Below are 144,179 nucleotides of genomic sequence, written 5' to 3' on the forward strand. Positions count from 1 at the left end.
GCCTTAGTGTTGACCCTCTGACGGTGCAACAATTTCTCAGTACTGATCATTTGGTATTTTGGCACTATCTCAATACTGATCTTCTGACAGTGTAGCACACTCTCAGTACTCATTCTCTAACAGTGAATAGACAATAGACAATAGGTGCTGGAGTAGGCCATTCGGCCCTTTGAGCCAGCACCACCATTCATTATGATCATGGCTGATCATCCACAATCAGTATCCAGTATCTGAAGTACTCTCTCATGTAATAGCATCACACTCCTTCACAATTGAAGAATCCCAGTTCTGAACAAGGGTCATGGGACCCAAAGTGTTAACTCTGCTGTCTGTCCAAAAACGCTGCCAGAATTTTCTCAGAAATTTGTTTCTGTTAGCATTCCCTCAGTACTGACCCTCTGACAGAGCAGTACTCCCTCAGTACTGAGTCTCTAGAAGTTCCGTTCCCACATGTTTGCTCTCAATTTAAAACAGATATGGAGGGAATTACTTTCTCATAGAGGATTGTGAATCTTTGGAAGTCTCTTCTTCAAAAGGCAGTGGAAACTAGAGTCTTTGAATATTTTTAAATTGGGCTGGATAGTTATGTAAAAACTGAAGGAACTGCGGATGCTGTAAATCAGAAGCAAAAACTGAAATTGCTGGAAAAGCTCAGCAGGTCTGGCACCATCCATGGAGTGAAGTCAGAGTTAGTGTTTCAGGTCGAGTGACATTTCCCCAGAAGTGGATAGTTTTGTGCTCGGCAAGATGTTGAAAGATTAGGCGGAGAATGTGGGTTTGAGGTTACAATTGAAGGTAAACAGCAAAGAAGTCTTGACGGGCTGAATGGCCTATCCCTGATCCTTGTTCATTTATTCGGTGTCCACGGTCTCTCCCAGTCTACCTTCATCTCTCCCTGAAACACATTCCTATTGTCTGATCCTATTGTCATCTCACATGTTTCACCTTTTCATCTGTTTTTTTTGTATGCAGGACTTTTTGTTCAGTGTCTGCTTTCCCTAGGAAGGTGTTTGAAATCTCTCACTAGGTTGATTGCGGTATGGTGCAAAGTGTGAACAGCTTCACCAGCTTCTAACAGGGAAACCATTGCTGTTGTGCTGAATGCTAGCCACTAGAGAGTGCCCTGAGCTTAATATCAAACACGCAGCAGAGATACAACCCTTAGATTTCTTTCCAAAATCTGGGACTAAAACTATGACAATGGCTGCGAAACCATTGTCAATTGTTGCAAAAATCAATATGATTTGCTAATATCCTTCGTGGGAGAAAATCTGCCGGCCGAACCTGGTCTGACCTACATGTGACTACAGACCACAGCAGTATGGTTGGCTCATAATTGCCTTCTCAGAGAAGAAGAGAAAGCAAGAACTACAGATGCTAGAGTTAGAGTCAACACCCTGTGGAGCTGGAGAAATACAGCAGGTCAGGCAGCATCCTGGTGAAGGGTGTAAACCCAAAATGCAACTCTCTTGCTCCTCTGATGTTGCCTGACCTGCTGTGGTCCTCCAGTTCCACACGGTATTGACATTGCCTTCTCAATTTTATTGGCTTAACAGGCCATTCCGTTATATCAAGGTGCTAGAAAGTTTTAAAAAGGGAATGAAACTGAAAGAACTACCTGCTATTGAATAAGGCACTGTGGTTCAGTGGTTAGCACTCCTAGCACAGTTCCAGGGATCTGAGCTCGGTTCCAGCCTTGGTGGCTGTCTCTGTGGAGTTTGTACATTCTCCCCATGTCTCTGGGGTTTCTGTTGGGTGCTCTGGTTTCCTCCTAGAGTCCAAACATATGCAGGCTAGGTGGATTAGTGATGGGTAAATACAGGGCTGGGTCTGGGCGGGATGCTATTAAGAGTGTTGCTGTAGACTCAATGGGCCGCACTGTAGGGATTCTATGAAATGATAATAGCAAACACAGTCCATTTGACCCCTCAAAATCCTCCTAATTAGCATTTGGGGACTGGTGCTAAAATTAGGAGAATTTTCGCACACTCAAGCAACAGCTTGACATATCCATTAACCTGGAATCACATTCTACATACAAGGTCCCAGATACAACCATAACTGTTCCTGCGAAGGTCCTATCCCACTGGCAGAACAGATCCAGCAAGGTGACAGCACAATGGTGTATAGTCTGGAGGGAGTGCCCTGGGAGTCCTCAACATTGACTCCAGACATCCATGACATCTGATCACACCAGGTCAAATATGAGCAAGAAAACCTCCTGCTGACTACCACATACCATCCTCCTTCAGTTGATGAATCACTTACTCCCCCATGTTGAACAGCACTTGTAGAAAACATTGAGTTATGAAGCAGGAGAATATACTCTGGGTGGGGACACTCAATGTTCATTACCAAGTGTGCTTGGCAGCAACATTACTTGTTGATTGGTTGAGAACTAAAGGACATTTTTGCTAGACTGGGTCAATAGCAGGTCATGAGGGAACTAAAAAGAGGTGAAAACATATTTGACCTCATTCTCATCAATCTGCTGGCTGCAAATGCATATCAGTAAGAGTGACCACCACACAGTCTTCATGCTAATGAAATTCTGTCTTCACATTGAGAAAGCCCTCTATTGTGTTCTGTGTCCAATTACCGACCTATCAATCTACTTTTGGTTATTAGTAAAATGATGGAAGGTGTCACCAAATGCTGCCAAGCAGCACTTGTTCAGCAATAAATTGCTCACTGGCACTCAGTTTGGTTTCCACCAAGTTCACTAAGCTTCTGACCTCATTACAACCTTTGGACAAAGAGCTCAATTCAGAGATAAGCTGAGAGTAACTGCTCTTAATATCCAGGCCACATTTGACATTGGCATTGAGGAGCCTGAGAAAAACTGGAATCAATGGAAATTAGAAAAATCTTTCTACAGGTTGGAATAGAACCATCGTATTTCTCATCGTTAATATCTTGGAGGATACCAATGTCCATAAATTGAAGTGGACTACATAAATTCCATGGTCAGTGGGTAGGAATCTTGCAGTGGGTAGCTCACCTTCTAAATCTCCAAGCCTGTCCATCATCTACAAGGCACAAGTTAGGCATGTGATAGAATACTCCCCTCTTGCCTGAATGAGGGCAGCTCCAAAAGACTCAAGAAAATTGATACCATCCAACAAAGCAACCTGTTTGACTGGGACCATATCCACATGTGTATGCTCTTTCCAACACCGAAGCTTAGTAGAAGCAGTGTGTGCCATCTGCAAGATGCACTGCGGAAATTCATCGAAGTTCTTTAGGTAGCACCTTCCAAACCCACAACCACTTCCATCTAGAAGGACAAAGGCAGCAGATGCATCAGTTGCCCTCCAAGCCACTCACCATCCTTGGAAATACATTGCCTTTGCTTCAGTTTCACTAGGTCAAAATCCTGGAATTCCCTCCCAGTTGGTATTGTGGATCAACCCACATGGGCTGCAGTATTTCAAGGAGGCAGCTCACTACCATCTTCTTATAGATATCTAGGGATGAGCAATAAATGCCAGCCCAACTAGTGATGCCAACCTCCCATGAATAAGAAAGATAGAGTCAGATGTGGCAAACAAAGATAACAAAGTGTGGAGCTGGATGAACACAGCAGGCCAAGCAGCATCTTAGCAGCACAAAAGCTGACATTAGCCCAAAACGTCAGCTTTTGTGCTCCTGCTTTGTTATCTCGGATTCTCCAGCATCTGCAGTTCTCATTATCTCTGTGGCAAACAAAGCATTTGTTTACATCTGTTGCCATTGCAATTTGGTTCTAGAACTGGCTGCTTCCCTGTTCTAGAACCTGTAGTTTGAGGCTTGGTATTGATCATGGTTGACCTGCAGGATCCCTCACGATGTTACCATTTGTCACAGATGCATTAGTAGTATCAAAATAAGAATGAAAGCATTCAATTCTGCAAAGACTGTTTGCAGGTCAGAGGTTTGGATGAAACATAAAACTTAAAAGAATTACAAAAACAATTAATGGATAGGGTATTATAAAGTGCAAGAGAAAACTAGTCAAAAACATAAAAGCAGATAAGAAGAATTTCTATAAGTGCTCAAAGGAAAATGTTTAAAGTGAGTGTTGGTCATAAAGGAAGTGAGAGTGAGACTTAACTGTGGAGAATAATGAATTGACCAATGAATTGAATAGCCCTTTTGCATCATTCTTCACTATAGATGAGACAAATACTTGCAGAAGCAGCGATAGATTCAGGAAAAGGAATACAATGGAGGAAGCTAGGAAAATCACAATTACCAGAGGGGTAATGAGTAAATTGTTGGAACTAAGGAGGCAAGTGCCCAGGGGCTTTATTTGAGGAGCTTAAAAGATTTCAGTGACTCGTGAGATAGTTTATGCATTGGCTTTAGACTTCCAGAACAGCTCCATTAGATTGGAAGATAGTGAATGTAACTATTTAACAGAGGCTTTAAGGGAGGCAATTTAATAGAGGTTTTTCTATCATGAGCACACTGGACACAGTATATAGGAACAAACAGTTGCCACTCATAAGAAACAAAGTACAAGAGAGCATAGATTTAAAGTTATGAGCAAATGAAGCAAGATTGTTGCGAGAAAAAGCTTTTTCACGCAGCAAGTATTTAGGGTCTGGGTTGCACTGTCCAGAAATGTGATGAAGGCAGGGTCAATTGAGGCATTCAAGAGGGAAATGGTTGACTTATTTAAATATTTGAGTGGAAATGGTGTTCAGGGATATGGGGAAGGGCAGGCGATTGACACATTTAATAGAATCAGTGGGGGCATGATGGACCGAATGGCCTTGTTCTGCACTCTGACAGTTCTGTGTGTCTGTGGTTTTGTGCGCTATGGATTAACTGAAACAAGTGGATATACAATACTTAGATTCCCGGAAGCATTAAATAAGATATCACATCAAAGATTATTGCAAAAATCAAAGCTAATAGTGTACGGGGTAGCATATTGACAGATACTCAGGAAGCAGAGAGTCGGCATGAATCGGCCTTTTTCAGATTGTCCAGATATAACAAGTAACTACACTGGAACACCAACTATTTACAATTTATACTCATTACTTAGTGAAGGGACTGTGAAAATTGTTGACAACACAAAGATAGGTAGAAAAGTAAGCTGTAAAGAATGAATCTCAAGGCTGCAAAAAGATATAGATAAGTTAAGTGAATGTGGAAAATGTGGAAAAACATAAAATTTTCTAATTTGGCAGAAAGAATCTAAGTTTGAGACAATGCAGAGGTCTAAGATGCAAAGGCACGTGAGTGAAATAGGCATCAGTGAGGATAGATAACTGCACCTCCTCCACAATAACAGTCAGCACAGGAGGTCCCAAGGATGTGTCCTCAGCCCCCTTCTGTACTCCTTATACACCCATAACTACTTTGCCAAATTCTGAATGAACGCCAGAGCTGTGATGATACACTGTTTTGACACTGCTCCTGATTTAAAGGGTTCACACCTCAGGAAAGACATACTAGCCCTGGAGCGTGTCCAGCGGAGATTCACACGGGTGATCCCTGGAATGGTAGGTTTAGCGAATGATGAATGGCTAAGGATCCTGGGATTGTACTCATTAGAGTTTAGAAGGTTGAGGGGAGATCTCATAGAAACTTACAAGATAATGTATAGTTTAGAAGGGGTGGATGCTAGGAAGTTGTTTCCATTACATAGAACAGTACAGCACAGAACAGGCCCTTCAGCCCACAATGTTGTGCCGACCATTGATCCTCATGTATGCACCCTCAAATTTCTGTGACCATATGCATGTCCAGCAGTCTCTTAAATGACCCCAATGACCTTGCTTCCACAACTGCTGCTGGCAACGCATTCCATGCTCTCACAACTCTCTGTGTGAAGATCCCGCCTCTGACATCCCCTCTATACTTTCCACCAACCAGCTTAAAACTATGACCCCTCGAGCTAGCCATTTCTGCCCTGGGAAATAGTCTCTGGCTATCAACTCTATCTATGCCTCTCATTATCTTGTATACCTCAATTAGGTCCCCTCTCCTCCTCCTTTTCTCCAATGAAAAGAGACCAAGCTCAGTCAACCTCTCTTCATAAGATAAGCCCTCCAGTCCAGGCAGCATCCTGGTAAACCTCCTCTGAACCCTCTCCAAAGCATCCACATCTTTCCTATAATACGGCGACCAGAACTGGACGCAGTATTCCAAGTGCGGTCTAACCAAAACTTTATAGAGCTGCAACAAGATCTCACGACTCTTAATCTCAATCCCCCTGTTAATGAAAGCCAAAACACCATATGCTTTCTTAACAACCCTGTCCACTTGGGTGGCCATTTTAAGGGATCTATGTATCTGCACACCAAGATCCCTCTGCTCCTCCACACTGCCAAGAATCCTATCCTTAATCCTGTACTCAGCATTAGGCGGGGACACTAGGACCTGTGGGCACAGCCTTAAAATTAGAGGGGGTAAATTTAAAACTGAAATGAGATGACATTTCTTTAGTGGGTGTGTGGAATTCATTGCCGCAGAGTGCAGTGGAGGCTGGGACGTTGGATGCCTTCAAGGCAGAGATCGACAAATTCTTGATCTCAAAAGGAATCAGGGGCTACGGGGAGAGTGCAGGGAAGTGGTGTTGAAATGCCTATCAGACATGGTTTAAATGGTGGAGTGGACTTGATGGGCCGAATGGCCGTACTTCCACTCCATGTCTTACGGTCTTATGGTCTTCTGATGTACTACTGGTGGGAGGACTCATACACAACACACATATATTCACAGTTTCTGGCCCCAACCATTTCGCTGGGAATGCTGGAACCCTTTCTGGCAAACCACAGCTCCTGGATTCAACCATAAGTTAATGTTTGCGATTCTGGTGCAGATCTGCATGAAGTTCACAGATTTCATTGCTACCGGGCAGCAAGTTGCAGGCCATTAGTTCTGTTTCTCTCCCAAAACAGTAATTTTTGTGTCCTAGTAGGAGGTGGGTGTCAATGGCAAGGCCAAGAGTTATTGCCCATCCCAAATTGTCCTTGAGTCATGAGGCTTACATTTCAGAGATAACCCTATTGCCATCGGTCTGAGGTCACATGTAGGCCAGGCCAGATAAAGACAGCAGATTTCTTTTACTAAGAAGGCATTAGTGAACGAGGTGGGTGTTGTAATGGCACACGATGATATATATCTTTCAATTCCAAGTTTGTGTTAATTGGATAGAAATTCTGCAGATGCAATGCTGGGATGTGAACCCATGACCCCAGAACACAGCCAGAACCGGTGGATTATCAGGGCAACAAAATGTGAGGCTGGATGAACACAGCAGGCCAAGCAGCAGCTCAGGAGCACAAAAGCTGACGTTTCGGGCCTAGACCCTTCATCAGAGAGGGGGATGGAGTGAGGGTTCTGGAATAAGTAGGGAGAGAGGGGGAGGCGGACCGAAGATGGAGAGAAAAGAAGATAGGTGGAGAGAGTATAGGTGGGGAGGTAGGGAGGGGATAGGTCAGTCCAGGGAAGACGGACAGGTCAAGGAGGTGGGATGAGGTTAGTAGGTAGGAGATGGAGGTGCGGCTTGGGGTGGGAGGAAGGGATGGGTGAGAGGAAGAACAGGTTGGACTGGTTTTGGGATGCAGTGGGTGGAGTGGAAGAGCTGGGCTGGTTGTGGGGTGCAGTGGGGGGAGGGGACGAACTGGGCTGGCTTAGGGATGCAGTTGGGGAAGGGGAGATTTTGAAACTGGTGAAGTCCACATTGATACCATTAGGCTGCAGGGTTCCCAGACGGAATATGAGTTGCTGTTCCTGCAACCTTCGGGTGGCATCATTGTGGCACTGCAGGAGGCCCATGATGGACATGTCATCTAAAGAATGGGAGGGGGAGTGGAAATGGTTTGCGACTGGGAGGTGCAGTAGTTTGTTGCGAACTGAGCGGAGGTGTTCTGCAAAGCGGTCTCCAAGCCTCCGCTTGGTTTCCCCAATGTAGAGGAAGCCGCACCGGGTACAGTGGATGCAGTATACCACATTGGCAGATGTGCAGGTGAACCTCTGCTTAATGTGGAATGTCATCTTGGGGCCTGGGATAGGGGTGAGGGGGGAGGTGTGGGGGCAAGTGTAGCATTTCCTGCGGTTGCAGGGGAAGGTGCCGGGTGTGGTGGGGTTGGAGGGCAGTGTGGAGCGAACAAGGGAGTCACGGAGAGAGTGGTCTCTCCGGAAAGCAGACAGGGGTGGGGATGGAAAAATGTCTTGGGTGGTGGGGTCGGATTGTAGATGGCGGAAGTGTCGGAGGATGATGCGTTGTATCCGGAGGTTGGTGGGGTGGTGTGTGAGAACGAGGGGGATCCTCTTTGGGCGGTTGTGGCGGGGGCGGGGTGTGAGGGACGTGTTGCGGGAAATACGGGAGACGCGGTCGAGGGCGTTCTCGATCACTGTGGGTGGAAAGTTGCGGTCCTTGAAGAATTTGGACATCTGGGATGTGTGGGAGTGGAATGTCTTGTCATGGGAGCAGATGCGGCGGAGGCGGAGGAATTGGGAAAAGGGGATGGAATTTTTGCAGGAGGGTGGGTGGGAGGAGGTGTATTCTAGGTAGCTGTGGGAGTCGGTGGGCTTGAAATGGACATCAGTTACAAGCTGGTTGCCTGAGATGGAGACTGAGAGGTCCAGGAAGGTGAGGGATGTGCCGGAGATGGCCCAGGTGAACTGAAGGTTGGGGTGGAAGGTGTTGGTGAAGTGGATGAACTGTTTGAGCTCCTCTGGGGAGCAAGAGGCAGCGCCGATACAGTCATCAATGTACCGGAGGAAGAGGTGGGGTTTGGGGCCTGTGTAGGTGCGGAAGAGAGACTGTTCCACGTAACCTACAAAGAGGCAGGCATAGCTGGGGCCCATGCGGGTGCCCATGGCCACCCCCTTAGTCTGTAGGAAGTGGGAGGAGTCAAAAGAGAAGTTGTTGGGGGTGAGGACGAGTTCAGCTAGGCGGATGAGGGTGTCGGTTGAGGGGGACTGGTCGGGCCTGCGGGACAGGAAGAAGCGGAGGGCGTTGAGGCCATCTGCCTGCGGAATGCAGGTGTATAGGGACTGGACGACCTTGGTGACCTAGAATACACCTCCTCCCACCCACCCTCCTGCAAAAATTCCATCCCCTATTCCCAATTCCTCCGCCTCCGCCGCATCTGCTCCCATGACAAGACATTCCACTCCCGCACATCCCAGATGTCCAAATTCTTCAAGGACCGCAACTTTCCCCCACAGTGATCGAGAACGCCCTCGACCGCGTCTCCCGTATTTCCCGCAACACGTCCCTCACACCCCGCCCCCGCCACAACCGCCCAAAGAGGATCCCCCTCGTTCTCACACACCACCCCACCAACCTCCGGATACAACGCATCATCCTCCGACACTTCCGCCATCTACAATCCGACCCCACCACCCAAGACATTTTTCCATCCCCACCCCTGTCTGCTTTCCGGAGAGACCACTCTCTCCGTGACTCCCTTGTTCACTCCACACTGCTCTCCAACCCCACCACACCCGGCACCTTCCCCTGCAAACGCAGGAAATGCTACACTTGCCCCCACACCTCCTCCCTCACCCCTATCCCAGGCCCCAAGATGACATTCCACATTAAGCAGAGGTTCACCTGCACATCTGCCAATGTGGTATACTGCATCCACTGTACCCGGTGTGGCTTCCTCTACATTGGGGAAACCAAGCGGAGGCTTGGAGACCGCTTTGCAGAACACCTCCGCTCAGTTCGCAACAAACTACTGCACCTCCCAGTCGCAAACCATTTCCACTCCCCCTCCCATTCTTTAGATGACATGTCCATCATGGGCCTCCTGCAGTGCCACAATGATGCCACCCGAAGGTTGCAGGAACAGCAACTCATATTCCGTCTGGGAACCCTGCAGCCTAATGGTATCAATGTGGACTTCACCAGTTTCAAAATCTCCCCTTCCCCAACTGCATCCCTAAACCAGCCCAGTTCGTCCCCTCCCCCCACTGCACCACACAACCAGCCCAGCTCTTCCACTCCACCCACCGCATCCCAAAACCAGTCCAACCTGTTCTTCCTCTCACCCATCCCTTCCTCCCACCCCAAGCCGCACCCCCATCTACCTACTAACTTCATCCCACCTCCTTGACCTGTCCGTCTTCCCTGGACTGACCTATCCCCTCCCTACCTCCCCACCTATACTCTCTCCACCTATCTTCTTTTCTCTCCATCTTCGGTCCGCCTCCCCCTCTCCCTATTTATTCCAGAACCTTCACCCCATCCCCCTCTCTGATGAAGGGTCTAGGCCCGAAACGTCAGCTTTTGTGCTCCTGAGCTGCTGCTTGGCCTGCTGTGTTCATCCAGCCTCACATTTTGTTGTCTTGGATTCTCCAGCATCTGCAGTTCCCATTATCACCGGTGGATTATCACTTCAGTCACATTACCACTATGGCATCATCTCCCTGACATGCTAAGCGTTTCTTGTGTTTTCATTCTTATTTCAGTTTTCCAGCATCTGCAGCTTGTTTTTATTTTTGCTTCATGTGGAACTGAATTTGCTGCAAATCGCTTTGGAATACTTTGGGAAGTGGTGGTGTTGTGGTAAGCCACTGGTCTAATGATCCAGAGTCTCAAACTAATGCTCTGGGAACATGGGTTCTAACGTCACTACTGCAGCTGCTGGAATTTGAATTAAATTCAAAATCTAATGGTGACTATTGATTGTCAGTAAAAACCCACTTGGTTCTCGGCAGAAGAAAGTTTGGTTTGCTGCCCCTACCTAGCTTGACCTATGTGGGATTCAAGACTCACAGCACTATAATTAGTTCTTAACTGTCCTGTGGGCAATTGAGGATGGGCAATAAATGCTGACTTAGCCAATGACACCGACATCCTGTGAAGAAATATAATTAAAAGCTAGTTTGAGAACCGTAATTCTCTCCATCATTGAGGCGGTTTCCACACTAGGGCAAAAAAGAGCTGAGATCTCAAGCTTTGACTTAAACACCTTGCACCCGTCCATTCTCATCCCTACTCTGTTCCGTCCTTGCTCCAATACCTAACCACTCTCTCCTTTTTCCATTCTATGTCTTACCCTTGTCCCAACTCCAGCACCATCCCATTCCTGTTCACTGACTTGTGGAGTTGTTTTGTTCTAAATCACAAAAGCATTCAGTTAATACAGGCAAGACACAAAGCAAGATTTAGAAAGATCAAGAAAAAGATTCTAATGTGCTTTCCTAGGAATTAATTTGTTCTTTGGACATGAAGCTCAGCAAAATAATCTTCCTGTAGCCAGACTTGTGCCAATAACAATGTGGGTATGGACTGCTTAAGTTATCAGGATCTATTTCTTTCTCCGAACAGAATTTTGCAAGATGTAACATGTGCAGCAGACTGCATTATTGCAACTTAGGGCCTGACATCCCAATCATACATTCACTGTAAAATGCCACTTCCCAGCAACATACTCTGTTCCCCTACCAACAGCTAAGACTGTTAACACAATAGGGTTGTTCAGGTATAACTTCTTCACAGCCATTATTCGACTGATGAATGGACTCTGTAGCCTCAAATAATGCTTATCTTGCTAGTGTTGATCTCGCATGGCCCACATCTTGTGCAATATAACCTGCATGCACTGTCTAAGTCTTTTTGATCTATACATGTTTGCTTACAATGATCTGCCTGTATTACTTGTAAACAAAGCTTTTCACTGTACTCCACACACGTGACAATAAATCAGTCAATTGCAAAAGTTTAGTATGCAGGTAAAGCAAGTAAATAGGAAAGCTAATAACTGATGTCATTTATAACAAGGGGAATGAAATACAAAGGTTATGGTTATGCTTCAGTTATACAGGGTAATGGTGAGACTGCACCTAGAGTACTGTTTATAGTATAGGTCTCCTTATTTAAGGAAGGATGAAAATGCATTGGAGATGTTTCAGAGAAGGTTTACCTGATTACAACCTGGAATGAGCAAATTTTCTTATGAGGAAGAATTGGACAGTTTATGCTTGTACGTGCTAGAGTTTGGAAGAGTAAGAGGTGGCTTGGTTAAAACACAAACAATCATGAGATGTCTTGACAGAGTAGATGTAGAAAAGGTGTTTCCTCTTATGGGAGAATCCAGAGCTAGGAGATACTGTTCAAAGTCGGGGCTCACCAATGTAAAACAGAGATGAGGTGAAGGTTTTTCCTGCTGCAGTTTGTTGTGAGGTTTTGGAACTCTCTTCCTGAGAGGATGGCGGAAACAGAGGCCAGTGCCCAGTCAGCTAGAAACCCTGAGATAGTCTTCCAAAGTAGATCAACTGGAAATTGCTGCATTTATTGAATATTACTTCCTTTGCTCTTATTATACCACAATTAATAAATTCTTTGAAATTTGTGCAAACAGACTTGTATCTGGAATAAGTCTTTTAATTAATCAGAACTAATATACTTTTTAGATTGGGTCTATAAATGGAGTCTATGTTTAACTAATTTAAGCCTAATAATTAAAGTGAATTCCATAATCATGCTGCGTGTGATTGCACGCAAGAACTCTGTGAGGAAAGATCTACTCAGTCAATGCCTCTGAATTAATCTGGCATTGCTGAACAAACAGGAAGCACAGAATGTCCAAGGTCCGCAGGTTAAATCCTTAAATCCACCATAAACAGAACCTGAAAGGGTGATATTAGTTTCTCATGCTCTCTTGTGTTCTGAAGAAGAGTCAAACTAGACTTGAAGACTCAAGTCTGTTTTTCTCTCTCTCTATAGTTGCTGCCAGACCTGGCTGAGTTTTTCCGGCATTTTCTATGTTTCAGATTTCTAGCATCCACAGAGTTCAGCCTTTATTTTTGGTTTCTCTGTCAGGGGACTGCTGTGACAAGATGAAAACCGAAATAACTGTGGATGCTGTAAATCAGGAGCAAAAACAAGTTGCTGGAAAAGCTCAGCAGGTCTGGCAGCATCTGTGAAGGAAAAAACAGAGTTAACGTTTCGGGTCCGGTGACCCTTTCTCTCTCGTATTCCAGCAAATTTGAATTTGTTGTGACTGGTTTGACAAGAATTACCAGAAGATTCAGAGAGCTATTAAGTTGCAAGGTGTTCCTGATATCGAAACATCACTAATATTTCAGGAGTAGGAAGGCAGATGAGCTCAGGGCTTGGATCGGTACCTGGAGGTATGATGTTATTGCTATTACTGAGACTTGGTTGAGGGAAGGGCATGACTGGCAACTAGTTGTCCCGGGATATCGATGCTTCAGGCGGGATAGAGAGGGAGGTAAAAGGGGTGGTGGAGTTGCAGTAATGGTCAAAGACAATATCACAGCCGCACTGAAGGAGGGCCCCATGAAGGACTCAAGCAGTGAGGCAATATGGGTAGAACTCAGAAATAGGAAGGATGCAGTAACAATGTTGGGGCTGTACTACAGGCCTCCCAACAGCAAGCGTGAGATAGAGGTACAAATATGTAAACAGATAATGGAAAGGTGTAGGAGAAACAGGTTGGTGGTGATGGGAGATTTTAATTTTCCCAACACTGACTGGGATTCACTCAGTGTTAGAACCTGACAGAGCAGAATTTGTAAGGTATGTCCAGGAGGGTTTTCTAGAGCAGTAGGTATGTAGCCCAACTCAGGAAAGGGCTATACTGGACCTGGTGCTGGGAATGAACCCAGCCAGGTGGTTGATATTACAGTAGGGGACTACTTTGGAAATAGCGACCACAATTCCGTAAGTTTTACAATACTCATGGACAAGGATAGGAGTGGTCCTAAAGGAAGAGTACTAAACTGGGGGAAGGCCGACTATACCAAGATTTGGCAGGATCTGAGGAATGTAGATTGGGAGAAACTGTTTGAAGGTAAATCCACATTTGATATGTGGGAGGTTTTTAAGGAGAGGTTGATTAATGTGCAGGAGAGACATGTTCCTGTGAAAATGAGGAATAGAAAAGGCAAGATTAGAGAGCCATGGATGACAGGTGAAATTGTGAGACTAGCCAAGAGAAAAAAGGAAGCATACATGAGGTCTAGGTGACTGAAGACAGACAAGCTTTGCAAGAATATCGGGAATCTAGAGCGAATCTGAAAAAAAGGGATTAAGAGGGCTAAGAGAGGACATGTGATATTGCTGGCAAACATAGTTAAGGAAAATCCCAAAGCCTTTTATTCATATATAAAGAGCAAGAGGGTAACTAGAGAAAGGATTGGCCCACTTAAGGACAAAGAAGGAAAGTTATGCGCTGAGTCAGAGAAAATGGGTGACATTCTTAACAAGTACTTTGCATCGGTATTCACCAAGGAGAGGGACATGACGGATGTTGAGGTTAGGGATAGATATTTGCTTAGTCTCGGTCGAGTTGACATAAGGAAGGAGGAAGTGTTAGGTATCCTAAAAGACATTAAGGTGGACAAGTCCCCAGGTCCGGATGGGATCTATCCCAGGTTTCTGAGGGAAGCGAGAGAGGAAATAGCCGGGGCCCTATCAGATATCTTCGCAGTGTCCTCAGACACGGGTGAGGTCCCAGAGGACTGGGACTTGCTAATGTTGTCCCCTTGTTTAAAAAGGGCAGCAAGGATAATCCAGATAATTATCGAACGGTGAGCCTGACGTCAGTGGTAGGGAAGCTACTGGAGAAGATACTGAGGGATAGGATCTATTCCCATTTGGAAGAAAATGGGCTTATCAACGATAGGCAACATGGTTTTGTACAGGGAAGGTCATGTCTTACCAACTTAATAGAATTCTTTGAGGACGTGACAAAGTTGATTGATGAGGGAAAGGCTGTAGATGTCATATACGTGGACTTCAGTAAGGCGTTTGATAAGGTAGGCTGATGGAGAAAGTGAAGTCAAATGGGGTCCAGGGTGTGCTAGCTAGATGGATAAAAAACTGGCTGGGCAACAGGAGACAGAGGGTAGTAGTAGAAGGGAGTTTCTCAAATTGGAGACCTGTGACCAGTGGTGTTCCACAGGCATCTGTGCTGGGACCACTGTTGTTTGTGATATATGTAAATGATCTGGAGGAAGGTGTAGGTGGTCTGATCAGCAAGTTTGCTGATGACACTAAGATTGGTGGAGTAGCTGATAGTGAAGAGGACTGTCAGAAATTACAGCAGAATATAGATAGACTGAAGAGTTAGGCAGATAAATGGCAGATGGAGTTCATTCCGGGCAAATGCGAGGTGATGCATTTTGGAAGATCAAATTCAAGGGCGAGCTATACAGTAAATGGAAAATTCCTAGGGAAAATTGATGAACAGAGAGATCTGGGTGTTCAGGTCCATTGTTCCCTGAAGGTGACAACGCAGGTCAATAGGGTGATCAAGAAGGCATATGGCATGCTTTCCTTCATTGGGCGGGGTATTGAGTACAAGATTTGGCAGGTCATGTTGCAGTTGTATAGGACTTTGGTTCGGCCACATTTGGAGTACTGTGTACAGTTCTGGTCGCCACATTACCAAAAGGATGTGGATGCTTTGGAGAGGGTGCAGAGGTTCACCAGGATGTTGCCTGGTATGGAGTGTGCTAGCTATGAAGAGAGGTTGAATAGATTAGGACTATTTTCATTAGAAAGACGGAGATTGAGGGGGGGACCTGACTGAGGTCTACAAAATCATGAGGGGTATAGACAGAGTGGATAGCAAAAAGCTTTTTCCCAGAGTGGGGGACTCAATTACTAGGGGTCATGAGTTCAAAGTGAGAGGAGGAAAGTTTAAGGGAGATATGTGTGGAAAGTTCTTTACACAGAGGGTGGTGGGCACCTGGAACGCGTTGCCAGCGGAGGTGGTAGACGCAGACACGTTAGCGTCTTTTAAGATATATTTTGGACAGGTACATGGATGGGCAGGGAGCAAACGGACACAGAGCGTTAGAAAATAGATGACAGGTTAGACAGTGGATCTTGATCGGCGCAGGCTTGGAGGGCCAAAGGGCCTGTTCCTGTGCTGTAGGTTTCTTTGTTTCTTTGTCTTCAGACAAATGAAAGGCCAAAAACATTCCTGAAATCTAAAGAAGAAGTGGTGAATAGAAAGAGCAAAAGAAATCCTATACTCACCAATGACCATGATTTGCGCCAATTCTTCAGCACAGTGAAAGTCATCTATGGCCCAAGTAACCAAGGATCTACGCAGAGAGAGCTGAGAACAGATTTGAATTCATCAAGGTCAGTAAGGCAGTCAACACTCATTGAAAGGAGAGTTTTGAGGATCTCCTCAGCTGGGACTCTGTGCTCAACATGAGTGCCCTCAACCTCGTCCCACAACATGCTACTCATGACCATCTGAACACAACCCCAGCATGGCATAGGGTTGAAAAAGTTATCGGTCAGCTAAGAACCACCAAGGTTATAATTTCTCAAGTCGAGTTGGGGATGGGCAATAAATGCTTGCCCAGCTACTGATGCCCATATCCGGAAAATGAATAAAATAAAAATTGTTGATGCATTTACAAAAGTGTGTGAGAAATGGGTCGTTGGCTAAATAACTTGGGTTGAATTTTTCCAGCCCTTGAATGAAAGGGGGAGAAATTGGGAAAATATAGTGACTTTGTAAAAATGTTAGAGTTTTGATGTTGAGAAAAAAATCAGATTTTACTGCAAAGATTTGAACAGCATGGTGAGAATCTTGCTAGTCAGTGGGAAGAGGCCTATTTCCATGCAACCACATTCATTAATACTAAATCACACCTCATTAATACTAAATCAGATTTTATTGAATTGCATTTTTCTAATTATCTATGCAGTGGGGAGAAGCTAAATAGTGTTATTTCCCAAAATAAAAGTCAGTGTTGGTACTGGGTGACTGCATCTTGCCAATTGCTCCAAGAGGCCTCTATCCTGGACAATAATCAGGTCCTGCAGCAGAAGGTGATGAAACCAAATGGGAAAAGTACTCATCCTCATCCTCACCCTCACCCTCATCCTCACCCTCACCCTCACCCTCACCCTCACCCTCACCCTCATCCTCACCCTCACCCTCACCCTCACCCTCACCCTCACCCTCATCCTCACCCTCATCCTCATCCTCACCCTCACCCTCACCCTCACCCTCATCCTCATCCTCACCCTCATCCTCACCCTCACCCTCACCCTCATCCTCACCCTCACCCTCATCCTCACCCTCATCCTCACCCTCACCGTCATCCTCACCCTCACCCTCACCCTCATCCTCACCCTCATCCTCACCCTCACCCTCACCCTCATCCTCATCCTCATCCTCACCCTCATCCTCATCCTCATCCTCATCCTCACCCTCATCTTCATTCTCACCCTCATCCTCATCCTCACCCTCACCCTCACCCTCACCCTCACCCTCATCCTCACCCTCATCCTCATCCTCATCCTCACCCTCATCTTCATTCTCACCCTCATCCTCATCCTCATCCTTAACAATCTCTTGACTGCAGATATATCTGTCAATGATGGTATTGGTAAGAGTGAGCGTTGGAGAGTCTTTGTGGAGATTAAATCCTACCTTTGCATTGACAATATGAGATTTTCTCCCCAATTCTGTTTTGATCCATTGTCTGAGATCAATGGTGCTATACCAATGAGGCCATGGCCACTTTGACAACTTGAGCTGAAAGCTGGTCCCTTGAGGCCAGCCTTCAAGTCAGTGACAGGGCTGTATTTGAAAATATTTTAAATAGTTTTTATTTTCTACTTATAAATTGATATTGTACCCCAGCTGATACCCTAGAACAACATCCAGCACAGTCACCACAGACACAGGAGAGCTGGGGTGACACAGTGTTTTGATACTGCTCCTGATTTTAAAGGGTTCTAATTTATTGCCGTTGGGAGAACTCGTACACAACACACATTTATTCACTGACAGCTCCTGGCCACGGCCATTTCCCTAAGTTCCCTGGAACCCTTTGAGGCAAACCACAGCTCCTTGATTCAACCATAAGTTAGTATTTGTGAATCTGGTGCAGATCTGAATTACCACATTAAAATCATCCCACTGACATGCTAAGTATTTCTTGTGTTTTCATTCTAATTTCAGTTTTCCATCATCTGCAGTTTTTTTTTTGCTTCATGTGGAACTGAATTTGCTGCAAATCTCTTTGAAATACTTTGGGAAGTGCTAGTGTTGTGGTAAGCCACTGGTCTAATGATCCAGAGCCTCAAACTAATGCTCTGGAAACATGGGTTCTAACGTCACTACTGCAGCTGCTGGAATTTGAATTAAATTTGAAGTCTAATGGTGGCTATTGATTGTCAGTAAAAACCCACTTGGTTCATGGCAGAAGAAAGTTTGCTGCCCCTACCTAGTCTGATCTACATGTGATTAAAGACTCATAGTGTTATAATTGGTTCTTAACTGTCCTGGGCAATTGAGGATGGGCAATAAATGCTGACTTAGCCAGTGACACCGACATCCTGTGAAGAAATATAATTAAAAGCTAGTTTGAGAACCGTAATTCTCTCCATCATTGAGGAGGTTTCCACACTAGGGCAAAAAAGAGCTGAGATCTCAAGCTTTGACTTAAACACCTTGCACCCGTCCATTCTCATCCCTACTCTGTTCTGTCCTTGCTCCAATACCTAACCACTCTCTCCTTTTTCCATTCTATGACTTACCCTTGTCCCAACTCCAGCACCATCCCATTCCTGTTCACTGACTTGTGAGTTGTTTTCTTCTAAATCACAAAGGCATTCAGTTAATATAGACAAAACACGTGGAAATATTTAGAAAGATCAAAGAAAGGATTCTAATGTGCTTTCCTAGGAAAAAATATATATTTTTGGACATGAAGATCAGCAAATTAATCTTCCTGTAGCCAGACCTGTGCCAATAACAATGTGGGTGTTGACTGCTGAAGATGTCAGGATCTATATCTTTCTCTCAACAAAATTTGGCAAGATGTAACATGTACAGCAGACTGCATTATCGCAACTTAGGGCCTGACATCCCAGTCGTACATTCACAATTAAGTGCCATTTCCCAGCAATATACTCTGTTCATCTACCAACAGCTAAGTCTGAACCTTATTAACCTTCGGGTTGCATTTGACCCTGATGACCTTCTGTCCATGTGTCAGTGCCATCACTAGGAACATCCATTTCCACTTCTGTCACATAGCCAAATCCTGCCCTGATCCTGAAAGCCTCAGCCATGCCTGTTTTAATATCCTACAATGCCTGTCAGCCAAGAATTCAGATACAAATTGAAGCCAAGACACAGGAAATTTATTCAATTCACGGATAGCAAAGTACATCCGTAAATGCAGGTGAAAGGAAGCATGCGATCTAACTCCCATCACCATATAAGTTTTTACTGAAATGCAAACAGAAAGTGCTGTAAAAATTCAGCAAGTGTGGTATCAACTGTTGAAGGAAAAAACAGAGTTACCATATTAAGTGTGATATGACTCTTCGGGTTTTATTGACTATGTTTTTTAGAGAGAGTGTATTTGTGTTTTGGGGTCTCCTATTGGTTACATACTTCTGTACTCTGCTTACCCATGTTGCATATTCAAATTACTTTTCACAGTAATGGCTTGCCATCTCATCCATTTCTGGGATGCTGCATGATTGGTTTATGCAGTAAGCTGTGTGTGTCATGCAGGAGAAGTTGAATCATCTTACGACTGTAACCGTAGAAATACTTCCTCTTTTCCAAGCCATAGTCAGAACAAGTTGGGCATGTTCACCTCACCCCTACCCTGCCCTCCCACCACCCCACAGTACACCCCACAGACAATGTCCATCTTTCCACTTCTGATTTCAACGTTTTCTGTGGAAACAATATGTGTGAAACTGAAAGAGCAAGGGAACATTGCAGGTAAATCAGACAAAGAGTCGTGTGGAAATTGTCACAACTGTCTTGTAATGAACTGTGGAGAACAAGGAGCTGCAGACCCCAAAGATGGGTAGCAGAGGTTTCTCCAATCCCCACCATGGCTGGAAGCAGAACTCCAGAACTTGCCAAATTGCCCCGAAACAGGGCAGGACCATGATTACCATAAAGGGGAAGTGATGGGGGGAGGGATTGATCATTGAGGAGAAAGGGCGAAGGTGAAAGGTTGAGCATCCAATGGGGAATAGAGTTTAAGTGGAAATTGATACCCAATGGTCACCAGCATCTTAAGTTACCAGATCCAGGGAAAAAGGTTAAGAGTCAAAATGATTGTTTTCAATTTTAATACATGATTGAGATCAGAGAGCATTGTACAGATTGAAGGTGTAGAATCAGAGGGGAAGCTTATTCAGTGAGTGCTATTCAGTTAGAACACAGCTCACTTCTCCATCAAATGCCCTTGCTCTATACCTATGATGCCCTTATCCCACAAATAATCCAGCAACCTCTGTCCTAAAGCTTTTAATATGTCCCTGCGGATGGGAGTTCCAGATTTCCAGTTCACTTAGCACAGTGAAGTGTTTGCTGATTGCACACTTAAATGGTTTAGTTCCAATTTTGATTTTGCACATCCTTATTTCAGATTCCCTATCACACTGAGTCCAGGAATACATCATATCACACCATTCCTCAGACTTCAAATCCTGGGAGTACAAGCCTTGTTGATAAAATTCAGTCCCCTCATTTAACATTTTATGACCATGCATTGATCCGCTGAATCTACCACATTTCCTCCAAGGCCTTCTGAAGTGTGTTGGGGTCAATGACTGAACACAGTTCTCTGGCTCAAATCTTCCCAGGTCTCTGAAAATCTGAAGCCTCATTGAGCTAAAAGTCAATTTTCAATTTGCCTTTCTGATTGTTTTATTTTGTACCCATGTTCTAACTTGTAGTGATTTAAGCACATAGGCACCTGAATCCCTTTCATGCTCCATATCTCCTGGCTCCAAGATCATCCTTTACAACTGGGCATTGAGAACAATCCAGCATTCGGAAGCTGCAAGAGATCCAAGTTGCAAGAGCTACAAGTGATGTCACCCTGCAATTCCATCTCCTTTAAATGCCCAGCAATTTGTAGGGAAGTGACAGCATCAGCTGTCTTGTCTGTTGGCAAATCCCAGAGATGCCCTTCTCGACAGAGACATGACATTCCCTGTTCCTGCCTAATTTTCAGTCCACATTTTGAAAGAAGATCAGCTCCCAGACACAGAGGAAGTTCAGAGACAACACAGCATGAAGCTGGAGGAGCACAGCTGGTAAAGCAATTTTGAAGGATCTGAAGAAGGGTCCTGACCTGAAACGTGCACCTTCCTGCTCCACTAATGCTGCCTGACCTGCTGTATTCCCCCAGCTCCACACTGTGCTGTCTCCGGCTCCACCATCTACAGTTCTGGCTATCTCAGAGAAAGCTCAGGCTAGGATCTCATGTAAAGCTGTTAAAGTCCTAACATTGAGAGTGTTTGGTCTTGACCCTGATTCTGAGACCCACACTCTAAATACCCCAGGAAATTCTCAGCTGAATCTGTGTATAAGATGCGGATGTTTGATGTTGCTCTCATTATCTGTATCAGATTCATTTCATTCTTTTCACTTATCTACAAAGCAAACACATGACGACTCACAATTAATGACCACTTTCTATAATCTGTCATGGAAGTCTCCCTCTGCATGTAAGATTTTAGAATTCAACATGGTTAAAGGTAGTTTGAAGTGTAAATCCATGTGGACTAATATGGCAGTTGCCTCTTTCTGCACCCCTTGTTCTTGATCCATTCACTGGGCCCACAGTGTGATCTTGATTCCTGATAAGTAGAGTCCCCTGGTGGACACAGAAATGTATTGAAAGCATATGCCTTCCAACACCAGGTGGCAATATAGAGATTCTTCTGGTAGGGTCTTCAACTTTTATTCAATTACATTTGGCGCTGTCCCCACCCCAAGCCGACTCTTAACTTTCAGGTGAGATCAGAGAGTTTTTTTAAAAAAGCTCCTGATGTATGTGCAAACGCTGCATTTAGCTGGGTGGTCGTGGATCCTAAATGCTGTGTTGCCTCAGGAGGGTAGAAACAAGGAAAATACTTAAAGAAAAAGATTTATAGTATTCAAACTTGTTGTTTCATTCCAGTCCTGACATGTTCAACTACCTCCTCAGTCTGTGGGAATACGTTCTGGTGAATCATTGGAATAACCTTCATTGACAGGATTTCAGCCTTCTCAATGTTGAAAATTACCCTTGACATCGTTTGTCAAGTTTGAAAACAGACACAAGGTGAAATGATACAAGGGATGAGGGGTGTGGAGTTAGAATGCTATCATGGTTTGAATGCAGATTTGTGTTTCAATGCTGATGAAAATCCACTGAGAAATTTCAAAACAAAGTATCCCTTCTTTGCCCGGAGGGAGTGAGTCTAACCCGACCACATCATGACACTCCACTACTGGGGAAAGGGTGGAGGCAAGCCCCGAATCACCTGAACTGAAATGGGGTTCAATTCCTGTTCTTAGACATCAATCTGACTCAGCTACCTGTGCCAACAGCTTCATTCCCAACATGCCGAAGGAGTCCAAGTTGCTGTGTGAAGATGCTCTTTTACTAGCATGTTCTAGCCTAGAGCTGTAGACAGTCATGGTAGAGAGGCCAACATGGCTGACCAGCAATCTCTCCGAATCTTACAGCCTACCATTGGTGAGCATTGAAAGGACTTTCAGGTTGATCCCTAACTTGCTTGGTCCACGTTATGAAAACACATTCCTTGTCTGTCAAGATCTAGAGCGGGAGTTGTTGAACCTGCACCTTCTACTCAGAAGCAGGGATCTGTTTACTGCTCAAGATCTCCTCTACAGAACAAATTGTGAGCCACAAATCTGTACTACATGTTGTGGGGGGAGCCCTGTGATAGGGTTAGGGTTAGGGTTATCATTAGAATCAGTTCACTTTCCAGAAACTTTGAGCTGGTAACTGAACTCAACAGTCTGGAAACGCACAGATTACCACTATAGCCACATTCTCTCCAAGACCAAAATGCACTTCCTGAAGTGTGGTGGTGTCAATGACTGAATGCAATTCCCTTGCTGAACTCCTCCCAAGACTCTGTATGCCAGTCTCAAACAGCAGAGTTAATTCCCAAAGAATCTCATACAGCTTGGTGTCTTTTTAAGGAAAGAAACAATGGTTTTATAAGGGATAATGGGAACTGCAGATGCTGGAGAATCCAAGATAACAAAGTGTAGAGCTGGATGAACTCTGATGAAGGGTCTAGGCCCAAAACGTCAGCTTTTGTGCTCCTGAGATGCTGCTTGGCCTGCTGTGTTCATCCAGCTCCACACTTTGTTATCATGGTTTTATAAGGTATGCTTAGGGATTTTTTTTAATGTGAAGAATCACTTGGGACTGACTGTTACCTCTACATACAAATCAACAGGGCTTGGCCTGCAAGTTCTAACAGGTTGCAATAATTGAGTCAGAAAAAGAACACACATTTAATTACACTTGAGACCGTGGGTATGTTAATAGAATATCTTTATTGAAGGTATGAAATTTCACCTCTCTGCCTCTTTCTATGGGTCTGCCACTTTTGAGAAGACCCAAAACTCAAGATTGCTGGTCAGCCATGTTGGCCTCTCTACCATGACTGTCTACAGCTCTAGGCTAGAACATGCTAGTAAAAGCCTCAGTTTAAAGGTTTGATTTCCTACTGAAATTCACAAAGAAATTAACCTCAATGCTAAATTCCTTCACATTATAACACGCAATCCAGAGATATAAGGTCATAATCTGGGATTATGCTCAACTGGTAGTTGTGGAATCTTGCTGTGTGTAAATTGATATCTGACTTCCCTATTATAAATTAAAACTGTTTATTGAACTACAAAGTGATGATCTAAAAGCTTCAACGTTATTTTTTTTCTTTCCAATACAGGATTGGTCACACTTTGGGCTCTATACTCAATCCACAATGAATTTGTAGTTAGATCGTTAGGATCCTTACAATATGCATGCAGGCCATTCAGTCCAACAAGTCGCATCCACCCACCGAAAAGCATCCCACCCAGACCCATTCCCTTAGCTTATAACCCTGCATTTCCCATGTTTAATGTACCTAACCTACACATCTCTGAACACTACGGGCAATTTGGCATGGCCAATCCACCTAAACTGCACATCTTTGTCAATCCCACAGTCACCGGGAAAATGTGCAAACTCCTCATAGACAGTCGCCCAAGGGTAGAATTGAATCTGAGTCACTGGCACTTGAGGCTGTAATGCTTAACTGCTGAGCCACCATGCAACCCTAAATTGAGGCAGGTTCAAATGGTCTTCTATGTTCTGTGAATGGATCCAGGGGAGATATTACAACTAATGTAGAGCTAGATGGTCAGGACTCAGGGTAATCAGGTAGAGCAGCAATCAAAACATCAACTGTTTATCTGAGGCTATGGTTTATTTTTAATGTAATTATTGAGAGGGTGATGGTTTCAAATAGGTTTAACTGTCAACATGTGTTTTTAAAAAAGGAAGAAAAATATTTTGGAATTTTCATTGGATCACACTAGAAATGCCATTCTTCCTTAGTGAGTGAGTCTATATTAAATGGCTTAATGTTACAGGTTTTATCTCATGTTTAGAAACCTTTTGTGGGTTTAAGTCTAATGAGGAGGTTTCATCTTTCAAGGACATGTTACATGAAGATGGCAGATGCCTGTCTTTTTAATTTCACTGTGTGTTGCAGGGGAAAAATGAGAGGGACATATTTTTACACTTTCTGGTTTTCAAGGCCTCTGCAATGCACTAATACAGCTGTCTGCCTTTTCATACTAATGTTTGAACAAAAAACTATCTCAGTGAAGAGATAAGGGCCAACATACTATGATTTGAGTTAGCAGTCGTAGCTTCACAGTGGTGATCGTGCCTTGCAGTCACATTGTAATTTTAGGGCCAACTCCAGAGTCTAATTCTAAGCCAGTGCTGTGCTGTGCTGTCAGAGTGTTGAATGAAGTAGTAGATCACTCCTTCAGGTAGACTGCATATTTTCATGGTCATTGTTTGAGAGTGTGCGAGTCAACATGGGCGGTGGCCAAAATTTTTCCCGTAACCAATAATCACATAACAAACAATTCAACTGATCATTCATTCCATTGTTGTTTGTAGGGCTTGCTATATACAAATTAATTGCTAACCTTCAAAAGCAATCACACTCAAAATGACTCCATTAGCTGTGAAGCGCTTTGAGATGTGAATGGCACTATGGAAATGCAAGTATGTCCCTCTTTGGGCACTAACTGTTGAAAAAAGGAAGAGGATTAGAGTAAAGACTCGGTTTAGCTGCAGCTGCTGTGCATCGTTCAAAGCTTCTGAGAAGAGAAGGCTGACTGAAAGTAGTACCCAGGCCAATAATTATATTAACCCATAAAAATTTATCCCATAAACCTTTGACAAGATTCTGTGTCGTAGACTATTCAGTAAAGTTAGATCAGATTCAGGGTGAGCTTGCCAGTTGAATACAAAGTTGGCTTAATGGCACAAGAGATGGTGGAGTGTTGTTTTTCGGACCGAAGGCCTGTTACTAATCGTGTTCCACAGGGATCGGTGTGGGTCTACTTTTGCTTGCCATTTATATAAATGACTTAGGTGAGCATATAGAAGGCACATTTATTAAGTTTGTGGATGACACCAAAATTGGTGGTATAGTGAACAAGTAGACTATCTAACAATACAAAGAGACCTTGATCAGTTGGGTCAATGGGCTGAGGAGTTGATCAGTGTTAATCTCTGATGGAGATTAATTTGGATAAATGCCAGATATTGCATTTTGGTGAAAAAGAAACAAGGGCAGGACTTACATAATTAAAAGTAGGGCCTTGGGTAGTGCTGTAGTACATTGGGGGGGTTCAGGTATATAATTCTTTGACGTGCATCACATGCAGACAGGGTGATTATAAAGGCATTTAGCACTTGCCTTCCTTACTCAGATCTGTGAGTAAAGGAAATGGGATGTTATGTTGAAGTTGTACAGGATGTCGGTGAGGCCTCTTCTGGAATACTGTGTCCAGTTCTGGTCACCCTGTTATGGGAAGGATATTATTAAGCTGGAGAGGGTTCAGAAGTGACTGACCAGGTGGTTGCCAGAAAAAAAAGCTTTGAGTTGTAAGGAGAGGCTGGGACTTTGTTCACTGGAGCATAGGAGCTTGTCGGGTGGCCCTACAGAGGCTTATAAAACCATGAGGGGTATAGATAAGGTGAATGGCAGGTGTCTTTACCCGCAGGTTGGGGATTTCAAGACTACAGGGCATAAGGTGAAAGGAAAAAAAGATTTTAAAAAGACATTAGGGGCAATTTTTTTTTACACAGAGAGTGGTTTGTACATAGAATGAACTTCCAGCGGAAGGAGTGGATGTGGGTACAGTTACAATGCATAAAAGGCATTGTGGTAAGTACATGAATAAGACATGTTTGGTAGTATATGGGCCAAGTACGGGTAGGAGGGACTAGTTTAGTTTGGGATTATGGTCAGCATGGACTGGTTGGAACAAAGGGTCTGTGTCCATGCTGTATGACTCTATGATTCTATTGCTGCTTGGCAGAAATTGAGAGGCCTAAGAGAGCAACCCTTTTCTTACTCATTCAAAGTAGCAAACATTTCAGTTTCTCCACTTAAAATAAATAATACCCCATTTATTGTAAAATTCATAGAATATGCTCAGTACAAAAAAAAATCAATTCACCGCATATCTTTGGATACATGTAATGCATGAAACAACAGGTCCAAAACCAGAAACCTGGTTTCTGAGAAAGTCTAGAAAGGCACAATTAATCAACGCTGGATAATATACAAAAAATCTAGGCTAGCAACAAGTCCAAAGGGACGTGTGAGCTATTGCAAAATAAACCACAATAATAGTCTTTTGAAAGTCTGGATCCTTAGCAAGCTACACCACTTCACTGTCACCAGGATCTCCTTTAAAAAAATTAAAGCTGGAATTACTATTTCAAATTTCAGTATGACTTTTTTTTTGTTCCAGCCACAAAGATCTAGAGTTCAGCTAATTTTAAAAGGGCTCTTCTAAAATTTCTGACAATGATCAATTAACAAAACTCTAATTAGAATGCACAGAAGAATATTCAATGAGATAGGGCTTTCGAGGTGTATGGAACAGCTCTGAAGAGAGATTAGATAGGCTGGTGCGGTTTTCCTTAAATAGAGAAGATTAAAGAGGAGCCTGATTGAGGTGTCCAAAATTATGAGTTGCATATACAGGACAAGTAGGAAGAATCACTTATGCTTAGCAGAGATCAATAAGAAGAAGTGTAGGTTTGAGGCCAAGGGCAGGAGGTTTGTAGCAGGTGTAAGGAGAAAAAATTCACCCAAAGATTGGTGGACATCTGGAACTCACTACCTGAAAGGGTTGTACAGGCAGGAACCATCACAACATTTTAGGTGATCGCTTGAAAAGCCAATAAACATAAGAGGCCTTGGGACAAGTGCTGGAAAATGGAAGTAGAGTAGATGGGTGCTTGATGATCTAGCAAGTCATAGATTCAGACAATTGCACGAAGGAAGGAGCTATGATGAGCCAAAGGGCCTCTTCCTGCTGTATGACTCCAAGACTTGCTCAAGGTTGTTGGACACACTGTTGAGATTTGTACCAAATGGAACGAGCACATCTTTAATTGCTATTTTGAACATAGCACACATTTAACCCAGCACACATGGGAGAACATGGGTAATCGAGGCAATGAGGATATGTGTGAGTTGCATTGAGTGACTAAGCTGCAACCTGTTCTAATCAGCAGCCACTGTCAGACCATTGATATGACTGTAGTAGCTATTTGCATGCCCTGGAGCATGGCACTTTCTTTGTATATTGGAACAAACCCGCCACTTTGTTCGCTGGCCAACATCTCTGTCTCGGGCTTGCTGCAGTGCTGCAGCGCAAGCTGGAAGAACAGTGTCTCATTTTTCACTTGGGAACTTGACAGACTTCTGGACTCAATATCATATTCAACAATTTTAGGGTTGAGGCACCTTCCACATGTTCTCCCCATTGACAGGCATCAGGCCTTGTTATCACATGTTCTGCTATTGTACACAATCACTGTTAGCCAATTATAGTCCCCATTAGCTATTCATTCTCCCAGGCTGATTGTTCTCCAATCTTTTGTCTGTCCAGCTGTTCTTCTCTCTCATTGGGCTTTATCTCCACCAATCATTTACTCTCTGATAGAGACAGCTTATTACTTTTAACAGGTTTGTAAATAATGTTACAAAGACATGTTTGAGGATTTCAAAGGTATTGTTGTTGAGCACAATAATTAAGATAATGTTTAAATTTGAAATTGAGCTCTAAACCTTAACATGACTTACACAAATCCTTACTTCCTTCTCCACTGCACCACCCCCCCAACACAGACACACACACACACACATCAGATCTTCTACATAAAAAACAATTTTATCTAGGCCACATCAATTCTGAAGGAATTGGACCAGAAATGTTAACTGATTTGTTGCCACAGATGCTGCTAGACCTGCTAAGCATTTCCAGCAATTTTCGTTTTTGTTTTTGTTTTGCAGCATTTAAAACAAATGCTTAGCATTTCAGAAACAGCAGGTTGATGGAGACTGACTTAGTCTCTGCTGGATGAGGGTAATTTACTTGCTGCGGAAATTGTATCACTTAAGTTAACACACATAGGCATGCTCTGGAAAGTAGTAAAACATAAAAGAATAGATTAATAAATGTTTGTTCTTCTATTCTATATGTAAATGAAATTGAGGGGCCTAAAAACACTTCAGGGTTGCAATTTCCGGCACTGCTTAGTCCTATTTGGATAACAAGTTGAATAACTGCCGAAAATTTCAACAAATAATTGCACACAGTTAAGAAACAGTTCATTGTAAACTTACACCATATATATTTGATTTCAGTCACGTAGAAGACTAGTTTCATGAACCCATACCTTGACATCCCTCATTGAAAACGTCAGCAAACTGATTCCAAATCATCCAAATCAGCCAGCCAAAGCAACAATTTCACTTCCACTCCAGGATTTACTCAGAGTCAGTTTCAATTCCACCTTGAAATTTAAGGAGTCGGCAGTCCAACAATTCTGCCTCAGAATCAAGAGGGAGAGTTGGAGAAATCTGACCCTCTAGTGATTCTGGAAATATTCATCAGGTATGTTCAACAATCGACGGTTCAACTTCTCCCCACTTGCCCACTCAAGACAAAAATCAGTTCTTGTCTTGCCCTGTATCAGGGGATGGGGGTCAGACTGAGGAACATTAATTAACTGCAACAAAAGAAAGGTTGTGGATGAAATTGAATCACTAATTGTTGAACGAAGAAGGGATTTGTTGGTATATGGTGTGAAAATGAACATTAGTTTAGACAAGTTGTGTTTCTTTGAGACAGTGATGAATATCAATTATTTAACAATTACAGCCTTACTGGAAAAGTCAAGAAGCTCAGAACACTAAAGTGATGCTTTCCTACCCTGAGTACTGTTGATGTTGCTGAAGGTGAAAATAGAATATAACAATTGCAACCAGCAAATGTACACTGGATATGAATTACAACACAGAAATACACAGGGTTACTGTATCAGAGCATTAGTATATCTAACAAATCAACCAGCCACCTTTATATGTACATGAAGACAGGTCAACACAAGCATTTCAGAGACGCGTGCATTCAGCAACTCTGATAGAGACAGCTTATTACTTTTAACAGGTTTGTAAATAATGTTACAAAGACATGTTTGAGGATTTCAAAGGTATTGTTGTTGAGCACAATAATTAAGATAATGTTTAAATTTGAAATTGAGCTCTAAACCTTAACATGACTTACACAAAATTGAGAAATAGCAAAGTCTTTCTTTCATTAATGTGGGGGAAATGTAACCATCTAGAGCGAAGTGACTTTTCAATGTATCTTTTCTTCTTCAATCGAAATCAAGAGGTTTCAATGGGGCGTTTTAGGCATTCACCATCACACACCCTCATTTTCACTGTTACTTCAAGTCTGCTAAAGTGAGGCAAATTTTGTGACTACAATTATTCTATATCCCCAGCTTTTCCATTTTCTGCCCCTCTCCTTTAATAAAAGTGATCATTAATGCTGAACAATCATCTGGCAGACACTGTACCAAAAGGATTGTGTGTGTGAACCAAGCGTATTGTAATGCAGCAATTGAAAGCTTGACTGTATTTGAGTTCCTGTCCTCTATCCTAAAAGAACACCCAGTTTCCCTATCACAAATATACAAGTCCCTTACAATCCCTCATACTGAAATACTCATATGACATTTGATACGTGATAAGAATATATGATCATTTGCAGGCAAAATATTCTATATTCTGTACTGAAAACAAAAAAATTGACAACTGGTTTATTTAAGACGAGCTGAAATTGAAATGTAAGCAAGTAAATGGAAGAAATTAATTAAGTTCCGACTCGTCTTTTAGGAAATGTCATGAAGGATAATACTAGGTATTCCTCACTTAAAGGGACACACAGCAAGTGAGTAGCTTGAGTAGGTTCCTCTCAGTAGTTCTGCTGGTCTCACACGTAGTTCCTTGCAGTAGAAGGAGCACCTTGTGATCGTGGGTAGGCATTGCTTGGGTAGGATCCCCCAGTACCTTTGGAGCAAGAGCAGCACAGGAAGGCCCCACCGAGTAGACAGAGGGCAGCAGCAGCCCATCCTATGAACAGAGCTTGGCCAAACTCATACCTGCAAGGGAAAGAGAAACAAGAACAATATTTTGATGCATTGGCCTTTGATCAGACCAGGGCCAAAAGTCCCTGAAAACTTTCCATGTTTATTCTTAATCAACATTTGTCTTTCTTTCTAAGGTCTATATGGAACAATGGATTTCTCCTTTGAGGATTGGTTTATTGTACAGGAGGTTTACCGTTGCTCAATTTTACAATGTTTGTTGAGGTTTTGAATTTGTTTAATAGATTATCCCAAAACTCTGGACCTAATTCAATTCAACATTCCAGGCTGCAAGCAATTATCTTATTCAGAGACCTCCGTTTGTAGGTTTCATTGGCATTCACTTCAGACAAAGGTCTGAATTCCAATAGTTCACATTAAATAGATCATCCTCCAACAATCCACTTGGAATTCAGATGCACAGTAGAAAATTGGGATAGAAAGAATTGGACATGAGAGAGTGAGCAAATGAGTGACAGCCTTCAAGGTAGAAGAGATTTATCATCCACTTACTGCTTCTGCTTGAAGCATTGCAGCAATCTTCAGGCAGAAATACTCAGTGGAAAATCCACCTTGGTCTCCTCTGGATGACCCAGCATCACAGTTGCTGGCATTTCATCAAATCGATTCACTCCACATGAAATTGATATACTGCTGGAGGCACTAGGTACTGCAAATATTATGGGGTCTGACAACATTCTGGCAATAGCACTGAAGACACGTGCTCCAGAACTAACTGCATCCCTAGATAAGCTATTCCAGTGCACCTTCAACACTGGTATCTACCCACCGATGTGGAAAATTGACCAGATATGACCTGTACACAAAAAGCAAGACAAATACAACCAGGTTATTAGCACCCTGTCTGTCTACTGTCAATTTTCAGCAAAGTAATGGAAGATGCCATCAACGGTGTTTTCAAACACTAACACGCTCAACATTGACCTGCTCACTGATGTTTAGTTTGGGTTCCGCCAAGGGCATTCAACTCTTGACCTCCTTACAGCCTTGGTTCAACATGGACAAAAAACTGAATTTCAGAAGTGAGGTGAGAGTGACTTGACATCAAGGTAGCATTTTGCTGACTGGAGCAGAAAATAGTTCTAGCAAAACTGGAGTGAATACAAATTGGTAGACAGCTGACTGCTGGTTGGAGTCCTACTGGCGTAAATGAAAGTGACCTTGGTTGTTCCAGGTCAACCAGGAACAGTTTCAGGACATCTCTGAGGGGTCAGGATAGTGTCCCAAAGCTAAGCACCTTAAACTGCTTTTGTCATGACCCTCTCTCCATCATAACGTCGGAATTGAGGATGTTTACTGCTGATTGCACAATGTTCATCACTCGTGACTCCTCAGATACTGAAGCAGTCCAAATTCGGGAAGACCTGGTCAATATGCAGGTTAGGGCTGACAAATGTCAAGTAACATTCATGCTACACAATGCCAAGCAGTGACGATCTCACCAATGAAAAAAAAGTGTAACCATTCCAGAATTTCAAACTTCAATCAATTAATGCAAAAGAATTGTTGAAGTCAACAATTTGCATTTATTCAGCATTCAGTCCTTCTTGTTCATTCTCAGAATGCAGAAATCCTTAGCTTGTCCAGAATTTTATTTCCCATCCCTAGTTACCCTTCAGAAGGTTGTGGTGAGCTACCTTATTCACATGCTGCAGTCTTTGTGCCATTAGGGAGGGAGTTTCAGGATTTTGACACTGAAGAAACATCGATATATTTCCAGGTCAGGATTGTGAGTGGCTTACCAGGGAGGTTGCACATGGTGGTGTTCCCATTAATCTGCTGCCCTTGCTCTTCTGGATAATAGTGGTTACAGGATTTGGAAGGTGCTGTATAAGGAGCCTTGATGATTTTCTGCATTGCATCTTACAGATGGTACATCCTGCTGCAACTGAGTATCATTGGATGATGGGACATATGACACTTTAGCTAAGTCTGCTGCTAATATAAAGATAAGGAGGAGATTAAGTTGTAAAGATGACAAGGGAGTCTGCACATGGATATAGACAGGTTAAACAAGTGTGTTAAAAACAACAGCAGGTGGAAAAGTTGACAGAAAATGTGAAGTTAACACTTCAGTAAAGTAACTGACTGATAGAATATTTAGTAAATGGAGAGAGATTGTAGAATGCTGCCATACAGAAGGATATGAATGTCTTTACATATTTGTCATAGAAAGTTAATCTGCGGATACAACAAATAGTTAAGGCAGCAAATAGTATATTGCAAGTCGACTCAAGATTATTTTCTCCTAATCATTATTTTTTGGTCATCTTTTATTGAGAACCCCTGTTAGTTTTGGATTCACAGAAGATTCACCAGAATGACTTCCCAAAAAAAGGCATTTGAGAATGCTTCCTGCAATGGGGAACACCAGTTACCTGGATTGAATGAAAGAGCTGGGACTGTCTACTATTTTGAAGGGTGGTTTGACAGGAGATATGATCAGAGTATTCAAAACCTTGAGGAGTCTAGACAAAGTGAATAGGGAGAAACTGTTCTCATAAGTGGAAGGATCAAGAGCTAGGCATTGTAGATTTAAGATAATTAGCAAAAAAGTAACAAGAGGAGTGACATTTTTACACAGTAAATGGTTAGGAACTGGAATAAACAACGTGTGAGTAAAAGGTGGGGAAATGGCACTGAGTAATCCATTCTTGTAGAGACTCAGATAAACAGTGGGCTGAATGATCTCCATCTGGTCTCAATCTTTCTGAGATACAGACTTCAGTTTGGGTTTGGAATAGTATTAGGGTTGAGTGTTGGCATCACATATCTGTGGATTACAAGAATGGGAAAATTGAAGATTTGGTCTACTCCTGGATTGCAAATTACTTATCCTGCAACTTTTAGGAATGCAAAAGTCAAGAGTTCAGAAGAACTCAAGATTTTCTGCTTTTTTACGATAAGCTAAGCAGCTTTACGAGAAAACTGTTCCAGAAGAGGGATGAGCGAATACTTAATAGCCTATAATAACTAGACAAACAGATCAAGCTTTTGAAGAGGCTTGGTGTGGCTTAGCAACAGCCTCTGTGGTTTGCTTTCCATTTTTCTAGACTTGAGAATTGTTTAGTTGTGGAAGCAATCCAGTGTCCCATCACAGTAGATGGTGAAATTTGACTTCAATGAAAATCTGCAATTACAAGCCAACCTAATGGTGACCACATAACCACCAACTGGCTCACTAATGTCCTTGAGGGAAGGATTTTTTAAAAATTCATTTGTGGGATGTAGGCATTGCTGCATTTATTGCCTGTTCCTACTTGCCCTGGAGAAGGTGTAGCTGAACTGCCAAATTGAACTTGCTGTGGGTAGACCCATAATGCTGTTAAGATTTTGACTCAGTGTAAATGAAGGAATGGTGATTTATTTCCAAGTCAGGGTGGTGAGTGGCTTGGAGGGGAACTTGCAGGTACAGGCACTCCCATGTATCTGCTGCCCTTGTCTTTCTAGATGAAAGGGCCTGTAGGTTTGGAGGACACTGTCTAAGGATCTTTGGTGAATTTCTGAAGTACACCTTGGACATAGTACAGATCGCTGCTGCTGACATTCAACAGTGATCTCTTCTTGTAGCCACTGTATTTACATGGCAGGTTCCGTTGCCTAATTTTCCAATCATTATTTCTCTGCTCAGAGCTGAGTCATCTCATCCTGTCTGTTTATTAATGTACATGGATTCAGCATTAAGGGGATAAAGTTTAACTCTATATAGGAGCTTCATTGATAACCAGTTTGACACAGGTTTAAAGCAAAGATTTGTTTCTAATAAACCCGATATTTTACTGAAGAAACTTGGTGCAATGTTTGGTTTTTTTATGAACAGTAATTAAGAGACACAAAATGGCTGTTATTGTAATTAAAATAAAATTGTTTAATAGTGGGATTGATTTCTAGTGTAGTCCTCACTCCAGAGTTGTGAAAGAAATGCAGACAAAATGGCAGAAATTCTTTTCAACATTGAAAATAATAACAGCATATATGAATCATACCCTTACTGTTGTGATGCTTATGGGAGTAATTAAAATAAACTGTATGCAGTTAATTTGAGCCCACATATTTCACTTCTCCACCCCCCCACGCATATTTGCGAACATACACAGACACAAAATTCACTTTTTCAAAGAATGTTCCCAGCTTTAATTCATCTTGTACAGACCATTAACCTGCAAGTGGAGGTGAGCCCAACTGAAAAATCAGCCTTTCAATGCTTGTAAGAACAATCAAACCTTTCAGCATAAAAGTTTACTTTCTCCAAACATTAAATCTGAATTGTATCTGCTGTGGCTGAACAGTACAGCTGAATAGGCATTAGCACACATTTTACAACTTGACTCCTCCTTTAAAGCTATGTCAGTAGTTCAAACCTCTATGACTATAGCAAGCAAAGTTCATAATAATTCTGAGTAACATTGCCTCCACTTGCTGAACTGCATAAATCATCAATTATTTTTTGCTGATATGCAGGAATTACGCAAGATAAATGTATCCATGTCTAGCTTAATTCCACTGTCCTTTGAGGACTTTCAAGTGAGAAGTAATCTGCAATTCATTAACAAATCACGACCAAAGGAAAATATTACAGATGCTAGAAATCTGAAATCTTAAATAAATACTGAAAATGCTAACGAGGCTCAACAGGTCTATTAGCATTTGTGACAGAAAAACAGTCAATGTTTCAATTCCAACATGACTCTTTATAGCCCAAAAACGTTAACTCTGTTCTCTCTCCACAGATGCTGCTGATGGTTTCCAGTGCTTGATATTAACATTAAATGTACAGTTTTACTGTTGTTTATGGGTCATAAAAATTCCTCAGCAGCAGAGTAACTGAGATGTTTGTTATTCAAAACAAAGAACATCTCACCCACTAAAGAAGAAGGAAGGTGTCTAAGTTTGGAAACAGAAAAAGGAAGGGGCTCATTGCCAAAAGAAGAAATTCAAAGTCACATGATGCAACTACAAAAGTGTGGATTTTGATACACAAGGTGAAATTGGTCTGTCGATACAGTGTAGAGCTGGAGGAACACAGCAGGTCAGGCAGCATCAGAGGAGCAGGAGAGTCGACATTTCAGGTCGAGACCCTTCATCAGTCCTGATGAAGGGGCCCGACCTGCAACATCAACTCTCCTGCTCCTGTGATGCTGCCTGACCTGCTGTGTTCCTCCAGCTCCACACTGTATTGACTCTGACTGCAGCATCTGCAGTTCTCGCAGTCTCCAAGTGAAATTGATCTGTGCCAGTTTTAGGCAGGCCAGCGGGGACCATTGCACTCAATATCCCATTAACTTGAGTGGGAATTGATTCACTACTGATTCACCAACCAGTTAATTTTCTGTCACTCCCATGGATTAAATCTTTCCCCTCGTGCATCTCAGGTCAAAAGTGCACTATTTCAATAGGTGATGCTTTGGGAAGGCGTAGAGAGAAACAGAGCCCACAATGGAACTTTTTGTTTGATATGATCTGTTAGTCTTTGGGACATATGTCCTACTTAGCAGGCATGACATAGCCAATGAAACCCATATACCATATTACTCATTTATGTGACAGGCACATCAGATTTTTGGCTTAATGGAAGCATCCTGTTAGTGGCAGGTGTGGCATTCTGCAATAATAAGGTAGTTATCACACAAATATTCATAACGTAGGGTCTTGTCCTTTACAAACAGAAAGTGCATATCCACACATATCCACCTTTTTCAACTGAACACCAGTAAATATCTAGTGCATTCCATATGACAATGATACAAAAATAGAGATTGCTGGAAAAGCAAGTCTGGCAGCATCTGTGGAGAGAAATCAGAGTTAACGTTTCAGGTCAAGTGACTCTTCCTCAGAACGCGATAATGTCTTGGCCAATCGCAGTCAACTTGCCTGATTTGAATTCAAACATAAGTTTGACTGTTAACTGTACTCTGCTGCATTTCCCATGACAACTTTCCTCCCAATGGTGACTTGCTAATTTATTTCATGAGGTTTAAATTGTTATTCCCTTTGGTATTATGTAAATTCTGTCCTGCTGACCACAAGGCGAAAAGCTTCAACAATATGTCTTTTTTTTACATACTTCAGTTCTGAACTACATAGTAATTGTTGCATGACCTTCAGAATAAATCAGTTTCTTCCAAAACTGTATGTTACTACCACATTTATAACTGTGGCAATATTTACAATGTTCATTGCATGTCAAACATATAACCTGAGGGGTATTTTCAAACATTTTAACCCCCTTAGAGTAGTATGGCTAAAAGCCTGTACACAGTGGTGTTGCCACATTGCACCTTTGAAAGGGATTCTCAAGTGGCTACAGCTGAACTAATTGCTGGTTCTGGCAGGTTCTTTTCCCTGAGGAACTTTCAGTTCTCTCCAGTCAAGCTGGTCTTTTTAAGGGGAGAACACAGCTGAGGAGGAAGATGAAAAAGGGAAGAAGGAAACGTACTCAAAATCTGACATTTGAACACAACCTACATATTCGAATTCAGCTTCCTCATTTCAACCACAATCGATGGGTACTTCCAGACCAGTTTCTTATTTGGTTTGTGAGGCCACAACCTAAAGGTGCTTTAACTATTGACATTCTTACAATATTAATCCCAGAGACACACCAAGCCTCATTGATTATTGTTACTTTAATCAAACTATTCAGATGTGTTATAACGTACCTCCAAGGCAGTGGAACCTGAACGCAGATCTCCTAATTGAGAAGTAGGGACACTGTCACTGCACCATAAAACCCTCACCTCATTTAGTACTGGCTCTAGCAATCCATGAGAAAATCATTTTAAGCAACTAGTTTTCCCTCGGACCTCATCAGTGCAGGGGCACAACTCTACCAAGGATGATTTAATTGATAGATTGTTAGAATGCAATTCAAATTGGAGCTGCATCATGGAACCAGATGCTGTCCTCATTCACTGGATTGTCATTTGGGAAGTAAGTAGTGTCTGATGTGTTTTCACTAAGAGCCAGTGCCTCTGTTTGCCTCGATTTTCTTCCCAGTGATCTACAAAGGAGAAAGCTCCTCAACTAAACCTACAACTTTGTATTTCAGGTGGAACCAAATGAACTACCATGAAATCAACACTTTTGGCTGGCAGACCGTGGCTCAGGAAGTATAGATCTTGCCTTTACCTCAGAACATAGTGGGTTTAAGTACTCAAGCACATAACCTAGACTATGATGTCTGCTCTGAGAGGGTGCTACACTGTCACATTCACCACTGTTCACGTAAGGCAATAAGCTAAGGCCCTGTCTGCCCTCTCATTCAAAGTAGAAGATCCTATGTCATTTGAAGAGCAGCAAGGTTCTCCTGGCCAATATCCAGCCAAAAATCAAAATTGCCAAAAAGATTATTGAAAGAACTCCCCAAAGGCTGGTATATGGCACTAAGTCACTCTTTACTTACATGTGGAGACTCCTTGACACTGATCCAGCTTCCTTAGAGCCAGGTTTTAGAGTGAGCGGAACCTCTGACACTCCAGTCAGCCAGGAATCCTTGATTGGACCAGATTAACAGCCGCAATCAGGGAACTCATATTCTGTGAGGTTCCTGGTTGACCTTGTTACAATCACCACAGTTATCTTAATTGTTTATAAAGTAATTTGGAACATTCTGAAAGAGACTTTCATTATGAAGAATTCTTCCTTGCTTTTTTGGAAGCCAGATAGAACACTTACCTGTTGTTGGTTGGTGTTAAGGGGTTGTAGAACTCTCTAGTAATGTTGTTTCCATACCAGGCTGTAGCAACCAATGTAGCAAGACCTGAGAATGAGACCAGGAAGGACAGTTAGTCTCAGTCATCTTCTGCTAAAAGAACAACATGTGTGTCAAAATGCAAAGGAAATAGTATAGGCCTGTTACAGGCTTGCTCTAGGTCTTAGATCTGGCTTATTCCATGCAGTGTTAATTTTGGCTGACAAAAAGAGCTTGGCACTGCTCAACAAAAATGATTACTCACCTCCACACCCTCACCATTATTATGAAATACCATAATTTCCCAAATTACAACAAAGATATTTCATATTTTTTCCTATTCATTTGTGGGATGTGGGCATCCCTGGCTGGCCGGCATTTCTCGCCCATCCCTAGTTGCCCTTGAGAAGGTGGTGGTGAGCTGCCTTCTTGAACCACTGCAGTCCTCCTGCTGTGGGTTGACCCACACTGCTATCAAGGAGTAAGTTCCAGGATTTTGACCCAGCGACAGTGAAGGAACGGCAACATATTGATGGTGAGTGACCAGGAAAGGAACTTGGAGGTGGTGGTGTTTCCATATATCTGCTGCCCTTGTCCTTCTAGGTGGAAGTGGTTGTGGGCTTGGAAGGTACTGTCTGAGGATCTTTGGTGAATTTCTGCAGTGCATTTTGTAGATAGCATACACTGCTGCTACTGAGTGTCAGTGGTGGAGGGAGTGAATGCATGTGGCTGTAGTGCCAATCAAGCGGGCTGCTTTGTTCTGGATGGTGCTAAGCTTCTTGAGTGTTGTTGGGGCTGCACTCATCCAGGCAAGTAGGGGGTATTCCATCACACTCCTGGCTTGTGCCCTGTAGATGGTGGACAGGTTTCGAGGAGTCATGGGGCCAGTTATTCGCTGCAGTATTCCTAGCTTCTGGCCTGCTCTTGTAGCCACTGTTAATGTGGGGAGTCCAGTTGAGTTTCTGGACAATGGTAACCCCCCAGAATGATGAAAGTGGGGGATTCAGTGATGGTAACTTCATTGAATGTCAAGGGATGGTGGTTAGATTGTCTCTTATTGGTGAGGGTCATAGCCTGGCATTTGCGTGGCACAAGTGTCACTTGCCACTTTTCAGCCCAAGCCTGGATATTGTCCAGATCTTGTTGCATTTGAACACGGACTGCTTCAGTATCTGAGGAGTCACAAATGGTGCTGAACATTGTGCAATCGTCGGCAAACATCCCCACTTATGATCTTATGTTGGAGGGAAGGTGATCGATGAAGCAGCTGAAGATTGTTGGGCCTAGGACAATACCCTGAGGAACTCCTGCAGCGGCATCTTGGAGCTGAGATGATTCACCTCCCACAACCACAACCATCTTCCTGTGTGTCAGGTAGGACTCCAACCACCTGAGTGTTTGCTCCCTGATACCCATTGATTCCAGTTTTGCCAGGGCTCCTTGATGCCACATTTCTTCGAATGCAGCCTTGATATCAAGGGCTGTCACTCTCACCTCACCTCTGTAATTCAGCTCTTTTGCCCATGTTTGAACCAAGGCTGTAATGAGATCAGGAGCTGAGTGGCCCTGGCAAAACCAAAACTGGGCTTCACTGAGCATGTTATTTCTGAGCAGGTGCTGCTCGTTAACACTGTTGACAACAACTTCCATCACTTTACCAATGACTGACTGTAGACAAACAGGGTGGTAATTGGTCACTTTGGATTTGTCCTGCTTTCTGTGTACACAACATACTTCGGCAATTTTCCACACTGTCAGATAGATCCCAGTATTGTACTAGAACAGCTTGACTAGGAGAGCAGCAAGTTCTGCAGCAGAAGTCTTCAATACTATTGCCAAAATGTTGTCAGGCCCTGTAGGCTTTGCAGTATCCAATGTCTTGATGTCATGTGGAGTGAATCAAATTGGCTGAAAGGCTAGTGTCTGTAATGCTGTGGGCCACTGGAGGAGGCCAAGATGGATTATGCACTTGGCACTTCTGGCTGAAGATTGCTGTGAATGCTTCAGCATTATCTTTTGCACTGATGTGCTGGGCTCTTCTTGAGGATTGGGATATTTGTAGGGGTTCCTCCTCTAGTGAGTTGTTTAATTGTCCACCACCATTCATGACTGGATGTGGCAGGACTGCAGAGCTTAGATCTAATCCTTTGGTTGTAGGATTACTCGCTCTGTCTATCTCTCGCCGCTTCCACGGTGTGGTATGCAAGTAGTCCTGTTTGGTGGCTTCACCAGGTTGATAGCTCATCTTCACGTATGCCTGGTGTTGCTCCTGGCATGCCTTCCTGCTTTAAACTGCCCCTCTAACGTGCACAGACAGGCACAAAAAGCGTGGGTGTTTGATGGAGGGAAAGACTGAGAATGCAGTTCAGTGATCCCTGTTCACAGGGTTTGCTGAGACTGATTAGAATGCTCCTCCTCTATCTTCCTTCTTCAGATCTTATCCTTTGTTTGCAGGAGGCACAGGTTGACTTGTTTATATTTAAAAAAGGCCTTGAATTTATAAATTAAAAAGATCACAGCTTGCAACAACTGATGAGGGGAAATAGACTGGTTACATTCAAGCTTCAGATGCTTTTTAATGTGGAACAAAAATAGCTCCTTCCCTTTAGGAGCCTCAACAGCTTCTGCCCTGAATATTCACACTCATAAGCTATTCAGCTATCTGGGAGTCAATGACATGTTGGTGAGCAAGATGTCTTTGTCATCAATCACTGGTCACTATTTTACAGACCAATTAGCTACTTGTTGCTGGCTAAATCTGCCTTTGTACATGGCACCTTGGCTCCTGACCACCTTTATGTAAGCTTTCCCCACTTGAACTGACAGCTGTGTAAACAGCATTTACAATGAGTGTCAGATAACTTTCTTTTAAAAGAGTGTAGTTATCTTTAAACACCTTTTTCTTAGGTCAGCTTTTTTCCCCATTTCAGCCCACAATCAAAAATACAGGATGAAAAGCAACAGTCTCTACAATACCTTCCTCTCAGTTACAAATGAATGCATTTGTTTTAAAAGATCATAGAATCCGTACAGCGTGGAAACAGGCTCTTTGGCCCCATGAGTCCACACTGACGGTCAAAGCATCCCACCCAGAACTATCCGCTGTAACGCACTTAATCTACACATCCCTGAACACTATGGGCAACTTAGCATGGCCAATCCACCTAGCCTGCACATCTTGGGACTGTGGGAGGAGGTCTAGGAGAAACCCACGCAGACATGGGGAGAACGAACAAACTCCAAACAGAAAATTGCCAATGGCTGGAATTGAGCCTGGGTCCCTGGTGCTGCTGAGGCAGCAGTGCTAACCACTGAGCCAACATGCCACCCCAATTTAGCTATGAGACAATTTAACCTTGAGACAATTTAAACATGCTTTCTTGAACTAACAAGATGAGTGAGTGTATTAATTAGTAATTATAAGAAGAGTTTGAAATGTAACAAACATACATGAAGATTAGAAATGAGAGATGAGTTCAAAAAGATAAAAGTAATAAAAAGGTTAAATGCATCAGTCTCTGAATTGTTCATGAATAGTAGGTAAGACAATATCACTCCTGCTGCTGTATTTGGGCAGAAGTAGGCGATTTGGTCCATTGAGTCCTCTCCACCATTTAATATAATCACACCGGATCTGATAATCCTGAAATCCAGTTTCTTGCCTTTTCCTAACAACCCTTCGTTCCGTTACTAATTTAAAAAATTGATCATCTTGAATGCCTTGACTCAGCCTCTATAACCCCTCTGCGGTGAAGAATTTGACAGATTCACAACCCTCTGAGAGAAGAAATTCCTCCTCATGTGTGTTAAATGGGCATTCCTTACTCTGAGATTATGCCATCTGATCCTAACCTCTCCCAGAAGGAGAATCAACATCTCAGTATTTACCCTGTCAAGCCTCTCAACAATCTTGTGTTTCACAAGGTCACTTCTCGCTTTTCTAAGCTCCAATGACTACAAGCCCAACCTACTCAACCTCTTCTCCTAAGAAAATTGCTCCATACCTGGAGTATTGTGTGCAGTTTTAGTTCCCTTACTTGAAGAGAGATGTAGTTGTGTTGGAGACAGTTCAGACAAGTTTCACTAGATTGATTCCAGAGGTTAGGATTTGCCCTATAAAGACAGATTAAGTAGTTTAGGGCCTTGGAGGGAACTTGCAAATGTTGGTTTTCCCATGTTCCTGCTGCCCTATCCTTCCAGATATTAAGTCATCAGTTTGGAAGTTGTTGTCAAAGGAGCCTCGATGAATTTCTGCCATAGTCTTCCAGAACTTTGACTCAGCAACATTGAAGGAATGGTGATATATTTCCAAATCAAGATAGCTTGAGGGTCAAAAAATGTTGAATTCATGAAGTGAGGCGAGAATGAGTGCTCTTGACATCAAGGATGTATTTTGCTAATTTTGGCATCAAGGAGTCCGAGCCAAACTGGTTTCAATGGGAATCAAGGAAAACCTCTCTGCTTGTGGTAATCACAGCTATAATAAATGAAAATTACTGTGGCTGTTGGAAGTCAGTCGATTCAACTCTAGGGCATCTGTGCAGGAATAGTGTCTTTGATCCAACCATGTCCAACTGTTTATCAATGACCTTCTCAATGTCACAAGGTCACAAGTGAGGATGTTCACTGATGATTGCACAATGCTCAGATACATTCAAGATTCCTTGGATACTCAAGCAGTCCATGCTCCAATACAGGAAGACCTGGACATTATTCAGATTTGGGCTGACAAATGGTAAGTAACACAATTTGCGCCACACAAATAATAGGCAATGTCCATCTCCATGGAGAGAAATTTAATAATTGTTACTTGACATTCAATGCTGTTATTATCACAGAATCCCCCACTATCAACATAATGTGGGGGCATTATTTATCAAAAACTGAAATGGCACAAGCCATTAAACACCATAGCTACGAGAACAAGTCAGAGACAGGGGATGCTCCAGTGAGGAACACACTTCTTGTCTCCCCAGAGCTTTTTGACTATTTATAATACACAAGACAGGAATGTGATGGAATAGTCCTTGTTTGCTTGGATGAGTACCATACCAACAATGCTCAAGAAACTTAACACCATCTATGCCCACTTGCAAACATTCATTTCCTCCACCACTGATCGTCATTAGCAGCAATGTATACCTCCTACGAATGGCACTGCAGAAATTCACCAAAGCTGCTTAGACAGCACCTACCAAACTCAGAAATACTAGGATGATAAGGGCAGCAGATACAAGGGAACACCATACCTGCAAGTTCCCCTCTAAGACACATTCCCTCATGATTGACAAATACATCACTATTCCTTGAGAGCTGCTGGGTCAAAATCCTGAACCTCTTTCCCTTATGGTATTATGAGTCTGTATTAAATGGACTGGTGTGGTTCAAAAAGGCGGCTCACCACCACCTGGTCAAGGACACTAGGGATGGGCAAAAAATTATGGCCTTGTTATTGGCATCCACACTATCTGAGTGAAGAAACGACAGAACTTTTCTCTCTGCCACAACATACACACTCTTTGAAGAGATTCATCCTCATCCACACCAAAAATGGTGGCAACAGCATGGCAGGGAGTGTTACGATTCCTGAGCCCATATGCTACAGACTAGCCGCACCTCTCTCTCTCTCATTTTCCATCTTCTCCTTTCTCTTTTCTTTCATCTTCTGACATCGTGGGGAAGCCAGAGCAGTGTCAGAGGGTGGTTCGGTTGCAATGGTGGAGGTGCCTCGATCTAGGAGGTAGGCCCGGAGCCTGGACTTGGGAAGTCACTGGGCCATTGGCTGTGGTGGAGCTTGGTGCCCAGACAGGGTCTGCATCCTTTGTGCAGTTTAAGGTTGGCGCAGACTTGAAGTGAGGTTTCAGCGGAATGCTGCGGACTGAAGCTGGGGTCCAGTATAGACTGGACAGAAAGCAGAGCACAGATTGGAGGGTGGGGCCCCTGCATTGTCCAGAGAAGAGGTCCAGTGCAGACTGTAGGAGAAGCCCCCGCGCGGACAGGAGGAAAGGCCCCCGCGCGGACAGGAGGAGAGGCCCCTGCGCAGACAGGAGGAGAGACTTTTCACAATCTGGAAGCGAGGACCTGGAGTGGTCTGAAGTCGAGGCCTGACGCAGTCTGCTTGAAGGACTGCAAGTAACGCTAAACTTTTTAGTACTTTATTTTTCTAATTTATTCTTAAGATCTGTACTTAGGTATCTTTGTACCTGAGATGGCATCTTAAGTGGCTAATCTCTAAACTTTTCACTGCATTCATTGAAGTACATGTAACAATAACACAATTCTTATTCTAATTCTGAAGGGACAGTTGTCTATTATTTACTCACTATTACATTACAAATCAGTCCTTGCGGCTCCAGTTTCACTTCTTCACAGGGTTTACAACATAATTCACTGACTGGAAAGCAGAGACAGCTTTGACGATAAAACTGTAAAGATTCAGCTTACTTCAGAAGATATTCATCTTCATCTCACATTTACTAAGTATCCCGTGGTACTGACTGCGCACATAGATTATCTGTAATCACTGCAAAATCTCAAACCACCCTCAGAATGTCTCCTGTCCACTTTTGATTCAGTTAAGCTCTAGTCACTAAGATTTTCTTTCTTCCAGTTTGAAACTACCGGGACTTAACTATTCAATTTCACCCACTCTAGTCACAGAGGGAGTTGGTTAGTTCAAGTGGTTGACTAGCTGGCTTATACTGGTGAATGATACTAGCAGCACAGGTTCAATTCCTGCACCAGCTGAGGTTGCCATGAAGGATTCTCCTTCTCAATTTCTCCCCTCACCTGAGGTATGGTAACTCTCAGGTTAAACCATCACCAGTTATATTTATACGTATGTCTCTGATGAGCGAGTGTCCTATGGTTAGCTAAGACTATAGTGACTTTACCTTATATTTAACTCTTTGGCTAAAAAAGTGAATGCAGTTTCATTTCACAGTTCCATAGTCTCCAAACTGAGATAATTGCATGCTTCTTGAATTGACCAGTTTGGCATTAATCCATTAGCATGCTAATAATACTCAAATGATTTTCTTAAAACTAAAAATAGACACAACATGCAAAACAAACCAATGGAAATCCTCCACTCTTCCCACCCCCAAATGAACAGTTACATTTTTGTGCCTTTGGGCATTTTTCTAAGTGAACCAAATCTTCTTTCTCCTCATTTGTACCTGAGATAATAAACATGACTCCCCCAGCGGTAGCCACTTGGCCTTTCTTCGTTTTATCATCAGCAAAACATGTTGTGCATTTCATTCCTGTTGCTGCAATCAGGATTGCTAGGGTTCCCAGTAGTATTGCGATGATCATCAGTGCTCGAGTAGCCTGTAGCGTACCTGAAAAAGATAAGCAGACAGTAACAAATCCTTATAACTAGTTAAGGTCAGTTTTTGTCTGTCCTATCATTTAACCTAGTTTCCAAACTGAATGGTTCAGAACTATTAAGAATGTTCAATGCTGACCGCATTTTTATTGCTGGTCACCCAACTCTCAAGAGATTACCAACATTTACAAAGGAAAGATCTTGTTACAAAATTATCTTCCTTCCTGTATCACACAGGAATCTAAAAGATTCCACTGACCCATGGGATTGCAAGATAAATCTTAAAGGAGAAATAGATCCTAGATGTTCTGGAGTTGAGGAGAATGAGGGATGTTCTTACTGAAACACAAATTTTTTAAAGTGCTTGACAGAATTGATTTAATTATTGACCTTTTCAGGCCCAACAAATTTAATTTTGGGTTAACAAAATTAATAGATAAAGTTAAGATAGAAAAATTGAAACTCAGGGATTCACCAGAGAAGCAAAAACCCTAGTGGGATGCAACATTAGATTTGGAGCAGAGTCAGCGAATGATTAAAAGAAATTACCTTGAAATACTACAGTTGTCTAGAACGCTATGGAAAGCAGAAAAGACGGAAACCTAGCTGTGCGTGGCTGAGTACATAGAGTCAGAGATATACAGCATGGAAACAGAGCCTTCAGCCCATTTTGTCCATGCCAACCAGATATCCTAAATAAATCTAGTTCCAAAATGCCAGCACTTGGCCCATATCCCTCCATACCCTTCCAATTCATATACCTATCCAGATGGTCTCTTCGTGTGTTCTGAAGCTGGTGAATGATAAACTTGATTGTCCCTCTGAACAATGTAATGAATTTGGACAAGTTCCAGAGATGCAGTCAGCAGAAGAAACTTTGGCAACACTGACAGTTTGGGCTATTAGAAATCATTGTTTCTTAACTTGCTTCATTTTGCTGGAGTGGAATTTTTTCAGGTGAGTCCAGTTTACATGGACTTTGGATGATCCTTTGAGTGGGGCACAACAATGGATGTAAGGGCCCTCATGAATACAGAGGCAAATTATTGGCTTTCAGTTGATAGTGAACAACAGGTATTATAAATCGGAAATCAAATATGCCATAGTTGAAAGGATAAAAGAATCTGCCCTTTGGCAGAAAGAATAAAAGAGCTGAATATTATTTAAAGAGAGAGACTATATGAAGCTATAGTACAGAGGGATTTGGGGGCTATTAAGCATAAGTCACAAAAAGCTGGCAATAAAGTTCAGCAGACAATCAGAAAGGCATGTAGAATGTTGGTCTTTATTTCAAAGGGAGTAGTGCACAAAAATAGGGAAGTGAAAAATAGGAATAAAATTACACAAGGCGCTAGTCAGCGTACACCAAGAACACTATTCCTCTATCTAAAAAAGATACACTGGATTGGAGGCAGTTAACAGAGGGTTCACTAATCCAAGAATTATCAGATCAGCCATGATCTTATTGACTGGTAGAGTCAACTTGATGGGCAGAATGGCCTACTTCTGCTCTTATGCCTTATGGTTTTAAGAAAGGATGTCACACCATCTGGGGTATCTAGAATCAAATGGAGACAGTCTCACAATAAGGGGCAGGCTATTTGGGTTGAGACAAGGTGGATTTTTTTCACTGAGAGTGTTGAATCTTGGGAAATACCTGATCTGGAGGGCTGTGGAAACTCAGTCATTAAGTCAGACAAAAGACAGAGATTGATTAATTTACAGATATTAAAGATGTCAAGGGATGTGGGAATAGTACTATTTATTGTATTGAGACAGAAGATAAACCATAGCCTATTCACAGATCCTTACAGTGTTAAAACAGGCCATCAAGTCTATACCTACACTCCAAAGAGCAACCCACCCAGACCACACTCCCTAACTATCCCTGCATTTCCCATAGCTAATCCACCCTGCCTGCACATCCTTGGACACTATGGGCAATTTAGTATGGCCAGTCCACCTAACCTGCACATCTTTGAGGGGAAACCCAAGCAGGTATGGGGAAAACTTGCAAACTCCACACAGACAATCACCTGAGAGTGGAACCAAACTTGAGACCCTATGGCTGTGAGGCAGTAGTGCTAACCACTGAGCTACCATGCCACCTCAGGTTTAGCATATCAGGGTTTGAGGAGCCAAATTGCTTACTCTTAATCCCATTTCTTATCTTTCTATTTAGAAGACAGTTCACAACTAAAGGAAGGCGCAGAGTGGATTTCTCCTGGACTACTACCATGACTACTGCTCTTTATAATATATGAATTTGGTAGTACAGGACATAATTTCAAAATGTGCCAATTACATTAAATTTGAAAGCAAGTCAGCAATGAGGAAAATAATGAGAGTCTTTAAAAAGAACACTCAGGCTGGTAGAATAATCGCATGGCTGATGAAATTCATAGAACATAGAGCATAGAACAATACGGCGCAGAACAGGCCCTTCAGCCCTCGATGTTTCACCGACCTGTGAACTAATCTAAGCCCCTCACCCTACACTATCCCATCATCATCCATATGCTTATCCAAGGACTGTTTAAATGCCCCTAATGTGGCTGAGTTGACTACATTGGCAGGCAGAATGTTCCACGCCCTTACCACTCTCTGAGTAAAGAACCTGCCTCTGACATCTGATTAAATCTATCACCCCTCAATTTGTAGCTATGCCCCCTTGTACAAGCTGATGTCATCATCCTCGGAAAAAGACTCTCACTGCCCACCCTATCTAATCCTCTGATCATCTTGTATGTCTCTATTAAATTCCCTCTTAGCCTTCTTCTCTCCAATGAGGACAGACCCAAGTCCCTCAGCCTTTCTTCATAGGGCCTGCGCTCCAGACCAGCCAACATCCTGGTAAATCTCGTCTGCACCTTTTCCAATGCTTCCACATCCTTCCTGTTTTGGGGCAACCAGAACTGAATGCAATATTCCAAATGAGGCCGCACTAGCAATTTTTCAACACAAAAAAATGAGGTGATACAATTTTATGTAAATCTGAGTAGAGATGTTACAAGCCAAGTGGCACAATGTAAAAGCAAGTCTAAAATGAGAGAGACCTGAAGGTACTTGTGTACAAATCTGTACAAAAATGCTGCACTAATCTAGTTTTTTGTATCAAACTTCAAAGGAGAATAAGAAAAGGCATTCTCCAAATCACAGATAGGCCATTAATCTATCAAATATGAAGAGTTATTACACTGAGGTATTAAAATCAGCATGAGCAAAACCAGGAAAAATGTAAAAATGCAGCTTCTGCAAAACACAGGAGAACAGCTCACTCCAACATAAAAAAGCCAAGTTGGTCTTTTAACCACTGACTGGCCTACTGTCTATTTCCAGAATTGCTGCTTTCATTTTACAGACTATAATGGTTACCCACAATTTTCCCCCAATAATAAAAAAGGAAGTTGTCGTGATTGGAAGCAGGTGAACCTCTATGACTACGAGATCCTTGACTCGGGTTTGTTAATCTGGGCCAACCAGGAAGCCCTGGCTGACCAATATAAACAGGGTATTTTGAATCTCTTCAGTTCTGGGGACTGACTCCGAGCTGGCTGGCCACAGCCAGGGTACTGTGCACAAGTATATAAGGGGTGATTTGGTGACGGGATACTGGACTGTGTGTAGTTATTTCAAAATTTAAATGAGATGTGAGATTACAGTTTGAAAGCTAATCTTATTGATATAAAATGTGCCTTCAGAGCATAGCCTCACCCAGTCAAGGCCACTTTTCTTGAGACAGTTCTGAAATAATTCGAACCCAGAGTCAACTGGTGCTCATGGGAAGCATTGTTTGCCTCAGAACAAGGTGGTAATCGATTCAAGTCACAGTTCAGAGGCTTGAGCACCTAATTCAGGTTGACAGTCAAGAATAGGGTTTCCTCTGCCCTGTGCTATGGGAGCTTTAGCAGGGAGGCGATGACTTAGTGGTATTATCACTGGAGTGTTAATCCATAGACCTACATAATGTTTTGGTTCGAATCCTGCCACAGCAATCATGGAATTTGAACTCAATAAATATCTGGAATTATGAGTCTAATGATGACCGTAAATCCATCGCCAATTGTTGGGGAAAATCCCCTCTGGTTCACTAATGTCCTTTAGGGAAGGAAACTGTCATCCTTACCTGGTCTGGCCTACATGTGACTCCAGACCCACAGCAATGTGGTTGACTCTCAACTGCCCTCTGGGCAATTAGGGACAGACAATAAACGTAGCCTGGCCAGCGATGCCCTCTTCCCATGAATGAATAGTGATTTTAAAAGTTGCTTTCTAAAGGAAACATTAAGCAGAAGCCTCATCTGTCCCTTCAGTAGAGGTAATTTGCAGTATTTGGTAAACAGCAGGTGAATTAAGGACATTAGCTACTCATTGCCCCATTTGTGTTTGTGGGATCTTGCTGTGCATACAGTGGCTGCTGTGTTTCACAATATTATAGCAGTGAATACAATTTACAAGCATTTTATTGTCTGTAAAGTGTTTACTAAGTTCTGAAGCTATGCAAGATGCTTTGCTATGTTATCTCAAAACCATTGAAGAGAGACAAAACCAAGATGTCTGGTATGCTCTGAGGAACTATTCAGCCGATGAATTCAATGTGTCACTTTAATCTCACAGTCACTTGGTTGCACAGCATACCAGCATTACTGAAAGAGAGAGGAGCACTGTGAAAGTTTTCTTGCACTCATCGGGGCAGGTATAAAAATATCAAATGTGAGAGGGAGCAACAATCTATATTGCATAAGATAAAGGTACTGATTGGTCAAGGAGTTGCCATGGACAACACATCAGGGAACTTTAGGGCCCCATGCTTTTGTCTGATTTAAATAAGGTGCAATTTGTGGACACATTCTTCTTGTTTGTGCAGGGCATTCTTTTAAATAAAACCCAGAAAACAAAAATCAATCAACAGCATCACAATCAGCATGATATGAGTCATCTAGCTGACAAACCTTTCTTATTAACTCCTCTGCACTAAACAACTCAAAAAATGCTGAACAATGAAATAAGTAAAAAGCTTTCATGACCAAAACAGTGTTGTTTGGAATCAACAATGTCTCAAGAATACAAAGATTCTGAAGAGTTGGATCAAATATACAAGACTGTCCATATCACCATTTCTCATTTCAACTCCAATTGTAACAACAACCTCCATTTACAGGGGTTCTTGATTAATGATTATCCAGTTTGCAAATGGACTCAAACTCATTCACAAGCCAGGGATTACCTGCATGCAGTGCTTTCAGCAATGGGGAATTGTTGGTTTTGATGTTCCAAAGCACTTCCCATAGATTGGAAGGTAGCAAATGCAGCCTGTCTATTCAAGAAAGGAGGAAGGAAGTAAACATGGAACCACAGGCCAGTTAACGTGACTTGAGAAATAGGGAAAATATTAAAATGGCATTATACACGTGGGAACTGGGCGCATAAAATCTGTACCAAGCAGAGATCATACAGATTTACAAAAAATGCTGCATTTAACAATCCTTTGAGATTTTTGAGGATGTTACTAGTGAGATGGAATAAGGGGGAATGGGTGAATGCTATGTATTTGAATTTTCAAAAAATATTGAATCATGTGCCAAGTGGGAGTTTACTACATGTAATTAGGACTACTGGAATTAGCATGGATTTCAAAATGGATAGAGGATTGGTTAATTCAAAAAGAGTAGGAATAAATGGGTCATTTTTAGTTTGGCAGATTATAACTAATGGGGTCCATTAGCTTTTGGACCTCAGCTATTTGTAACCTACATCAAGAACTTAAACATTTAACACAGAGATTCCTTATCTTTTTGCTAATGATGTAGTTGGATAGGAAAGTGACCTGTGAGGAAGATGCAGAGAGGCAGCAAAGTTGTGTGCCCAGATTCAATTACTAAATAATAACGAGGTAGATGGACTATAACATGTGGAAGTGTGAAACTGCCCTCTTTTGAAGGGAAAGTAGAAAGAAACAGAATATTTTCAAAGTTGAGACAGAATGGGTAATGTGAGCTCTCTGAGGGCTGCATGGTCCTAGTACATGATTCAGTGAGAGTGAATACAAAGGTTAAGCACAATCAGGGAGGTAGTGCTGCAGTAGTTACATCATTGGATTTAGTCATTCAGAATCCAGGCTAATATTGTCAGGATTTGAACCCTGCCATGGCAGATGAGGTAATTTTAATGCAATAAAAATTCTGAATTTAAGAGCTGTGAAATGGTAACCGTTAAATGACTGCCAATTGCTGTAAAAACCTATCTTGTTCACTAAAGTCCTTAGGAAATAAAACCTGTTGTCCATACCTGGGTTGGCTTATGCATGGCCCCAGGCCCATGGCAATGTGATTGACCGTAAACTGCCTTCACAAGTGGCCTGAGCAAACCACTCAGTTCAAGAGGCAATTAGGGAGGGGTAATAAATTCCAGGTCAGCCAGTGATGCCCAAATCTCATGAATATTCTTTTTTAAAAGCAAGCAAATAGGAGAGCAAATAGTACCTGAATCCTCATTACAAAAGGATTGAAGTACGTAAATAAATAAGTCTAACAATAACAGTATGGGACCTTGGTGCGATCGCACGGTACTGCAGATATGTAGCTTCAGCCTCCTTACCTAGAGAAAGACATACTTGCATGGGCAATGTAAAGAAGATACACACGGCTGGTTCCAATGTTAAGGGGATTGAGAAGAGATGGAACAGGTTAGGTCTGCATTCTCTAGGATTTAGGAAAATGAGTATTGTTTTCAAATTCATTCATGGGATGTAAGCATCGCTGGCTAGGCCAGCAGTTATTGCAAATCCCTGACTGCATCTTGATGCTGGCTTGCAAAGGCCATTTCAAAGGTCAGTTAATATCACCAGTGATGTGGGTCTGCGTTCAGGTTGGCTAAGAATGACTGATTTTCTTCCCTACTGGATGTTAGTGAACCTGATCAGTTTTTACAATAATTGGCAATAATAATGTGGTCGCCATTAGGCTAATGTTATATTCCAGATGTTTATGGGATTCAAATTGCCATAGTGAGATGTTATTTCATTTCCCCATGAATATCAGCTTGAAACTCTGACACGCCTCCTCTCCTGAGGTATTAAAATACAAAGAATACATAGCCAGCTTGATAGGTAGATTCAGGAAGATATTTTCCCTATCTGTGTTGTCAAAAACAATAGATCATAGTCTCAGAATAAGGGGCTGGCCACTTCGGACTGAAATGAGCAAAAATGTCTTCACATGTTGATAATCTTTGGAATCCGCCACAGTGTGAAAGTGGAGTTGCAGGGGTTCATTGGATGCTCAGGCATTAGGTATGTTCAAAGCTGAGATGAACAGATTTTTAGTTATTAAGGAATGTTTTATGGGAATAATATCAGAAAGTTGAGACAGAAGCTCAAAAGGGCTGAACAGTCTAACTCTACTCCTATTATGTGCTTTTCCCAAGAGGCTTCAGATAAAAATTGATACTGAGCCAAAGGAAATGCCATTAAGAATCGTGACTAAAAGGTTGAGCAAGATTTAAGGTCAAGAGGGAAGCGGTTTAGACAGGGAATGCTAGAGTTTAGGTTCTAGCAGGCATGACAGCAATGGAGGAGTAAAATAAATGACATGCTAGAGGCCATAACAAAATGCTGGAAATCTTAAACAAAAATAGGAAGTGCTGGAGATATTCAGCTGGTCTGGAAGCATCCAAGTGAACAGGAACAAAATGTAAATATCTCAGGCTAATGATTGTTCTTCAGAAATGCTGAGTGTTTTGAAAATGTAATTTCATGCAAGAGACTAGAAGAACATGGGGTTCTGGTGCAACTGGAGGAGTTTACAGAGGATGTGAATTATATTCAAGTTAACTAGGTAATGTGTCATAAAGATAACACAAAATGGGACCGTTTCCAAGTTCACATGATGATGTTTTGCTTTCAGGGAGTTACGAGATTAGTGACTTCTGTTGACCTGTAAAGCACAAGAAAGCTAAGTGTATGAGAGGAGAAATTTTTAAAAACTCAAAACTACAATGAAACATATGTTTAAGATATGGAACGTTCAACAACGATTGCAATCTGAAGTTATTAATCTGTTCCTAGAGTCCAGAATCTTCTCTCAGTTGCCTGCACATTGTTCCTGGATCAGGACATGTTGCCTGCCAGCAATGAAATCATTATGTAGCATCACACATATTTTACCAAGCAAGCACTCACTAGCCATTCATCAATAAGGTGTTCTGTTCTAACTTGCCTTGCAGATGGTATAATTGATCTGGTCTTCACAAAACGCAAAGTAAGATGAATCATGTGAGATGAATAAGTAAAGCAATAAAAACTAGATTTCTCCAATCATGCCTTTCAGTTGGTGTACACAGGAGGCCCAGTAAAAACAATACACTGAAAGGTCAACAGTAGGACAAGCATCATCTTAAGAGAAAAATAATACATTAAATAAATTTCTGTTTCGACAAAGAAGAACTTGTATTTATACAGCACCTTTCACAACATTTGGACATCTCAAAACCAATAAAGAAACTTTATTTGTCCCTTGAATATTCAGTGGGGAGGTGACATATGCAGGAAATGCTGCAGCCAATTTGCACACAGTATGCTTCCACAAATATTAACCCCCGAAGGATCTTGGCCCAAAACGCCTGCTTTCCTGCTCCTCTGATGCTGCTTGACCTGCTGTGTTCATCCAGCTCTACATCTTGTTATCTGATTTGGGTGTTGCTTAAAGAATGTCCTATTCCTCGAAAGTGTCATGTGACCTTGTAACTCCACCTGAAACACCTCACCCAAAACTACTGATGTAGACACACTGGATTAGATTCGGCTCAACTGTTGCACTTTGAACCAGTGCACAGCTTAGGAACCATGCTGCAGAACAGTTAATGACTTCGTGACATGTGCTAAAGTTAGCTCAGTGACAACACTGAACCAAAATAAACTGCTGGATGGGGACAGGTCTTCGATATCTACAGTTTTAAAAAAGGCCAAATAATTCAAATTATCTCCACCAAGACAGTTTGATGTTTGGCATAATTGAACAGGAGCTGGAAGCGCAAGTTAGTTTTGTGCAGTCCCTTCACAGAATTCAATTGTTCACATTTAATTCCTTGTCAGTCCCTTCCCATCCTTTTTGAAAATAAATATTAATTCCTTGCTGTAAAGAGCTTTGTACTCAGGTTGTAAAGACATATTTTAAGAAGTTTGTTTGTTTGTCCTGACTTTCAGCTCACTCCTTGTACACCCAGATCAGGTTTTAAGCACATTTGAGCCCACAATATATGCGAACAATTTTGGTTGGCAATGAGGACATTGTTGGAAGGACTGTATTTCTGTTGAAACGTTAAACTAAGACCCAATAGATCCACCAAGTTGGATGTTAAAGATCCTATGGCACTATTCAAAGAACAGCAATGGGACACACCCTCTGCACCCTGGTTAACAATGGTCACCCTCTCACTGCCATTAAAACATATGATCTGGCCACTTAGCATATTCCAGTGTATGAGAGCTTGCTGTGCATAAAATGGCTGCTGGGATTTCCTCCATTGAGCCAATACAGATTAATGCTCAACCAGCTGGTGAACGCAAATTTGCTCCTTTGCTCCTGGTTTAATTTCCTCTTACTGGTCATTTTCTCAACTGCAACTCCCTCCCAGCCATGCCAGAGCTCCCTGCTCCTATGCAGCCGTGCAGATTCCTTGTCCTGTTTATCAGAAGAACTGCCACCTTCCACTTCCGTAATATAGTTACCTTCACCTTCCCTCTATTTTGCAGCCAAAATCCAGTCATCTCTGTACAATACTGTACTCGTGGGAACATATCCTTCTTCCCAAAGCTCTATTTCATAAACTTAGCCCAAGGTTGTACTTATCTGTCTTGGAATTACAACAACACTGCAAAGGGCCATCTGGTATTCATATTCCACACAAATTTCCTTCTTTCTTCAGTTTCTGTATCCCTTTTCTCCAGTCTCTGTTATACATCAAGTCTTGACTCATGCGACAAGCTCTGGGCTCCACATTCTCACTACCATGTAAAGAAATTCTACCTAAATTCTTTACTTGATTTTAGTGTTTATTTGATGTGGGAATGGAAAATGAATATAGTAAAGTTTTAGTGCAGCTGCATCAGATATTGGTGAGACCACACTGGAGTACTGAGCACAGTTTTGGTCTTTTTTAAAAGGAAATTTAATTTCTTTAGAAACGGTTTAGAGGAAGTTCACTCAACTCATTTGGGATGAAGTTATCTTATGAACAGGTTTGGTCCATACTCATTGGACTTCAGAAAAACGAGGTGATCTTATGAAACTGGACAGAAGGGATTCCGAAGGAATGTGGGTGAGACAAAACCAAAGGGGCTTAGTTTAAGGAAAAGTGGTATCCTTTTTTAGACAGAGATGAGAACAATTTATTCTCAGTGTGCAAGTCTCTTTCCTAACAGGCAATGGAAGCTTTATCCTTTAATTTATTCAAGGCAGATTTAGATAGTTTTTTGATAAACAAAAGAGTTACGAGTTATGTGTGAGGCAGACGGGAAAGTGAAGCTGAGACCACACCCAGATCAGAGAGGATCTACCAAATTGGAGCAGATTCAAACGCTCAATTGGCCTATTCCAGGTCTTCTGACTGAGATTACTATGATTTGTTCTTGACGAATTCAGGTCTCCTGATCCCTAGTTTCCAAACTTCACTCCTATCAACAAAGCCACACTGACGGCCTCCCTTTATTTGGTCTGTACAAAAATCCTTGCACTTTATTTCCATCCAAATTCCCCATTTCAAAGTCTGGCTTCCAGGATCATTAGGAACAGGAGCTGAAGTAAGCCACTCAGCCCATCAAACATGCTCTGCAATTTAATTGGATCACGGCTGACCATTGATCTCAATGCCATTTTCCACACTCTATCCCTAATTGTATTGATATTTTTACTGTTGAGAAATGTATTGATTACTGTTTTGTTTCTGATCATTAACTGGGCTTTGGAAGGTCATGGGGTAGAAATTTACAAAGATTCACCACCTTCAGTGAAGAAATTCTACTTCATCCCAGTCCTAAATAACCTCCCCGTTATTTGGAGACCTTGTCCCCCAATTCTCGACCCCCAGCTATGGATAACAGCTTTCCTACATCTATTATTTTGAGCTCTGTAACAATACTGCAGCTAAATTCCCTTGCACTGTTCCTTCCACCCTCTCATTTCCTTCAACACACCGCTGGTACTGAGCCTTCACATTCTGCAGTGCTGCTCTCAGGAATTGGCTCCCTAATCCATGCAGCCTTTTTTGAAACAAGAACCGATGAACTGATCTAGACATAGTACGAAAACAACTTGTTGCTGGGTGGATGGGCAAGAACAAACTTGCATTTTAGTCATCAACTTTCAGATCATCCCAAATATTTCACAGTCAGTGAAGTGCTTTTGAAGTGTACTTAGTGTTGTGTACTCACTCTCGGAACGTGGGAGATGTGTCAGAAAATTGCTGTTTGTGGGATCTTGCAGAATGAAATAACAAAAATAATAATCCGTTGTTTAGATGAAGATGAAGGGATAAGTGCTGTGCAGAACACTATGGAGAACTTGCCTGCTCACACCATTTCATGACATCTTTTATATTGTGTGAGATAGGACTCTAAGAATGGCAGTTTGGTCAGCAAAGCAAGTTCTCCTGGAATTTACGCTCAAGTGAATAGAGATAATTTCTGTGACCTTCAGAGTCATGCACTGAGCCAAGGCTGACAAGTGACTCAGGGAAGACTGAACTCAACAAACCTCAGAAACTGCCAGTATCTGCCAGCAACAGAAACTAATCTGACTAATGCAAGTCGAGAGTCTGCAAGAGGACAAGTCTGCAATGCAAATGATCATGGAACCAGTGAATGCAGCATATCAAAAGGTTTGCTGCATGCATTGGGAGAGGTTAGCATTGACAGCCAAAGTGACTGAACAGAACAGCAGGCGCATAGGAAGCTCTGTTCTAATGATCGGTTGTTTTGAATGTGATTGCCAGAAACCGGGTAAAGGCAGCTCTCATTTATGAAGTTATGAACCAAGGTGCTGGACAGGCAAGGACAACAACTGATTTCACAAAATGTAGAGCAAAACAACACAAGAAGTGATCTTTGGAGTGCCATTTACAACACCGCAAAATGTTTTAGAAGTAAATAAAGCTCTCACAAAGTATAACTACTGCTTCAAGGAGTGTGGCAGCAAATTCCTACTTTGCAAATTCCCACTTAGAACATCAGGACTATGAGCAGTATATTTTTTAGTGATGATGACAGTGGAGAGATAAATATCAGTTAGGACATTAGGCACAGCTCCCCTGTCCCTCTTCAGATTAGCGTAACAATCTTTTATATCAGACCAAGAGGACAGATAGAACCTTGTCTCATCCAAACAAGTGTAACTCACCTTCAACCCATTCCTTCCAAAATTCATCCATGTGATGTGCACAGTGCTGGCTGTTTCACCATTTATTGCCCATCTCTAACTGTCTTGGAAAAGGTGGCAGTGAGCTGCCTTCTGAAATCACTGCAATCATGATGTATGTGGATAGCACAATCCCATTAGGAAGGGATTTCTGGATTTTATCCTCAAGCCACTGAAGAATGAATGCTATATTTCAAAGCCAAAATGGCTTGAGGGGGAGCTGGCAAGTGCTGGTATTGCCATATATCTGCTACCCTTGACTTTCTAAAGGGTGGCAGATGGGCGTTTGGTAAGTGCTGTTTAAGGAGCAATAGCGAACATCTTCAGTGCATCTTATAAATGGTCCACAGTGGTGGAGGGAGAAAATGTTGGGTATTGATGGTGGAATAGGGCTCCTGATTTCGGGCCATGTCTGCTTTGCCCACTGCTCATTTCGTCTCATTTTTTCTCTCTTGTCTTTTTCTTTCTCTTTTACTTACCTTGCAGTTTATTGTGGCGGAGGAGAGTGGGACCTGTGCAGGGAAGACAGCAGGGCTCACGTGGGGGGAGACAGCAGGGCCCACACGGGGGTGAGACAGTGTGACCCATGCAGCAGAAGACAGTGGGACTCACACGGAGGGAGGAGAGCTGGCCGGGGGCAGGAGAGAGCAAGCCTGGAGCAACTGCTTCCTGCTGGTGTTGGACGCGACTAGGCCCTTGGATTAGCACTTAAGAAAGACTGTAATTTTGAACTTTTAAGTTTATTTCTCTTTTTCTCTACATTATATGTAAGATTTTGTACCTGGATAACTTTGTACACAAGATGGTGCTGGGTCTGGCAACTTTGCATGCTTCTCACTGTACTCCAGTATCCCTGTACTTGAGTACTCTTGACAATAAAACATAATTCTAATCCTAATGTGATGCCAGTTGAGCAGGCTACTTTGTCCTGTTGAGCTTCGAGTGTTGTCGGAATGGCACTAGTTCAGCCAAATGGGGAGTATTTCATCACCCTCCTGACTTGTAATTTATTAATGGTAGATCAGATTTGAGGAATAAGGAGGTGAATTGGTTATTGCAGAATTCCTATTGCAGAATGACCTGCTCTTATAGTCACCGTATTTATATGGCTAGTCAGTTCAGTTTCTACCAATGGTAGTCCCCAGGATGTTGATAGTGAGGGATTTCAGAGATGGTAATGTAATTAAATTTCGAGGGGTGATGATTTGATTCTCTATTGTTGGACACAGTCGTTGCCTGGCATGTGTGACTATTACCATTACCAATCCACACCTGCATACTGTCCAAGTCTTGTTGCTTGAGTATCTGAGAAATCTGAAATGCAACTATTCATTGCATAATCATCCACGAACATCCCCACTTCTGATCCTACGATGGAGCTGACTTTACATTGATGACGCAGCTGAAGATGGTTGGATACAGCCCTGAGGAACTCCTGCAGAGATGTCCTACAGCTAAGACGACTGACCTCCAACAACCACAACCATCTTCCTTTATACTGTACTGGAATGTGGTCAGAGTCCATAGCATTTGCAGTATCTGATGCCTTCAACTATTTCTTGATACCACGTGGAGTCAATTGAATTAGTCAAAAAGTACCATCTGCAATGCTGGGGACCTAAGGAAGAGGCCTTGCTCCCTCAGTACTGACCTTCCAACAGTGCAGCACTCCCTTAGTGCAAAAATTATGGTACTTTCTCCAACAACCCACTCTTAGTTAACTTTCAATTATAAAATATACAGCTTGAAACCAACAATTGACCCTTGTACCACATTAATTCAATGTTACTTTGTCACCAAAGTTACCAACAACCCAGAAAACAAGCGAAGGATTGATTCTGACACAGAAAGAAACATATAGCTGACAGCCCCTCCCCATATTCAAAAGGTCAGCCAGAGAGATTTGGGTCATTCCAGAGATGGTTCACTGAAAGAAAGACTTGCATTTCACACGAGACTTCCAAGCCTCAATGTGCCACACAGGATGGGCATTCATATGAATGAGGAGCAGAAATAGGTCACTAGGTCCCTTGAGCCAGCTCCATCATTCTGTAGAACCATGACTGATCAATAAGATCACCTCTCATTCACCTAAACTCCAGTGAGGACATGCCCAGGCTACTCAACCTCTCTTCATAAGAACAGAGGTGGTGGTGTAGCCATATATCCACTACTAGCCCAAAACTGAAGGCTTATGCTGTGGGGATATAAGTTTGAATTCCACCATTGTTGATGATGAAATCTGAATTCAATTTTTCAAAAATCTGGGATTTTTATCTTGATTTAATAAATGGTCTAATGGCACCCATGTAGTTATTACAAATTGTCATAAAAGCCCATCTGAGGTTCATATCCACCAGGGTAGAAAATCTGCCATCCATACCTAGCATGGTCCTCATGTGATTCCAAACACACAGCAAATACGGATTTACAATAAATGTTGACCTGGTCAGTGATACCCGCATCCTGAATAAAAGAACTTCCCTTCATACCCAGGATCTATCCAGCGAGCATTCACTGGACTGCCAATAACAATGTATCTTGTCTTAGACAAGGGGACAAAAGATATGCAAGTTAGATGGAGTGACTATGCTAAATTGCCCTGCAGTATTCAGGGATGAGCAGACCAGATGGAATAGCCATGGTAAATGCAGGGCTATGGAGGAAGATCTGAGGAGGATATTTTTTGGAGGGTCAATGCAGATTCAATGGGTGGAATGGCCATTTGTATGATCTTTTGGTCTCTTTGTCCTTACTCTCCCTGCCTATAAATTCATTGCCTGTGTGCTTCTCTCTCACTTCACCTGATGAAGAGACTACACTCCGATACCTTGTGATTTCAAATAAACCTGGTGCCATGTGACTTCTGACTTTGTCCACCCCAGTCTAACACCAGCACTTCCACATTATGAATGCTGTAAGATCAGGATTTGAGTTGAAAAGTGGCAAGGAATATTTGTGTCACACAAATGTCAAGCAAATGGCTATCTCCAAAAACAGACAAACAATCTAACTATTGTTCCTTGACATTCAATAACATTACTATCACTAAATTTTCCACAGAATTAACGTCGTTCAGGGGCTACCATTGATCAGAAACTGTACTGGACTAACCATAAACTACAATAGATACAAGAGAAGGATAGAGGCTGGGGATCCTGCAGCAAGTGACTCACATCCTAACTCCCCAAAGCATTGACATCAAGGATATAACAGACCAAGTTTGGCATTAAGGAGTGTTAGTAAAACTGGCTCCAGTGGGAATCAAGGGAAAGCTTCTGCTCATTAAAACCATACTTGTATCAAAGGAAGATGATTGTCATCATTGGAGGTATGGTGTTTCACCTCCAGGCCATCTGTGCAGGAGTTTCTAAGAGTAACATCCCTCGTCCAACTACATTCAGCTGTGTCATGATGACCTTTCCTTCCCAACAAGGGCGGAAGTGAGATGTTCACTGTTGATTGAACTTTGTCCAGCACCATTTGTCACTCCTCAGACCCTGAAGCAGTCAATGTCCAAATACAGCTAAGGCCTGGATAATATTCAGATTTGGCTAGCAACATCTGCGCTACACAAGTGCCAGGCAATGACCATGTCCAATAAGACAGTATTTAATCATCGCCACTTGATATTCAATTGTGTTACCATCACTGAATCCTCCACTATTAATATCATGAGGGCTATCATTGCCCAGAAACTGAACAGGACTAGCCATATAGACATAATGGCTATAAGACCAGGTCAGAGGTTAGGAATCATTCATGAGTAACTCACTTCTTGACTCACTAAAGCCTGCTCACCATCTAAACAGCATAAATCTGGAGTATGATGGAAAATCACCATTTGTCTGGAAAAGTGCAGCTGTTCACTGGACTGCCAATATGAATATAACAGTAAAGAAGCTTGATACCATCCAAGACAAAACAGACCAGTTAATTGGCACCAAATTTACTCCCTGCACCCCTGACGCTCACTGACAACACTGTGAACCTTCTATAAGACACACCGCAGAAATTTATTAAGCCTCCATAAATAGCACCTCCCAAAACCACAACCAAATGGTCAAAGGCAACAGATACACGAGACCACCACCTGCAAGGACCCCTGAAAGCCACAACCATCCTGATTTGGACAAATATTTCCATTCCTATAGGATCACTGGGTCAAAATTCTGGAACTCAGTCCCCAATGACATTGTCGTTCTACCCATACCATATGGGCTACAACAATTCAAGAAGGCAGTTCAGCACCATCTTCTCAAGGGCAGTTAGGGATGGGCAATACATGTTGGCCTAGCCAGTGATGTCAACATCCTATGAATAAATTCAAAAAAACTTTAAACCGTTTATATCCATCTGTGGGCTTTTTGTGTCAAGCTCATTGCCTGTCTTCCCTTCTATTGTGTATCATCTGCAAACTTGGTGACAGTAGATTTATTTCCCTCATTCATGTTATTAATCTATCTAATCAATAACTGTGTTCCCAATACTAATTCCTGCGGCACTCCACTATTTACAGGTTTCCATCTTAAGAGTTCCACCTTATCCCAACTTCCAGTCTGCTATTGGTTATGTAAGCTAATCTACATAAGCTAATATACTACTCCCAGCACCATGAGATTTTATCTTATTAAATAGTTTTATATAGTCTTTTGTATGCAATACCTTATCAAGTGCCTTATGGAAATCCAAATATATTATCATTACTGCTTCCTCTATCTATCCTGCTTGTCACCTCCACAAAGAATTTGAATACATTTATCCAGCATGATATCTACTTTATGAAGCCACGCTGATTCTGTTTAATTGTGCTATTTATTTCTATATGCTTTGTCATTACTTCCTTTAGAACAAACTTTAACATACTCCCAATAACAGATGTTAATCCATCTGTTTTTTTTCATCCCCTTACCTTTTTGAATAATGGTGTTACATTGGCAGTTTTCAAATCCAGTGAAACTTTTCCAGAACCTAAAGATTCTTGAAAGATTATTCTCAGTTACTACCATTCTTACATGACCCAGTGGAACCAGAAGACACAGTTGTGTTTGAAATGGCATAAATTCAAACTTAGTCTGCCAAAACAGCTAGCATGTGGTCGATTAATGGAACAGGTTCCTTGGGGAGTTGACAGGAACCGTATTGATTCATTCAAATGAAATAAACATAGTTTTCATAAGATAACATTTTGCTTGGCATATTTATGCAACATTATGCATAGTATATGGAAAATGTCCACCACTCAGGAGGAACAAGTAATTTTGGGCTATGGTTCTCTAAGCTCTCTACCACATCGTTTTCACTTTGTGTCTACATCTGGAGTAGATGAACTGACAGAGGTTAATCTCTTTGACCAGCTAACAACTCTCCATTTGTTGCATCACGTTCCTAACCAAAGTGGCAGAAGACAAACTGGAAGGACCTTCATCTTTCATCTTCTAGCAATTCCTGTATTCCCAACAAGTTATACAGTTGCCTTCATTATTTTAGACTCTTGATCATTATCTTGGTCAGACAAGAAATGCAGGGGTGGGGACATTTTCCATGAGTTAATTAATTGCAGTGAAATTTTAAGAGGATTGTGGGTAGCTGTGATTCTCATCAAGGATCCTGCACAAAGTTAAAACTGGATTTCACTGTAAATTCCTAATGGTTCAATGGCTTGCCAGAGCTTTAACCTAAAGGTACCCAAAAGAATTATCACTCGAGCTGAGATAGTAAAGGGTGAGATAGAACCAGAATAGTCAGGATAAGAAAAGGAGATATTATTCATGAAAGAGTGCAAAGCTTGTACTTCAAAGGGCTGTAATGTAGCATGGCAAAACAATAAATGAAGGTATTTTGAGCATATTGATAATGAGAATTATTTATTCAAAATCTAAAGCCTTATAATTCATAGATTTAACAGTAAATGTCCAACGGGGTGGGTTAGTTACAGACTATGCATGCTAGTCCCATTCCAGCTACTTACATGCATTCTGTCAGGTACTCACTCACTTTCTAGATTTGGACTCAGTAGGTATGTAAATATGCTCACATGTAAACTTGGACAATCCTATTCCAGACTGAACTAGGGCTGATGGAGTTCTTTCAGGTTCCAAATTAAACACAGCAAAAATTAGGACAAGTTCAAATATCAGTACAGCCACATTTAACAGTCCACAGGTGGGGACTACATTTAGAATCAGCTGTCCTCTGCCTCTACTTACAGGGGATTTTACTGAGGTGCACACCACATCAGTCAGCATCATTGTAAATCTCAAACAAATCAGTAAGCTGGTGGATGTTGGAGATAATGGGAACTGCAGATGCTGGAGATTCCAAGATAATAAAATGTGAGGCTGGATGAACACAGCAGGCCAAGCAGCATCTCAGGAGCACAAAAGCTGACGTTTCGGGCCTAGACCCTTCATCAGAGAGGGGGATGGGGGGAGGGAACTGGAATAAATAGGGAGAGAGGGGGAGGCGGACCGAAGATGGAGAGTAAAGAAGATAGGTGGAGAGGGTGTAGGTGGGGAGGTAGGGAGGGGATAGGTCAGTCCAGGGAAGACGGACAGGTCAAGGAGGTGGGATGAGGTTAGTAGGTAGCTGGGGGTGCGGCTTGGGGTGGGAGGAAGGGATGGGTGAGAGGAAGAACCGGTTAGGGAGGCAGAGACAGGTTGGACTGGTTTTGGGATGCAGTGGGTCGGGGGGAAGAGCTGGGCTGGTTGTGTGGTGCAGTGGGGGGAGGGGATGAACTGGGCTGGTTTAGGGATGCAGTAGGGGAAGGGGAGATTTTGAAACTGGTGAAGTCCACATTGATACCATATGGCTGCAGGGTTCCCAGGCGGAATATGAGTTGCTGTTCCTGCAACCTTCGGGTGGCATCATTGTGGCAGTGCAGGAGGCCCATGATGGACATGTCATCAAGAGAATGGGAGGGCGAGTGGAAATGGTTTGCGACTGGGAGGTGCAGTTGTTTGTTGCGAACTGAGCGGAGGTGTTCTGCAAAGCAGCCCCCAAGCCTCCGCTTGGTTTCCCCAATGTAGAGAAAGCCGCACCGGGTACAGTGGATGCAGTATACCACATTGGCAGATGTGCAGGTGAACCTCTGCTTAATGTGGAATGTCATCTTGGGGCCTGGGATGGGGGTGAGGGAGGAGGTGTGGGGACAAGTGTAGCATTTCCTGCGGTTGCAGGGGAAGGTGCCGGGTGTGGTGGGGTTGGAGGGCAGTGTGGAGCGAACAAGGGAGTCACGGAGAGAGTGGTCTCTCCGGAAAGCAGACAGGGGAGGGGATGGAAAAATGTCTTGGGTGGTGGGGTCGGATTGTAAATGGCGGAAGTGTCGGAGGATAATGCGTTGTATCCGGAGGTTGGTAGGGTGGTGTGTGAGAACGAGGGGGATCCTCTTGGGGCGGTTGTGGCGGGGGCGGGGTGTGAGGGATGTGTCGCGGGAAATGCGGGAGACGCAGTCAAGGGCGTTCTCAATCACCGTGGGGGGAAAGTTGCGGTCCTTAAAGAACTTGGACATCTGGGATGTGCGGGAGTGGAATGTCTTATCGTGGGAGCAGATGCGGCGGAGGCGGAGGAATTGGGAATAGGGGATGGAATTTTTGCAGGAGGGTGGGTGGGAGGAGGTGTATTCTAGGTAGCTGTGGGAGTCGGTGGGCTTGAAATGGACATCAGTTACAAGCTGGTTGCCTGAGATGGAGACTGACAGGTCCAGGGAGGTGAGGGATGTGCTGGAGATGGCCCAGGTGAACTGAAGGTTGGGGTGGAAGGTGTTGGTGAAGTGGATGAACTGTTCGAGCTCCTCTGGGGAGCAAGAGGCGGCGCTGATACAGTCATCAATGTACCGGAGGAAGAGGTGGGGTTTGGGGCCTGTGTAGGTGCGGAAGAGGGACTGTTCCACGTAACCTACAAAGAGGCAGGCATAGCTGGGGCCCATGCGGGTGCCCATGGCCACCCCCTTAGTCTGTAGGAAGTGGGAGGAGTGAAAAGAGAAGTTGTTGAGTGTGAGGACGAGTTCAGCTAGGCGGATGAGTGTCGGTGGAGGGGGCCTGGTCGGGCCTGCGGGATAGGAAGCGGCCCTCAAGGCCCTCCACTTCTTCCTGTCCCGCAGGCCCGACCAGGCCCCCTCCACCGACACTCTCATCCGCCTAGCTGAACTCGTCCTCACACTCAACAACTTCTCTTTTCACTCCTCCCACTTCCTACAGACTAAGGGGGTGGCCATGGGCACCCGCATGGGCCCCAGCTATGCCTGCCTCTTTGTAGGTTACGTGGAACAGTCCCTCTTCCGCACCGACACAGGCCCCAAACCCCACCTCTTCCTCCGGTACATTGATGACTGTATCGGCACCGCCTCTTGCTCCCCAGAGGAGCTCGAACAGTTCATCCACTTCACCAACACCTTCCACCCCAACCTTCAGTTCACCTGGGCCATCTCCAGCACATCCCTCACCTTCCTGGACCTGTCAGTCTCCATCTCAGGCAACCAGCTTGTAACTGATGTCCATTTCAAGCCCACCGACTCCCACAGCTACCTAGAATACACCTCCTCCCACCCACCCTCCTGCAAAAATTCCATCCCCTATTCCCAATTCCTCCGCCTCCGCCGCATCTGCTCCCACGATAAGACATTCCACTCCCGCACATCCCAGATGTCCAAGTTCTTTAAGGACCGCAACTTTCCCCCCACGGTGATTGAGAACGCCCTTGACTGCGTCTCCCGCATTTCCCGCGACACATCCCTCACACCCCGCCCCCGCCACAACCGCCCCAAGAGGATCCCCCTCGTTCTCACACACCACCCTACCAACCTCCGGATACAACGCATTATCCTCCGACACTTCCGCCATTTACAATCCGACCCCACCACCCAAGACATTTTTCCATCCCCTCCCCTGTCTGCTTTCCGGAGAGACCACTCTCTCCGTGACTCCCTTGTTCGCTCCACACTGCCCTCCAACCCCACCACACCCGGCACCTTCCCCTGCAACCGCAGGAAATGCTACACTTGTCCCCACACCTCCTCCCTCACCCCCATCCCAGGCCCCAAGATGACATTCCACATTAAGCAGAGGTTCACCTGCACATCTGCCAATGTGGTATACTGCATCCACTGTACCCGGTGCGGCTTCCTCTACATTGGGGAAACCAAGCGGAGGCTTGGGGGCTGCTTTGCAGAACACCTCCGCTCAGTTCGCAACAAACAACTGCACCTCCCAGTCGCAAACCATTTCCACTCGCCCTCCCATTCTCTTGATGACATGTCCATCATGGGCCTCCTGCACTGCCACAATGATGCCACCCGAAGGTTGCAGGAACAGCAACTCATATTCCGCCTGGGAACCCTGCAGCCATATGGTATCAATGTGGACTTCACCAGTTTCAAAATCTCCCCTTCCCCTACTGCATCCCTAAACCAGCCCAGTTCGCCCCCTCCCCCCACTGCACCACACAACCAGCCCAGCTCTTCCCCCCGACCCACTGCATCCCAAAACCAGTCCAACCTGTCTCTGCCTCCCTAACCGGTTCTTCCTCTCACCTATCCCTTCCTCCCACCCCAAGCCGCACCCCCAGCTACCTACTAACCTCATCCCACCTCCTTGACCTGTCCGTCTTCCCTGGACTGACCTATCCCCTCCCTACCTCCCCACCTACACCCTCTCCACCTATCTTCTTTACTCTCCATCTTCGGTCCGCCTCCCCCTCTCTCCCTATTTATTCCAGTTCCCTCCCCCCATCCCCCTCTCTGATGAAGGGTCTAGGCCCGAAACGTCAGCTTTTGTGCTCCTGAGATGCTGCTTGGCCTGCTGTGTTCATCCAGCCTCACATTGTATTAGCTGGTGGATGTTATCATGTTCACAGTTTTCACCAGTCTCAAATCATGAGGAGTACAGCTATGATTCAACACACAACCAATACTCCCAACACCCCTTTCCTCCCAAGGTCAACACCCACCAACAACCCCTACTCCTTCCAACTCCAAAGTCCTCCCAACCAGTCCTCAAATCAACTCCACCTCCCTGCAAACAGTCCCCTCCCCCCAACAACACCCTCAACCAAACTCATTCCTCTAAACAACTCACCCAACCAGCCACTATGCCCCTAACTCCAATGCCCCCATACAGCCCCTTCACCCTAAACAACTTCCCCAACCAGTTTCTTCCACAGCATACGGCCCAAATAAATTCTCCTCAACTCCACTATCCAACCACCCTTACATTCACCAACTCCAACTCACGCCCACCATCCCCACTCTCCCTAACAGCAACTACCCTCCAAACAATCCCCTCCCCTCAAAAATTTGACCTAATTAGAATTAACCTTACTTTCTCCAGCTTTAACACCTTCTAATCACCCATAGTCTGCCTTAATTCCAACACTCCCAACAATCCCCTCTTTCACCAACTCAGTCTACCCATACCCTCTCCCAAAACACTCCTTTCCCACCCAACTACTCCTCCAACTACCCTCACTGCCTTGACTTGAACTCCGTCCTCAACTACCCTTTCTCTCCCGCTATTTAAAACCCCAAGGATCACCTACACTCCAACTCTGATGTCCTTCTGTAAAATGAAAGCGAGTGATTCACAGATACAGTATCGAACAGAACCTGACACTGAATCACATCTGTAGGTATCAAGTGACCAAATGTTTGATCAGAGGGCTAGATTTAATCAGCATCCAGAGACTGGAAAGACAGGTGAAGAGGTTTACAGTGGGAATTTCAGAGCTTCAAAGTTGGCTCTTGTGGTACAGCGGTAGTGTTCCTACGTCTGAGCCAGAGGCCCTTGGTCAAGTCTCACCTGCTCTAGTGGTGTGTAATAACATTTCTGAACAGGTTCATTAAAAAGCCAGGACTTCAAAAGTTAGTACCTAAGGGCAAACCAGAAGCAAGGAATCCTGCAGTGATTAATTCACCTCCAGACTCTGCAAAGCCTGTCCGCTACCCTCAAACCACAGATCAGAAGTGGGATCAACTTGCCTGGGTAAGTGCAGCTGCAGCACGAGTCAAGAAGCTTGACACATCCAGGACTAAGCAGCCTGCTGGATTGGCACTACATCCAATAACATTCACTCCCCCTCCAAAGTTCAGTGGCAGCAATGTGTACTATCTCCAAAACAAATTGGAGGAATTTATCAAAGTTCCTTAGATTGAACCATCCAAACCCATGACCAGTTCCATCTAAACAGACAAGGGCAGACATGGGATCACCACTACCTGCAAGCCCCTCACCATCCTGACTTGGATACATCTGTTCCTTTAGTCTCTGGATCAAAATTCTGAAACTTCCTCCCCAAGGACAGCAGCAATTTGAGAAGGCAGCCCACAACCACCTTCTCGATGGCAATAAACTCAGGCCCAGCCACCAATACCCACATCCCATGTATGAATAAAACAAACTATGGTGGAGCAACTAAAGTTGGAGATGGACAAAAATCCAAAATTGCAGGGGCACAAGTAACAACAGAGGTTGTAGAACGGCTTAACTTTGCAGAAATAGGGAATAGCAAGGTGATGGAGTCACTTGGGATGGATGCTGAGGAAATTAAAAATCAAGACCAACAGTGAACAGAGGCCAGCGAAGTGAGCAGTGATTGGTGACCAGGCAGTGGCACAAGTTAGGATAATGGCAGCAAAGCTCCAGAATGTGCAAACCCAGCCAGGAGGACACGTGACTAGTGAACTCTGAGAGTGTGGCTGATTGTTTGAGGAACAGGAGATGAGGAGGCTGAAGTCTGGCAGCCTTACGGTTGGCAGCCATGTCAATGGAAACCCATATCAGACTAAAAAGAAAGCAAAGTGCTGTGAACAGATACTAGACATGGATGCTCATCTGAAGAGGTTAGCACAATGAGCTAAATGGTCTTTTATGGACTTTGAGATTTCTGTGTCTGGTTCAGCATCAGGCAATTGAAGGGGACAGGGTTCAAGGGCAAAGAGGTAGGCTTTGCAACGGGGATTAAAGACTCTAGGTTCTGCCTTCCCAAGACACAGTTGGTGGTAAGTTTCTGTCTATGGTGTCCTGGGAGCAGAACAACAGTTTAATAAACATGAGGCAGGAAAGCTGTCAAAACAGACATTGGCAGGTCCAGCTGGGTGTGGTCAGTCTATATTGATAACTGACAGCATTACAGATGGGAGAACTGTCAATGAGATGCAGGAAGGGGTGAAGGGGTAACAGCAGAGGTGAGAGGAAAATATTCGGCTGATCTGGGGCCCCGAATGGATAGCTAACAGCGCCAGCAGCTCACAGTTCCCTTGTTAAAAACCGAAAGAACTGCTGCTGCTGTAAATCAGGAACAAAAACAAAGTTGCTAGAAAAGCTCGGCAGGTCTGGCAGCATCTGTGAAGGTAAAAACAGAGTTCTCCTTCTATTGAGAGGCTCTCTTTCAGTATGCGGGCGAGAGAAGGGCCTGAAACAGATGCTGTTTTTTGGCGTACACTTTTAGAAAGAAAGGGAACATTTCAGAGGCCGCCTACCCCAGGAAGACCAGTTGCAACTTGCCCTCACATCCAGACGCACAGAGTAGCCTGGAGCGCTTTCACTGGAATTAACAACTGAGTAACTTCTAAACAAACGGGCAACGGAGCACCTACCGGGCGACCTGGCAAATTCTTCACGTGCGGAAGCCCAGTAAATCCGCCCCGTGAGCTAAAACGAGGGAGAGCGAGCGCGCTCAGGACAAGGCATAGAGACCTGAAATCAGCAAGAGTGCGGGTTCTCCATCACTGCAGTAACTCAGAAAGTGTCCGCGGTTTCAGGAGACGGACCATTATTTTGTAAAGGGAATATTAAAGCCTCCTATTGACCAATGAAAGCTTCCTTCTGATAGACAGAGATAGAAGGAGCCCGCTCTCCATCCCCCGCATCCACTTACTGTGCAGTTTCAGCATTGAGTCGTAGACTTTACACTGGACCTGCCCGGTACTCTGAGACACACAGGACATCCAGAGCCCCTCATAGATGGCCTGCGCCGTCACGATGTTCTCCCCGGCGTAAGACGAGGTTTTCCATTGGGGCAGAGCGGTGCTGGTAATGATTCCGATCCAGCCGAAAAAAGCCAGGGCAAAGCCCAGGATCTGGAGACCCGAGTTGGCCATTCGCGTTCTGCCTGCAGGGCAAAGGGAGATGAGTTCTACCTCACAGCGAATAAACCGTGTCCCCCAAATCCTACAGGCAACACCCCTCCCTCAAAACCACCCCCAGCTGCCCCCCCGCCCTCCCCATCCTTCCCCAGGAACTGTACCTGACTCTGCTGGAGAACTTGTTGCTCTGCTGCCGAGTTCTTGGGAATATACCTGATCTGTCAGCCACACCTTAAAGGGGCGGATTCAGGTTCCGTCGGCCAAATCCATATTACTCGAAATCTCGATATCTCTCAGTGACTCCCCGGCATCTTAGAGCCTACTAAAAATGGCAGATGATGCTACATCGGTTGTTCGTTTTAGATAACTGAGATAGATAAATTTCTGTTCAGCCAAGGTATTAAGGGATATGAGCTAAAGTGGTTCGGTCACAGATCAGCCATAAATAATCTCATTGAATGGCTGAACATGTTTAAGGTCCGAATGGCCTACTCCTGTTCCTGAGTTGCTATATCTTTCCATCTCTCTCTCACTCTCATTATCTTAAAATCTGTCTTTATTAGTGTACCAAACAATTCTATGTCTATGTGCTTGTCTCTGTGTCACCCGTAGTATCTCTGCATTTCTCACCGTGTGCCTGTTTCTCGCAGCCTCTCAAAGAACCTTCCGTTCGGTCCCCAGTCTGCCAGCCTTGGGCAGATTTTCAGGCAACTCAAATTAGGCAAGAATTCACCACCTCCACCCCGCGTTCCACGTCAATTTGCGACACCTCGATTTAATTTTTTAAAAATGTCCAATAAGAGTTCTTTCTGCATTAGTTTCTTCTTAGAATCATTTGTTTAAGAAGCTGCAGAAAATCTTCAGTCTGAATGTAAGGGAACAAAAATGTCTGAGCCTCCAACGATTGTTTAGTGTGCGAGTTGGTATTGATCTGTGTGTTGAGTCAACTGACCCCAACAGAGCAGCAAAAGACAGGGTAATAAAGTGTGAAGCTGGATGAACACAGCAGGCCAAGCAGCATCTCAGGAGCACAAAAGCTGACGTTTCGGGCCTAGACCCTTCATCAGAGAGGGGGATGGGGTGAGGGTTCTGGAATAAATAGGGAGAGAGCGGGAGGCGGACCGAAGATGGAGAGAAAAGGAGATAGGTGGAGAGGAGAGTATAGGTGAGGAGGTAGGGAGGGGATAGGTCAGGCCAGGGAAGATGGACAGGTCAAGGAGGTGGGATGAGGTTAGTAGTTAGGAAATGGAGGTGTGGCTTGGGGTGGGTGGAAGGGATGGGTGAGAGGAAGAACAGGTTAGGGAGGCAGAGACAGGCTGGTCTGGTTTTGGGATGCAGTGGGGGGGCGGAGGATGATGCGTTGTATCCGGAGGTTGGTGGGGTGGTGTGTGAGAACGAGGGGGATCCTCTTTGGGAGGTTGTGGCAGAGGCGGGATGTGAGGGATGTGTTGTGGGAAATGCGGGAGATGCGGTCAAGGGCGTTCTCGACCACTGTGGGGGGAATGTTGCGGCCCTTGAAGAACTTGGACATCTGGGATGTGCGGGAGTGGAATGCCTCATCCTGGGAGCAGATGCGGCGGAGGCAGAGGAATTGGGAATAGGGGATGGAATTTTTGCAGGAGGGTGGGTGGGAGGGGTTGTGTTCTAGGCAGCTGTGGGAGTCGGTGGGCTTGAAATGGACATCAGTTACAAGCTGGTTGCCTGAGATGGAGACTGAGAGGTCCAGGAAGGTGAGGGATGTGTTGGAGATGGCCCAGGTGAACTTGAAGTTGGGGTGGAAGGTGTTGGTGAAGTGGATGAACTGTTCGAGCTCCTCTGGGGAGCAAGAGGCGGTGCTGATACAGTCATCAATGTAACGGAGGAAGAGGTGGGCCAACCTCAGCAAAAGACAGGGGCTTGGGCTTGAAACAGAGTGCAAAATCCCTGGATTTTCAAATTGAGGGCATGATATGTGGATGGGGGATTGCTTGCTATTGTTGGACTGTAAGTGAAGTTGGATAAATGGAGCTGGGTGCAGATTGGGCATGGACAATGGTTGAATGGCATATCAGTCTTGTGGAGCTAAACATGCTTCTTCTGTTGTGGATCAAAATTATTTTGTTTATAGGGGTCAGCTGACCCAACACGCAGGAGATCAAAATCACGCTGTACACTAAACAATTGTTGGAGGCACAGAATTTTTTGTTACTCTACATTCAGACTGAAATTTTGAATGTGTTCATTTATTAAACAAAACTCTCCATGAGGTTCCAAAAGTGAACTGGGTCACCATAATTCAGTTGGAATATCATGTGATTCTCAGACACCAGTCTCAGTTAAACTGACATTTGTATTGTTTGAGTAAAGCAAAATCAGAAAGTGATGGAGAAACTCAGCAGGTCCAGTAACATCTGTGGAGACAGAAAATGAGTTAATGGTTTAGATCTTCCTCAGAGCTTCAGTAAATGACTTCTTCTGATTTTGAAAAGCAGACATTTTCACCTCAAACCGTTATCTGTTTCTCTCACCACAGATGCTGCCAAAACTGCTGAGTTTCTTAAGCACTTTCGGTTTCTATTTGAGATCGCTAGCATAGAGTCATAGAGTCGTTCAGCACAGAATCAGACCCTTTGGCCCAACCAGTCTGTGTCATCAACAATCACAAATTAAACTCGTCCTACCTACCTGCACTTGGTCTATATCATTCCAAACATTTCTTATTCATGTACTTTTGTAAATGACTTCTAAATGTTGCAACTGTACCTGTGCCCGCCACTTCTTCTGGAAATTAATTCCTCATGTGAACCACTCTTTAAAACAATTGCCCTTCAAGTCTTTTCTTTAAATCTTTCTCTTCTCACACTAAAAACATGCCACTTAGTCTTGAAATCTTCAACACTGGGGAATAAGCATTTGCCATTCACCTTATCTATGCCCCTCATGATTTTATGAACTTCTATAAAGTCACCCCTCAACCTCAGTAAAAAATGTCCTAGCCTATCCAGCCTGTCCCAGTAATTCAAATCCGCCATTCCCAGCAACACCCTGGTAAATCTTTTCTGAGCCCTTCTTAGCTTAATAATATCCTTCCTAACTGCGGTTCTGAGGAAGGGTCACTGGATCCGAACCGTTAACTCTGATTTCTGTCCACAGATGCTGCCAGACCCACTGAGTCTTTTCAACAATTCCTGTTTTTGTTTCTGATTTCCAGCATCTGCAGTTCTTTCAGATTTTATTCAGCAGTGCTTTTCTTTTGTTTTGAATGGGTAGAGTGTTGGGAATTATTGAAGCCCTTCTGAGATGTGGTACTCAGTGGCAGGATCAATGCTTGCTTCTAGTTTCTCATCCCATATATGACTCTTGTCTCTGATGTATTGCTCCAGAAATGATTTTTAAACCACTAATTCTTAATATGTGAATATTTCTAGTAAGGTCAACATTTACTGACCATCCCTAATTGCTCAATTTTGATGCAAAGTAGCTAGCCCTTATGAATGAACGGCATTTATTTCATTGGATGTTGGTATCAATGGCTGGGACACCATTGGTTGCCAAACCCTAGATGTCCTTGAGAAGGTGTTGGTGAGCCACTTTACTGACCCACTGCAGATATGGATACATTCACTGTGTTGTTAGTAAGGGAGTTCCAGATATGGACCCAATGAAGAATACAGTTCGAAGTCAGGAAGCTATGTGTCTTGGAGGGGAGCTTGCAGCTGGGAATGTTCCCATATATCTATTGCCCTTATCCTTCTCTATCACAGTGGTCACAAGTTTGGAATACAGGCCAGACTTGTACATTTCCTTCCTTGGGGAAAGCTTTCCCTTTTTTAACCATGCTAGGAGATCAGTGCACTCTGGGCTGAGAAACAAATTAAACAGAGAACAAAAACTGTGGAATTTCGAGATGCTAGAGGAATTTAGGACTTCTAGTGCACAAGTCACAAAATGTTAGTATGAGGCTACAATTGTATAAGGAGGAAAATGGTATTCTATCTTTTATTTCAAGAGAAATTGAACATAAGAGTGAGGAGGTTATGCATTAGTCATACAGGGCATTGGTGAGAATTCATCTTGAATATGGTGTATGGTCTTGGTCTCCTTATCTAAGGAAAGATGTAAATGCATTGGAGATTGTTCAAAGAAGATTTGCTAGATGTCATGTTGTTTGTTCCCACAAGACTTCCAAAACGTGAGGGGTGATTTGGTTGAAGTATATAAGATCCTGAATGGTCTTGACAAGGTGGATGTGGAAAGGATGGCCATCTAACCCAGGTGTCTCATTATCACAGCCAGCAGAGTATTTGACCATTGAGTCCCCAATCTTTCTGATGTATTGAGAGGTGCTGCTGTACCTGTTGCATCTTTATAATCTTACCCTGATTGAGAGGCTGTGATTGTAGATTTAACACCACAACAATGTCCCAGGAGAAACATTTTTTGAGGGTTGTTATTGAGGGTCAGTCACGGAATGAGGGCAAACAAAATGGATCACAGGAACTCTCAGAGGCCAAGACTGTCAATGAAATCTTTAATAACAAATCCTCCAAATGATATAAGATTGTTCTTAGCTTTTATTTCCCAGATAGCTCTAGCTTTATTGTTTGATCTCCCCAGTTCTGATCAGTCAGTATTTATACATCCTTATTTTCACTTCCTGCCCAAGGTTTTTTGGCAGAGAGAAATTCCAGTGTTAGACAGAGAAGCTCAGGAGCAAAATATCATTAGGAAATGAGTGAACCTCCCTCTACAGTATCCCCATGAAACACATCCAGACCAGATACAGCATGGGGTTAAATATAGAATAAAGTCCCCACTACACTTACCCCATCAAACCTCTCTGGACAGGATACATAAAGTAAAACTCTCACTATACTAGGTTTTCATGCATTGCCAGATTATCCACAGGCACTGCTGCAATTCATCAAGTTTACTTTGACAGCACTTCCCAGACACATGTTCTGTACAAGACCAAGGGTATTCTGTGCATTTGAAAGCAGCCAAGCTGCAGAGCATTTTGAATTGGACATATATCACAAGATCCTTCAGCGTCAGTCAAATGTTGAAAGGGCCTTCCGATCAAACAAAGGAAGCACGTTACAGTGGGTTCAGCTATGTTGAGCGTGAAGAGAGTAAGGCACGGCTGATGGTCTTTTCTTTAATGCCAGGAGTGTAATTGATAAGACTGGCGAGTTAATGGTATGGATTGACTCAGGGAAGCATGATATTGTTGCCATCACAGAAACATGGTTGAGGGAAGGGCTGGACTTGCAACTCAACATTCCGGTGTGAGACAGATGAGGGTGTAAAAAGGGTGATGGTTAATTAAGGAGTCAAGTACTGCACTAAGGAAAGATGATATGTTGGAAAGGTTCTTAAATGAGGCTTTGTGGGCAGAACTTAGAAATGTTAAGGGAGCAGCTACTTTACTGTACTATAAACACCCAAAGAGTCAACTGGAAATAGAGGAGCAATTATGTAGACAGTTCACAGAGGTGTGCAAGAGAAGTTCAGGGAGCAGTTCAGCTGTGGCTCCAGAGGAATACAGGAAGTGTAGGAGGGAACTCAAGAAAGCATTTAGAAGACCAAAAGGGGGGCGTGAAAAAGGAATTGCGAGCAGGACTAGGGAGAATTCTAAGATATTTTATAAATGTATTAAATGGGAAGAGAGGTTAATCAAGGAAAGATTAGAATCCATTAGGGACAACAGGGCGACCTCTGTGTAAAGCTGCAGGATATTGGAAGGGTGTTGAATGAATACTTCTCTTCAGTGTTCATTCTGGAAAAGAGGAACATAGGTATGGACTTCAGGAAAAGAGGCTGGGAGGAACTTGAACATTTTGACATAGGATACGGGGAGATATTGGAGGCTATACTCACCTCAGAAACAGACAAATCCCTGGCCAGGATGAATTGCACCCCAGGCTGCTGTGGAAGGCAAGGCAGGAAGTTACAGGGACTCTGAACAAACTTTTAATTCCGTTCTAGCTACAGGGGAAGAGCAACAGGATTGGAGGGCGGCTAATGTGGTTCCACTTTTTAAGAGGGATGGTAGATACCCTTCATCAGAAAAAGACAAGATGAAGCAGGACACTGGGTAACTTAGAGGAACAGAGGGTTCTTGGCGTAATTATTCATAGATCCCTGAAATCAGCAGAGCATGAAATAGGATAGTTAAGAAAGCCTATGTGACTCCTGCTTTCATCAGTCATGGCATACAGTATAAGAGCAAGGAGGTAATGTTGGAGTTGAGCAGAATTTTGGTCAGGCCACAACTAGAGTACTGCATGAAGTTCTGCTCACCTCACTACAGTGTACAGAGAAGGTTCACCAGAATGTTGCCTGGAATAGAGAAATTGAGCTATAAGGAGAGACTAGATAGGCTTGGATTGTTTCCCTTAGAGCAGAGAAGACTGAGGGGGGGACATGATTGAGGTATATAAGATTATGAGAGGCATGAATGAGGTGGATAGAGAACAACAGTTCCCCTTGGTTGAGGGTTCAATCATGAGAGGGCATAGTTTTAAGGTAAGCAGCAGGCGTTTCAGAGGAGATTTAGGAAAAAAACATTTTTCATTCAGCGGTTGGTGGGAATCTGGAATGCACTGCCTGGGAAGATAGGGGTGGCCAGAAATCTTACATCCTTTGCAAAATACTTCGATGAGCACTTGAGATATCAAAACGTTCAGGGATACAGAACAAGTGCACGAAATTGGGATGAATGCACTTTTAGTGGTAGTTATGTTAGTGCAGACTCAATGGGCCAAAGGGCTTTTTCTGCACTGTGCGACACTGTGGATCTATGAATCCACATTGTGGGTGCCCCTACACCCCAAGGACAAAAGCGGCTCAAGAAGCCAGCTCACCAACCCCTTCTCCATGTTATTAGGATGGACAATAATTGTCAGCCTGTGATCCGATGTCCACACCCTGAGAGTGAATTTTTAAAAAATCAAACAGTAAGAATGGGTGAGTAGCAAAAGATTATTTTTGTCTAAATCAGCAAACACAAAGTGAGAAAGGTCTTGAAGGAGTATAATAAAAATGTTTTCACTCAGAGAAATGTTTTACCGCAAGAGTCTTTAGGCCAGAGAATGTTGACCAATTGAAAATGCATCGTAAAGGGCATTAGGTTAGTTCCAGTTGAATAGCTCAACCAAAACTTGTCTCTCTGTTTGTTGCAATATTTGTGATTCAACATGCTCAGCAAAGAGCTGGAAAGCTCAACATAATTAATTAACTCCTTTGTATTTGTGACTTCGGAGTTTTTCACCTATCAAAATCTTTGAGAAAGCTGCCAAGATATAGTTAGGGAGTGACTCAGCTTGATGATGTTCCTGGCTCCCACTGACTGTACAGCATGAGATCACCAAGCCCAAAATCTCATGGAGCATTCGGTGATAAGTAATGGAGCAGGGTAGTGGAAAACATGAGCAGCAAAGGTGATTTGTTTTATAAACTTGGCAGATGCAAAGCTAAGGAGAACACGGAGTGCAAATGATTTGATGATTGAAGCAACGTAATGGAATATCACTCCCAGTTCACTTGCACAATAATACAATCTGGTTAAATTAAATGAGATTGCTTCAGAGTTTAAATTGTGGTTTGTATAAGTAAGTAACAACAAAAACATAGACTTAATTTGCATCTTAAATCTGTTAAAACAACACAAGGCACTTTGTTAAAGTTTCACAAACTGAATTAGTTACTGAGCCACAATAAGGTGTTCTAAGGGGAATTGGTAGAAAGCTTGGCCCCAGAGGTAGATTTGAAGAGAAGAGAGGTGTGAGGACGTTGAGATTAATAAGACCGAAAGAAGTAAGAGCAGGAGAATGCCCCTCAAGTCTGCTTTGTTATCTGCAATAAAACTATTTTTGATCTCTTAAGTGAAGGAAAATGGAGCTGTGGTCTCAATCAAATCATGTAGATTAATAAACTGTTAAAAAAAATCGACAATGAAATTGTCTGATGACCCAGCCTCCACAGCTCTGGGGAAGAGAGTTCCAAAAAATTAATTGCCCAGGATGAAGAACAATTTCCTCCTCATCTCTGCTGTTAATGGGAGATGCCTTATTTTGAAACTGTCTGCCTATTCTACACTTCTGAATAGGCAAAAATTGGACCAGGTTTTCTGATGTCAGACAGTTGTTAGTCCAGCATTGCTGGGAATTGCATGTGGGGACCCTGTGGAATTCCCATCATAGCATAATCTGAAGGAATTGCTCTGGAAATTGAAGATTCCGCTGGGCAAATCCTCTGCACCTGGAAACCTTCAATAGTCTGCATTTGAATGGGAGAATGTGGGTTTCGCCAAAATTAAGCAACGTAGCTTCTCAGGAAAAGTTAAACTATTAAATATTATTTCCCCAGAACCCAACACCTTCCCAGAATCTGACAATCGCACCAAGCTCCACACAAAAGACCCCTCTGCCACCACTGGTCCTGATTCCTGACTGCCCCCTCCACTGGTGGCACTACTCCCATGTCTGACTCCCAAATCGGCTGCCATGCGACTCAACAGCAGATTGCTCCCCCGACACTGATCTGAACCCTGGCCTCTGACTTCATGTGCCCCAGACACCACTTCAGGATCTGATCCATAATATCTACCACCTCCTCCTTCCACTGCTGGAGGACCTAGCACCACATTCCACCAAGCGTAGACCCAATCTTCATAACGTTTCATCAAAAGAAAACCCTTTCACCTCAGGAATCAACCTAGTCAGTCTTCTCTCAACTGTGACTAGTGCAAATATGTCCCTTCATCAGAAAGAAGATGAGGACTGTACACAATGCTCTAAATTCATTCATTGGATTAGGGTATCACTGGCTAGGCCAGCATTTGTTGCCCATTCCTAATTGCCCAGAGTCAACAATTAGAGTCATCAATATTGCAGTGGATCTGGAGTCAAATGTAGGCTCAAACAGGTAAGGACTGCAGTTTCCTTCCCCAGAGGACATTCATGAGCCGGATGGGTTTTTCCAACAATCAACAATGGATTTGTGGTCAATACTTGGCTCTCTGGTATAACAGATCAGTGATAATTACCTTGGCCATTGCCTCACCATATTTGCCTTCTTAATCACTTGAGTATGCTTTTTTATAATTCATTCTTGGCATGTAGGCATTGCTAGCTAGCCAGCATTTATTGCCCATGCCTTGTTGCCCTTCAGAAGGTGGTGAGCTGCTTCCTTGAATCGCTGGTTCAAATGTTGTGGGTAGACCTGCACTGTAGGTAGACACTGCTGTTAGGGAGGGAATTCCAGGATTTTGACCCAGCAATACTGAAAGAATGGCAATATACTTCCAAGTAAGGATGGTGGTAGCTTAGAGAGCAACTTGCAGGTTGTTGTGGTCCCATGTAATTGCTGCACTTGTTCTTCTGGATGTAAATGTTCGTGGGTTTGGAAGGCATAGTCTAAGGACGTTTGGTGAATTTCTGCTGTGCACCTTGTAGATAGTATTCACGGCTGCTACTTATTACCAGTGATGGACAGACTGACTGGCTGTGGATCTGTTTGCAGGCTGCTTTGTCTGTGATTGTTTCAAGCTCCTGGAGTGATGTTGGAGTTGAACTCGTGCAAGTGAATGGGGAGAATTCCATCATATTCCTGACTTGTAATTCGTAGGTAGTTGGCAGGCTTTGGGGAGTCAAGAGGTGAGTCAATCACTCCAGTTTATTGCCAATTAATTGTCCACAGGGCAGTTTAAGAGTCAGCCACATTGTTGTGAGTCTGGAGTCACAGCAAAACTAGACCATGCAAGGATGACAGTTTCCTTCCTTAAACAGCATTAGTGAGCCAGATGGGTTTTTTTTCCCCAAAAATTGACAATGGGTTCATGGTAATCATTACACCCTTATTTCCATATTTCTTTTTCATTGAATTTGAATTTCGCTATCTGCCAATAGCATGATTTGAACACAAGTCCGCAGGATATTACATATGTCTCTGGATTAATAGTCCAGTGATAGGGCATGAGACAATTGACTCTCCTTCCTAGCCTCTGATCTGCAGAGCCCAGTTGAACTTCTGGTTAATAGTAATGCCCAAAATGTTGATAATGGACCATTTAGTAATGGTAACAACTTTGACTGTCAAGGATGGTGGTTAGCTGTCTCTTATTGGAGATAGTCATTGCCTGGCATTTGTATGGCATGAACGTTACTTAGCATTTTTCAGCCCAAGTCTGGGTTTGTCCAGGCCTTGTTGCATTTAGAAATGATTGCTTCAGTATCTGAGTAGTTGCAAATGGTGCTGAATAAGCCCAAAACCACTTCCATCTAGAAGATCAGAGGCAGCAGATATATGGGAACACCACCATCTTCAAGTTCCCCTTCAAGCCACTCATCATCCTGACTTGGAAATGTATTACTATTCCTTCACCGTTGCTATGTCAAAATCCTGGAATTCCCTCCCTAACAGCATTGTGGGTCAACCCACAGCAAGTGGTCTGCAGTGGCTCAAGAAGGCAGCTCACCACCACCTTCTCAAGGACAACTAGGAACGGGCAAGAAATGCTGGTCAGCCAGTGATGCCCACATCCCAAAGGCAAATAAAAATAAACATAGTAGTGTTATATGTTGATAAATCATAGGTCTGTTTTATCTGTGGTTAATATGCTTTTGTTTGTTATAAATACTAGTTCCTGTTAAGTACAGGAAGTTGCTCACTGGTTTCTATTAACTTGAGTCCATCAGACTGGTAAATTGGGAGTTCAAGTACTATGATTAAATCTTTAATATCTGTGATTATCCCTGAAATAGTGGGCTCAAGTATCAGTGTATCTTCCCAAGTACCACCTTAAGTTGAAATCAAAGGTAGGCTTTATTGGCAAAGTACTCAAAATGTGGGAACTGCTTGTTTCTGCTACTACACACACAAGCACTAAGCAATTAAGGAACACAGGATAGGAGAGGTCATATTTTATAAAATACAAGTTTTGGTAATTTTTTTCATGCTCTCTGGTGAAGACACGGATGAGGTACTGAGTAAATTTTTGAGCTGCAGGCTGACAGGGTCCTACAGCCTGATAGACATAGAATGAAAGTGTAATGACTGTAACGAGGCAGCTAGATGGACTTCATAGAATCTCAATTCCCTGATTGGGACTGTTAACCTGATCCCATCATGGAGACCTGGCTGACAGATATAAATAGGAGCAAGAGATAACCTATTCACTTGAAGAGCTCCCTCAGAGGAAGCTGGACCAGTGTCAAGTACTATGCATGTGTAAATAAAGGGGACTGCGTGACTGGGTACCAGCCTCTGTGAAATTATTTCAGTGGTGATGACTGTGGGATTAATGAGGGAACCATGCAAAACACCTACTAACTGAAGTCCAACTTGACTTCACACAGGCACTAAAGCTGTCTTTGTCATTAGAAAATGCACCAAGTGGAGCATTTGAGTTACAATGTATTCCGATGGAAGTGGACATTCTCAACAGTCTGACTTATCTTGGGGAACACCACTTGAATGAAGGCAGTTGGATAGCCTTACTCAGACATATCCTGAATGGAGGGACCGTAGGTATGACAGGTCGGCACAACGGTATGACAGGTCGGCACAACATCGAGGGCCGAAGGGCTTGTACTGTGCTGTAATGTTCTATGTTCTATGGTCTATGTCAGCCCATAGCAAAACCCCAAAAACAAACCCAAGCTTTGGCCAAATGGCTAACATTTCAGCAGGATCTGAGCCAGCAAGCCATTGTAGTTGCTGTTGGTATGCAGACACGAGACAGCAAAAGAGTCCCACTAGACCTAAACTGAGTAAGAGAACTCATAGACCAGTATCCAGGAGGGTGCACACCCTGGAAAGTTCACCTATATTTAGATGGAAACAGTTAAATTGCTTAGCAGTGTGCAAATCAGAACCAAAGTAAACGTCTGGTTAAATGGTCAGCTGGCTCTGATGGAAGTTGATTGTGGCGTGGCCATTTCAGTGATTGCTGAACCAGTCTTTAACAAAATTTGCTCTGGACTCCAATCCTTAAGTTTGCACAAGTGCTCAGGTAGACTGAGAACGTATGCCTGGAGCCCTTTCCGGATTTAAGGGTACAACTTTGGCTGTGGTTTCCTATGAGAAGCATCTGGTTAATTTTCCACTGATTGTAGTAAAAGGCTCTTGCCCAAGCCTGATGGGGTGAGGTTGGTTAAAAAGATTCACTTTGACTGGGTCAACATTTTTTGATTAGAAAATGGCTACCTAAGTGAAATCCTAAATAAAGACCACACATTTTTTAGGAAGGTCCGGAGACTATGAAAGGAGCAAAGGCCAGTTTGCATGTTGACCAGGAAGCAATTCCACGATTCCAAAAGGCCTGCTCAGTGCTATTTGCCTAATGGGTAAAAATAGAGGCAGAAATTAGGAGGCTGGAAACCCAAGGAATCCTCAAACCTGTTCAATTTCCTAAACAGGCCCCACCGCTCGTAATGATTGTGAAGCCTAATGGGTCAGTCCACTTTTGTGGGGATTTTAAACAAATAGTAAACCACTTCTCACAGTTGGATAGATACCCAACCTCTTGCAAAGAGAACCTACACACAAAGGTGAGGGCTGAGGGGTGGGGTGGGGGAGGGTCTTGCGGCTATCCTTCACAAAGCTAGACATGATCCATGTGTACTTGCTAACTCTGTTTCCCCCAGGTGAGCATATGTCTTAGAAAGGAAAACTGTGTGGTCCAGGCACCCGAAGTAACCTACTTGGGTTACAGAATTGACAGGACTGGGTTATATTTGTTGGAAGATAAAGTGAGGATGATCAAAGTTATTCCGGCTCCCATGTCTGTACTAGAACTTTCTTTGGATTGTTGAATTATTACAGTAAGTTCAAATGTAACTTGGCCTGCATCCTGGTACCCTTACATCTGCAAATGAAAAAGGGTAAGCCTTGCAAATGGTCTCATAGCCAAGACATGCCCTTTAGGGAAGCAACTGTCATTGTCTAAGGTGTTGTCACATTATGATCACAAGTAAGATCTGGTGGCGACATGAGATGCCTCCCCAGATGGTACCGGGATAGTGTTGGCTCATAGATGGCCCAGTGGAGAGGAATGCCAACTACTGTCTGCTTCCCAGACTTTGGTTGACGCAGAGCTGAAAAACGCCCAAGAGCGAAAGAAGGTTAGGTGATCATCTTTGGTGTGAGAAAGTGCCAACAATACTTTATAGATACAAAGAACAAGTTACAATACAGCACAGGGGCAGGCTCTTCAGCCGTCCAAACCTGTGCTGACACATTTTGCCCTTCCGTATTAAAACTGACTTTACTTACAGGATCCGTATCCCTCTATTCCCTTCCAGTTCATGTATTTGTGCAGTTGATTCTTGAATGGTGTTACTATGCCTGCTTCCACCACCTCTTCTGGCAGCACGTTCAAGGCACTCACCACCCTTTGTATGAAAAACTTGCCTCGTACATCTCTTTTAAACTTCCCCTTCTCCACCTTGAACCTCCTCACAATCATCCTCACTCTCCACAATTCCACCAGCCTTTACATAGTCTGCAAACTTACTAAGTAGACCAGCCACATTTTCCTTCAGATCATTTATGTAGACCACAAACAGCAAACTGAGCACTGATCCCTGTGGAACACCACTAGTCACTACGTTTCATTCCGAAAAGCATCTATGCACGTCTATCCTCTGTCTCCTATGACTAAGCCAGTTCTATATCCACCTTTGCCAGCTCACCCCAATACCATGTGACTGTAAATTTGTAACAGTAACAGACGACAAACCCCTGCTAGGACTACTCAAAAGGCCATGCTGCCCATAGCTTCACGTTGAATTCAGCGGTAGGCTCTCATTCTAAGTGTGTACAATTACAAGTTGGAACACTGTCCGGGAGGCCAAGTAGCAAATGCCTTAACTGCCTCTCACTGGCATAGATACCACTGCAGCCACTGGAAGGGTCCATGCTGGTTTTAAACTTTCTGGACATCCTCTGGTCACCACTGATAATATCATACTGTGGACATAAAAAAAGCCAGCCCTGGCAAAACTAAAACAGCTGGTGGTGGTGGAGAAAGTCAAAGGGCCATCACAACCAGAATTTAAACCTTTCTGAGCCCTGCGAGACCAGATCACTGCAGAGGATGCATATTATTATGGGGAGCAAGAGTGATTGACTTGAGCAAAGATCACAGCCAGATGCTGGCTGAACTTCACCAGGCCCATCCAGGGGTATCAAAAACGAAAATGTTGGTGAGAAGTTATGTTTGGTGGCCAGGATTGGATGCAGACATAGCTGCCTCAGTGGAGCAATTCCCAATACCAACAAGGACAAAATTGAAGGGTCTAGGCCCGAAACGTCAGCTTTTGTGCTCCTGAGATGCTGCTTGGCCTGCTGTGTTCATCCAGCCTCACATTTTATTATCTAGGACAAAATTACTACCAGCTGCTCCCCCACACCCAAGGTAATGATTGGGTAAAACCTGGATTACGTTATGCGTCAACTATGTTGGTCCTTTCATAAGCTTAATGTTCTTACTTATTGTGTTTATTCACTCAAAGTGATTGGACATGCATAGGGTTCATTCGTCAAACATGGGCTTGATAATATAAACGCTGCATACATCTTTTGCAATAACTGGGCTCCTGAGTGTGTTGGCCACAGGCAATGGGCCATTATTTACAAGCATCCACATCAACAGAACTGAGTTTGAGAGGGTGGAGAACGTCAAATTCCTTGGAGTGATGATAACTGACATTCTGTCTTTGGACTTCCCATGTAGATTTGACATAGAACATAGAGCATAGAACAATGCAGCGCAGTACAGGCCCGTCGGCCCTCAATGTTGCGTCGACCTGTGAAACCAATCTGAAGCCCATCTAACCTACACTGTTCCATTTTTATCCATATGTTTATCCAATGACCATTTAAATGCCCTTAAATTTGGCAATTCTACTCCTGTTGCAGGTAGGGCATTCTACACCCTTACTACTCTCTGAATAAAGAACCTACCCCTGACATCTGTCCTATATCTACCACCCCTCAGTTTAAAGCTTTGTCACCTCATGCTAGCCATCACCATCCGAGGAGAAAGGCTTTCACTTTCCACCCTATCTAATCTTTTGATCATCTTGTATGTCTCTATTAAGTCACATCTTAACCTTCTACTCTCTAATGAAAACAGCCTCAAGTTCCTCAGCCTTTCCTCATAAGACCTTCCCTCCATACAAGACAACGTCCTGGTAAATCTCCTCTGCACCCTTTCCAATGCTTCCACATCCTTCCTATAATGAAGCGACCAGAACTATACGCAATACTCCAAATGTGGCCGCACAAGAATTTTATATAGCTGCAACAGGAACAGGGACAGTCAAGAAGGTTCAACAGCAGTTCTTCCTCAGGTGGCTCAGGAAATTTGGCACGTCCATAGGGATCCTCAACAACTTCTTCAGATGTACTATTGAAAGCACACTGTCCGGGCGCATATCGTTCAGGTATGGCAACTCCTCTGCCTAGGACCATATGAAACTACAGAAGGTGGTGTGCACAGCCCATGCCATCACAGAAGCCAAACTTGCAGGAACTCCATTTACACAGTTCAGTGCCGTTGAAAGGCTGCCGACATCATTAAAGGCCCATTGTGCCCCAGTAATGATCTCCTGCAACCTCTTCTGTCAGGCAGAAAACACAGAAGCTTTAACACACATACCAGCAGGTTCAGCAACAGCTTCTTCTTGGCCATTACTAGACTGATGAATGGACAATTTAGTCTATCTCCTCTAGCACTTAACCTGTGCAGTGTAGCCTGAATACATCTGTCTAAGTTTTTTTTTACAACCTTTGGTCTTTACATCCTTGCTTACTATGATCTGCCTGTACTGCTCATAAACAAAGCTTTTCACTGTACTCTGGTACATGTGACAATAAATAAATAAATTAAACAATTAATAAATTAGCCTGTAGTGGAAACATCTTCTCAACCTCAACCCTGTTAAGCCTCCTCAGAATTTTGTATGTTTCAATAAAGTCACCCCTTTTATTTCTAAACTCCAATGGATAAAGGCCTAACCTGAGAAACAAAGTGTGAAGCTGGATGAACACAGCAGGCCAAGCAGCATCTCAAGAGCACAAAAGCTGACATTTTGGGCCTAGACCCTTCATCAGAGAGGGTCTAGGCCCGAAACGTCAGCTTTTGTGCTCCTGAGGTGCTGCTTGGCCTGCTGTGTTCATCCAGCTTCACACTTTGTTATCTTGGATTCTCCAGCATCTGCGGTTCCCATTATCTCTAATCACAAAGGCCTAACCTGTTTGGTCACTCTCAATAACATATCACTTTCAACACAGGAACCAATCGAATGAATCTTTTTTATACTGGATCTAGTGCCGGTCCATCCTTTGTTAAACACAGGGAAAAACTTGTACACAATACTCAAGGCCACCAAAACCCTGGACAGGTGTAACACTACTTCCCTAGTTTTAAAACTCTGGCTCCCTAGAATAAAGACCAAACTTTCGTCTGTCATCTTAATTATTTGTTACACCTTCTTCCTAACTTTTTGTGTTTTACAAGCATGCCCAGGTCCCTTTGTCTTTGAGGTCTACCTTGATTTAAATAATAATTTGCTTTTTGATTCTGTGTACCAAAGTGCAGTTTGCCTTATTAAACTTCATCTGCCAATTTTTTGCCCATTTATTCAACCTGTCTACATTCCTTTGCAGATTCCTTATGACCTCACAACAAACCATCCCTCTATTTTTGAATCATCAAATTTCCTGCTGAGTTTCTCATCAATTTCTATTTGTGTTACAGTGAATGTATATGTTCTTCTTGTCTTCAAAGCACGGAGCTCCATTAAGTAGTGTGTGCAGCTTCAAGTACAAACAAATGCATCATAATGCAAGTCTTACTGACAGTCCTAAATTAGTTGTGAGAGTAATGCCTCACAGATTCAGAATTATCCAGTAAGCGTTCAACCAAAAACACACATTTAATGTTAGATGCTGTTGTGAAATTGTATAAGTCTGAGCTTGTTGGGTACAGTTAGTACTGTATGTTGCTTCTTGTGAGTAGCTGAAAAGACGTGGTGAATGAGCCTGAATTTGGAATGTCTGGCCTACAGATCTGGCATTATGCAAATATTAAATTTCACAAATCACATTTGCATTCGAGGCAAAATTTATTTTTGACTCAAGCCAAATTCTCAAGTTCCATATTACCAAACAACTTTAAGCTTCTGTTTAAGAATTGTAGGTTCGTGGTTATAAGCTTCTTCCGTTTGATGGTTTTCATGCCAAACAAGAAGTGATGACATCATACAAGCTTCCCTCTATTTTAGTGCTAATTTTGAGAAGAAAAACACTGCAATTAACCAAGATCTGGGTACAGGTAAGGCACCTTCCTATATATAAAACTATGTTTGCAGATAGATTTAAGTGCATTTTCCTCAGTGGAGCTGTGTTCTCAGGTCCGTTTAGCTGTTTTTGAAAAGTGACAAAAAAACAAGTAGGCGCTTGGTTTTTTTTGTTGAAAAAAGAGAGAGACAACGGGGTAGAGTACTCACTGTGTAGCCTTTAGTTTTGTTTGTATTTCTAATTTTGGCCTGTTTATTGCTAATTAAGGCAAAACATAGAATTATTTGAAAAAAGTTAGATTTTAATCAAAGAGAAGTTAGCTCTGTCTTCTTGTTGACCATTGCCCTATTGAGAAATTGGTGTGGCTACTACACTCACAAAAACCTGATGCTACTGATTATCCAAATTCTCCGATGTCTGGAGTTGTTGCTCTTCCATTTGTTTTCTAAGTATTTTCCACCAAGATCTTGGAATCTTTTCTTAGATTGGTACCGTGCCTGAGTTTTTGTGTGTTTCTCTCCAGCAGTTATTTTACCTGATGCAACTTATATCATACCTTCTAAGAAAAGAAGCTGAGTGTGGATATTGCAGTATTAAAGAATCCAATGGATGTTTATTACAGTTAACAATTCTATAACAAATATATTCATTGGCACTTATAGGCCCAGGCTAAAGTTAAACTATCAGGTTACATATTTTCAGTAGCATGTCATGCTTTATGTGATACTTGGGTAAGATGGACCATTAGACCATACGCTGTGATGCAGTGGTGATATCATGACGATGACATGCTGACATATTGACTGGGAGATTTAACACAATCGTTTATGGCTCACTGAGATATAGTAAGAACTGATGATGCTGGAGTCAGAGATAACACCGTGTGGAGTTGGAGGGACACAGCAAGCCAGCAGCATCAGAGGATCAGGAAAGCTGACATTTTGGGTCGGGACCCTTCTTCAGAAAAAATCTGAAGAAGGGTCCCGACCCCAAACACTGTGTCATCACAGATTGTTTCTATGTAGTGATGTGGACATTATTTGGACACAATCTTTATTTCTTAACCTTATAATTTTATTTGCACTGGTATCATTAAATCTTTAATCTTCCCTCGATTTCACCCTATCACAGATTTTAGAACATAGAACATAGAACATAGAACAGTACAGCACAGAACAGGCCCTTCAGCCCACAATGTTGTGCCGACCATTGATCCTCATGGATGCACCCTCAAATTTCTGTGACCATATGCATGTCCAGCAGTCTCTTAAATGACCCCAATGACCTTGCTTCCACAACTGCTGCTGGCAACGCATTCCATGCTCTCACAACTCTCTGCGTAAAGAACCTGCCTCTGACATCCCCTCTATACTTTCCACCAACCAGCTTAAAACTATGACCCCTCGTGCTAGCCATTTCTGCCCTGGGAAATAGTCTCTGGCTATCGACTCTATCTATGCCTCTCATTATCTTGTATACCTCAATTAGGTCCCCTCTCCTCCTCCTTTTCTCCAATGAAAAGAGACCGAGCTCAGTCAACCTCTCTTCATAAGATAAGCCCTCCAGTCCAGGCAGCATCCTGGTAAACCTCCTCTGAACCCTCTCCAAAGCATCCACATCTTTCCTATAATAGGGCGCCCAGAACTGGACGCAGTATTCCAAGTGCGGTCTAACCAAAGTTTTATAGAGCTGCAACAAGATCTCACGACTCTTAAACTCAATCCCCCTGTTAATGAAAGCCAAAACACCATATGCTTTCTTAACAACCCTGTCCACTTGGGTGGCCATTTTAAGGGATCTATGTATCTGCACACCAAGATCCCTCTGTTCCTCCACGCTGCCAAGAATCCTATCCTTAATCCTGTACTCAGCTTTCAAATTCGACCTTCCAAAATGCATCACCTCGCATTTATCCAGGTTGAACTCCATCTGCCACCTCTCAGCCCATCTCTGCATCCTGTCAATGTCCCGCTGCAGCCTACAACAGCCCTCTACACTGTCAACGACACCTCCGACCTTTGTGTCGTCTGCAAACTTGCTGACCCATCCTTCAATTCCCTCGTCCAAGTCATTAATAAAAATTACAAACAGTAGAGGCCCAAGGACAGAGCCCTGTGGAACCCCACTCACCACTGACTTCCAGGCAGAATATTTTCCTTCTACTACCACTCGCTGTCTTCTGTTGGCCAGCCAATTCTGTATCCAAGTTCTCCTTTGTTCTTCCTGCTTGTTCTCCCCTTCCACAGACTTGAAAATTCTCACATTTGCAATTCTCTTTGGCTCTAATGAAAGGCCAACAGCTGAAACATTATCTCTCTTCCTCCTTGCAGATGCTGCCTAGGCTATTGATTAGTTCCAGAATTTCTGTTTTTATTCCAGATTTCAGCACCTGCAGTCTTTCATTTTTGTACAATATAATTTCTTCATCATTTCTGGAGTGGAATCCAGAAATTGATAAATAACAGCACCTTAATAATAACATTTATCAAGCACAGTTAGCAGAATTAAATATCTTGAACTGTTTCACATGACATCGTTAAATAAAAGTCTGATATCTGGCAACATCAGCAAATATTCTGTCAGGTGACCAATAGTTTGATCAGATAGAGATAAGTTTTAAGAAGCATCTTAATGGCTTAAAGGGATTTTGCTTGAAGTAGGTGGAGGAAGACTTTTCCAGATGTTTGAGCAAGTAAGTGAACGGATCGGCAGGCTAAAATAGGTTGTGGGGCTTGAGAAAGATTACAGAGATATGGAGGGACTTCAAAACACAACCAAACAGACCTGTTAACACTAGTTGTTCAGGGGCATCCAGGAATGGGATGATCAAGTTTCAGCCTTCTAAAGTGAAGCCTATGCCCGGAGATTAAATTAAAAAGAAAAACTGTTTTTTGAACAGCTGTTGTTTTGTCTGCGGATGGAGGGAGGTATGGAATCCATTCAAATTGTAGAATTTAGGCAGAAAGCAGAAACTTTGACAACATGAGCAGTACCATGCTGTGTAACTGGATCACTATGACTGCAGCCCGGACTCTGCTGTTTGCATTACAGGGAAAGTATGTGAAAAGTGGAAATGTTGAGATGATGGACAGTGGCATGCAACAGGAAATCAAAATCATTACTGCGCAGACTTACAGTGACAAAGATACAAGAATGAAAGTTAAGGAGCAGAATATGTTCCACAATGAAAAGTCAACACACACATGTCAAACCTCCCCATCAACAGGGGAAGGGAGGAACATACACTCCAGTGCTCATTGCAGATTGGCTACCCATCCAGAATCATCATTACATTAAAGTTGTTTTTCCCTTGTGTTTGGTTCCTCACCCTCCTTACCTCTGTCACCTCCCACACCCCTCCTTACTTCAGTAACCTCCTCCAGCCTGTACAGCCCTCCTTATCTCTGTCATTGCCTGCAGCCCATACACCCCTGCCCATCTCTGTCACCTCCGCCAGCACCTACACCTCTTCCTATTTCAGTAACCTCCTCCGGCTTGTACAATTCTCCCTATCTCTATCATCTCCTCCAGCCTGCATTCCCCTCCCTATCACTGTCACCTCCCCCAGATTCCACACTCTACCCAATTTCTGTAACGTCTTCCAGCCTGTGCAATTCTCCCTATCTCTGTCACCCTCCCCCAGCCTGTACAATCGTCCATTTTTCTGTAACCTCCACCAAATCTTATCACCCTCACTATCTTTGTAAGCAATGGTTACAGCCCTTCCAATTTCTGTAACCTGCTACAGCTCTGACAAACCTTCCCTATCTCTGTAATCTCCTCCAGCTGTCTCCATCTCTGTCACATACTCCAGCCTCTGCCACTCTTCTTACCTCTGTATCCCCCTCTATTCCCAACACACCTCTGAAGTCTTTGCATTCTCCAATTCTAACCTCTTGAGGATCTCCAAGTTTATACATTCTGCTAGTGCTAGTTGTGCCATCAGTTGCATGGACCCTAAGCTCTGGAGTTCCCTCCCCAAAGTCCTCTTGCCCCTTTACCTGTCTGTTCCTTTCTGATGTGAAATTAAACACTTTTACAAAACCAACTGTTGTTAGGTAACGTTCCTGTTAAATGTCATGGGATGTTTTATGATGTAAGGCACTAAATAAATGCAATTTTCAGTCTTGATCTTGTGCACTAGAAAAACATTCTTGCCTCAAAACTTTAACAATTACATTAATGTGTTGAGCTATATTTTAAGTGTTAGCTTTCAGATAGCACTCTCGCATCTCCAGTACCTTTAGTGTGAAATTTCATTATGACTCTAGCTGACTGAACTGGACAAGTCAGATCCCAGGCTGAAAGCTGGTTTGATAGATCAGAAGTTTTATCTTTGCTATTTTGTGGCCAGTCACTGAACTGATTCACAAGAGACTGCCACTGTATTTTCAACAAATAAAAATTGTAAGAGCTAGTCTGCAAACATCTGCAACTTTTGTGCCAGACTATTGAGTAAGAGTGTGTGTACATGAAAGGTGAGGATGCGGCTGAGACCATGCAGCTTTCCCTCTGTACTGACCTTACACAGCACAGTGCCTACCCTGCACTGACTCTCCGCCAGTGCAGCATCTATTATTCCTGAACACTGACCCTCCTTCCTGACCCTCTGACAATGTAGAACTGCCTCAACACTGGCCTTCTGAGTGCAGCACTCCCTCAGTACTGACCCTCCAAAGGTACAGTATTCCCTCATGACTGACCTTTGGACAGTGCAGCACCCCTCAGTCCTAATACTCTGGCAATACACCATTTACTCAGTGTTGACCCTCTGACACTGCAACATTCCCTTACTATGGTCCCTCTGGTTGTGCAAAGTTCCTACAGTGCTGACCCCCTGACAATGCGGCACTCCCTCAGTACTACATTTTAATGTCAGCCACAATTTGTGCTGTTGTAGCCGGCATTAAAATCAAACACAAAACCTCAACTCTGAGCAAGAAAACAAAACTTTCAAATGAGCAAACCTAGCGTATATCCATTCTGTAAACGAGACATATTCTCAGACAGTTGATGGATAAGTGATGTGAGGCTTTTAGCTTTCGTTGGTGAGTTTCAATTCCTTCTGCAGATGTCACATGTGATGGTGACTTATTCCCTTCATGGTGAAGTTTTATCATTCTTCCTAGAACAACTACAGAAATACTTTTATTCTGGCAATCCTCCCAAGTTTAGGTATTTTGCAGCCTTCTTTGTTTCGAGTGAAGGTGCTGACTGTCTCTGGGATACAGTCCCTGAAGGTGCTGACTCTCACTGGGTTACAGTCCTTGAAGGTGCTGACTCTCACTGGGTTACAGTCCCTGAAGGTGCTGCCTCTCACAGGGATACAGTTCCTGAAGGTGCTGACACTCACAGCGATACAATTCCTGAAGGTGCTGGCTCTCACAGGGATACAGTTCCTGAAGGTGCTAAGTCTACTTCAGGGAATTTATTTTTGTATTTGTTCATGGGTTGTGGGTGTTGTTGGCTCTGCTAGTGTATTTTGCCCAATTCTATTTGTCTGGAGTCAGTTGAAACCAACCACGCTGCATTGGGTTTGAAGACTGGGTCAGGACAGCTGATTTCCTCCCCTAAAGGACACAATGAATCAGATGGGGTTTTACAATAATCTACATTGCCTACACAGTCTACACCATTATGCCAGCTTTTCTTTCCAGACATTTAAATTTCACCATCTGCCTTGGTGGGATTTGAACCCATGAATTACAAGTCCAGTGACATTTCCATGACATCATCTCTGTTTCTCGCACCATAGTTACTGCTAGGCCTGCTATGTATTTCCAGAATTTTCTTTTTTTACATTCAGATTTGCAGTATCTAAAATATTGTTCGTCTGGACCAGGATCTTTTATCTGATTATTTTCTTTGCTTTTCTCGAATCAGATCCCGAGACAGTGTGCAGCTTCATACTGTCACTCCCATTGTGTTGACCCCATCACACTTCAGGCAGATTTCCTCACTTTATGGATCAGCCACACACTGGAGCCTGAGTAACTCAGGAATATATATTTTTTGGGAGAGATAGCCTGAGATAACAATTAGCTGTCTGGCTCCCCTTTCTAATTTTTGTGAATGATTTTTCAGTGCTGGGACAAGAGTGTTGTAATTCCCATTAATATTCTGTATCCAGAATAGATCAGCCAGGATTCAGATATGGCAGATATCCAGATCATGGAAGCGACTGTATTGGACATTCCATGGTTAAACATTGAATCAGTTCTCAAGAAATCCTCTGTCAAAGGAGCCAATAACATTTTCTGTTTCTGTAATTAACAGCCTCTTTTGTAACTACAACAGAGGGCAAATGAAGCAATCCTATGCCCCCTGCAGGCTCAATAGGAACTTAGGGTTTGCAAAAATCCAGAGAATCACTTCATGAAGACTCATTTACATATTAAAATTATCTGTGCTCTTCTATAAATCCATTGAATCCAAAGTGAAAAATGTTTTAATACTGTTTGTGAAATGCTTTGGGTGAGAGAGACAGACTGAAGGGGAATTGTCCTGTGATACAACTACTCTAACATTAGTATGCATCAGGTCTTCATTGAATTCCTTCAAGTGTGGAAACAGGCCCTTCAGCCCAACAAGTCCACACTGCCCCTCAGAGAATCCCACCAAGACCCATGCCCCTGTAACCCACCCAATCTACACATCCCTGAACACTACGGGCAATTTAGCATGGCCATTTTCATGTAACCTGCACATCTTTAGACTGTGGGAAGAAACCGGAGCACCCGGAGGAAACTCACACAGACACTGGGAGAATGTGCAAACTCCACATGGACAGTCGGCCGAGGGTAGAATCAAACCCAGGTTCTGGTGCTGTGAGGCAACAGTGTTAACCACTGAGCCACTGTGCTGATTCTGACTGAATAAAATACATCCAGGTATCACCAGTAAGGATTATTGCTTCAGCTCAGTTTGGAACTTGAAGATTGGTGGTGAAAGGATGAATTCATTTTGGTTCCCCAAATTTCAATAGGTCGCAGGTATTGGTGCAGTCCTGTTGTCACCCTATCAAACAGGAATGCAATATCCTCTCAGGTAACTCAAATCCAGTCTGACAAGTCAACTGCAGTGTTGGAGCTAAAGTCTCCACTTACTGCACTTTCTGAAGTAGCCTGGCTGCTTCAATCATCTACATCCCTTTCTATGGCAAGCTGCTCCTGAGATCATCATTCCAGCACATCCTTGATGTTCCTTCACCTTGACATTACTCCACACATACATCCAGAAATGGTCAAAGCAGAGAATACCTCACTGAGTAAGACCAATCTGCCCATCAAATCTCTGCAGACACTTTTGAAGATCGATCTGGTTACTGCCACTCCTCCCACTCCTTCTCCAATATTCCCAACAATCAAATATTTAACCAATCTCCTTTTAAAGGCTTAATTTTATGCAGTTCATTAAAAACATTTTTCCTCCTCTCCCATTTGTTTTTTTTCAATCAGTTTATACCTGTGTCCTTTGGTTGTTGAGCATTCCACCACGAGAAACAAATTATCCTTCTTTACACCAACTAAATATTTCATCCTTTCAAAACATCTCTTCCAAATAAAAAGCAACCTCGCCAGGTCCATTTTTGAATCGCAAACCATTTCACTTGCCTACCTGGCCCTTACTGTTTGTTCTTTGGCAATATTGTACCATTCCTGAGACTTTTTTTGTTCTGACCCGTATTCCTGTCAGCCAACTCATTTCTGCTGCTTGTATCTTTTAATTGATCAACTTTTCTCTTGATGTGTATAATAAGTCACTAACTATGACCTCTTCCTTCATCTTAGCTTTGTTCCAGCTCCTCATTGCTTTCCTGTTGTCCTTTACAATGTCCTTGAGTTTATACAAGTAACTTCCTCAACTCTGAAATAAAAATACTCCAGTGATTTGTACTAATGTGGTGACCTGATTGGTTGGAATCTCCAATCAGTCACCTGGTATTCAGGGAAATTTGACCAAAGCCAGTCGGTTCAGGAATCTGTGAGCGAAGGACTGAGATCTGGGACTGTGAGCTGTTTGTTGACCTCCCGAGTGTTGATTGCACCTTGGTAGTCCAGGCTGAGACAGGCTAGGATGAGACAGGTGCTGCAGTTTGTGGCTTTCTTCATCTCCCTGGTTTCTGCCTGCTTTCTTATAGTGGCCACATGGACGGACTGCTGGATGGTGAACGCAGATGATAGTTTGGAGGTGAGTCTGCAGGGTGGTGGGGGAAGGGGTAAGAAAATCAGAGTTGAGATTTTTGCAGCCTGAAATGCAGATTGTCTTTCTGAGAACTGTTTCCAAAATCTTTAGACGCTGTACTAAATTACTTTTTAAATTTTGATGTGAAGTTTAGTATTCACTGTTAAATCTTCAGACGATGTGCTGAATTACTTTTTTAAAAATTTTGACATGAAATTACTGTTTTAGATTCCAATAAACTGACTGAAACAAATTCTGAACCTGGCAATCGCTGTGTGAGTTAGCAATTAATTGAGGAAGGAGGGTCACAAGCCCCTGTGGGGCCCTTGCATTTTCTGAACATTAATTTTAATTCAGATGGTAGAGTTGATGAGGTAAGGGGATGGAACATTATAAGACCAATATTGATAGATGCAGATAAGAAGCAGATCAGCTATAATCTTGTTGAACAATGAAAAAGCTTGGGAAAGCTGAATGGCCTCCTATTCCCCTAAAACAGGCTCAGTGGGGAAGACTGTCATCCTCCTGTCCCTGTGCAACAGCTACAAAGAGGCTGAATGGCCTTCACCTATTCCTGGGCAACAGGCTCAAATAGGGCTGAATGGCCCCCTCCAATTCCAAGACAGGAGGCTTGAGGCACAGAATTGTCTTGTGCCATTTCTAGGTCCTCACAAGGGATAGTTGCAGCTTTCTCAGGGCAGGTCTGAAGTAAAATGGGATTATTTCTTCACAGAGTGTGATCAGTAGCTGAAGCAAATTGTTGAGAAAGCTATACATGGTTGGGACATTGAATTCATTTGATGAATAATGGAATGCTGTTACAGGAGACAGATGTGTTTAGATTCTGAAAGGAGAAGACTGAACGGGTTAGTGATCCTCCCTCAGCTGATCTTATTAATGGTTCTCAATTTCTTCATTTACCTGAGGGTCACCCACTTGGAGACTGGAAACACAATCCAAGCTGACATGTCCAGTGCAGGGAGTGCTGCACAGTTGAAGTTGCTGTTTTATGAACAGACAGGGAACTTATCTTCTCTGACGGATGGACATAAAAGATTCTGCTATTATAAAAAGAGCAGGGCAGTTTCAATATTTATTCCTTAATATGGTGGCTCAATAATTTGTTAGCACTGCGGCCTCACAGCACCAGGGACCTGGGTTTGATTCCACCCTTGGGTGACTGTCTGTGTGGAGTTTGGACATTCCACCTGTGTCTGCGTGGGTTTTGCGTGGGTGGTCCGGTTTCCTCCCACAGTCCAAAGATGTGCAGGTTAGATGGATTGGCCATGGGAAATGCAAGGTTACAAGAATGATGGGGAGAGGGTGTGGGGGTGTGGTGGGTGAGGGCATGGTCTGGGTGGAATGCTGTTTGGAGGGTTGGTGCAGACTCAGTGGGTGGAATGGCCTGTTCTTCCATACTGTGGGGTTTCTATGATTCTAACAAATATCACAAAACAAGTCTTAGTTCTGCTTATGAAAGCTTCCTGAGTGCAAATTTTTTGCTGCATTTCCACCTTAAAACAGGGCTACTTCTTTTGCTGTAAAATGCTTCGCAATGTACTAAATTTGTGAATATGTGTGAAAGGCCTGCACACACAAATCTTTCTTCCTTTGCAATCGTGTAGAGAAATGTCTATCAGCAAAAACAGCTCCTTATCATAAAACCAAATCATCACAGTTGAGAATCTGAACGGGCTCCTGAACCGGCCATTGGGCTCACTTCCAATCTGAATAAAATTCCAATATCTGTGATGAGGAAAAGTGCCTGGAAATTCTGTATAAACATAAATTACAAAACAACCTGAATTCATAATTCAGAGTGTGGTCATTTAAGTGTAAGCTCAAAGTTTAAGGGTAGGAGTTTAACCACCAACCATTCCCTTCCCAGAGTTCCTCAACTCACCCGTGGCCAATACCTTATCTTCCCAGTGGTTGAAAATATTAGAGCAATTAGAGTCACTGGTGGAATCTAGAGGGTAATAATCACTCACTCTGCCCTTGTCCTGCAAAGCCCTGAACCTCTTCTCCCCACCCAATCTAGTAAGAAACAAAAGAAAATCATTTACCTTCTCACAGTTGGATTCCCTAATGATTTGACCTCAACTGATAGTCTTTATGACACTGATTTGCTGGACTCCAGTCAGCTTGTTAAAAGCTGACTGTCGAGCTTCTTGCCCTATCAAGGACTTTCCCAGTGGAATCCTGCCATACCAGAAGCTGCCAGCTGACTGGATCACAATTTGACAAGTTTTTCCATTGGTTGGATGTGGCGTGTCAGTCACTAGACAGAGTTCAATTGTCAATCTAACCAATGCCAGTTTGGACAAGTTGGGCTGAATAGCCTGGCTCAGTGCTGCAGATTCTATATAATATTTAATTTTGTGTTCATATTACATGGTTAATTGTGCATGTAATGCTGATGAACTTCAAGCCTTGCAGGGTCTGGCAATATTCAGATCATAATAATCAGCAGGGGCTGTGTGTGAAACCTGCTGTGTAATAAGCTGCTCACTCACTCTGAAAGTTGCACACGGTTCAAGGTAATGATTAACTTCATTTAATACACATTAACTTCAGTCATTTTAACCTGATGTGGGGATATTACCGCTCTCAATGGTTCAGTCACGCAAGAGTCTTCCCAATCCAGTTATGCCAAGTTCACTATATCTTCCATAATTGATGGTATCCTGTAACTGGACCAGGATTGTGGTGGGACATTACTTGCAAGGCACTACACAGAAGCAGGACATTCTGTCCAACCACTTTGTGCCACTCTTTACCCTCCAATATTAGCAAATAGTCTTCATCATATTTACATCCATCTGTTCCTCCATCTCTTTGACTCCTTTTCCTTCATCCTGGCTCCTGCGCTCTCAATCTAATAATCAACACAGTTTCTGCATCAATCAAAAATCTTGGGAGTGAATAATCATTACTGCCTGTTTGAACAGGTTACAAACATATGAACAAGGAACAAAATGAGGCACTTGGCCCTTTAAACCTTCTCTGCCATTCAATAAGTTCATGACTGATCTGAATTTAACCTCAACCCTACATTCCTGCATACCTCTGATAATTTTTCATCCTGTTGGTAATCTACAATCTATCTACCTCTGTCTTTAAAATGTTTAAAAATTCTGCATTACTTTGTTTTGAGGAAGGGGAATTCTAAAGTCACTCCACCCATGGAGAGGAAAAGGTTTCCTCAACTATCTTCATAGGCAACCTTTTATTTGTAAACTATTTGCTCCTGCTCGCTGGTCAACATTTCTTTTGCATAATCTTCAACTCCATGGTTCCATTTTGGACATGTCAATGGGAACCATCTGCTTCAATCAACTGGCTCTCATTTTTCATAATTTCAAACAGTTTTATCATAGAGTTAATTCTACAATCAACTGATCAGGTCTGAGCTCTGCAAACCCGTTACATCCTGTTGGAAATGATGGTGGACAATTAAACTGCCCATTGGAGGAAGTGGCTCCACAAATGTCTCCTTCTAAATCATATGGAGCCCAGCACATCATTGGAAAGGATAAAACTGAAGCATTTGAAAGTATTTTCATCCACAAGTATCAAATAAATAATTCATCTTGGCCCCTGACATAGGTACTCAGCATCACAGTTGCCAGTCTCAAATCAATTCAATTCAATCCACACGTATACATTAGAAGGCATTGGATAAAAGGCTATAGGCCTCACAACATTGTACAATAATACTGAAGATTTCTCCAGAACTAGCTGCAGCTGTGTCCAAACTGTTCTAATATAGCAAAAATACAGTCACTTGCCAGAAAATGTGGAAAATTGTCCAAGTATAGTGATGCATTATGTGTAGTTTATATATTTTAGAGTTTAGATTTTAGGCGATTGGCACATAGGTTTGTTTACTTTGGAGAAGGGTTTAAAAAAAAGGTCAGAAAGCCCTTCAACAACAATGACCTAATATAGCAACTTATCAGACAGCAGGTTGACTGTAAACCCTAGTGTGTTAATATAAGATTGTTTATACTGGGTTTGAGCATTTGTTTTATTTATTTGATTCCTTTATTCATTTATGGAATGAGGGTGTCACTGGCTAGGCAGCGTTTATTGCCCATCCCTAAGTGCACAGAGGGCAATTCAGAGTCAACCACATTGCTGTGGGTTTGGAGTCACATGTAGGCCACACCAGGTAAGGATGGCAGTTTCCTTCCCTAAAGGACATTGGTGAACCTGATAGGTTTTTCCTGACAATCAACAATGGATTCATGGTCATCATTAGATTCTTAATTCCATATATTTTAATATTGAATTCAAGTTTCACCATCTGCCGTGGCTGGATTTGAACTCACGTCCCCGGAAAGTTATCTGGGTTTTTGGATTGACAGTCCAGTGATAATACCAATATGCCATCGCCTCCCAATTATATATTGTCACATGTATTTTGTGACATGATTTATACATTGTTACGTGTATTTTGTTACAAAATACAGTGAAAATCATTGTATTGTGTTGCCACACTCCGGCACCATTGTGCAATACAGGAAACGAAACCAAAACATAAGAATATAAAGGCAGAAGGATAAAGAAATAAAGAACAGTGTTCAACTTCACAGCCCTTCTTGTTAAGTTCTCGCCATGGGCCTATTGGCCAGGCATGAGCCCCCTTTGCTGCACCACTGCCTCTGCAATGAATGTCACCACACTTCAGTGCCACCTTGCCTCCACCAATGCCCTCACCAATGTAAGTCCTTGCTGAACCTCACCAATGCAGCCACTGCCAATGCCATAGGGTCTTAAACTGGGCTCAAACGCACCTCTGCTTCCATGAATCTGTGCTGGATGCAGATGCTGCCAGGTACGCAAAGTTGCCTGTGGTGTGAATCATATAATCATAGAATTCCTACAGTGTGGAAGCAGGCCATTTGGCCCGTTGAGTCCACACCAACCTGCTGAAGAGCATTCCATCCAGACCCATCCCTGTAACACTGTATTTCCCATGGCTAAACCACATAGGCTGCATAATCCTGGACACTCTGGGCAATTTACCATGGCCAATCCACCTAACCTCTGCACATCTTTGGACTGTGCAAACTCCACACAGACAGTTACCTTTGGGTGGAATTGAACCTGGGACCCTGGCACTGCAAGGCCACGGTGCTAACCACTGAACCACTGTGCCACCATCAGTCAGCAATAGAACCAGCTCGTCAATACAGAATCTGCGCTGACCTACTCAAGGCCACACTGGGCCACTCACCACCACCTCAATCACACCCTTCAACAAAAGCTAAGTAAAATGAGATAAAAGAGAAAAAAGGAGAAAAGAGAGAAATAAACAGCGAAGAATCAAAAAGTAAAGCAGATGGAGCGGATAAGCCCCAGGCTCAGAAGACCTTCTCCACCCAGGTTTATGACAGGGAATATAACCATTGAAAGCCAGTGGTTTGCTTTTTGCTGAAAATAATCACAGGTAGATTTTACCTTACAAAAGCCAACAATTGAAAGCTTTTAGGGCCGTTTTGAAGGTGGACTGACGTGTATCAGAACTTTATTTCCTAGAAAGGTATCTGGGACAGTTCAGAGGAAGCTTAGGCACCTTTGTGTAGCCATTAAGTGTGTGAGATTTCCAGATCAGAAGTGCTTGGTTAGAAATCAGCAGATTACTAAAACATTGAGAAAGTCTACACTTTCCATGTCATGAGTATTCATGTAAGAACACTTTACAATCAGTGGACAGAACTGAGGAGAAGCAGTTGAATTGAAATTAATTATTTAATATAGCAGGATAATTTCTCTGGATTTTGATTACTACAAAGTGATGATTTTGGGGAATAGATATGACTTTGTTTTGCTGTGTATTTAAGACTTGTCAATTAATATTCTGCATTTAACTAGCTTCACTTTATTTTAGTTTGCTCCATGTGTGTAATAAACTTCTGTTTTATTGTTAAAGAAAATCTGTAGCTTTGTGTTAATATGTTTCAGTGAATGACCACAACATTAAATTAAGTAAAGAGATCCATCACACCAGCTGTCACTCTGGGATCTGACTTGTCCAGTAGTAACATCAACTGGACTCATAACAGTATGTGGTATCCACAAAAAGCAAGACAGATCCAACCCGATTAATCACTCCCTCTTCAATTTACTTTTGATAATCAGCAAAGTGATTCAAGGAATCATCAACAGTGCCATCAAGCTGCATTTGCTCAGCAGTAATCTGTTTACTGAAGCTGAGTTTGGATTCCACCAGAGCAACTCAGCTCCCAACTGCACTACAGCCTTTGTTCAAAAATTAACAAAAGAGCTGAATTTCACAGGTCAGGGGACAGTGACAACTTTTGACATCAAGACTGCATTACACTGAGTGAGGCATAAGAGACCCAGCAAAACTATTGGAATCAAGGGGGAGAACTGGTCGGTGGCATACTCAGCACAAAGGAAAATGGTTGCGGTTGTTGGAGGACAGTCATCTCAGCCACAGGACATTACAGCAGAAATTCCTCAGAGTAGTGTTGTCAGTGCAACAATTTTCAATAATACTAAAAACAAGAAAAACTGAGCTTTTAGCTGCAGGAAAAGAATGATGCATTGGAGATAAGATGGATGTGATGCTTCAACTGCCTCATTTTTTAAAAAATCAACATTTCGTTTTTACATTTTACGACACGGCCTCAGTGCAAGAAGTAGGAAGACTTGGACGATACCAGTTTTGGTCTGACAAGTGGCAAGTAAGATTCATACAAGTGCAAGGGAGCAATCGTATCCAACAAGTCAGAATCCAACTGTCACCCATTTACATTTAATTGCATCACTATCACTAAATCCCCTACTATCAACATTATGGGGGTTACCATTGCCCAGAAACTGAACTGGACTAGCCATATAAATACTACGGCTCCAATAGCAGGTCAGTAATCCATTTTTCTCTTTCTTCATCAGTTTCTTGGTTCTTCTATGCTGAATTCTAAAATGCACTCAGTTGTCAGGTTTACATTTATTTTGGTCACTTTGTAAGGTTTACCCTTTAAACAAATACAATTTTTATCTTCTCTTAGTAGGCACAGTTGGATCACCTTCCCTGTTGGCTTTTGGTGCCTCAAGGAAGTGTAAATTTATTATGAATCATGTATTAATATTTTAAATCCTGCCATTGGCTGTCTACTACAATGTCTTTTGATGTAGTTTTACAATTTACCACACCTTATTACTTTCATAATTACTTCTGTTTAGATTTGCAATTCTAGTTTTCTAGTTTTACACACTAAAACATAATATAAAATTTTGTCATATTATGGTCGCTCTTTCCGAGAGGTTCCTTTACATTGAGATTATTAATTACCCTTTCTCATTGCCTAATTGTAAATCTAACATAGCCCATTCTCTATTTGGTTCCTCAACATACCGTTCTAGCAAATAATCAAGGAATTCATTCCTCCATAGTTTTGTGCCAGTTAAATTTAGTCAATTTGTGTACAGAATGAAGTTCACCATGGTTCTGTGTTACAACTATTCCATTCACCTTGAATTTCCAGATTTATACTATCTCCTACATTGTCACCACTGTCTGATGGCTTATAATCAACTCCCAGCAATGTTCCCTGACCTTTGAATTTTTTTTAAGCTTTACCCAAACTGATTCTGCATCTTGATCTGCTGACGTCTCATTGCTCCATTAATAAGAAAAGAAAATAAGAAATTCTCTCTTTACCCAGGTTCAGCTTGATAAACATTCTCTGGACTGCCTCCAATGCCAGTATATCTTTCTTAGTTAAGAGGAGCAAAAGTGCTCATGATGTTCTAGCTTTTATACATACAGGCTGCGAGTACATTGAGCCTGGTGAATAATAACAAAAGCTGAGGTTCCTCCACATGTAGTTTCTCAAATGCCATACCTGCCACACTCACACAGTCATGTCTTCCTGTCCTCAAATATGGACAAAATCAGATCACTTTATCCCCTGTGAGGAAAAAAGCATCTTGGCTTCTTGCTCCCTCTCTGATGTGTCACAGTGGCTGCAGATTGGCTATTGTTTCAATGACTCTGAGCTGAAGTCAGCCACAGTCACGTAACGTAGATGTGTTTATCTTGGAACACATCACACATCAGCTTAGACAAGGTCAGGACAACAGATCCTATGATAAAGGAGAAGAATTAAGCAGTTGGTATTTTGTGGAAACCTTCCAGCTTCATAGTCACTTCTACCAGTGGAAGTTTATTTATTTCTCAAATTTTAAACTGTTCTCAACATGACAGAATGTGATTTCACCCCTTGGTTCCTAGATAGTTATTTGATTACATGACCCTTCCCATGCAGTCTGTCACCTCTTCTCCAGGGATGCCTATAATTACCATAGATGTATAACTATTTTTCAAAACAATTCGTTCCATGTGTCAGTCAAGGTCCCCTTTTGTCTTAGCATCAAAAAATGTGAATTCAATCTCCACGTGAGACACTGAGCATATGATTTAATGTACCACACCCAGAGCAGTACTGAGGGAGTGCCACATTATTGGAGGTGCCATCTTTAGGATGTGTTAGCAAAGTATGGTCTGCCGATCCTTTCAAGTGGACATTAAGCATCCCATGACCCTGAGCAAAGAAAAGAGGCTGAGTGGTCCTTAGTGACCTAGTCAATAGTGATTCTATAACCCGAAAACAAATTGTTGTTCTTTTTGAAAAGGAAATATTCTTTCATGAGATGTGGTCTTTTTTGCCAGGGCCAAAGTTTGCTGCTCACCCCTAACTGCCCTGGAGAAGATGGTGGAAAGCTGCCTTAATGCAGTCCATGTAGTGTAGGTACACTCAGTGTGCTATCAGCCAGGGAACTGTATGACTTTGACCCAGTAACATTGAAGGAATGTCAAAACATTTCTTATTCATGATGCAGAGTGGCTTGGAGAGGAACTCCTAGGTTGTGGTGTTCTCATGTATATACTGCCCTTGTCCTTCTAGATAGAAATGATTGTGGGCTTGGAAGGTGTGCTGAAGTAGACTTGGTGCATTTCTGCAGTGCATCTTCACACTGTGAAGGAGGCAAGTGTTTAAGCTGATGGATGGGGTGCCAATCAAGCAAACCTTTTGCCCAGATGCTGTTAAATTCCTTGAGTGTTGTTAGAGTGGCACTCATCCAGGCAAGTGAAAAGCATTCCACACACCTTCTACGATGAGATTAGGCAAGATTTAGGGAGCATAAGATGGGGAAGGAAACTGCAGGGGATGGACGCATTAGAAATGTGGAGCTTATTCAAGGAAAAGCTCCTGTGTGTCCTAGATAAATATGTACCTGTCGGGCAGGGAGGAAGCTGTAGAGGGCGGGAGCCGTGGTTTACGAAGGAGGTGGAATCTCTGGTCAAGAGGAAAAAGAAGGCTTCTGTTAGGATGAGATGTGAAGGCTCAGTTAGGGCACTTGAGGGCTACGAGGTAGCCAGGAAAGACCTAAAGAGAGAGCTCAGAAGAGCCAGGAGGAGACATGAGAAATTGTTGGCGGATAGGATCAGGGTAAACCCTAAGGCTTTCTATAGGTATTTAAGGAATAAAAGAATGACGAAAGTAAGATTAGGCCCAATCAAGGATAGTAGTGGTAAGTTGTGTGTGGAGTCAGATGAGATAGGGGAAGCGCTAAATGAATATTTTTCAACAGTATTCACTCTAGAAAATGACAATGTTGTCAAGGAGAATATTGAGATACAGGCTACTAGACTAGGTGGGATTGAGGTTCACAAGGAAGAGGTATTAGAAATCCTTCAGAGGGTGAAGATAGATAAGTCCCCTGGGCCGGATGGGATTTATCCTAGGATCCTCTGGGAAGCCAGGGAGGAGATTGCTGAGCCTTTGGCATTGATCTTAAACTCGTCATTGTCTACAGGAATAGTGCCAGATGACTGGAGGATAGCAAATGTGGTTTCCCTGTTCACGAAGGGGAGTAGAGACAACCCTGGTAATTATAGACCAGTGAGCCTTACCTGTTGTTGGTAAAGTGTTGGAAAAGGTTATAAGGGATAGGATTTATAATCATCTAGAAAAGAATAAGAATTGATTAGGGATAGTCAGCACGGTTTTGTGAAGGGAAGGTCGTGCCTCACAAACCTTATTGAGTTCTTTGAGAAGGTGACCAGACAGGTAAATGAGAGTAAACCGGTTGATGTGGTGTATATGGATTTCAGCAAGGTGTTCGATAAGGTTCCCCACAATAGGCTATTGTACAAAATGCGGAGGAATGGAATTGTGAGAGATATAGCAGTTTGGATCGGAAATTGGCTTGCTGAAAGAAGACAGAGGGTGGTAGTTGATGGGAAATGTTCATCCTGGAGACCAGTGGTGTACCATAAGGGTCAGTGTTGGGTCCACTGCTGTTTGTCATTTTTATAAATGACCTGGATGAAGGCGTAGAAGGATGGGTTAGTAAATTTGCAGACGACACTAAGGTCAGTGGAGTTGTGGATAGTGACGAAGGAAGTTGTAGGCTGCAGAGAGACATAGATAAGCTGCAGAGCTGGGCTGAGAGGTGGCAAATGGAGTTTAATGCAGACAAGTGTGAGGTGATGCACTTTGGTAGGAGTAACCAAAAGGCAAAGTACAGGGCTAATGGTAAGATTCTTAGTAGTGTAGATGAGCAGAGAGATCTCGGTGTCCATGTACACAGATCCTTGAAAGTTGCCACCCAGGTTGACAGGGCTGTTAAGAAGGCATACAGTGTTTTAGCTTTTATTAATAGAGGGATCGAGTTCCGGAACCAAGGGGTTATGGTGAAGCTGAAGAAAACTCTGGAGCGGCCACACTTGGAGTATTGTGTATAGTTCTGTTCACCGCATTATAAGAAGGATGTGGAAGCTTTGGAAAGGGTGCAGAGGAGATTTACTAGGATGTTGCCTGGTATGGAGGGAAGGTCTTACGAGGAAAAGCTGAGGGACTTGAGGCTGTTTTTATTCGAGAGAAGAAGGTTGAGAGGTGACTTAATTGAAACATATAAAATAATCAGAGGATTAGATAGGGTGGATAGGGAGAGCCTTTTTCCGAGGATGGTGACGGCGAGCATGAGGGGGCATAGCTTTAATTTGAGGGGTGAAAGATATAGGACAGATGTCAGAGGTAGTTTCTTTATTCAGACAGTAGTAAGGGAATGGAACGCTTTGCCTGTAACGGTAGTAGATTCGCCAACTTTAGGTACATTTAAGTCATCATTGGATAAGCATATGGACGTACATGGAATAGTGTAGGTTAGATGGGCTTGCGATCGGTATGACAGGTCGGCACAACATCGAGGGCCGAAGGGCCTGTACTGAGCTGTAATGTTGTATGTTCTATGTTATACTTTTGCATTCTAGACAGTGTACAAGGTTTGTGGAGTCAGGAGGTGAGTTAATCACTGCTGATATCCTAGCCTCTGACCTTCTTTCATAGTTAAAATATTTATATGTCTGGCCCAGTTCAGTTTCTGGTCAATGGTAACCACCAGGAATTCAATGATGCTAATAGCATTAAATGCCAAAGGGAGATGGTTAGATTTGCTTCTGAGATAGCAGGAACTGCAGATGCTGAATAATCTGATTTCTGAAGAAGGGTCTAGGCCTGAAATGTCAGCATTCCTGCTCCTCTGATGCTGCTTGGCCCATTGTGTACATCCAGCTCTGCACCATGATTAGATTTGTTCCTGTTGGAGATGCTTGTTGCTTGAGATGACTGTAGCATGAAAACTACTTTCCACTTATCAGCTCAAGATTGAATATTGTGTGGATCACATTTGGAATCGGACTGCTTTAGAATCTCAGAAATTGCGAATGATACTGAACATTGGGCAATCATCAGTAATCCTCTCACACCGACATTGTGAAAGTAATTGTTGAAGCAGCTGAAGATGGTTGAGCCCAGGAGACTACCTTAAGGAACTCCTGCAGAGTACGCATGACATACCCTCAGTTGATAGCCATCCTTATCCCATTTCAGACAGGTTAATTCATTTTGGATTCATTTAATGTTCAGCTTTTATTCTTAGTTTTTGCATTTTGTTCGCTCAGGTGAGCCAGAAATGCCGCGGACTCTGGTGGGAATGTGTCACAAGTACAGTAGATGGGATTCGAACATGTGATGATTATGATTCAATTCTGTCTGACCTTCCCTGTGAGTACTTGCTGATCAGTTTTCTGCTTTACCTTTGTGGATATTATCTGCTTTACTGATAACAAATTTACTCCTCTATCTGTTTCAATCCAATACCATTTTCCAGTGCCTATCAAGGGGGATTCCACAGTGCCAGAATGGCTTGATACTGAAAAGGAGCATAGTTGGAAATTGAATAAATTATCCAAACCATATTCTGCTTGAACCCATTTACCATGTGGAATGTGGAGTTACCCCTCAATCTCCTCTGGACATGATCAGAACATTTCCAATAAGACTGTTCCCCTCAACCTTTTTCAACCATCAGTGCAATCAGAGATAATGGGAACTGCAGATGCTGGAGAATCCAAGATAATAAAATGTGAGGCTGGATGAACACAGCAGGCCCAGCAGCATCTCAAAAGCTGACGTTTCGGGCCTAGACCCTTTATCAGAGAGGGGGATGGGGTGAGGGTTCTGGAATAAATAGGTAGAGAGGGGGAGGCGGACCGAAGATGGAGAGAAAAGAAGATAGAAGGAGAGGAGAGTATAGGTGGGCAGGTAGGGAGGGGATAGGTCAGTCCAGGGAAGACGGACAGGTCAAGGAGGTGGGATGAGGTTAGTAGGTAGGAGATGGAGGTGCGGCTTGGTGTGGGAGGAAGGGATGGGTGAGAGGAAGAACAGGTTAGGGTTTTTTAGATTAGATTCCCTACCATGTGGAAACAGGCCCTTTGGCCCAACAAACCCACACCACCCCTTAAAGCATCCCACCCAGACCCAACTCCCTGAACACTGTGGGCAACTTAACACGACCAATCCACCTCGCCTGCACATCTTTGGACTGTGGGAGGAAACCGGAGCACCCGGAGGAAGCCCATGCAGACACGGGGAGAATGTGCGAACTCCACACGGACAGCCACCTGAGGCTGGAATTGAACCCGGGTCCCTGGTGGTTATAGAGTCATAGTGTCATACAGCAGGGAAACAGACCAACTCATCCATGTCAACCAGGTTTCCCAAACTTAACTAGTTCCATTTGCCTGCATTTGGCCCATATCCCTCTAAATCTTTCCTATTTATGCACCTGTCCAAATGTGTTTATCATCCTTTATGAAAGTAAAAATCACCTTGGAGTCCTGTAGCAATATCATTAATTCTACTAAGACAAGATTCCTTCACTTCCTTAATGTCATGCAGCTATCACTGGCAAGGCTAGCATTTATTAGTCATCTATAATTGTCCGTCAAAAGAAAGTGGTGATCTACTTTTTTGATCTGCGCAGTCCATCAGTGAATAGATATATCAACATTGCCATTAAGAACTGAGTTCCAGCTTGATTATAAATGTGTTGTGCATCCAGAAAGAATGCTGGAGGTAATGGATAGGATGTCAACACCATTAGCAACCTGCTTCATTGCAAATGGTGTTGAGCTTCTCGACTGTTGTGGGAGCTGCACCCATCCAGGTAACTGGGCAGGGCGGGGATGATATTCCATTCTGAGAAGATGGTGACATAATGGTATTGTTACTGGACTAGTAATCCAGAGATGTAGACTAATTCTGAAGGGGTATGGGTTCAAATTCCTACATGGGTAGTGGTGAAATTGGAATCAATAAAAATCAGGAATTAAAAGCTAGCATAATGGTGACCATGCAATCCTTTTAGAGAAGGAAATCTGCCATCCTTAATGGGTCTGGCCTTCATGTGACTCCAGCCCCACAGAAATGTGATTGACTCTTTAACTGCCCTCTGAAATGGCCTTAACCAGTCAATTCAAGTGGTGATTAGTGATTGGCTCAGCCAGTGATGCCCAAAGAAAATCATACTCCTGATTTATATCTCAGAGATAGTGGATAGACTTTGGAGAATCAAGAGGTGAGTTACTCACAGCAAAATTCCTGTGTCTGACCTGATCTTGCAGCCGCATTAAATATATGGTAGCCACCAGGATGTTGGTCATATTGGAGTTGGTAATGGTAATGTCAACAGTGAACAGATTTTTCTCTTGTTAGGGATGGTCACTGCCTGGTATGTGGTATGAATATTACTAACCAGTTAGCCAAGTGTGAACGCTGTTCAGGTCTCGCTATATATGGGCATGAACTGCGGATTGAAAATGGAACTGAACATTGTGTAATTATTAGTAAATATTCCTAATCTGACCTCATAATGAGGACCTGAAGATAACTGAGTCTAGGACACTCCCTTGTGGAACTCCTCTAAAGGTATCCTGGAGTTGAGATGGCTGACCTCTAGGATCTCCTTCCAGCCTTGTATCATAAGTAGCAGATCTAAAAAGGTTAAACAACAAGAACAACATTAATCTTAAAGTTAACAAAGTGTGAAGCTGGATGAAAACAGCAGGCTAAGCAGCATCTCAGGAGCACAAAAGCTGACGTTTCGGGTGTAGACCCTTCATCAGAGAGGGTCACAAACGTCAGCTTTTGTGCTCCTGAGATGCTGCCTGGCCTGCTGTGTTCATCCAGCTTCACACTTTGTTATCTTGGATTCTCCAGCATCTGCAGTTCCCATTATCTTTAATCTTAAAGTTGATGTTTTTTTCTCTCTTTCTTTCCTCTGTTATTTATGCCCAGTGACAAGAAGCTCCATGACACGTCATTGCAAAGTTGCTGCAGTGTCCAAAGTACCTTACACAATGATAAACCTGCCCAATATCAAATAATCTACAGAAAATAAGGAAATAGATTTAATCCAGTTGCATTCATTTTTTATGGAAGAGTCATTTTCTGACAGAACAATTTCAAGCCCCTAATTCTTTGCCTAAGCTTGAAGAAACTCATTGTGGGAGGCGAATCAGGGATTAGCAAAATAACACACAAAACTCATTTCTTTCCATGTCAAAATGATGGATGTCAGTACCTGGTAGAAGACAACCTATTCGGATCCAGTGTGTAAATATCAAACACTCCCAGGGCTGTTAGATGCAGAGTAAAGGTTTTTTCTACACATTCCCCATCAATACTGGGTAGGTACAGCACAGAGTTAGAAACAGGGTAAAACTCCCTCTACAAGTCCTCATCAAACACTCCCAATATTGGTACAGCACAATGTTAAATAAAGAGTAAATCTCTCTACACTGTCCCCATCAAACACTCCCAATACTTGTACAGCGTGGGATTAGATACAGAGTAAAGAAAGCATGACTCTTTCAAACTGAATGAAAAGTTCCCTTCACACTGTTTCCATCTAACGTTTTCAGGACAGGGATAGCACAGGGTTATATTCATAGAAAAGTTCCCTCTACTCTTTTTAACAGAAAGTAAAGCTCTCTCTATTCTTTTAAACTGAAGGTAAACCCCACTGCAGACTGTGCCCATCAAACATTCCCAGGATACAGCAAGGCAGGGTTTAATACAGAGGAAATCTCCACTACTGTATTAAACTGGAAGTAAAGCTCTCGCTGCTCTTTTAAGCAGAAGCTAAAGCTCCTCCACACTGTCCCTATCAAACACTCTCATCACAGGGTCAGCATGGGGTTAGATGCAGAGTACAACTCCCTATATATTGTTCCCATCAAACCTTCCAAGGGCAGGCACAGGATAGAATTCGATCCAGATAAATCTCTCACTGCATGTCTCCATCAAACATTCCGAAGGCAGGGTTAGCACAGGGTTAGATAAAGAGTAAATCTCCCACTACACTACCCCAAGAGATTATTTCCCTCTCTGGTAGCTTTACTTCTTCTGTAGATTCTGTAATTCACTGGTTTTCCACCCAAGAATGTGAATGATGCTGCTGAATTAATAGGTAAAATAAAATGTCTGAAGCTGTCCTTAGGGCATTAGGTGCTGGGTTGTGAATGAAAAATTTGAAACCCAATTCTCACTGTTTTGACTTGAAAGACAATTGTAAAAATTTATATCTTCCTTGAGGGACAAAACAAACATGATTGGTTTGATTTTACACTGAACAGATGGTCAAAGCAATAGCTTTGAACAAGTATCTTAAAGGAGGAAAGCGAGGCAGAGCAATTGTAGTAGAAATTCTAGAGTTTGGGGAACATGAATCTGAAACCACAACCATCAATGATAGAACAATTAACAATGGGATGTTCAAAGTGCCGGAGTTGGAGGATGCAGCAATCTGGAAGGGTTAGAGGGCTACAGCAGGTTACAGAGATCTAGAAAGGTGAGGCTATGATCATAGACATACAATATCAAACACGCTTAGGACCGTGATCATTGTAAATTTCAGATTTTACTTGATTTTGCAAATCCAGCCTGGCAGGTTGTTCAAAATAACATTCTTTGTTGGTGTGCAATAAGTTCAATCCCAGTTAGTCACAACTAAAAAAGCAAAAAACTTTAAGGGAGAAGAAGATGAAGTCTGAGGGTAAGTTTTAGTCATGTAAAAGAAGATTGCCGGAGATTTTTAAAAGAAATATAAAAATAAAAGAGAGGCAAGAGTGGACATTGGACTGCTTCAAAATGAGGCTGGAGAAGTAGTAATAGGGAACAAAAAGGTGGTGAAAGAACTGAACAGGTATTTTGCATCAGTCTTCATAATAGAAAATATCAGTAGCATACCAGAATTCAAGAGATTTGGGGGGCAGAGGTGAATGTAGTCACTAAGGAGAAACTGCTGGGGGAACTGCAAGGTCTGAATGTAGATAAGTCACCTAGATGGTGGCTCAGTTGTTAGTACTACGGCCTCACAACACCAAGGACTTGGGTTCAATTCCAGCCACAGGCAACTGTCTGTGTGGAGTTTGCATATTCTCCCCATGTCTGCAGGGATCTCCTCTGAGTGCTCTGGTTTCCTCCCACAGGTGGAGGTTAGGTGGATTGGCCATGCTAAATTGCCCATAGTGTCTAGGGTGAGAAATTCAGGGATAGGATAGGATAGGGTAGGGGCTGGGGCAAGGATTTTTGTTTGGGGATCAATGGCTATGGGGAGAAGGCAGGAGAATAGGGTTAACATATCAGTCATGATCAAATGGCATCACAGATTCAATGGGCTAACTGATCTAATTCTATTCCTGTATGTACGGTCTAATGTTAATAGCTGAGGTTTATGACCAGTATTCGTGCAATATCAATCAAGTTTGATAATGTCTAGCTTTATTGTATTGTGAGGGCATTGCCAACCAGGTCTAAGTTAGAATTGATCCAGGCAAAACTCAGCAAGCTTGATCAGTTTATATTTCAAAAATATCCAGGATCTCAGGAGCACAAAAGCTTCCAGATAGGTGGAGATGAGTTCAGTGGGGCAGGAACAGGCTGAGACAATGGGTCGATCAGGGCAGGAGGGTTTGTGGATTTTGGAAAGGAGATAGAAACAGGCCGTGCGGGGTTGGGGAACAATGAGGTTGGAGGCTGTGGGTGGGAGGTCCCCTGAGGTGATGAGGTCATGAATGCTGTTGGAGATGATGGTTTGGTGCTCGGGGGTGGGGTTATGATCGAGGGGGCGGTAGGAGATGGTGTCGGAGAGTTGGCATTTGGCCTTGGCGATGTAGAGGTCAGTGCGCCATACTACCACAGCGCCACCCTTGTCTGCGGGTTTGATGGTGAGGTTAGGGTTGGAGCGGAGGGCTGCCCGTTCTGCGGGGGAGAGGTTGGAGTGGGTGAGAGGGGTGGAGAGGTTGAGGCGGTTAATGTCTCGACGGCAGTTGGAGATGAAGAGGTCGAGGGAAGGTAGGAGGCCTGGGGGTGGTGTCCAGGAGGAGGACTTGTGTTTGAAGCGGGCGAAGGGGTCAGTGGAGGGAGGGTCAGGTTCCCGGTTGAAGAAGTAAGCGTGGAGGCGAAGGCAGCGGAAAAACTGTTCTATGTCCAACCGTGACTGGTATTCATTGATGTGTGGTTGTAGCTTTTGTGCTCCTGAGATGCTGCTGGGCCTGCTCTGTTCATCCAGCCTCACATTTTATTATCTTATACAGTTTATTTTAGTTTAGCATCTTTTTTTATCTGTCCTTTATAAGTTCTTCTGATTGCTTGTAATGGACCCATTTTTCTTTTGGCTAATTTTTTCCTTTAAAAACATCTGCAAAAGCTTTTACAGCATAAGTTCCTCACCAGATTACTCTCTTATCCCATTTTCTGTTTCTGAATCTTTCACTCGGTTTTCCTTTACAACATTCTAAAATGCTCCCAATCCTCAAATTTATCTATTTTTGTCAACATTATAGATCTCTTATTATGATCAAATGCAATTCTTGATTACTTGTGTTAGCCACAGCCAGAACACATGCTCAGTTTATGTTTGTCAAAATTACATATTGATTCTTTAAATGTTAACTATTGGTTCTTTATTGTCGTACATTTTAACACTGTTTTCCACTCGAATTGTCAATTTGCTCTTCCCCTACCCCATCCTTGCCTACTCCCACGCCATAGCTTCATATTTTCCTTTGTTTATATTATAACGCTATCCCAGAATTTTTCATAGGAAGATTGTCATGACAGCAGCATAGATAGGAGTTGCCTGTCAGGCCCATATTGAAACTTGGGATGACCAAGCACCCAGCGTCTGAAATTCTCTTACAACATTTCCAACTCTGAATTACAATTGAAAACTTTGAACAGCTCCAATTAACTCAAAATCAATAGATGCTCAAGAAATGTTAGAGGAATTAAACTCTTCATTAAGGATTGAGTCATTTTCAAGGGTATTGCTTTGCTTCTATAACCCCTCTTGTTTTCTTCTCACAGTGAAGTTGGTGATGACACGGGCTCTGATGATCACTGCGGATATCTTGGCTGGGTTCGCCTTCATCATCCTTATCCTTGGGCTGGACTGCACCAAATTCCTCAAGGATAATCCAGCCATTAAACTGAGAATTTGTTTTATGGCAGGAATTACCTTGCTGATAGGAGGTAATTGCTTGATCTGTTACAGACCAGAAGCCTAACTACATTCTGGACCAGAAGAAATTCTCATATTTCTAAGGTGTATAGCTTCATAATGTCCGGAATTACAAGCAATAATGTATATCTAAAGTGTAGGCATGGTTAAGATATAAAAATCCAATTTTCTTTCATAAGAAAGTACTTCCCAAACTGTAGGTCATGCACCCTTTTGGGTCCAGCAGCTAAACCTTTAGCGTGTGTGAGTTCCAAGCGAAACTTACATCCAGAACCTCAACCTGAGCTACAAATCTTCTCAAAACTCGCTGGCACCTATGGGCGCAGAACACTGCCTTGCTGTGGAGTTCCAAATGAGTGCTCACATCATGTGCCTCCTTTAAGTTTTCCAGAATTTTTAATAGCGGGCATGGCCAATTCTGCGTGGGTCAGTGATATCCAAAAAAACTAAAGGAAGGATAGATGCTTCCAGTGATGGGTTAAAAAGCTTTCACTTTTGCCACAATCACAGGTCTTCCAACTCCCCCAACACTAGCACCACTCCAACTTCTACTATTGTCCTCCCCTCCAGATTTCACAGATCTCCCAATCCATAATCTGGATCCCATATCTCCATCCAACCACCACTCTCTAATATTAGTAGAATAGATTATCTACAGTGTGGAAACAGGCCCTTCGGCCCAACAAGTCCACACCACCCTTCGGAGCATCCCACCCAGACCCATCCCCCTATAACCCACACACCCCTGAACACTATGGGCAATTTACCATGGCCGATCCACCTAGCCTGCACATCTTTGGACTGTGGGAGGAAACCGGAGCACCCGGAGGAAAACCACACAGACACGGGGAGAATGTGCAAACTCCGCACAGACAGTTGCCTGAGGGTGGAATCGAACCTGGGTCCCTGGTGCTGTGAGGCTGCAGGGCTGACCACTGAGCCACCGTGCCACCTCAATCTGTGGTCTCACCAAATTCCGAGCATTAAAATCAGATCATGATGGAGAATTTATTAGCTATTAACAGACTTTTGGTGTGGGCTAACTAGACCAACATTTATTTTCCTTCCCTAGATGCCCTTGAGAAGATAGTGGTGAGCTGTCTTCTTGACCAACTGCATGTAAATATCCTCACAATGACATTGGGGAGGCAGTGCCAGGATTTTGACCCAGTGATACTGAAAGAATGACAATTTCTTTCCAGGTCAGGATGGAGAGTTTTTTGGAGAGGAACATGTTGCAATCAAGTTCCCATGTACCCGCTGCCGTTGTCCTTCCAGATGGTCGTAGTCATAGGTTTGGAAGGTGCCTTGTCGAATTTCTGCAGTGCATTTTGGAGATGGCACGTACTGCTGCTACAGAGCATTGGTGGTTCATTTTTGTTGATATGGCACTAATAAAACAAGTCACTTTGGAAATGAATTCTCCAAGTATTATTAAACATGGAGGAGAACTGATTTGTCAGCCAAAGGGGCATGGTTTGTAGTAATCAGGGGATTTCATTGCCATGTTTCATCTGGTATCATGAGACTTCATGGGATCTGGAGTGAATGTTGAGGTTTCCCAGAATAATTCCCTTCTCATTGTATGCCTCTGTGCCACACATCTGCTGGGTCTGCCAATGGGCCAGGGAAGATGATGGTGTTGTCTAAGACATTGTATGAAAAGTATAGCGCAGTGAGTATAGATATGTCAGGATGTAGTTTAACACGTCCATGAGATAGTCCTCCTAATTTTAGCATTAGACTACAGATGTAAGAAGAAATTTGCAAGGTTAAAACGGCTCTGTAATTGCTGCTGTCATTTGTGGTGCATAAGCGAGTCCAGTTTCATTCTTCTTATGCGACATCATAGAAAGTTGAGGAAACTGAATGGCTTGTCAGACCATTTTAGAGTGCAGTCTACAGTCATGCCCATTGCTGGAGACTAGACCATGTAAAGATGGCAGATTTCCTTCCACAACAAGTACGATCAGAAGCAGGTCAATCAGTCCTTTGAATTCATTCCACCATTCAATTATGTTATGGCTGATCTGGCAATCCTCAACTCCACATTACTGCCTTTTCCCTGTAACCCTTGATTTCTTTGCTGATTAAAAATCTGTGTCCCCTACCCTTGAATATACTTAATAACAGTCCTCTACAGTAAGAATGCTGTAAATTCACTACCTGCTAAGAGAATAAATTCCTTTGTATCTGCCTTGTGTGACTCTGTATTCTGAAATTGTGCCTTCTAGTACTAACTCTCACACAACATTTCTGCATCTGCCCTGTCAAGTGCCCTTTGAATCTTATGTTTCAATAAGGTTTTCTGTTTTTCTCCTAAACTTTAATTATAGCAAGCTCAACTTACTCAAACTCTCCCCACAAGCTAATACCTCCATATCTGGGATCAACCTGATGAACCTTTTCTGGAGTGCCTCCTATGCCAGTATATCTTCCATTAGATAAAGTGATGAAAACTGTTCACAGGATTCCAGGTATGGTCTAACTAGTGTGTTGCATATTTTTAACAAGACCTCCCTATACTTTTATTCCATTCTCTTTGATATAAGGGCCAACATTCTGTTAGCTTTCCCTATTACCTGCCGAACTTCAATGCTAACTTTTTATGATTTATGCACAACTCTAAATCCCTCTGTACTGCAACATTCTGCAGTCTTTAAATAATATTCAGTTCCTCTATTCTTCCTGCCAAATTGGCATAACCTTACATTTTATCACATTGTATTCCACATACAACGCTTTTGCTCATTTGCATAGCCTATTTATACCCCTCTGTATACTTCTTATGTTATACTCACTACTTGAAGATCAGTACCTGCTTCTGTTCATGGGAATACACCACAACAATCTAGAACATGGGATTGAAGAAGGGGTGGATGGAGTTAGCTTGTCATTAATGTATAAGAGAATTTTCAATAGATAAGAGCATTGTTCTAGACAGCGGGTGAAGGAGGATGCCTCTAGCAACAGTGGCAGCAACACCAGGTCAAGCCAGACACAGCTCCACTCCAGCCCAGGGTCTCCCTGTAAGTAAGGAGCCGGTCCCAGGCTGACTCTCCACGCCCCGGTCTTGCAAGCTAGTCCAAGGCACATGGTCGGCAGTTAGACCCAGGCATCTGAAAGAGGAGAAGTGATGGTTTTGGCACAGCATGGCAGTCTTCTGGTGTGGTAGTCTTGTCCTGGCATGGAGGTCTCTTACCTGTGTGGAGGCCCTCTTTGTCATTGGCCTCTAGGTATTCCAGCAGCCAGGCAGGCACTCTCATCCAGGACTGGTGCTTTGGCCTGGCTTGGAGGTCTTCATCAGTGGAGCCATCCAGTCCATTATTCCAGAGATAACAAGGTGTAGAGCTGGATGAAGAGAGCAGGCCAAGCAGCATCATAGGAGCAGGAAAGCTGACATCTTGGGCCTCAACCGTTCTTCAGAAGAAGGGTCTAGGCTCGAAACATCAGGTTTCCTGCTCCTATGATGCTGCTTGGCCTGCTGTGTTCATCCAGCTCTACACCTTGTTATCACAGATTCTCCAGCATCTGCAGTTCCTACTATCTCAGCGCAGTATTCCAGTTGGCTGGCTGGGTGGTCTTGTCCCAGAATGGTGGTCTCGGCTAGCTGCATATTTAGGGTATTTCATTGCTCTCATAATTGGCCTTCCCCATGCCCAGGAACTGTTAACTGAACTGTGATGAACTTTGTCTTAGTTTTTACTTTTTTAATTATAATGTATGATTTGAATCATTGGTGTAAGTGCTGTGGTGGGGTGACTTATAAAACTTTTCACTGTATTTTTCATATAAAAGTATATGTGACAAAAAATTTCTATTGTATTCTATACTAAGACTTAGATCTTCTGGCTTGAAGTTATTGGGGTAGGTGAGAATGGGGCATAATTAGGCCAGTCATGGCAGAACAGGCTTAAGGGGCTGCATGGACTATTCCTTCACTTGTTGGTATGTATATGTGACTCCAGACACATATAACATGATTAACAATTGACTGCCTCTGAACTGTCCAAGGAAGCCACCCATTTGCACCAAACCCACAGCTAATGGTTAATGAAGGATGCCCAATACTGCATTCCCAGGGCAATGAGAGATACAACTGGAGTTTATGTAACACTTTTAACATGGTAAAACATTCCAAGGTACTCCGAAAGGTGACACCAAAACATTGGAGAAAATGGCCAAAAGGTTTGGTCAAAGGTTAGCTGTAAAGATGAGAGGCAAGTTTAAGGAGAATATTTCATAGATTTTGGCCCAGGCAGTTAAAAGCACAGATACCAACAGTCTATAAATGGCAACCTTACCAATGTCACCTATTTCCAGGAAAATATAACAGTGGTCAAGATGTCAGTTTGTAGATACCTTAGCATAGATTATAGACCTGTGAGCCTTACGCCTGTTGTAGGAAAATTTTTGGAAAGGATTATAAGAGATATTTAAGAGATAGGATTTATAATCATTTAACAAGCAACAATTTGATTTGAGATAGTCAGCATGGATTCGTCAAGGGCAGGTCGTGTCTCACAAACCTCATTGAGTTTTTTGAGAAGGTGACCAAGCATGTGGATGAAGGTAGGGCAGTTGACATGGTGTACATGGACTTCAGTAAAGCCTTTGATAAGGTTTTGCATAGTAGGCTATTGGAGAAAATATGGAGGCATGGGATGGAGGGAGATTTAGCAGTTTGGATTAGAAACTGGCTTTCTGTAAGAAGGCAACAAGGGGGCATAGCTACAAATTGAGGGGCGATAGATTTAAGTGGTGGTTCATGGAAAATGTTCAGCCTGGCATCAGGTCACTAGTGGTGTGCCTCAAGGATCTGTTTTAGCACCACTGCTGTTTGTCATTTTTACAAATGACTTGAATCCAGGCATAGGTGGATGGGTTAGTAAGTTTGCAGATGACACTAAAGTTGGTGGAGTGGTGGACAGTGTGGAAGAATGTTGCAGATTGCAGGGAGACTCGGATAAACTGAAGAATTGGGCTGAAAGGTGGCAAATGGAGTTCAATGCGGATAAATGTGAGGTGATTCACTTTGGGAAGAATAATAGGAAGGCAGAATACTGGGTCAATGGAAAGATTCTGGGTAGTGTGGATGTGCAGAGGGATTTTGGTGTCCATGTACGTAGATCCCTTAAAGTTGCCACCCAGGTTGATAGAGCTGTTAAGAAGGCTTACGGTGTGTTAGGTTTTATTGGTAGAGGGGTTGAGTTCCGGAGCCATGATGTCATGCCGCAACTGTACAAAATGCTAGTGTGGCCTCATTTGGAATATTGCGTGCAGTTCTGGTCGCCCCATTATAGGATGGATGTGGAAGCATTGGAAAAGATGCAGAGGAGATTTACCAGGATGTTGCCTGGTCTGGAGCGCAGACCCTATGAAGAAAGGCTGAGGGTCTTGGGTCTGTTCTCATTGGAGAGAAGGAGGCTAAGAGGGGATTTAATAGAGACATACAAGATGATCAGAAGATGAGATAGGGCAGACGGTGAGAGTCTTTTTCCGAGGATAATGACTTCAGCTTGTACAAGGGGGCATAGCTACAAATTGAGGGGCGATAGATTTAAGACAGATGTCAGAGGCAGGTTCTTTACTCAGAGAGTGGTAAGGGCGTGGAACGCCCTGCCTGCCAATGTAGTTAACTCAGCCACATTAGGGGCATTTAAACAGTCCTTCGATAAGCATATGGATGATGATGAGATAGTGTAGGGGAAGGGGCTTAGATTAGTTCACAGGTCGGCGCAACATCGAGGGCCGAAGGGCCTGTTCTGCGCTGTATTGTTCTATGTTCAATCTGTCAAGGTCTCTTGTGGTGTACCTCTGGACTAGATGAGATTTGAACCTAGATTTTCCTCACTCTAAGGTATAAACACTGCTACTGCATCACTTGAGCCCTTTATGTCAGGTTGTATGTTGTGACATGAGAAATGCTAACACATTACTATTTCTCTAAATCCAACAGGAATTCCAGGGATGATTGGTTCGGTTTGGTACGCTGTTGATGTGTATGTGGAGCGAACCACCTTGGTCATTCAGAACATCTTCCTGGGCATCCAGTATCAGTGGGGCTGGTCTTGTTGGCTGGGCATGGCTGGATCAATGGGCTGCTTCCTCTCAGGGTCTGTCCTTGCCTGCTGCATCTACCCTTTTAAAGGTAGGAAGCTCTCCATTGTCCTTATCAATGTAATGTTATTCCACCCTGATGTGAAGGCACTTCCGCTTTGTCCATTCTCGATGATTTATTAAATCCGGGGAATTCTGAGTTGAGACCAGTTGTGAGAATGGTCAAGGCAATGATGACAAGTTACATCATCTTTGAGTTGGTGTGTTTTTTTTGAGGCCCTACTCCTGTACCAAGGGACATGAATTCACATCCCAGTGAACAAACAACAAAGAACAAAAAAAATTACAGCACAGGAACAGGCCCTTCGGCCCTCCAAGCATGCGCCAATCGAGATCCTCTGTATAAATCTGTCATCTATTTTCTGAGGGTCTGTATCCCTTTGCTCCCTGCCCATCCATGTACCTGTCCAGATACATCTTAAAAGACACTATCGTTAGCGAGTTTTGAGAAGATTTGTAGCTCAGGTTGAGGTTCTGGATGTGAGTTTGCTCGCTGAGCTGGAAGGTTCGTTTTCAGACGTTTCATTACCATTCTAGGTAACATCATCAGTGAGCCTCCGCTGAAGTTTCGTCGGAGGCTCACTGATGATGTCACCTAGAATGGTAACGAAACATCTAAAAACGAACCTTCCAGCTCAGCGAGCAAACTCACATCCAGACACTATCGTGTCTGCATCTACCACCTCCGCTGGCAATGCGTTCCAGGCACCCACTACCCTCTGCGTAAAGAACTTTCCACGCATGTCTGCCATAAACTTTTCTCCTCTCACTTTGAGCTCATGGCCCCTAGTAAGTGAGTCCCCCACTCTGGGAAAAGACTTCTTGCTATCCACCTTGTCTATACCCCTCATGATTTTGTAGACGTCAGTCAGGTTCCCCTCTCAATCTCCGTCTTTCTAATGAAAATAAACCTAATCTACTCAAACTTTCTTCATAGCTAGCGCCCTCCATACCAGGCAACATCCTGGTGAACCTCCTCTGCACCCTCTCCAAAGCAACCACATCCTTTTGTGAATGTGGTGACCAGAACTGAACATTGCAGGGGTTTAAGTGCAAAATCTCTGTGGATAAACAAACTCATCTTTGTTGTGGTACAGGACTCTTATGGTGCAGTGGTAATGTCCCTGCCTCTGAGCTAAGAGGTACAAGCCCCACATGCTCCAGAACTGTGCCTGAACAGATTGATTAGAAAATATCTCATCGGCATTATGAGGGTACAGTGGTACAGTGCTGGTATCCCTACATCTGAACCAGGAGACCTGAGTTCAAGTCCTATCTATTTCAAGGAGTATAATAACATCTCTGAGCAGGTTGATTTTAGAAAATATTTTTCTTTTTTAATAGTGAAATGGAGAATTTCCTGATTTGAGGTTTGACAATGTCCCATCACTTGATTTTGTTTCTAAACTTGACGGTGCCTCTTCAAATCTATTCAAAATTTGGATGCAGGAAATCTGGTGATTTCTGGCCTGGCATCCGAAAGCTTAAATTTTGAAATTAATTGTTTTGTTATGTTATAAATTACCCTAGTGATTCCTTCTCTCAGTCTGGGTTACACATCTTTCACTCTGTGGATTTATGGGACAAATGGGGCTGAACAGCAAACATCTGCCTTACCAGTGAGGTCTACATTCTGAAATTCACTTTAAAACATATGAGTAAAGGAGTTGGATACAGTGAAATACAGGCATTAGAGCAAAAAAAATCATAGAGATTATAGAGCTCTGAGGTGCAGGGTGATCCAGGTTTCTTAATGCTTAATTTCAAAATATTACTGTGTAGGCACAGCAAGTAACTGGGAAGCTAATAGAATAGCGAGTTTTGAGAAGATTTGTAGCTCAGGTTGAATTTCTGGGTGTGAGTTTGCTCGCTGAGCTGGAAGGTTAGTTTTCAGACGTTTCGTCACCATTCTAGGTAACATCATCAGTGAGCCTCCGACGAAGCGCTGGTGTTATGTCCCGCTTTCTATTTATCTGGTTAGGTTTCCTTGGGTTGGTGATGTCATTGCCTGTTCTTTTTCTCAGGGGATGGTAGATTGGCTCCAAATCAATGTGTTTCTTGATGGAGTTCCGGGAGGAATGCCATGCTTCTAGGAATTCGCGTGCATGTCTCTGTTTGGCTTGTCCTAGGATGAATGTGTTGTCCCAATCAAAGTGGTGTCCTTCCTTATCTGTATGTAAGGATACGAGTGATAGTGGGTCATGTTGTTTTGTGACTAGTTGATGTTCATGTATTCTGGTGGCTAGCTTCCTGCCAGTTTGTCCAATGTAGTCTTTGTCACAGTTCTTGCAAAGTATTTTGTAGATGACGTTTGTTTTATTTGTTGTCTGTATAGGGTCTTTTAAGTTCATTAGCTGCTGTTTTAGTGTGTTGGTGGGATTGTGGGCTACCCTGATGCCAAGGGGTCAGAGTAGTCTGGCAGTCATTTCGGAAATGTCTTTGATGTAGGGGAGAGTGGTTATGGTTTCTGAGCCCGTTTTGTCTGTTTGTTTGGGTTTGTTGCTGAGAAATTGGCGGACTGTGTTCATAGGGTACCCATTCTTTTTGAATACGCTGTATAGGTGATTTTCCTCTGCTCTGCGTAGTTCCTTTGTGCTGCAGTGTGTGGTGGCTCATTGGAATAATGTTCTAATGCAGCTTCGAACACAGTCCGCCGATTTCTCAGCAACAAACCCAAACAAACAGACAAAACAGGCTCAGAAACCATAACCACTCTCCCCTACATCAAAGACATTTCCGAAATGACCGCCAGACTACTCGGACCCCTTGGCATCAGGGTAGCCCACAAACCCACCAACACACTAAAACAGCAGCTAATGAACTTAAAAGACCCTATACAGACAACAAATAAAACAAACGTCATCTACAAAATACCTTGCAAGAACTGTGACAAACACTACATTGGACAAACTGGCAGGAAGCTAGCCACCAGGATACATGAACATCAACTAGTCACAAAACAACATGACCCACTATCACTCGTATCCTTACATACAGATGAGGAAGGACACCACTTTGATTGGGACAACACATCCATCCTAGGATAAGCCAAACAGAGACATGCAAGAGAATTCCTAGAAGCATGGCATTCCAACCGGAACTCCATCAACAAACACATTGATTTGGAGTCAATCTACCATCCCCTGAGAAAAAGAACAGGAAATGACATCACCAACCCAAGGAAACCTAACCAGATAAATAGAAAGCGGGACATAACACCAGTGCTTCGTCGGAGGCTCACTGATGATGTTACCTAGAATGGTGACGAAACGTCTGAAAACTAACCTTCCAGCTCAGCGAGCAAACTCACATCCAGAGCTAATAGAATGTAATAGTTTATTTCAAGGGGAATTTACACAAGAGTAGTGAGGCTTAGTTATGCTCCAGTTAAACAGGGTAGTAGTAAGACTACATCTGGAGTACTGTGCATTGTATCAGCCAATTTAATGAAAGAAGAATTCCTACTTTGCAAACACCTTTACACCTTCACTCCTTATTATAACATTATTTACATCCTTACTGCAAATCTAATTTCCTTTCACCATTATTAGCAACCCATTTGTCTATCGCTCTGAATATCTTTACAAATTATTCAACTGCAGATGCTGGAGAATCTGAGATAACGAGGTGTAGAGCTGGATGAACACAGCAGACCAGGCAGCATCAGAGGAACAGGAAAGCTGACGTTTCGGGTTGGGACCCTTCTTCAGAAATGGGGCCCACTTCTGAAGAACTGTATTTAATTCATTCTAAGAAAACATGCAATGTTTTGGCCTTAACCACTTTCTGTGGCAGAGAAATCCACAGGCTCTCTCCAGGAAGAAACTTCTCCTCATCTTAAACGTAATGGTCTAACCCATATCCTTAAATAGTGATTCCTGACTCTGGACTTCCTATTTGCCAGGAATAACTTTCCTGTGTCTACCCTGTCTAATCCTGTCGCCTTCATTCTTGGAAACTTTGGTGAATATCGTTCTAATTCCACCTCTTCGTAATTTCCATCATCCCAGGAATCAGTCTTGTAAACCTTGATTGCAACGCCAATCATAGCCAGTCCATCTGGCCGCAGGAAGGCAGACCAAAGCAGGACACAATACCCCAGGGATGGGCTCACCAAGGTCCTGTACATTGCAGCAAAATATTCCTTCTCCTGTCCTCAAATATTCTCACAATGAAAGTTGACCTACCATTCTTCACCTCGTACTGCACCTGCATACCTATATTCAGCAATTGGTGTGCCTGACGCCCAGATCTCAAAATACACCTTTCTTTCCCAACCTATCACTAGTCAGTGGCCTGTTCCAGCTTTCTCCCCCTTGCCCTGTCATCCCTTTAGCTATAATAACTATGTCTAGTTCCTTCTTGAATACATTCAATGTTTTTGCCTCAACCACTTTCTATGGCAAAGAATTCTACCTTCCTGTTTTTGCTTCCAATGTGAATAACCACAGCTGACCATCCCACTTCAGCTTTGTACTGTCTGCAAACTTGATGCCTTCACATTTTCACAGAATTGCCCTCTTTATCTCTACAGACACTGGTTCCAGGAGGAATCACTTCCTCTATCAGCCTGGCAGGAGTGCCATTGGAAAGATGTATGCCATTGATTCACGGGTGTAGAGAACAAAGAAGTTGGACATCTCCCCAGCAGCTACAGGATTCGTTGCCACACTTTCCAAACAACTGTTGTCAGATTTTACATTCCAATGGAACATTATATGCTTGATACAAATTGAAGCTCAACAAGAGGCCATTCACCCTCAGACATCTGTTCCAATTCTTATTCTCCACATGAGCTGCCCCTCCCCCATGCAAATTCCATCTCAAATAAAGCAAAAGTCAGCAATAAATTTCACGATGCTTTTTAATTAATTCTGAGCACAGTGGTATGATGTGTCAGCAATAAATACTCCTTCTATCCTGTCACCATCAAACACTCCACAGGCAGGTACAGCCTGGAATTAGATACAGAGTAAAGCTCTTTTTACACTATGTACATCAATGTTAGAAACTTCTGAGTCTCAGACAGAATGGGGTTAGGGAATGTGACAAGGCTTGTGGGGCTAACGCAGGCCCTTTGTGTCCCAAGAAATATTATCAAATTCATAGCTGTTTCCAGCCAGATCAAATTTTTCATTTATCTTTTTTGTGAGTCCCAGTGACTGCCTGTAGCCTATGGAGACATCAAATGCCATAGAGTCTTGGAGTCATACTGCACAATGACAAGCCCTTCGGTCCAAGTCATCTGCACAAACCAGGCATCCCAATCTCACCTAGTTCCATTTGGCAGCATTTGGCCAATATCCATCTAACCCATTCCTATTCATGTACCCATCCAGGTGCCTTTTAAATGTTATAACTGTATCCGTCTCCACCACTTCCTCTGGCAGCTTGTTCTATACAGGCACCACCCTCTGCATGAAAAAGTTACCCTTTAGGTCTCTTTTAAATCTTTCCAGTATCATTTTAAACCTATGCCCTCTAGTTTTGGACTTCCCCACCCAAGAAGAGAGGCCTTGGCTATTGTCTGTATCCATGACCCTCATGATTTTATAAACATCTATAAAGGTCTCCCCACAGCCTCCGACATTCCAGGGAAAAAAGCCCCAGCTTATTTAGCCTCTCCCTATTACTCAAAACTCGCGGCTAAAGAGGACACAAAGATCTCTGACAAGGCTCCAGTAATCTCGTTCTTTGCCTCTCTCGGTATCCTGGGATTGATCCCATCAGGCCCTGAGACTTAGCTACCTTAATGCTTTTCATGATACCCAAGACCTCCTCCTTCTTAATCCTGACATCCTTAGAATATCAACACATCCCTCCCTAATCTTACTATCATACATGTCCTTCTTTTTGGTGAATACCAGTGCAAAATACTCATTAAGGACCTCACCCACTTCCTCCGGCTCCACATATAAATTCTCTTCTTTATCCTTGAGTGCATTTACCCTTTCCCTAGCTACTCTCCAGCTGCTAAATCCTTGAGATTCTCATTAATCATACTTGCAAAAGATGTATCATGACCCTTCTTAACACTCCTAATGCCTTGTTTAAGCTCATTCCTACTTCCTTTTTGTTGCACAAGGGCCTTGTCTGATTTCAGTTTCCTAAAGCTTACATGTGAACCCTTTTTCCTTTTTGACTAAACTTTCAGTGTCTCCTATCCAGGGTTCCCAAATCTTGCCATCCTTATCGTTAATCCTCACAAGAATATGCTGGTCCCAAAATCTGATCAACTGGCCTTTAAAACATGTCAGCTGTGGATTTATCCTTAGCCATCCCCAATCTGATTTCTCTGGTTTCTACGTAATTCTGTTGTAATTAGCCTTCATCCAATTTAGCACTTACACCCGAGGACCTGTCTTAACCTTATCCATAACTATCTTAAAACATACCAAATTATGATCACTGTTCCCAAAATGGTTTTCCACTGTAAATTCAATCACCTGGCCAGGCTCATTCCCCAATACAAGGCCGCTTCCCTAGTTGGATTATCTACATGTTGTTACAAAAACCCCTCCTGGATGCATCCAAAAAATTCTGTCTCATCTAAACCTTGGCATTAAGGGAGTCTCAATCAATGTTCGGGAAGTTAAAGTCACCCATTACACCAAACCTGTTGTTGTTACATCTTTCCAAGATGTGCTTACATATTTGTTTCTCTACCTCTCGCTGGCTTTTGGGAGGCCTATCATATAACCCCATCATGGTGATTGCAGCTTTCTTATTCTTGAGTTCTATCCATATTGTCTTGCTGGATGAGCTGTCCAAGCTGTCCTCTCTTATTGCAGTTGTGACACTGTCCTTATTCAATAACGCAACTTCCCCAATCGTTTTACCTCCCTCTCTGTCTCGCATTGAATACCTACTTCTGGAATGTTGAGCTGCCAGTCATACCTTGCTCGCAACCAAGTTTCTGTAATGGTTACAACATCGCAGTTCCATGTACTAATCCAGGCACTACACTCATCTGTCTCATCTGTCATACACCTTAAATTGAAATAAATATACTTCAGATTACAGGTACCACCATGTGCATTAACCTGGTCCTGTCTGTTTTTCCTATTAGACTGACACAACTTTAGCTTTACTTCTCCTCAATCATTCCAGTGCTGTTGGAGCTGCAGTGGTCCAGGTCCATTTTTATATCACCTTGTATTTTCAGTATCTCGAATTATAACTTCCGAGCAGTCAGTACAATATCAAACGCTCCTAGGATTGGAATAGCTCAGTCTGAGCTGTCTTTGTTAAAACACTTCCAGGTCAGATATAGCACTGGGTTTAGATACAGAGTAAAGTTCCCTCTAAACTGTCTTCATTAAACGCTCCCAGGTCAGGCACAGCACAGGGTTATGTACAGAGTAAAGTTCTCTCTGCACTGTCCCAATCAAATAATACTGGGACAGGTAAACCATAGGGTTAGATAAAGAGCTAAGCTCACCAAAGTCTGTCTAGCTTGTATAATGTTTAGTTCAGAGGAGTAAAAAGGAGGATATGTGACAGTGAACTATCCTAACCACAAGCCATGAGTAAATGTCAGCGCACCGTATGAAAGTGGTCAGATTGTAATAGTATTTAGGGCAGATCACCAGTACCTCAAGCATAGTAATGTTCATCAACACGCTGCTGGGGTGCCAATCTATCTCTGTATTCTGACTGAGAATCGATAGCTTGCAAACAATGAGGTGAAACACAAATGGAGAAGCAAATCCTCCATGAGATGGGGAAATGGATCACACACTGCACTCGCCTCTGAACAACAGCAAAAGTTTCCAACACATATCCACAAGTTGTTGCTTGACATTGGATTGAAATCAAAGGAAAGGCTTGCTTTTGTAAACATCTTTCAGGACCTCAGCAAATCTCAAAGTGCTTTGCAGCCAAATAAGTACTTTCTAAGTAAAATCACAGTTGGAACGTTGGAAATCCTACTGCATTTCAGACAGATTGAGCAAAGGCAAAGTTTGTAAGGGCAGACCCTTTACATCCCAGGAGATATTATCAGACTGCTAGCTGTGCCTGAGTTTCTATTGAGATTATGCTGATTACTTATTTTCTTAGAGTTCTAATGACTGCCTGCAACCTGAAGAGACATCAAATGTTGATCATAAATAAGTGAAGAAGGGTCCGAAGAAGGGTCCTGACCCATAATGTCAGTTTTCCTGCTCCTCCGATGCTGCCTGGCCTGCTGTGCTCCTCCAGCTCCACACTGTGCTATCTCTGGCTCCAGCATTGCCAGTTCTTACTATTTCTCAAATGTTGATCAGTCTTTTATCGCCCTCTCCTGTCCATTCATTTTATCTCATTTGCAAATCTATTCTGGTCCATTTTACACAGCGATCGCAGTTTAAATTTTGAATGAGGAGCTCAGGCTATCTTGACGGAAACTCAACCACAGCTATCAGTCTGATAATATTTCCTGGGATGTAAAGGGTCTGCCATAGACCCCACAAGCCTTGCCTTTGTTCGATCTGTTTGAAATGCCTTAGGATTTCCAACATTTCAACTGTGATTTTACTTCAAAAGTATTTATTTGGCTGCAAAGCACTTTGAGATTTTTTGAAGTCCAGAAAGATGTTTTATAAAGATAAGTCTTTCCTTGGGTTTCAGTACAACACTAAGCAACAACTTGTGGATGCGTGCTAGTCTGTTGTAGCATTATCAAGAACATGCTTCATTTCAATCAATCTTTTGTTTATCACAAATGCTACAGTGTCTGAAATAAAAAACACTGAGGCATATTTGAGTGATATTGAACACTCAGATCAGGACATGGTCAGAAACAACTTAAAGCTCCCTCTAAACTGTCTTCACCAAACACTTGCAGGACAGCTACAGCACTGGGCTAGACGTAGAACCTCAGTGACGTAGGACGGAAGGGTCTGGGAGCTATAACCTCATTCCCATTAGGAGAGCTGAAGGGCCAATTCATTATGTAGACAGGCAGACTGGTAAAGTGCAGATGACTGTCAGCATTCACCTTAAACATGATCTTCATAGTGTGGGCACTGCATTCGGCCATCACATCCACCTTCAGTTATCTAGTTGGTGCTTTGCTTAAATCAACACAACCCATGGAATTTATAAAGCAGGCACTGGTGAACTGTATTAGAGGCAATCTCCGACACATCCTCCTACAGCTTCCAGGATCATGACCCCACCCCCGAGCATCAAACCATCATCTCCCAAACCATCCATAACCTCATCACCTCAGGGGACCTCCCACCCACAGCCTCCGACCTCATTGTTCCCCAACCTCACACGGCCCACTCCTATCTCCTTCCCAAAATCCACAAAACCCGCCTGCCCTGGTCGACCCATTGTCTCCACCTGCTCCTGCCCCACCGAACTCACCTCCACATATCTGGACTCCATTTTCTCCCCCTTGGTCCAGGAATTCACTACCTTTGTCCGTGACACCACCCACGCCCTCCACCTCCTCCAGAACTTCCAATTCCCCAGTCCCCAACATCTCATTTTCACCATGGATGTCCAGTCCCTATACACCTGCATTCCCCATGCCGATGGCATGAATGGCCTCCGATTCTTCCTGTCCCACAGAACCGACCAGTCCCCCTCCACCGACACCCTCATCTGCCTAGCCAAACTCGTTCTCACCCTCAACAACTTCTCTTTCGATTCCTCCCACTTCCTACAGACAAAGGGAGTGGCCATGGGTACCCGCATGGGCCCAAGCTATGCCTGCCTCTTTGTAGGTTATGTGGAACAATCCCTCTTCTGTACCAACACTGGCCTAAACCCCACCTCTGCCTCTGTTACATTGATGACTGTGTCGGCACTGCCTTGTGCTCCCACGAGGAGCTTGAGCAGTTCATCCATTTCACCAACATCTACCACCCCAACCTCAAGTTCACCTGGACCATCTCCAGCACATCCCTCATCTTCCTGGACCTCTCTGTCTCCATCTCAGGCAATCACCTAGAAACCGATATTCATTTCAAGCCCACCGACTCCTACCGCTACCTAGAATACACCTCCTCCCACCCACCTTCCTGCAAAAATTCCATCCCCTATTCCCAATTCCTTTGCCTCTGCCGCAACTGCTCCAAGGATGAGACATTCCACTCCCACACATCTCAGATGTCCTCATTTTTCAAGGACCGCAACATCCCCCCTGTAGTAGTCAAGAACGCCCTCGACCGTCTCTCCCACATTTCCCGCAATTCATCCCTCACACCCCGTCCCCGCAATAACTGCCAAAAGAGAGTCCTCCTTGTCCACACAAACCACCCTACCAACCTCCGGATACAACACATCATCCTCCGACACTTCCACCATCTACAATCCGACCCCACCACCAAAGACATTTTTCCATCCCCACCCTTGTCTGGCTTCTAGAGAGACCACTCTCTCCACGACTCCCTTGTCCACTCCACACTGCCCTCACCACACCAGGCACTTTTCCCTGCAACCGCAGGAAGTGCTATGCTGAACCCTACACCTCCTCCCTCACCCCAATCCCAGGCTCCAAGATGACTTTCCACATCAAGCAGATGTTCACCTGCACACCAGCCAATGTGGTGTACTGCATCCGTTGTACCCATTGTGGCTTCCTCTATATCAGGCAAACCAAACGGAGGCTTGGGGACCGCTTTGCAGAACACCTATGCTCCGTTTGCACTAAACGACTGCACCTCCCTGTCATGAACCATTTCAACTCCCCCTCCCATTCCTTAGACAACATGTCCATCCTGGGCCTCCTGCAGTGCCACAACAATGCCACTCGAAGGTTGCAGGAACAGCAACTCATATTCTGCTTGGGAACCCTGCAGCCCAATGGTATCAATGTGGATTTCACAAGCTTCAAAATCTCCCCTCCTCCCACTGCATCGCAAAACCAGCCCAGCTCATCCCCATCTCCCTAACCTGTTCTTCCTTTCACCTACCCCCCTCCTCCCACCTCAAGCCGCACCTCCATTTCCTACCTACTAACCTCATCTCGCGCCCCCCCGGCCTATCTCCCTCCTACCTCCCCACCTACGCTCACCTCTACTGGCTCCATCCCTGGCCCTTTAACTTGTCTATCTCCTCTCCACCTATCTTCTCCTCTATCCATCTTTGATCCGCTCCCCCCCCCACCTCCCTATTTATTTCAGAACCCTTTCCCCCTCCCCCTTTTCTGATGAAGGGTCTAGGCCTGAAACGTCAGCTTTTGTGCTCCTAAGATGCTGCTTGGCCTTTTGTATTTATCCAGCTCCACACTGGTGAACTGTGAGTCATTATCAGAAATAATCATGTCAGCGTTACCATGACTGGAAAAATTTTGTTGGAGCACAGCAATGACCACTTAATGGGCCATATCTGACCTAAATCCAGCTTGAGAACTGATTGACTACTCTGAGGTAGGCCATTGTTCATTAAAAACTGATAAGTCCATGCCCAAGGTATGTGGGAAGGACAGGGACAGTAAATTTTCCTTTTGGTTCTGCTTGTGAATGGCATATATTAGGAAATGAGAGACCACATTCTAAATGGTGTCAGGAATACCCAGCCACATGACAGAGTTATGAGTTCTTGCTTTTCCCCTGATGCTGTCCATGTGTCTTTCATATAAGAATTTGAGAATGTTCAGCCTGAGGCTTAGGGAATGGTAATCCTGTAATTCTGGACAAACATGCTCAAAGTATTGCTGGAAACACATTTGGTTGTAGTGTATGGAGACTAGCCAATGGGGCAATATTCTTGGGTTTGGGTGTACTCAGTATCAACTTTCTAATACTTCTGGATTTTGTCAAATTTTAGTGTGGTCACTGGCAATCTCTTTCTGCTCAAATGAAGAAAAGCAGAAGACTTAAGCAGAAGCGTGGGTTTGCTCCCTAGGATGTGGGACATAAAATTTGCCATGGTCTATAGCTTGCCCTAGATTAACTTGGCTACAGCATCAAAATGCATGAATCAGAACTGAAGTCATTGGATCCGGGATGACATCTTCATCAGCTCCTTAATGGAAGGATGACCAGCGGTTTATAATCTGTCGAGGTAATGAATAGAAGGCCAAGAACATAGACAGAGAACTTACCATGTGACTGCCACAGCCTCTTTTTCAAACAGTGTGTACCATTATTCAGTATCCATTAGCATCTTGGGGACATATTTTCTCCTTTATCCACTTTAGTGATCCACTTAAACCTGGAACAACAGCCCCTAAACCCATAGAGGGGATGTTGGGCTGCAGCAATGGAAGGAAGATATTGGTGAAAATAAGCTAGAATCTGAGTGACATCAGCATGTCTTTTATCAAATCAAAGACCCATTGCTGGTGTGCACCACAGAAGCACATCTGATCTCATTTCAGGAACAGTCTCACTGATGTGTGTTAGATAGGGCAGGAGCTTGTCCAACAGGTTAACAATGCCCATGAAAGAAAGAGGGGTCAGTGAAATTCAGGACAATGGAAAACTCCAAACAACCATCATCCTGTGGTGATACACTTTAGTCTCAGATGCATCCACCATGTGGCCCAAGGAAGTTGATGGAAGACTTAGAAAATTCTTAACCTGATTCAGGAGAGGGCTGAGACTATGGCCCCTCACTCTATGATCATGCTTTATTATGGTGCAGCTATGGATGAGAAAGTCTGCCATATGCCAAATAACTCACGAATGTCCATCTGGGATGCCCTTATCGTGCTCAGAAATAAAAACAGAAGTTGCACGAGAAACTCAGCAGTTTTGGCAGTATCTATGAAGAAAAGATCACAGTTAACATTTCAGATCTGATAACCCTTCCTCAGAACAGTTGTGAAGAAGGGTCACCGGAACCAAAATGTTAACTCTGATTTTTTTCTTCACAGATGCTGCCAGTTCCACTGAGCTTTTCCAGCAACTTTGTTTTTGTTTCTGATTTATGTCATCCACCATTCTTTTGGGGGTTTATATCATGTACTGAAAGATTTCTGGTGTAGAGATGCTGTGAAACAGCAGGTAGTTTAAACAAACCCAGAATACGGGACTGATAACAATGGTTAAAGGTTTGGACTCTTAGTTGGTAAGACCATAAGACATAAGAAATAGGAACAGGAATAGGCCATTTGGTCCCTAGAGCCTGCTAATCCAGTCAAATGATGGTTGATCCAACATGCTACATATCCACTGTCCTGCCTTTGCCCCTGTTTCCCTGACTGATCAAGAATCTACTCAGCCTGAAATATATTGCGTCCACAGCTAACTGTGTCAAAGTGTTTCAAAGAGTCACAACTCCCTGACAGCAGAAATTCCTCATGTCAGTTGTAGATTTGAGCCCCTTTTTCTGGGACCATGCCCCTGGTTCTAGAATCTCTTATGAGAGAAAACATCTTCTTAGCATTTATCCTGTCAAGCTCCTTAAGAATCCGAAACGTTTCACCTTTCATTCCTCTCTGTTCCAATGAATAGTCTCAACCTGTTTAATATTTGTTCATAAGTCAAACCCTACATATCAGGGATCATCCTAGTGTACATTCTCTGCACTCCCTCCAATGAAATGATACGTTTTCTTAAATAAGCGGACAGAATCTTTTCACAGTACTCCAAATATGGCCTGGCCAGGACCGTGTAATGTTGCACTAAGATTTCCATATGCTTATACTTCGATTCTCTGGAAATAAGGGCCACATTTAATTAGCCTTCCTGAGTTGAATGGGACCTACCTGAATTCACTGTTGGCATTAAATATCACAAGCATGAGCTCTTCAAGAGCTCTGCAAGTCTGCCATTGACAGATGTTAAGCAATGAATTACCATTTCATTGCATTAAATAACTTGGTACGGTTGACAATTCTCAAAGACCTATTAGGTCGCATCAAGATTTGGATTGGTTGGCTGGCAAAATAGCGCTCTTGTGTAATATGTACGAAACCAGCGAAATAACAGAAAGGAGGCTCCCACACTATTGAACTGATCCACAGTTCCTCAGATTTTGTTGTTGCTCTTAATCAACAAGGAAGGTGTTGTGCTTTGACCACTCATGGAGAAGGATTTTAGTTGTACAAAAACCCATTTTGTCATCAGTGAGTAAATAGCAGGAAGGGGGGCTAATCGAATCAGACTTTCAAAGCTCTGGGTGAGGCTCATTGGGCCAAATGGCCTCCTTTTGTGTAAACCAATAATTGGACTGTTCAGGAAATTTTAATGGGTATGATGACAGAGAGTAATGGCGATAATTCTGGATTAATAATCCTGAAAACAGGAGTTAGCGGCCCATCCATTTGAAGAAGGACCACTGGGCCTGAAACATTAACTCTGCTTTCTCTTTGCAGATATTGCCAGACAGGTTCAGTTTCTCCAGCAATTTTCTGCTTTTGTTTCAAATTTGAAATTTGTTTGTTCTGAAGAAAACAATCTGAGATCACCAATTTGGAGAAGGTTATTGTTAAAAAGAAATACAACTGGCTTCGTGAGTGTCTTTTTAGGGAAGGAAATCTACCATCCTTACTCAGTCCGGGGGGTGAAAGTGACTTCAGGCCAACACCAACATGCCATAAACAAGACACTTGATCTGAATCAAATCCAGAACCAGCAAATTCAGGAGGTAAAATGGTAGTTCCTCAGGGCATCAGGGTGGGAGATAGATAAATGGTGACATTACTCAGTGATACCCATATCCTGAGAAAGAACCCAAGGGGAAAACAGGGCACACTGCAGAAATTATCTGAGTGTACAAAATGACAGCAGATAGGACGTTAACATGGTGTGGTGTAGGGTACTGGAGAAAGTTAGATGATAAAAGACAAATGCATTTTTAACAAGGAAATTATTTCAAAATAATGAATCTTCTTTGGGTCCTGATTGAAGCTGGATATCAGATTTTAACTATTAGTAGATTCAAGTTTGGAAAGAGAGGGAAGAAGAGGAAGGAGCTGGAAATAAATCCCTGACAATAGAGTGTTTCTGACTCTCAGGGATGCCCTTTAGCTTCCTGTGGGAAACTTGAAAAGTATGGGGTATGCAGCCCAAGTATCCTCTGTGAACATAGCCTGTACTACAGAACAGAGACATGTCAAAATAAGGATACAGCGTCCCACCCTCCTGCACCTTTCAAAAACATTCAAAACAGGGTGGAACAGGTTGGATCTGATTCCGGAATGAGATCTTTGCCACAGACACACCATCATTGCCCGATACAATCATTGCCTGTGATTTGTTTACTGGAAATTTTGATCACGCAGCAACAGGAGGTGAGTCAGATAAATGGAGGGGACGTGGAACACAATTATTTGTATAAAGTTTGTTAATTTACACAAGCAGCTTGGTGATCTGATGTTCTGTAGTTTGGTAATAATTCAGTGTAGTTTAATGTTCACAAAAGCAGGAAGAACTGGTTTGTAGCCAGTTTTGCTTTATCAATGTCCTAATCAGACAGGATCTTGCCTTCAGCAAAACAACTTTTCCTCCTTCATATTTTCCTGCAATCACTGAATGTCGTTTTCTCTATCTCTTACGCATCTCACCTTACACCATTTCCAGGTGTGTTTGAAAAGACAACGCTGTGCATACAAGATGTCTCAAACCCTTTGTTGCTCCTTCAGAGCAGTACATTCCAGCAGCAACTATTAATCTTTCTATCTATCCTCTCCTTTAACTAAACAGAGCAATAATACTGGAAATCTTCCAGTCATAGCACGGACACTGACCCTTCAGTCCAACTCGTCCATGCTGACCAGGCACCCTACTCTGACCTAGTCCCACTTGCCAACATTTGGTTCATATCCCTCTAAACTTTCCTTATTCATATACCCATCCAAATGCCTTTTAAATGTTGTAACATACCCACTTTCACCATTTCCCCCGGCAGCTCATACATGCACCATGCTCTGCATGAAAAGGTTACCCCTCAGGTCCTTTTAAAATCCTTCCTCTGGTTTTGGACTTCCCTATCCTAGAAAAAAGACCTTGGCTATTTTCTTCATCTGCGCCCCCTCCCCCCCAACCCCCCTCCCTGATTTTATAAACCCTTCTAAAGCTCAGCCTCCGACATTCCAGGGAAAAAAGTCCCAGCCTATTCAGCTGCTCCCTATCATCTAAACCCTTCAGTCCCAGCAACATCTTTGCAAATTTTTTCTGTATCCTCTCAAATTTAATAGCATCCTTTCTATCAAAGGGCAACCGGAATTGTACACAGCGTTCTAAGACACTGACTTCACCAAGGTCCTCGAAAGCTGCAACATGACGTCCCAACTGCAAGACTGAATATTCTGACCATCTATCTGTGACTCCACCCTGGTACTAAGTTTATATATAGACAAGATTGAAAAATGAGGGTCAGAGTCTCTGCCACATCTTCTTTGCACACCTAATGATACATTTCATAATAATTTACAAATTTGGAGTAGACTATTCAACCCTTCAAACTCTTCTTTCCCTCAATAAGTTCATAACTGCTCTCGGTTTAGTCTTTTTCCATTTTCTTGCCTGCCCTAATACTCCTTGATTCCCCTGACTATCAAACCTCCACCAAAATCAACCTTTAATTTATTCAATGACTCAGACTCCATTGCCTTCTGGTGATTGAAATTCTGATATATTGGGCCTTTCACCTGCAAGGCCAATTGTTATGATAGCTTCATATTTAATGTTTTGTTGACCTGAGGACTGTGCACAACTGGATTCTTCTTTCTATGGATTTTGTTTAACAGACGTTGGAACTTTTTTTTTGACATGACATTTATAGACAATAGATAATAGACAATAGGTGCTGGAGTAGGCCATTCGGCCCTTCGAGCCAGCACCACCATTCATTATGATCATGGCTGATCATCCACAATCAGTATTCTGTTCCTGTCTTATCCCCATAATCCTTGATTCCACTATCTTTAAGAGCTCTATCCATCTCTTTGTTGAAAGTATCCAGAGAGTTGGCCTCCACTACCTTCTGGGGCACTGCATTCCATATATCCACCACTCTCTGGGTGAAGAAGTTTTTCCTCAACTCTGTTCTAAATGGCTTACCCCTTATTTTTAAACTGTCTCCTCTGGTCTGGACTCACCCATCAGCGGAAACATTCTTCCTGCCTCCAAAATGTCCAATCCCTTAATAATCTTATACGTCTCAATCAAATCCCCTCTCATCCTCCTAAACTCAAGTGTATATAAGCCCAGACGCTCCAATCTTTCAACATATGATAGTCCTGCCACTTCTTGGTAGTCACATGCCTTCTTATAACTAATTGTTCTCTGGAGAACCCCTGCCTGAGTTTATGATTGTCAACCAGTAGATAGAATTAGTTACAGATTGACTAACACCAGAGCGAGTGTGCTAGGTGAAATTTAACCAGCAACAAGCAGCGGATTTGTTTTTGCAGTTGTGACCAAATGTCAATAACTACTGCCAACACTATGTGATTGGCTCCTAGGTAGCTGATCAGATTGTCGATATGAAATTTTCAGGCCTCCAAAAGGAAGTGGTGCCTGTCTCCCTGCAGTAAAAAAAACTTAATCTAAAGAAAGTCACTTTATTTTCCCTCACCAATTTCTTTAAGTTGTGGCTTTTAACAAGTAAGAAAGAAATTTTGCAATTTGTCTACCAGTCACTCTGTGCCTTCTGGAAAGAAATGGAAAGATACTTGGAGAAGAGAGATTGATGAATATCAAGTCCTGGAAAACAAAACAATCAAATCAGTAAACCTTGTGGACTGCGGCTATTGAACTGCATTTCCAGTTTTCTTCCTCCGCCCATAATACATTTTTTCTGTCTACATCTGCCTATATGTGTGCAGAAGCAGTTTTATAAAGGGGTTATAGAGTTTTAATGAATGAAGCAGTATATTGACAGATCATAGTTGCTAACCTCTAGCTAGAATCTACTTATTTATAACAATTCACCAAAGATGCTAAGACAGCATCTTCCAAACCCACAAACACTTCCATCTAGAAGGACAAGGGCAGTAGATACACAGGTGCACCACCACCTTCAAGTTGGCTTTGAAGGCACTCATCGTCATGACTTGGAAATGTATTGTTGTTCTTTTAGTGTCACTGGGTCACAATTTTGGAATTCCCTCCATAAGGACATTGTGGGCCAACTTACAGGACATGGACTGCAGCAATTCAAGAAAGCTGTTCACCACCACTTTCTGAAGGGCGACTATGGATGGGCAATAAATGTTGGCCAGCTAGTGATGCCCATGTCCTACAAGTAAATAAAAAAGTCCAGTAATTTTCATAAAAATACAGAAACCTGGTTCCATTAACGTGGGTCAAATAAATTGGAGAACTTTACATTCTTTGATAAAATCTTTAACTTTTGGGATGACTCCAGAAACTGTGGGAGTCGATTTCTAATGCTCTGTTCCAGTGAGATGTAACAATATCAATGTATGTAATTGAGGCCCCCACAATGGCCTCTGCAGCACTTCATAGTTGCAGCTCAACAAACCTAAAAAGACTTATTCATCCTCATCTTCTGCTTCGAGAGCTAAGCAATCCTTCTAATGTTACCTGCTGTACCATGTGCCCTACCTTGTGTAGTGGCCTTAGACATAGTGTCATATCAAATACCTCTAAATTCACCACAACTGCAAGCTCCCCTACATCCAAGTTGCTAGTTACTTCTTCAAAAGCCTCTATTGGATTGGTAAACAGGGTTTGCATTTTTAGAAAATCACCTTGACTGAGACTTATCAAATTATCAGTTTTTAAGTATCCCTCTATAAGCTCTAATGTTTGCTTTTAATAATTCCCTGTGATAGATGCTCAGTTGACTGGCCTATAGTTTCCTGCTTTCTGCCTCCTACTCACCATTTCTGACAAAAACTGTTGCATTTGCTATATTTCAAGTCATAGGGACCCTTCCAGACTCAAAGCAATTTTGGAAAATTATAATCAATGCCTTGACTATATCTGCAGTCACTTCTATGAGGACCCTAGAAAGCAAATCATCTAATCGTGGGCATGTGTCAGCTTTTAGACCTGACTTCCTTTTCCCCAGCACATAAAGGTGCCTTGCTTTAAGTTCGTCGTTCTTGTTCATCTCTTGATTTCTTCCAGGTTGAAAATTTATTCATTATCAAATCCCATTCTCCCTCTCACTTCCCACACCCTTTAATAGCCCATTAAGTCTAATTTTACTTTCCCCTTACTCCCAGCGCCTTTTAATATCCCATTCAGTCTACTCCTACCGCCCACTCACTCCCAGCACTGCTGAGGATCTCACCCAGTCTAATTCCACTGACTTTCTTCAATCCCACCTCCATTTAATAGACAATAGACAATAGGTGCTGGAGTAGGCCATTCGGCCCTTCGAGCCAGTATTACTATTCATTACGATCATGGCTGATCATCCACAATCAGTATCCTGTTCCTGCCTTATCCCCATAACCCTTGATTCCACTATCTTTAAGAGCTCTGTCTATATCTTTCTTGAAAGCATCCAGAGAGTTGGCCTCCACTGCCTTCTAGGGCACAGCATTCCATATATCCACCACTCTCTGGGTGAAGAAGTTTTTCCTCAACTCTGTTCTAAATGGCCTACCCCTTATTTTTAAACTGTGCCCTCTGGTTCTGGACTCACCCATCAGCGGAAGCATGCTTACTGCCTCCACAGTGCCCGATCCCTTAATAATCTTATACATCTCAATCAGATCCCCTCTCATCCTCCAAAACTCAAGAGTATACAAGCCCAGTTGCTCCAATCTTTCAACATATGATAGTCCCACCATTCCGTGAATTGACCTTGTGAACCTACGCTGCACTCCCTCAATAGCAAGAATGGCCTTCCTCAAATTGGGAGACCAAAACTTCACACAATACTCCAGGTGCGGTCTCACCAGGGCCCTGTACAGCTGCAGAAGGACCTCTTTGCTCCTATACTCAATTCCTCTTGTGATGAAGGCCAACATGCTGTTAGCTTTCTTCACTACCTGCTGTACCTGCATGCTTGCTTTCATTGACTGATGTACAAGAACACCTAGATCTCGTTGTGTTTCCCCTTTACCTAACTTGACTCCATTGAGATAGTAATCTGCCTTCCTGTTCTTGCTACCAAAGTGTATAACCACACATTTATCCACATTAAACTGCATCTGCCATGCATCCGTCCAATCACCTAGCCTGTCCAAGTCACCCTGTATTCTAATAACATCCTCCTCACATTTCACACTGCCGCACAACTTTGTGTTATCAGCAAATTTGCTAATAATACTTCTAATGCCTTCGTCTATATCATTAATATATATCGTAAACAGCTGCGGTCCCAGCACCGAACCTTGTGGTACCCCACTGGTCACTGCCTGCCATTCTGAAAGGGACCCGTTTATCACTACTCTTTGCTTCCTGTCAGCCAGCCAATTTTCAATCCAACTCAGTATTTTGCCCCCAATACCATGTGCCCTAATTTTGTTCACCAATCTCCTATGCGGGACTTTATCAAAGGCTTTCTGAAAGTCCAGGTACACTACATCCACTGGCTCTCCCTTATCCATCTTCATAGATACAGCTTCAAAAAATTCCAGAAGATTAGTCAAGCACGATTTCCCCTTCGTAAATCCATGCTGACTCTGACCTATTCTGTTACTGCTATCCAAATGAGTCATAATTTCATCTTTTATAATTGACTCCAGCATCTTTCCCACCACTGATGTCAGGCTAACCGGTCTGTAATTTCCTGTTTTCTCTCTCCCTCCTTTCTTGAAAAGTGGGACAACATTTACCACCCTCCGATCTGCAGGAACTGATCCTGAATCTATAGAACCTTGGAAAATAATTAACAATGCGTCCACAATTTCTAGAGCCACCTCCTTGAGTACCCTGGGATGCAGACCATCAGGTCCCAGGGCCTTCAGACCTAACAATCTATCCAACACCATTTCCTGCCTAATATAAATACCCTTCAGTTCATCCATTACCCTCAGTCCTTCAGCCACTACTGCATCTGGGAGATTGCTTGTGTCTTCCCTAGTGAAGACAGATCCAAAGTATCTATTCAACTCATCTGCCATTTCCTTGATCCCCATAATAAATCCACCCGTTTCTGACCTCAAGGGCCCAATTTTAGTTGTAACCATTTTTTTTCTTTTCGCATACCTAAAAAAGCTTTTACTATCCTCCTTTATATTTTTGGCCAGTTTTCCTTCATAGCTCATTTGTTCTCTGTGTACTGCCTTTTTAGTTATCCGTTGTTGCTCTTTAAAAGTTTCCCAGTCCTCCAGCTTCCCACTCATCTTTGCTATGTTATACTTCTCTTTTAGTTTTATACAGTCCCTCATCAGCCAAGGCTGCCCCCACCTCCCCTTAGGATCTTTCTTCCTCTTTGGAATGAACTGATCCTGCACCTTCCGCATTATATCCAGAAATACCTGCCATTGTTGTTCCACTGCCATCCCTGCTCGGGTATTGAACCATTGAACTTTGGCCAGCTCCTCCCTCATAGCTCCATAGTTCCCTTTATTCAACTGCAATACTGACACTTCCGATTGTCCCTTCTCCCTCTCAAACTATAGATTAAAACTTATCATATTATGGTCACTACCTCCTAATGGCTCCTTTACTTTGAGGTCCCTGATCAAATCCGGTTCATTGCACAACACCAGATCCAGAATTGCCTCCTCCCTGGTAGGGTCCAGTACAAGCTGTTCTAAGAATCCATCTCGGAGGCACTCTACAAGCTCCCTTTCTTGGGGTCCAGTACCATCCTGATTCTCCCAGTCTACCCGCATGTTGAAATCCCCCATAACAACTGTACTGATACCTTTGTGACAGGCCAATTTCAACTCTTGATTCAACCTGCACCCTACCTCCTGACTACTGTTTGGGGGCCTGTAGATAACTCCCATTAGGGTCTTTCTACCCTTAGAATTTCTCAGCTCTATCCATACTGACTCTACATCTCCTGACTCTATGTCCCTCACAGTCTAATCCTTCTGCCCCACTCCTCAATATAATCATTCTCCATCATTTTTCCTCCAGTGCTGCCCCAACATTTCACTGTTGGTGATTCAATTCTTACCAGATATGAGTATAACTATTGCATTTCTATTATTGGACAAACTGCCTTTTCTGAATCAACAACCTGAGAATTGCCCTTTCTGAGACCCTTTCTGAGACCCTTTCCCCTTTTTCCCTACTACATTTCATTATCTGCAAGCACAAGGTCAAAACTCACAGGGGAACCAAAGGAGGCCGTTCAGTCACTTCAGTGTGTTCCATTCATCAGTCCAATTATTGCAGATATGCATCTGAACTCCATTGATCTGCTTTGACTGCATTTCATCATTGTATGGCAACAATCTATTGACCTCCGATGTATATTGATCTGTGCAAGAGCTTTTGGTTTTTTAATGGGAGAGAATTCCAGACTCCTACCACCTTTTCAGTGAAGGAATGTTTCCTTTCTTGTCTTCTGCATGTTCTGGCTCTGATTTTAGCATTTTGTCCCCTTGTCCCAGGCACCCTACCAGTGAGAAATATTTCTCCAGGTCTACTCTAATAATTCCTTTTCCTGATCTATTCTCATTGTTTATCTCCCCACTGGTTACTTAGCCATTCCACCGAACAACTTCTCAGCCTTGATGATTTTAAACCTTCACCAAAATCCAGCATGCTTTCTCCGTTTGAGTTCACAGCCCTCTTATCCACCCCAAAACTCTCCTCCCAAAAGAGAACCCCTTAACTGTTATTCATGGCCACCCCTCATCCTTGTCATCTTGTGTGGTCTTTTTAAACG

The 144,179-nt window shown here is 43.1% G+C and overlaps 2 protein-coding genes across 3 annotated transcripts; one reads left to right on the forward strand and one right to left on the reverse strand.

Moving 5' to 3' along the window:
* Positions 1-26,427: 26,427 nt before the first annotated feature.
* LOC125457891 (claudin-1-like) lies at positions 26,428-71,701 on the reverse strand. 2 transcript variants are annotated; one of them, XM_048542634.2, is made up of 5 exons: positions 71,652-71,701; positions 70,814-71,047; positions 45,382-45,546; positions 38,188-38,272; positions 26,428-30,507 (listed from the first exon to the last, which is right to left on the reverse strand). In XM_048542634.2, the coding sequence occupies exons 2-5, from the start codon at positions 71,034-71,036 to the stop codon at positions 30,339-30,341; spliced, it is 642 nt and encodes a 213-aa protein (XP_048398591.1). In that variant the 5' UTR covers positions 71,037-71,047; positions 71,652-71,701; the 3' UTR covers positions 26,428-30,338. The 2 variants fall into 2 exon arrangements, with proteins under 2 accessions (XP_048398591.1, XP_048398590.1); XM_048542633.1 differs by lacking the exon at positions 71,652-71,701 and adding an exon at positions 71,183-71,266.
* Positions 71,702-88,290: 16,589 nt separating this feature from the next.
* Positions 88,291-126,361, forward strand: LOC125457940 (claudin-16-like). The gene is made up of 6 exons (XM_048542748.2): positions 88,291-88,344; positions 96,451-96,500; positions 108,499-108,601; positions 115,250-115,414; positions 121,363-121,554; positions 126,058-126,361. Exons 2-6 carry the CDS (start codon positions 96,474-96,476, stop codon positions 126,141-126,143), a joined length of 573 nt encoding a protein of 190 aa, XP_048398705.2. The 5' UTR covers positions 88,291-88,344; positions 96,451-96,473; the 3' UTR covers positions 126,144-126,361.
* Positions 126,362-144,179: the final 17,818 nt, after the last annotated feature.

This window comes from Stegostoma tigrinum, chromosome 14 (assembly GCF_030684315.1).
Source record: "Stegostoma tigrinum isolate sSteTig4 chromosome 14, sSteTig4.hap1, whole genome shotgun sequence".
Taxonomy (NCBI): domain Eukaryota; kingdom Metazoa; phylum Chordata; class Chondrichthyes; order Orectolobiformes; family Stegostomatidae; genus Stegostoma; species Stegostoma tigrinum.

Coding starts and splice junctions, on each gene's coding strand:
- LOC125457940 (XM_048542748.2), top strand. CDS start 96,474: ATGGTGAACGCAGATGATAGTTTGGAG. Junction 115,415..121,362: donor AATTACCTTGCTGATAGGAG/GTAATTGCTTGA, acceptor TAAATCCAACAG/GAATTCCAGGGATGATTGGT. Junction 121,555..126,057: donor CTGCATCTACCCTTTTAAAG/GTAGGAAGCTCT, acceptor TTATCTCTACAG/ACACTGGTTCCAGGAGGAAT.
- LOC125457891 (XM_048542634.2), bottom strand. CDS start 71,036: ATGGCCAACTCGGGTCTCCAGATCCTGGGCTTTGCCCTGGCTTTTTTC. Junction 45,547..70,813: donor CTCAATGCTGAAACTGCACA/GTAAGTGGATGC, acceptor TATCTTTTTCAG/GTACGCTACAGGCTACTCGA. Junction 38,273..45,381: donor AGTCATGTTTATTATCTCAG/GTACAAATGAGG, acceptor TCTCATTCTCAG/GTCTTGCTACATTGGTTGCT.